Genomic DNA, 111,519 nt, shown 5'->3' on the forward strand with positions numbered 1-111,519 from the left:
TGATATCATGATAGCATCACAAGAAGAATATGATACATTCTCAACGGAGAGGATAAATTTTACATTTTTACTGCAAGCAGACAGACTCACATAGATTAAAGCATGTAAGCAAAAGAGCAACCCATAACAACATGTTTATTCTAGTCTGGTTTTCTGTAGTGTCTGAGGTGGTTTGCTATTTCTAGCTTTACCAGTGCAGCTTTTTTTTTCTTTTTTAACAATGTACTTAATTATTTTTAACATAATCTGTCTAATTTGATCATGTGATGAGCCATATTAATGACATTGATGCATCTTTGGTACTCGTGTTAAAAAATTAAAACACTCCAGATTTAAAAGTCCTATTCAACATTGATTTTGTTAACTGTTTTGTGTATGAACTACTCATGCAGTAACTCTTGACCAGAAAACAATGGGCTTTTAATATCCAATTACTGGTCAAATTAAACTTTGTAAATTTTTCACAATAAACCTAAATGCAACCAAACCAGCTGAATCACTTTTACCTTTTACTTTGTATTTGTGACGTGCGTAAGAGATTACTTCCATGGAAGAGTTGTATTATGTCCTAGGAACTGCGGAGGAGGATGTGTGTTATGCAATCCTTCCCTTTCACTGGCAGGCAGGGCTTTAAAAGGACCATAAGCTCAGCTGCGAATGCAGATGCACTTGACAAGAGTGGTCTCCTGAATTTATTTATTTTTATTTTAATTTAAATGAATATTAAAATGATGAACCCCTTAACTCTAGCCATCACTTTTTTAGCCTGTGCTCTCTTGTCAATGACAGAAGGTTTGTAGATTTTGTTAAAAAATGTTTTGGTTTTTTTTGTATAGATTTGGCTGTATGCATATGAATATACTTTTTTAAAACCATACCAATGAAAGAATATATCTAATCATGCTTTTAAGTATTATTCATTAAAGTAATAACTTATTTATGTATAGGAAGGGACTAACCACTGTCTGCTTGCATGCTATCACTGAGTGCAATATCATTTATTTCTTCTCCAGGAATTTTAGCCATTTCATAAAACAAGGCAATACACATGTTTAACAAAGAATTTGTGCTTTTCCATTGATCGCATCTTTTTTCCTCTTTAACACAGCAGGACTTCCGTCACAGCCCCGATGCCGCTGTACAGAAACAGTATCAAAGGAAATCCCTCATCATAGAATTGTGAAGATGGAGATACTTCAGCCTGGTCCTCACTGTAAAAATACAGAAATAATGTAAGCATTAATGAAAAATAAAGTTTTCATTTATTTTGGGTCATATATAAAGCATTAATTCCTAGCTGATAAGCACATTTATACCAAGCAACAGCATAGTTGCTTTCTGACTGTCCTGAGAATTTAACTCACAAATTTCCAGTCATTATTACGCAAACTTATTTGCTTATTAATTGCATATCGTTGTAACAGGACAATCTGATTTAGGCTTAGACTCAACCATTTTCACAGATGTTTAAATTAGCAACATGTCTTCTCCTTGCAGTGCTACAGTGAAATTCCGGAAAGAATTTGAAATTTGCCTCAACCCCAAAGCCAAGTGGGTTCAGAACGCCCTCAAAAGGTAAGTTTCACATGTATAAGTTTTCCTGTCTTATTACTCTCACCTATGCACGTCAATGTTTCACTAGTGTTCATGAGTAATGCTAAGACCAAACGACATTGCATTTGATCAAGACTGATAGAACTGAATTCAGTCTGGTTCTCTTGTCAAGAATGTGGCTTGCAATAAACTGTTTTAAATTGTCAGTTATTACAGTAACTAACATTAACATATTTCTGTTCATCCCTGCAGACGGAACCTGGCACAACAGAATCAAACTGCATTGAAGGTTTAAGGAAAAGAAAAGAAGGGAGAGCTAATGAAGTCAGATTATTTTATCATCTCAGTATCGCTTCACTCATCATATGAGTAATTAATGAAGTAGTTTTGTACAAAGTCTTCATGTCATAAAACCATCAAATGTCTGTTTTTCTTTAATTATAACAATTTATGAACATTTCACCTTATTATTAATAAAGTGTTTTGAAAATTCTATACTGTCTGTGTTATTCACAGCTTCATAGTCATGGCTCTATCACTGTACCAATTTCACTGGTACAGTGATAATAAAGGGTTCATTCATTCATTCATTCATTCACTCTACATAACTGGGACATACACCAGTATAAATAATGAAAGAACATCTTTGAATCCCACACAATGTCAAATTAATGACTTGAGTATACAAATATATCTTAATCCTAAATCTACACTTTTTGTCACATTTTGCTCCCTTGGATAATCCAGTTGTCTTAGGCTCTATCAATTTACACCAAGAAAATGTATAAACTGTAAGCCCAAAAGGATGTGTACACCTGACCATCATAACCAGATGTGTTTGCTGAACATCCCTTTCCAAAACTAAAAGTAATAATATGGAGCTGATCCCCCCCATGCTGCTATAATGGCCACTACTCTTCTAGGAAGGCTTTCCACTAGATTTTCGAGTGTGGCTGTAGTGATTTGTATTCAGTCAGCGACAAGAGCACTGGTGTGTTCATTAAGGTGACCAGATTTCTGAGAAGAAAACCGAGGACATTTTGGGTTCATTGGTGAAAATATTAAAACATCTAATGGTACATCTTTGTAATAAAAAGGGGGAACATTTCTGATTTTCATGTATGTTGATCATGCATTGTATAAAAAGTGGGATTTTCCTCACCAAGTGCACTGTAGGCTGATTCTAGAATAGAATAGAATATAATAGAATAGAATGCCTTTATTGTCACTATACACATGTACAATGAGATTAAAGCATCTCCAATAACAGTGCAAACAGCGTGGAGAGAGAGAAAGAGAAAGAGAGAGAGAGGAAGGGGGAAAAGAAAAAGAAAATAAATAAATAAAATAAAAGGGGGTGTAAGGGGTGTAAGATGCACAGTCTGAGGTGTATGTGTTGTGTTACATATTATGGAGTGAGGTATTGCACATATAAAGTATTGCACAGAGACAGTCACATTATAAATTATTGCACGAAAGAGTCACATAAGATAAAATATTACACATTATGAAGTATTGCAAGGTAAGGTAAGGTGCACAGACTTGAGGTGTATGTGTTGTGTGTAAGGTGCACAGTCCCGAGGTGTATGTGTTGTGTGTAAGGTGTACAGTCCCGAGGTGTATGTATTGTGTGTAAGGTGCACAGTCCCGAGGTGTATGTGTTGTGTGTAAGGTGCACAGTCCCGAGATGTATGTGTTGTGTGTAAGGTGCACAGTCCTGAGGTGTATGTATTGTGTGTAAGGTGCACAGTCCCGATGTGTATGTGTTGTGTGTAAGGTGCACAGTCCCGAGGTGTATGTATTGTGTGTAAGGTGCACAGTCCCGAGGTGTATGTATTGTGTGTAAGGTGCACAGTCCCGAGGTGTATGTATTGTGTGTAAGGTGCACAGTCCCGAGGTGTATGTATTGTGTGTAAGGTGCACAGTCCCGAGGTGTATGTGTTGTGTGTAAGGTGCACAGTCCTGAGGTGTATGTATTGTGTGTAAGGTGCACAGTCCCGAGGTGTATGTATTGTGTGTAAGGTGCACAGTCCCGAGGTGTATGTGTTGTGTGTAAGGTGCACAGTCCTGAGGTGTATGTGTTGTGTGTAAGGTGCACAGTCCTGAGGTGTATGTGTTGTGTGTAAGGTGCACAGTCCCGAGGTGTATGTGTTGTGTGTAAGGTGCACAGTCCTGAGGTGTGTGTATTGTGTGTAAGGTGCACAGTCCCGAGGTGTATGTATTGTGTGTAAGGTGCACAGTCCTGAGGTGTATGTGTTGTGTGTAAGGTGCACAGTCCTGAGGTGTATGTGTTGTGTGTAAGGTGCACAGTCCCGAGGTGTATGTGTTGTGTGTAAGGTGCACAGTCCTGAGGTGTGTGTATTGTGTGTAAGGTGCACAGTCCCGAGGTGTATGTATTGTGTGTAAGGTGCACAGTCCTGAGGTGTATGTGTTGTGTGTAAGGTGCACAGTCCTGAGGTGTGTGTATTGTGTGTAAGGTGCACAGTCCCGAGGTGTATGTATTGTGTGTAAGGTGCACAGTCCTGAGGTGTATGTGTTGTGTGTAAGGTGCACAGTCGTGAGGTGTATGTATTGTGTGTAAGGTGCACAGTCCTGAGGTGTATGTGTTGTGTGTAAGGTGCACAGTCCCGAGGTGTATGTATTGTGTGTAAGGTGCACAGTCCTGAGGTGTATGTATTGTGTGTAAGGTGCACAGTCCCGAGGTGTATGTATCGTGTGTAAGGTGCACAGTCCCGAGGTGTATGTATTGTGTGTAAGGTGCACAGTCCTGAGGTGTATGTGTTGTGTGTAAGGTGCACAGTCTCGTGATGTATGTATTGTGTGTAAGCTGCACAGTCCCGAGGTGTATGTATTGTGTGTAAGGTGCACAGTCCCGAGGTGTATGTATTGTGTGTAAGGTGCACAGTCCTGAGGTGTATGTATTGTGTGTAAGGTGCACAGTCCTGAGGTGTATGTATTGTGTGTAAGGTGCACAGTCCCAAGGTGTATGTATTGTGTGTAAGGTGCACAGTCCTGAGGTGTATGTATTGTGTGTAAGGTGCACAGTCCTGAGGTGTATGTGCTGTGTGTAAGGTGCACAGTCCCGAGGTGTATGTGTTGTGTGTAAGGTGCACAGTCCTGAGGTGTATGTATTGTGTGTAAGGTGCACAGTCCCGAGGTGTATGTGTTGTGTGTAAGGTGCACAGTCCCGAGGTGTATGTATTGTGTGTAAGAAGCTGTTTTTTTCTGCCACTGCTTTAGGTTAACATTAATTAAAGACAATCTGAAAATCTCTGGTATAGGTACATAGTTTAGATTTATTGACTTTAAATTGTAGGCTAGCTGAAATAGATGCTTTAGAATTAATTACCATCTATGCCACTAATGACTGGGTCCCAAGCACGCGCAGAATGCTTTCCAAAGGATCCCTGAATGTAAATGCACCTGTCTCAGTGAAGGTGAGGCTGTGTTGAGGTTTGTGTTCACTTCACTGGATAAGAAAGAGCTGCAGTTGTGAAATAATTTTTTAAAAATCCTTACCTTTGTGGAAATGAAGTGAGTATACCACAGGGTATTTGACCTCTCTGTTCAACACCGAATCCCACAAAATTTTCCCCCCTTCTACATTTAGAAACTCCTCTATTTTTCCCCCGATGATGAACTATTCATCCATCCATTGTCTGTAGCTGCTTATCCTGTACAGGGTTGAAGGCAAGCTGGATCCTATCCCAGCTGACCATGGGCGAGAGGCGGGGTACACCCTGGACAAGTCGCCAGGTCATCACAGGGCTGACACATAGAGACAAACAACCATTCACACTCACACCTATGGTCAATTTAGAACACATCCACGCAGACACGGGGAGAACATGCAGAATCCACACAGAAAGGCCCTCATTGGCCGCTGGGCTCAAACCCAGGACCTTCTTGCTGTGAGGCGACAGTGCGAACCACTACACCACCATGCCACCAATGATGAACTACTTTTGGTAAATTAAAAAATCTGATGTCTTTGTTTCATTCAAAACGATTTGTACATCCAAAAATGCAGCAAATCCTTCCCATACCGATCAATAACAACTAACTTGTCTGAATGAAGCACTACAAGCATGTCCCCTCTCATCCCTGGTGCAAATCCTGGCCAGGATCCTACCAGGATCCTAGCAGGATCTTACCAGGATCCTAACCAGGATCTTGTACAGGATCTGAAATATAATCCTAAAGGATCTTGTCCAAGATCCTACAGGATCTTGTACAGGATCCTGTAGGATCTTGGACAAGATCCTTTAGGATTATATTTCAGATCCTGTACAAGATCCTGGTTAGGATCCTGGTAAGATCCTGCTAGGATCCTGGTAGGATCCTGGCCAGGATTTGCACCAGGGCTTTTAGATGAATCACATTATTATGAAGGTTATTTTTCAACCAAACATGCTGTTGATTGTACTAGGTTTCATAGTTGAATAAATATGGAACACTGCTCTTTATAACTTTATTCAAGCAAACTAATGAAAACTGTAACTCTGAAATATTATCATGGAATAGTTAAAATTGTCTTCCATATTCACATTATTATGGTTTGTTGAAATAAAGGTCATCATATTTAGCTATATTTAAACCCTAAATCACATATAGTATGTGTGAGTCCTCTTCTGCTCTTGTACAGAAGGATATTTATTTAAGTTTAAAAAAACCTTGCAAAAAAACTTTAAATGCACTATCTATTCAAGAATTTAGGGCTAGCAAGCCTTGTTTCCATGCTACCCTGAATTTGCTGAATCAGAGTATTGGGAATTCGTTCGGCAAGAACCTACTCAGGATCCTGTTGGTATCCAGTTAGGATCTTATTCGGGATCCTACTTAGGATCTTGTTAAGATCCTACAAGAACATACCCAGGATCCTATTGGTATCCAGTTAGGATCCTGTTCAAGATCTTGTTTAAGATCCTACAAGATCCTACACAGGATCCTGCTGCAATTGAGTTAGGATCTTATTTAGGATTCTGTTCAAGGTCTTGTTTAAGATCCTACAAGATCCTACTCAGGATCCTGTTGGTATCCAGTTAGGATCTTATTCAGGATCCTACTTAGGATCTTGTTAAGATCTTACAAGAACATACACAGGATCCTGTTGGTATCCAGTTAGGATCCTGTTCAAGATCTTGTTTAAGATCCTACAAGATCCTACACAGGATCCTGCTGCAATTGAGTTAGGATCTTATTCAGGATCCTGTTCAAGATCTTGTTTAAGATCCTACAAGATCCTACTCAGGATCCTGAAGCATTCGAGTTAGGATCTCATTCGAGATCCTACTCAAGATCTTGTTTAAGATCCTACAAGATCCTACTTAGGATCCTGAAGCATTCGAGTTAGGATCTCATTCGGGATCCTACTCAAGATCTTGTTTAAGATCCTACAAGATCATACTCAGGATCCTAAGCATTTGAGTTAGGATCTTATTCAGGATCCCACTCAAAATCTTGTTTAAGATCCTACAAGATCCTACTTAGGATCCTGAAGCATATGAGCTAGGATCTTATTCAGGATCCTACTTAGGATCTTTTACAGGATCCTGATACTTTTTCAAGATCTTATACAGGATCATGTTCAAGATCCTATCACTTCCAAGATTTTGGCTCCTTCTAGGATCCTATTTAGGATTCTGCACAGGATCTTATATAGGATCCTATTTCTACTTAGGATCTTAAATAGGAATGTAATCCTGTGCAGGATCCTATTTCTACATAGGATCCTATTCAGGATCTTAAATAGGATCCTGTTCCTATGTAGGATCCTATTCAGGATCCCATTCCTAAATAAGATCCTACAGGATCCTACAGGATCTTACAGGATCCTACAGGATCCTGTGTAGGATTTGCACCAGGGATGGTGCCCCTAGTTAAGCCAGTATCTCACTTGGCTGCGACAGCTTGCAACAAATTGCGAACGTCATTCGTGAGAGAGTTTCAAAAGTGTCTTGAAACATTCGTGGGTTTCTCAATTTCGTCGCAAAGTGTTGCTCCTTCATTGCTGAAATTTTGAACATGTTCAAAAATTTCTCTCAAAGTAGCTGCAAATGCATCGCTGGTGTCGCAAAGCCATCACGAACCCTTCTCAAGTCAAATCCAAATGTCTTCAGTGTATACCAAAAACAAAAGTATTGGCCTTGCTGTTTCAATACTTTTGGAAGTAATGGTGAATGTGTATATAATTGTGTAGGTAATTAAATTCTAAATAAAACATCTAACAATTGTAATTCATTTTTGTTAATATGTGTATTTTATGTAATACATTCCAATGGCATAATGGAAATCATAATTAGAATTATTAATTCATATGCTATATAGGATACTTATTTTTTTTAATCAAATTTTACAGTTTCCAGTTATGTATATTATTAATTTAAGAAAACTGATCTCTATCTCTTGCTCAGCTCAAGCGCTTATCAGTTCCAGCTCATGTTGTTCCTCCTTCTCCCGTGGAAAAATTCCCCCCAAATTAATTGTTAAAGTGGAAAAGACAGACCCACATTGTGCAAAGCAAGGCTTCATGTGACTACTGTATCTGCCTTCAGAAGATGTATACAGAAAATAATTAGCACGTTAAATTATCAGGAAGGCTAACTCTGTGTGGTTTTCAGGGTCAAGACACCAAGTCAACAGTTGTGTGTTCGCAAAGTCTCCGTTACGGGAAAATAAATCTTAACTTTAACATGGCAGCATTCATGTAAAAATAAAAGTAATGGCCAGCTTCAGTCCAGGTGACGGTGGCTTCCTGCAGTTTGTTGATTTTTTTCTGAAGGCTATGAGTCAGATCTTCAACCATCTGGTTGAACATATCTGGATTCATTCTGATAAAGTTTCTGAAGGACTTGGCATCCCCCTCTCTGAGTTGCTTTATGAGATTTTCATACATGCCATAATTTTGTATCTTCAAGAGCCATTCTCTCACCCAGACACTTTTTCTTTTACTTTCTTTTCTAAGCCTCCTATCCCTAGCTTTAGCTTTGGCTTTCTTGATCGCAGCAACAATAAGAAGATATGTTGCAGCCCTCAGCATGTCAACCTGGTCCTCATCCAAATTTGGATCATCATGCAGTAGTGTCTGCACTTCTTCCCTGAGATCCATCGTTATGTCTGGTGAAAATTTGATCGTTGCACTGGAGAGGGCTCCGTATTTATATGGTTCAAATTTTTCAAACATCATGCATAGCTGTCGCACAACTATTGCACGACATTTATGCAACTGTTGCACGACTGTTATGCGACTGTCGCACGACACTCGCAAATTTTTAAAAAATTGCAATTGTGTTTTGTGATTGTCGCTCGAATGTCACACGAATGTCGCACGACATTCGTGCTACAGGTATACGAACTTCTGACAAATTTTTGGCCAAAGTTCGCCGGGAGTTCTTGTGACAGTCGTGCAACACTCGTGCAACGTACGCAAATGTGTCGTAAGTATCAATTCAGTGTGATTCCAAGTGAAAATTGTCGCTAATTCGCATATTTTATCGCAATTGTTGTGTCTCCAACTAGTCGCAGGCTGTCGCAGCCCAGTGAGATACTGGCTTTACCATTGCTATGGAGTCACGTGATGGTGCAAAGCTTCTATACACGAGGCGTCTGCTGACATTTGGTAGATGTTTTGGTTTGAGGATTTTTTTGCTCTGTTTTTTTTTTCTGAGTCTTTTGATCATGGTTAAAAACAGGGACATTTCTGGGGACAGCTCTAGCCAGGAACAGGTCACCAAAAACAGGGACTGTCCCCAGAAAATGGGGACGTCTGGTCACCCTACATCAGTGTTCATTCACTGATGTTGGACAAGAAGGCCTGGCTCTCAATCGTCATTCCAGTTCATCCCAAAGGTGCTCATTGGGGTTGAGGTCATGGCTCTGCACAGTTGAGTTCTTCCACACTACAATCAGCAAACGTTATCTTTATGGAAATTGTGTACATGTTCTAAGTTGTTTAACACATCTAGATGTAACTATATGGAAATAAGAGCTGAAACTCTGATCGACCATCTTATATTCATCTTTTGATCTTTAACCCAAATGTCAGTGTATAGCAAAAACAAGAGAATTGGCCTTGCAGTTCTAGTACTTTCAGACTGTATAAACTGTGAAAAGTTGAAAAGAAATTCTTTATGACAGCACACATAAAACAATTTCTAACAAATCAATGATACTTATCAAGGTAAAATAACTACATTCTTGTATATTTCAGATTTACTGCCTTTCTGAAAAGGCAGTTAATCTTTGTTTTACTGTTTTAACCTCTCTGTTTTAACCTGTTTTACTGTTCTACCCAGAACCTTGAAGTATATTTTAAAATGTGTCTAAGTTGAACAATGACATTTTCTGTATTCAATGTCTGTATTCAAGACCTTTCACAGTCATATGGGGGATTTGGCACTGAGCCTTACTTGTACATATCTCAGGCATTGCTTCAGCAGACATGAACAAGCTCTAAGGAAATCTTTTTGGCACAGGTTTTAACAGCTCTGAACCTGTCAAATGCCAATGTTCACAGTATCAATGACACAACTGCTGACATCACTTCTTGTAAAAGTTCTTGTTGCTTTTCAGTTCTTCTTCTGAAACGCAATAGTCTTAATGAATGACTCCACTGTTTATCTGACTGAAAATGTGAGTTATGCCAAGATTAATATCTCCTCAGAAGAGAAAGGTCAAATTCTGATATCTATTTGGCACCTCACTGCAGTGACGTGGCTTGGCGTGGCTGCTCTCACAGCTCCAGCTATCAAAGTTTCTTGGGAAGAATTACAGTAGGGTTCCCCCATTGCCTTATTACAAAGGTTTTCTCTTCTCAACTGTGGGCAATTTAGAGTAGCTAGTTCACCTAACCACTTGTCTTTGGATGGTGAGGGAAAATGGAGTGCAGACACAGGGAGAGCATGCAAACTCCCCACAGAAAGGCCCTCATCAGCTATGAGATTTGAACCTGGAACCTTCTTGCTGTGATGCAACAATGCTAACCACTGCACCACCGTGCCACCCACAAACTCTGATTACACTGGACTAATAATAATTCTTTAAAAGTCTAACAATGCCACCATGTTCAATATACTATTTGGCCATAAGTATGTGGATACATAACTAACACACCCATGTGGGTGGCATTACACCTGGAGGACGCTCTGGACTCTTACAGTAATGCTTTTATGGTTGAGGACTACAGTTGACTTGCTAACTTTAGGACTGCAGTTGTCATGAACAGTTTTGCACTCAAGTTTCCATCAATGAAGAGTTTATAACATCAATGAAACTGTCTTCATGTTAAAACTGTTAATGTTATAGTCATGCTGTCTGTTGTTGCCCAAATGAGGATGGGGTTCCCTTTTGAGTCTGGTTCCTCTCGAGGTTTCTTCCTCATGTCGTCTGAGGGAGTTTTTCCTTGCCACCGTCGCCACAGGCTTGCTCATTGGGGATAGATTAGGGACAAAATCAGCTCATGTTTTAAGTCGTTCAAATTCTGTAAAGCTGCTTTGCGACAATGTTTATTGTTAAAAGCGCTATAGAAATAAACTTGACTTGACTTGACATATGTGCTTGTTGAACATCCCGTTTCAAAACCACGACCATTAATATCAAACTGTCTGCTGTTTGTGTAACAGGCTTCACTTTTTGAAGTCATGGACTGATGTCATGCAAGAAGACCTGGTGTGCATTCCAGGTATCACAAAGGTGTTCAGTGGAGTTGAGGTCAGGGCTCTGTTCAAGCCACTCAATGTTAACACTAGAAGTCCCAGACAGGGGCCATTTGGCCTTTTTACCTAGAAAACCCACAAGAGGGCCAATTGGCCCCAAGTCCTCCCTGTAGACATTCATTTTGTTATGGAAATGTGGCTGTTAGTTACCTTACAGCTTAGAAATGAAATCTTACAATGCCTGTTGAATGTTGAATCTCTGCATCTTCGTTCCTTGGAGAGGAGCTTCTTTCACCACAAAATTCTTGAGGGAACTGAAGCGATAGTCCATGTGCACTGAGGTATTTATCCATCAAACAATTGTCTGGTTGCAGTCACATGAGTCGTTATGGTCACATGGGACGTTCACATTTTAGAATAGAATGTGTTTTTATTCCTCATTCTCACATTCACACAGAAGCTGTTGAATGTTGAATCTCTGCATCTTCGTTCCTTGGAGAGGAGCTTCTTTCACCACAAAATTCTTGAGGGAACTGAAGCGATAGTCCATGTGCACTGAGGTATTTATCCATCAAACAATTGTCTGGTTGCAGTCACATGAGTCGTTATGGTCACATGGGACATTCACATGTTCACATTTTAGAATAGAATGTGTTTTTATTCCTCATTCTCACATTCACACAGAAGTAGCCAACATGACTTCACCACTGAAGTGTGAAGTGTGTGAAATGTGACCTCCTCACCCCACAAACTGCCACTAACAGCCTCATTACCATAACAAAATGAGTGATTAGTGTATTGGGGAAAAGCGGTCGGGCCAAATGGCCCCTATGTGGGTCTTCTAGGTAGACAGAAAAATGCTGGGACTTCTGGTTTAAATGGCACAAGTGTTAAATTCAGAAAAGGCCCCACACCTTAAGAAGTGATCAGATGAAATCTGATAAACTACTGCTGTTGAGTCTTCAGACCTGCACTGGGAATGGATATCAGAGTTTTGTGTAAATTTTAAGCATGTCACACTGCCAGTAAGTCACTAACTTTGTGACTTACTGGCATTGAGGTCAACTAAAAGCAGTGTGTAATATAACAGGTCACAATCAACATCTGTGTGAAGTTCATTCAGAAGTAATGTCAAATTAAATCCTCCATTATTTGTCTTCATTGTTATTGGCTTCTCTCTCCCCACAAATAGATGTGTATGGTCTCTTACTGTGTATTAGTCTCTTAGTCTATTGGACATTTTACTTAATACAAGCATCAGTGTCCACACGGTGAGTTCACACAGTGAGACTGGCATTGCTATAAACTTTTTTTTTTTTTCTTGAGTCAATCAGCCTTGGTCTATATACTGAAGATTTTAATCTTCTGATAAAATATCTTCTTTGTCTAAAATACTTCCACTATAGTTATATTCCACAGATATTTACATATCTGTGATATTTCAAACAGATTCAATGACAAAATCTACACTTGAGCTCAATAAAAGTCTCATGTTTAATATGAATACTACTACCATAACATTAAGGGAAGCTGGTGTTTCATCTAGTTTGTTGATCGGCAAAAGACAGCAGTATGTTTTGGAATTACATACCTTTTTATACCTTTTGCCAGTATCTGAGAGTGGAATTTAAAAAAAAAAAGTCACAAACCATAGCAAGGTAGTATCAATAAAGATTAGATTCCAGTTTTAGGAAACATCACATCAGATAGGATCAGTTGTGAGCATAATGATGATTATCATGGGCATCATACTGTAGATTTAATTTCTTGGAATAAGCTAAAAAAAAAAAACTTCAGACTCCCAGGTGAGAGTGGAATATTCCCAGATGACCAAATAATGAATCAAAACTTTGTTAAATGGAGAGCTTAGTTATAACTCATGCTTATTTTTGACTTGCCAGTTATCATCAGGACACAGTCTAGACTGTGGAGATGTGGTTAATGGTACTACCCCACAAGCATCTTACACCATTTAACCACTCTACCTCCTTTCATGGGTTCTTTAAAGGTTTCTTTCACCTTTTAGAAGTAGATAATGAAAGCAAAATTACTGTACTTTATGGTTACTTACTTACTCAATTTACTTTTTAAATCATACCTAATTCTTTTTTGTCATTTCACAACATTTCACTGAGGCTTTCCTCAAATATAATTAAACATTGCATTGTTTTGTGCTAAAATTTTACGTTTGTAAATTAAATTTTACAATTAAAAAAGTAATCCATAGTATTGTAGTTTTGTAGAGATCAGGGATGTCTGATAACATGCATTATATCCAATATGATACTTCTTATTATAGGATATTTACAGTAAATAATATTGGCTAGCTTGAGTGGTATATAAGATATATTCCATTTAGCTAGCATAATATTGAACAAGTCGAAGACGAGTTCAATTTCATGCTAGCTGAATGGAATATATCTGATATACTATGAAAAAAACCTAGCCAATATTATTATACATACACATTGTCTTTTCTAGTTTTTCGATGTCCGTTGGTATGTTTTTCTCTTGTAAACAGAGGGGAACCATCAGGGCCTTCTAGTCCTTCAGAGAAGGCCCAAACATAACATTTCAAATATCCATCCATTATCTGTAGCCACTTATCCTGGACAGGGTCGGGGGCAAACTAGAGCTTATCCCAGCTGACTATGGGTGAGAGGCAGGGTATACCCTGGATGAGTCGCCAGATCATCACAGGTCTGACACATATGCCGCTTTTCCACTACCAACGCGGCTGAGTTGGGCTGAGCCGTGCCGTGCTGAGTGGGGCTGTTGGAGTTGCATTTCGACTACAACCGCGCTGAACCGTGCTGGCTGGAAGTGGGTGGACACATTGGGTGGAGTTAGCGAAAGTGGGTGGACGTCACGTGATGTCGTTAGGCGGCGCAAACAGTGACATCAGTGACCTTTTAAGCGGTAGTCTCACGACCCGGATAGTAAACAATAAACATGGAGGACATGGAGTCGTTAGTGTTGCTGGTCTTGGTGCTGTGGCTTGTTGTCACCGACAACGCCAACAGATACTGGCAAAAGCGTATAGATGAGGTGAGGCGCATAAGGCTTCATAATTCTCATAATTCGTAATTCTTCTTCTTCCGGGTTTACGGTGTTTACAGATCCCAGCGTGCTCACGGGGCGTGTGTGGGCATGTGAGGACACTCCTCCTCACCAATCAGTGCACAGGGGAGTGTCTCCTCACGCCCCTAGCCCCACTCGGCTCGGTTTGGCTCGCTTCAGCCCTACTCCAAAACCGTGCGAGTTTTGGGTGCTGAGTAAGGCTGAAGCGAGCTGAGTCATGCTGCTCTGAGGTAGTCGAAATGCGAGCCGTGTCGGGCTGAAGTGAGCTGAAAAAGGGTAGTGGAAAAGGGCCAATAGAGACAAACAACCATTCACACTCAGTCTATTTAGAGCCATCAATTAGTCTAATGTGCATGTCTTTGGACTGTGGGGGAAACTGGAGCACACAAAAAAAAACCATGCAGACACAGGGAGAACATGCAAACTCCACACAGAAAGGCCCCCGTCAGCTGCTGGGTTCGAACCCAGAACCTTCATTGCTATACTGCAACATTGCTAACCACTACATCACCATGCTACCTAATATAGGATGGATTAGTAGTACTGTATTATAGGATAGAATATGTGATCAAATGGTTTTGCAGTAACTAATGGCCAATCTTATTTAATCACTTGATTTATTTGAAGTTGTGTTTCTAGCGGTGCACCAACCTCCAGCTTACATGCAAAAGTATCTAAATTCCTATTTATTATAAACATAAACATGGAGCCCAAAAGTGAAATTAGAAGAAAGAATAGGACAGGGTATTGCTCCTATGATTAGGGAAATTATCAAGTATGTGACCTAACTTGATTTGATGATATTGGATCATGGCCATAATTCTCTGAATTAAGACAGCAGTGCCAAAATAGTGCAATTGACCAAATGCCATTATTTGTGTCACCATACTTGTTTTCTGCATTGCTATGATGGTGTTTGGTGTTAAGCAGATACAGACAGTACTACTGGCTATATTCAGGCTACCAGGTTATTGGTTATGGGTGTGGGAGTCTGAACATGCAAATGTTTCATTTGCAAAGGTAGTGAGTAGGGCTCAAATATAGTTTTTGTATAGGGGCACACCATGACAAATTTCCACCACTGATCAGGAGTGTACGGTATGTGCAACTGAAGTACAGGGTCACTGAGGGACTTTTGAACTCAGACACACAGCACGAGATATACAGACATGAGGCCTGCAGCTGATGAACATGTGAATGTCCAAAGTGAAACCACAGACCTGTTTACACATGAGCTACACGCACATGCATGCAGAGTGCAAAGGGAAGTACAACAAAATCACCACTGTAATGATCATATGATTATTGTTAATATATAAGACTTACCTCAGAGCATTGAAGAACAGACAACATTTTGTGTTTAAAGCGTCTTTGAACTGAAGCTAACCGTAAACTTCACCATGAGATTTTTTCTCCTTTTGGCTTTAATGATCGTCAGACTTTTCCTCACTAGTGGTAAGTAGCTGAGATTTTAGTTTATATTTTTAAATGCACAAACAATATTTATATAGGCTAAACACTAAACTAAAAATGAAAACGATACTAATATCTTTGCTGACAGAATTGACACCAAACCATTTTTTTTTTGTAAATATGAATGAACTATATAACTATGAAAATCATTTTAACTTATTTCTACATCTGGTTAAAACTCAAACATTGCTGATATTGATTCCTGCAATCAGAAGAAATTGCAGCTCGTGATTGATTGTACTTGTCCTGGAAACTAAGTGAATAGGAAGTCCTCATGAACAACTTCTAAATACAGACTCAGCACAATTATTGCATAATATTATGCTCACATCTGCTTTTTTTGTCCAGCTTTCAACATTTAATTGCATTCCTCGATGATTGTGACATTTTGTAACCATTCTGTGTTATATACACACCCTGCTTTGGTTTACATCTGGGCTGTTTCATAATCATGGTTGTCTTTTTGAATAACACCAACTAACTCCTGCAACTAGGTCCAGTATGTATACATTGGAGTTTCTTATACCTTCTTTTACAGAGACACGCCAGCCCTATACCTACAGCACTAATGTCTCTTATAAGTAAGTTCATATAAACGTCAAATGTGGGCTCAGTTTTGACCTTGTGGTCATTTTATTTAATTCTACTTTAATTATTACACTTAGATTTTACTGGTTAAATTCAACATTTTTAGCACTAACTAGATTTTACTTTGGGATATATACTTTTCATTCACAGTAGAAAGATATTTAAGATATTTATCTACCTTTTTTTGTAAACTAAGTGCCTCTCACAGAATCCTTTGTCTGTCAAAAATGTCCTTTCCAGAAAACACTCACCATATGATGAGGTTGTAAATTATTTTTGGAGAAAATATTTACCTCAGGGGCGGCACGGCTGTGTAGTGGTTAGCGCTGTCGCCTCACAATAAGAAGGTCCGGGTTCGAGCCCTGTGGCCGGCGAGGGCCTTTCTGTGCAGAGTTTGCATGTTCTCCCCGTGTCCGCGTGGGTTTCCTCCGGGTGCTCCGGTTTCTCCCACAGTCCAAAGACATGCAGGTTAGGTTAACTGGTGACTCTAAATTGACCGTAGGTGTGAGTGTGAATGGTTGTCTGTGTCTATGTGTCAGCCCTGTGATGACCTGGCGACTTGTCCAGGGTGTACCCCGCCTTTCGCCCGTAGTCAGCTGGGATAGGCTCCAGCTTACCTGTGACCCTGTAGAACAGGATAAAGCAGCTAGAGATAATGAGATGAGAGATTTACCTCATTTGAAGCAGAATGCTCTGTTGTTGCACAGTAAAAATAGGACTTCGCATATGGTTGAAATGTGAGTCTGTCAAAAAGTGTCCTCTCGGGAAAACCACAAGGATCATCAGCACTCAATTGTTATTTCAGTTACCACCATGTACAAACAAACATCATTCTACAGTACTTGAATATTTCGCCTTAAAATCACATACATTTCAACAGTTTTTCACTTTCTATATCTTGCTCTGGCGGCACGGTGGTGTAGTGGTTAGCGCTGTCGCCTCACAGCAAGAAGGTCCTGGGTTCGAGCCCCGGGGCCGGCGAGGGCCTTTCTGTGTGGAGTTTGCATGTTCTCCCCGTGTCCGCGTGGGTTTCCTCCGGGTGCTCCGGTTTCCCCCACAGTCCAAAGACATGCAGGTTAGGTTAACTGGTGACTCTAAATTGACCATAGGTGTGAGTGTGAATGGTTGTCTGTGTCTATGTGTCAGCCCTGTGATGACCTGGCGACTTGTCCAGGGTGTACCCCGCCTTCGCCCGTAGTCAGCTGGGATAGGCTCCAGCTTGCCTGCGACCCTGTAGAAGGATAAAGCGGCTAGAGATAATGAGATGAGATATCTTGCTCTTGTGGACTGTAAGTGGGTCAATTTTAGAAATACACTACCGTATATGCTATCTTCTCACCACAAGTAACATGCTCAGTATATGACCTGTAGCTCTGAAATTCTGCGCAGTTCATTTCTGTCTCAAAAGGTCATTTTTGGCAGCAGAGAAACACAGACATCTGAGGTTTTTGGACTGTTGTGGATCTGAGTCAACCCTGATTGTGAAACAGCCCACAGACAGCCCACAGACATACATGACTAAGAAAGGTTTATTGCTGGCAGCATTAATTGTCACATTTCATAGTAACTCGCTCTTTCAGGAAACTTCACCCTCTGATTCATGTGTCAGCTAATATGTTTCCATCAGCTCTTCTGCTTCCATGGTATTCTATTGCACATATAATGCCTTCAGTACTTGTAAACCAGTAAACTGTTTAAAATATTTGTATTACTTCAGGAATACAACCTCTTGGAAAAGGCTACAACAGTCACTGCATGTGCTCGAAGTTGGAGTCCAGGGTGATCCCACAAAACAGCCTGCGCAGTGTAGAAATCTTTCCTCGAGGCTCCCACTGCAAGGACACAGAGGTTATGTAAGTATAGATAATAAAATAATTAGAATAAGAATTTAGGAGGAGGAGAAGATGAACATGCAACTGGGACCAAAAATAACACACACACACAGAGCTATAATTGCAATTTTTGGCACATTCACCTCTGAACTACAGCTCATTTTTGACATATGAAATAAGAAACAATTAACCTCCTAAGGCCCAAGCTGTTTTTTTACATGCATTTTTTATTTCTCTTTGCTATTTGGGCTTATTAGAACCTGATTAGAATAAAAACTAAGCATCATCTTTTGATAAGATGTACTTTTAGAGAAAAAGTATGTCCACATATGTGGATTCTTGTTCCGAATTTCTAAAAAGTGCTGTCCACGCATGTGACCACTAAGCCCTAGGAGGTTAAACAACAGTACCAAATCTCTCATCTCTAGCCGCTTTATCCTGTTCTACAGGGTCGCAGGCAAGCTGGAGCCTGTCCCAGCTGACTACAGGCAAAGGGCAGGGTACACCCTGGACAAGTCGCCAGGTCATCACAGGGCTGACACATAGACACAGACAACCATTCACACTCACATTCACACCTACGGTCAATTTAGAGTCACCAGTTAACCTAACCTGCATGTCTTTGGACTGTGGGGGAAACCGGAGCACCCAGAGGAAACCCCCACGGACACGGGGAGAACACGCAAACTCCGCACAGAAAGGCCCTCGCTGGCCACGGGGCTCGAACCAGGACCTTCTTGCTGTGAGGCGACAGCGCTAACCACTACACCACCATGCCGCCTAGTACCAAATCATTTAATGTAAATAATTGGGGGGGGTTTGCAAGCACTTACAACTTGTGCATTAGAACTTGCGGGGAAGCCATGGCCTAAAGGTTAGAGAAGCAGATTTGGGACTGAAAGGTTGTGGATTTGATTCCTTGGCCTAGCAGGAATGGCTGAAGTACATGGCCTTGAGCAAGGCACCTAATCCCCAACTGCTCTCTGGGCTGTCCACTGCTGTGGGTATGTCAGGGTTCTGTTGTAAGCCTCTCTGGATAAGAGCATCTGCTAAACGCCTATAATGTAACCACATTACAGATCAGGCTTTATGATACAGATATAGTGAGAAACTTGTCAAAATATAAGTTGTGAGGTTTCCATCAGGGTGGCATGGTGGTGTAGCGGTTAGCGCTGTCGCCTCACAATAAGAAGGTTCTGGGTTCGAGCCCCGGGGCCGGCGAGGGCCTTTCTGTGTGGAGTTTGCATGTTCTCCCCGTGTCCGCGTGGGTTTCCTCCGGGTGCTCCGGTTTCCCCCACAGTCCAAAGACATGCAGGTTAGGTTAACTGGTGACTCTAAATTGACCGTAGGTGTGAGTGTGAATGGTTGTCTGTGTCTATGTGTCAGCCCTGTGATGACCTGGCGACTTGTCCAGGGTGTACCCCGCCTTTCGCCCGTAGTCAGCTGGGATAGGCTCCAGCTTGCCTGCGACCCTGTAGAAGGATAAAGCGGCTAGAGATAATGTGATGTGATGTGATATTAGCACATAGTAATTAATATTTTTATTACTATTCCCATTTTTATCCATTTAATTCCCCTACTCCTTGTTTGTGATTAATTTGGTTTTGTTAAATTTTTATTAAGCTCAGCATTGGATGGAAAAGAAAAAACATATTTTAGTCTAAATTAAGGATCATTTAGCGGTTACTCTGGGAGAACCCATGAAGGTTCTTTGTAGAACCTTACAACAGAGTGTTTCTCTGTTAGAAAGGGTTCCAAATATAATACTTTTTCCCCCCAGAAACTAAGACCCCTTAATTATCCAGTGAACCTTCAAAGATCTGTGAAGAATTAATGTTCAATCATTAATATTTGCTGGACATTCACATTTAACAAAGGAATACTACATCAGGTTATTTTACTTTCAAGCTAGATGGCCTTTCAATTTCATAAAATCAGTGAAACTTAGTTCTTTCTGAAATTTGGTCATTGTGATACTGTATACCACCGAGGTGCTCGCTGATCACCGATATTTATTAGTTTGGTCCTGTGTTTCCTTTCTTTCGCAACATTATGTCTTTTCTTCTGTTACTGTAGTCGATCTTTCACATTTCATTTGCACACTTGCATCCTCCATTTTTCTCTCCTATTTCAAATTTGTATCCCACAATGCCTTGCCTGAATGGGGAAAGGCCACCACGTGACGCATGACGTAGTATTTTGAATTGCATCATGGTGAAGCAGGAAAAAATAGTGGAGAATTTAGGGCCATGTGGCCCTAAATTCATGAACTGTTCTATTTTTTAAAAAAACTCATAAAATTGGGAGTCTGTGATTCGAATTCAGTTGCTTTCATTCCACTAAACAAAAATTATTGGGTGTCAGAGAAAAATCTTTTTATGACCTACACTTGAAAAAAATCTGAAAAGCAGTCTACCTTTAAGTCAAGTGAAGGATTTCAGAACTTCAGGCTTAATATAAGTAACTGATCCAGAACTGTTGTTGCTGTTGCTGTTGTTGTTGAACTACTGAAGTCCTACGTAAAATGTGTGAAGGTTGAAGGGCCTGAAACTGTTATATAAATGTTTATTTTACTGGTGTTTTCCATTTCACCTGCACCCTATTGGTCAATCTTAATCTCCATTTTTTTTCTTCTTAGTGCTGGCTTGGTGAGTGGAAAAAAGGTTTGCCTGAATCCTCAGACCATGTGGGTTAAGAAACTTATCCGGTTCATTGAGAAGAAAGAGAAAGTTATCAAGAAAACATAAAGGACAGCAGAAGATGAAGATCAGTCACAGGCTATAATGTATAATCAAAACACTCACATACTCAAAGTGTGTACTAACGCGCTGGTCTGTTACTACTAGGAAAAATGATGATAATATTATGATTCCATCAGCAACTTAACCAATGTGGTGTTTTAAATTTAGCCTTTTCATGCTCTTTGAAATGCTGTCTTAAGAAAATCTCCATTGTCTGTTCTCTTGCAAAGCACTTATGAGGAAACATGTGCGCAGTTCAGATGATTAATAAGATAATGGAGTGATGATATAACATTTACAACAATACTAATATATTTTGTACATTCATGTCATGCTGGATTTATTCACAGGAATGTAGTATTTGTTTCTAAGAATGATACCACCATTTTTTGACATAATTATCATAATCCTATAATCCCCTACCCCTACACACCTTCAATTTCAGTATGGCAGTTATAAATACCTGTTTCATCATCAACAGGGGACTCAACAAATCAGTTAGTCTAATTTTAAACAGATCTTGTGAAATACGGCTTATGAATCTACTAATAGTGTACAGACCATATTCACTGGGTTAAACATGAAAAACAACAAGAAAAAAAAATCAGTGACTCACCTTGAGGAATAGTGAGCCATCACCATCCATTTCTTAGTCTGTAACCTTCACTACTGAGTGACCTGCTGGAAGAAAAAAAATGAGTTTTTACTTAAAATGTGAATTGTCAAGTGATTGTAATGTTGTAATCACATTCTCTTTTTAAATTCTCATTTTATATTCATTTCACATTACCTGTAATTGTGCATAAAAATAAATAAAATCAATTAAGAAATATGGCTGCTTATTGGTTATATGGGAAACAAAATACATAAGTAAGAGCCATAATTAAAGCTACAAGATCGCATAACGTTTGAGAGTTGACTAACATTACAATTTGCAGAGAAAAAGAGGATTATTATCATCATCATCATCATCATCTTCTTCTTCTGAACAGGGCAGCACGGTGGTGTAGTGGTTAGCACTGTCGCCTCACAGCAAGAAGGTCCTGGGTTCAAGCCTAGCGGCCGACAAGGGCCTTTCTGTGTGGAGTTTGCATGTTTTCCCCGTGTCTGCGTGGGTTTCCTCCGGGTGCTCTGGTTTCCCCCACAGTCCAAAGACATGCAGGTTAGGCTAATTGGGGGCTCTAAATTGACTGTAGGTGTGAATGGTTGTTTGTCTCTATGTGTCAGCCCTGTGATGACCTGGCGACTTGTCCAGGGTGTACCCCCCTCTTGCCCATAGTAAGCTGGGATAGGCTCCAGCTTGCCCGTGACCCTGTACAGGATAAGCAGCTAATGGATGGATGGATATTATCTGAACAACTTACAATTGGAAGAGTACATGGTTGAGCAGTTAGGGGTCTTGCTTAGTGGCCCTACAGTGACTCTTAGACAGTCCTAGGACTTGAACCAGTCTTAACTACAGAGGCACAACTCCTCTCACTGCAAGCGCATATAGCAGATATGGAGATAGTATCAGCAGACATGTGGACTCGAGTCATGTGAGTCAGACTCGAGTCACCATTTTGATGACTTGAGACTTGAAATCCCTAGATGAGGAATGACTTGCAACTCGACTCGGACTTGCACGCTGTTGACTCGAGACTTGACTTGGACTTGACAGTTTTAGCTTGCAATGACTTGGCGTATCAGGTATAAATATTCTTTTTTTCCCCCCCTCGATTTTGAATCCAAGTACACTCGTTATTATTTGAATGCGGTGTAGCTCCTTGTCCTAGGCTACGGCAGCTCAATCCACTAGCACTAGGTGTCACTCAAGCACTTCAACTGGTTCAAATGAAAAACCAAACGGTGATGGGCAACGAGGACGCTGAATGATGAACGGACGGATAAAAACATGATCTCTAGCCGCTTTATCCTTCTACAGGGTCGCAGGCAAGCTGGAGCCTATCCCAGCTGACCACGGGCGAAAGGCAGGGTACACCCTGGACAAGTCACCAGGTCATCACAGGGCTGACACATAGACACAGACAACCATTCACACTCACATTCACACCTACGGTCAATTTAGAGTCACCAGTTAACCTAACCTGCATGTCTTTGGACTGTGGGGGAAACCGGAGCACCCGGAGGAAACCCACGCGGACACGGGGAGAACATGCAAACTCCACACAGAAAGGCCCTCGCCAGCCCCGGGGCTCGAACCCAGGACCTTCTTGCTGTGAGGCGACAGCGCTAACCACTACACCACCGTGCCGCCATGATTCCCCGCGTAATTTCCTTTGGATTTAAAGAATACTCCAATACAGATGGCAAACGCATTGCTACGTGCAGAACATGTGGAGCCACAATTTCAGACAGCCAGTCAACCACATCAAACTTCGCTCATCACCTGAGGCTGCATAAGGAAAAGTAAGTAACAAAGCTAGGCTACAGCTAGCAAGAATCTGTACAGGCTAGTTGGTGGCTAGAAGTGGAATGTGTTAATATATTAATGCTGTCAAGGATTTGTTTTGCTTTGCTGAATGTAAAATAGTGAAGTAGATTTTTTTTATTGGATTGCTTTTGTGTTCAGTCTAGTGTTAGATTATGTGGACTAGGCTACCAGTTAACACAGATTAGGAAGGCATAGCCAGAAGGTGGTGATTTGGTCAGAGCAGAGAACGTTTACAAGATTGTTATAAAGGCTCTGGTCAGAACGACACAGACTTATGATAAGAACCGGACAGCAAAGGATAAAACGTGAATCAAATAAACAGTTACCCAGGCTGCAAACTAAGTATGTTAAACAGAAGTTCGCTCTTTGCAATGGGAAAGTCAGTGCTTGTCATGAAAGGCATTTAAACCACTGAGACGAGATGACTAGCAATGCAAGTTAAACCAGGCGTTTAACTGTTTGCTACGTACTGCACCAAGTCGTGGACGCTGTGCGATGCGTGTTATTAGTGCTGGGATTACGTGTCATCAGAGACATTCAATTCTATTCTCTTCCCCTCTCTGGTGTCATGTAGGCAATGTGAATAATGGGCCATTTGGGCTATGTAAAATGTAAGCTCAGCTGACGTTTTATAGCGCAGTACATCCCGACAGATTGGAGTGTAGCCTACTCCGACGCGAAGCATTATCCCACAGTCTTACCCAAACGACAGGGCACACAATGCCTCTACATAGCGTGGCTTTACCAGTGCATTTATTGGTCTCTGGCGAGAAACCAAATTCGCCAAAAGCACGCAACTTGGATCTGGAGGATTCCGCTGAACATTCTGAAATTCACAACAACTGTTTATTCTACTTTATTATACAGCTCTCTAGAATGTTGCCAGGGCTTCATTCTCACATTCTGGCCAGAGCCCTAGAGGACTCTGATTCTGGCTACATCGTCACAACGTTCTGTGTTTACTGAGGCTACCGGTATTTTAGCAAGTGTTTAGTGAATGCATTGTGGTCTAGCTAAACTGCTTAAGGGAACATCCTGGCTGGCTTGTATTAAACATTATACTGTGTATAAACAAATATGTTCAGATTAAATGAACTCAGACTTTGATATTGAAAATGATAAAAACATGTTAATGTCTACATGATTAAAAACAGAAAACAAGTAGGCCTACTAATTTTACTTTTTTTTTTCTTGTTTAGATTTGTAGAATATCTGAAGAACAAGATCATCCCAAGTGAGACAGAGCAGCCATCCATTTCTGGATTCCTTACTGCAAAAGATACACAGTACAATGCTACCCACCCACAACAAAAAGCCATCACAAATTCAATACTAACAGATTTGGTCATTGGATGCAACATCCCTCTCTCAGTAGTGAACAGATATTTCCGGAATTTTTTGTCAGTTAGTTGGTCTCTCTCACACACACAAACGTACTCAAGTCACGTTGTATTGTGTTAAAGGCATGTCATGTTGTATGTTGGGACAGTGCCTAACTTCAGAAGGAAAACCATTCTTTGATTCTAAAAGTACACAGATCATCTGTTAGCTTGGACTTTGAGTTTCATGTCTTAAAATGCACATGAAAAGCATTTTTATGTGAAAAATGACATGAATGAAATGAAAAGAAAATGATTTTTGTTACACAGTACCAGTACTAGTTTTGTTTAGAATTTTGTTTTAATTTCTCACTAATTTTCCAATAAAAAATTTAAGGAAATGGTCATACTTTCACTCATTCTCACACCCTTAGCCTCAGATGTACACTGACTCACTCAAACTAAACTCACTGAAAATTTAGGATGCTTTACTAACGTTAACTAACTAATCATTGTCTCCTCTGAGATTCTTTGATTGTCTTGGGGCACAAGCTCTAAAACATTTTAAAACGGAAAAGAATGGGTGTACTGTAGTTACTTGTGCTGACTCTATGAATCATTGACATTACATTACATTTAGCAGACATTTTTATCCAAGGTGACTGGCAAAGGAGGACATACACTGCAGTGTGGAGAGGTAATACATTTGTGATCAAAAATGTGTTGATTGCCTGTAGAATAAATGGTGACTTGTTAGGGACTTGGAAAAAAATGAGACTTGGACTTGGACTCGACTTGGCTTGGGTAGGACTTGGACTTGGACTTGACTTGGTCAAAAGTGCCTTGACTCGGACTTGAGTGGTAGGACTTGAGACTTACTTGTGACTTGCACATTAGTGACTTTGTCCCACCTCTGAGTATCAGATTTTAAATCCACTTCTTTTCCAAACAATTTCCACAAAAGTGGGGGTATGGGAGCAGCCATGACCTGAAGGTTAAAGAAGTAGTCTTGGGCCCAAAGGGTCATCAGTTTGATTCCTAGGACCAGCAGGAAAAACAGCACGTTTGAACTCAGAATAAGCAGCACTTTCCCGTCCCTCTGAATCATGGCTGAATTGCAAAATATATTTTGCTTCCTTGCAACTTTTCAGACACTTTCAGATCAAAGGTCATATAATAATGAATGCTTTTTCTATTATCCTTGGCACTTCCTTATAACAGATACTGGAAAGGAAGCTGGTTGTTGACTTAAAAAGTACACAGGCATACAACCCCGATTCCAAAAAAGTTGGGACAAAGTACATATTGTAAATAAAAATGGAATGCAATAATTTACAAATCTAAAAAACTGATATTGTATTCACAATAGAACATAGACAACATATCAAATGTCAAAAGTGAGACATTTTGAAATTTCATGCCAAATATTGGCTCATTTGAAATTTCATGACAGCAACACATCTCAAAAAAGTTGGGACAGGGGCAATAAGAGGCTGGAAAAGTTAAAGGTACAAAAAAGGAACAGCTGGAGGACCAAATTGCAACTCATTAGGTCAATTGGCAATAGGTCATTAACATGACTGGGTATAAAAAGAGCATCTTGGAGTGGCAGCGGCTCTCAGAAGTAAAGATGGGAAGAGATGATATGAGATCAATGATTGCAAGCTGTTCTGGCCCAGATGCAGCAAAGCAGGACCAAACCATAATACTACCACCACCATGTTTCACAGATGGGATAAGGTTCTTATGCTGGAATGCAGCGTTTTTCCTTTCTCCAAACACAACACTTTTCATTTAAACCAAAAAGTTCTATTCCCCCTAATTCTGCGCCGACAAATAGTGGAGCAATATCAGAAAGGACTTCGACAATGTACAATTGCAAAGAGTTTGAACATATCGTCATCTACAGTGCATAATATCATCAAAAGATTCAGAGAATCTGGAAGAATCTCTGTGTAAGGGTCAAGGCCGGAAAACCATACTGGGTGCCCGTGATCTTCGGGCCCTTAGACGGCACTGCATCACATACAGGCATGCTTCTGTATTGGAAATCACAAAATGGGCTCAGGAATATTTCCAGAGAACATTATCTGTGAACACAATTCACCGTGCCATCCGCCGTTGCCAGCTAAAACTCTATAGTTCAAAGAAGAAGCCATATCTAAACATGATCCAGAAGTGCAGACGTCTTCTCTGGGCCAAGGCTCATTTAAAATGGACTGTGGCAAAGTGGAAAACTGTTCTGTGGTCAGACGAATCAAAATTTGAAGTTCTTTATGGAAATCAGGGACGCCGTGTCATTCGGACTAAAGAGGAGAAGGACAACCCAAGTTGTTATCAGCGCTCGGTTCAGAAGTCTGCATCTCTGATGGTATGGGGTTGCATTAGTGCATGTGGCATGGGCAGCTTACACATCTGGAAAGACACCATCAATGCTGAAAGGTATATCCAGGTTCTAGAGCAACATATGCTCCCATCCAGACGATGTCTCTTTCAGAGAAGACCTTTCATTTTCCAACATGACAATGCCAAACCACATACTGCATCAATTACAGCATCATGGCTGCATAGAAGAAGGGTCCGGGTACTGAACTGGCCAGCCTGCAGTCCAGATCTTTCACCCATAGAAAACATTTGGCGCATCATAAAACGGAAGATACAACAAAAAAGACCTAAGACAGTTGAGCAACTAGAATCCTACATTAGACAAGAATGGGTTAACATTCCTATCCCTAAACTTGAGCAACTTGTCTCCTCACTCCCCAGATGTTTATAGACTGTTGTAAAGAGAAAAGGGAATGTCTCACAGTGGTAAACATGGCCTTGTCCCAACTTTTTTGAGATGTGTTGTTGTCATGAAATTTAAAATCACCTAATTTTTCTCTTTAAATGATGCATTTTCTCAGTTTAACCATTTGATATGTCATCTATGTTCTATTCTGAATAAAATATGGAATTTTGAAAATTCCACATCATTGCATTCCATTTTTATTTACAATTTGTACTTTGTCCCAACTTTTTTGGAAGTTGTCAGTTGGCTATGGTCTTTTATATTGTTGCTTTTACATAAGTGAAATTTAAAAAATAAATAAAAAGGAAGTAAGAAAGGAAAATAAACATTTGGGTTCATGAACATCTTATCTTTTTTACCTTTGATCTTTGAGCATGTTTGGATAACAGAAATCAAAAACAGCAAGATGTCTGCAGTCATATTACATAATCAAGTGCACTTCTGTATATTACTCTGGATAATAGCTTCATGCTAAATAGGAAGCCATGACCCAATTGTTAGAGAAGCAGCTTTCAGACCTAAAGATCACCAGTTTGATTCCTTGGACCAGCAGGATTGGCTGAGGTGCCCTTGAATAAGGTACCTAACCCCCAACTGCTCCCCAGGCTGCTCTTGGTATGTTGTACATCACTCTGGATAAGAGTGTCTACTAATTTCAGTTACAGTCTTACACATACAGTATATTACAGAAAATCCACCATCTGTAAAATGTAAATGCACTTGGAAATGAAAAAGTCTACTTCTTTTTCTCTTATAAATCTAGTTGTCTACCCATGAGGGAAGTAAACCATTCGTTTGCACACTGGGTGAAAAGGAGCATCCCCTCACTGTTCTGTCCTTACATATGTTGTTATTTTGGTCCATGGTGTATTTAAAGGGCATATCATGGGTAAATTCAGGAGCAAGATCAATGTAATTCTCCTATTTTATATTAAACTTTGGTCAAATATCTGGAATATTCTGCATTCTCTGCAATTTTTTTTACCTTGCGCAATACCAGAAAAATTCAGTTGAAATCAAGCCATTTGAGGCAAATTGGTCCACTTCTGAAAATACTTGGCATTTGGATTTCCCAGGAAACATTGATTTTCATGACGTCATGTGAGGGACGCCTCCCTCTGAATCCTACATCAGCGCTGGTTTGTTTATGAGAAAACGACCTGGTGGTTTTCTGCAAATTTCTTCAACATTATTGCATAATTATTAAAATGGTTAACAGATGTATCGTAGGAGGGTGTAGCAACACCAATCTTGATGGGATTAGTACTCATCGTTTTCAAAAAAAACGGACAATGAGAGAGAAATGGGAGCGCTTGGTCTACACAGGCTGTGCACTGAAACTGTGCAAATTCTTGCAGCCTGCTGGCGCTTCCACAGATAATGTCACGAATCTGGCTCCAGACTCCATCAGGATTTTTCCAGACGTGTTTTGTTTTTTTGTTTTTTTTCTGCTGTAGACAGATGGCCTTGTGCAAAATTACCCTTCTGGATGAGTGTGTAAAGGGACATACTTTCATATAAAAAAAAACATGAAATTGGTCCAGAATATGCCCTTTAAAGGCCTCCCACACTACACCTAGGGGAGTCACTCAGGTGTGAGCTCTTCTCAGTAATGATACTTGTTTCCACACAGTCCCACTCATATTAACTGCTTTTAGTTCCATGTTTAAAGCTATTTCTCAACTTATTCATTTCTTGGGTGTGATGATGGATAGTATTGATGACACAACTTCTTGCTCATGATATCAATTTTCCTCTTAATTTCAGTAACAGTCTTACACATACAGTATATTACGGAACATCCACCATCTGTAACTGCTTATGCTGTGCATGGTCACAGGCAAGATGGAGCCTATCCCAGCTGACTATGGGTGAGAGGCAGTGGCGGCTGGTAGTCTTTCAAACAGGGGAGGCTGATCGGTTACGATGTTTCCAGATTTTAAAAGAAAAAAGAAAAAACACATCAATTTTGCCCATACTCTTGTCTCTGATCTGGCTGATTGTTGGCAGGGTCACAAACTGTGAAATAACAGGTTCTTTTGGCCCATTAGCCTACTGTCCAATATACATGATGGTGGTGTTGGGGGGGGGTATATTTTAACATTTTATATTTTTAAATTGTGGCATGTTGTTTAAAAATTGATCATTATTGAAAGCAGCTCTTAGGAACCTCAGCAGTAACAGCAGAGTGTTCTGGAATAGGCACAAGCACTGACCTTGGGGAGCCAAACATAGAGCTGGGTGCCACACATTTCATTCAATGACACTTTCCCTATATTTTACTTATTTTGACTGAGAAATGTTTTATTGACAATTTTGATAACCCTTCACTTTTAATCCAGGTCTGTAGTGTGAAATGTTCTCGGCTATGTTTTTGTTTAAAAATGTTTTCCAAATTGTAGCTGTGTTTAATTCATATCCAGATAAATATATATTCCAATATAATATACTCAGCATAAACATTTTAAATAGATTCTATATTTTTGGTCCATCCATGACATATTACTAAAGTAGCCTATTTACTGTTGTTGATGTGGGTCACTTGCTGTTAGCCAATTCACTTTCTCGTACCAGGAGAGCTGAAAGGAATGAGTATTATTCCCTACCTTTTTCACCAAGTCAATTTGAGGCGTTGGTCTACCCTGCTCTTTAATTTTAATTTTTTCCTCGAAAGGAAGACTGGCAAATGGCTTCGCCAAAATTAAATCAGCAATGCTTGGCATCCATGCGCAGCTTTCTTGCTAACTGACTAGCCCCCTCAAGTTCAAGTTCAGTCACTCAAATAAACGAAATTTCTGGAACTAAGATAGCAAACTTGACAACACTATATTTACACTTTATTTACAATGAAAATATATACAAACTAAAAAAGCTGGTAGAAACCGTATGTAATGAATAAAATCGAAATGTAAGCTGATCTCTTACAATACACCACCACTTCCGATTCCGCACGGGACTGAACTGAAATTCACCGCTGCCTGTCTATAGTTGAAACAAGCTGTCAATCAAAGAAAATATCTGGCCGCTTTCATCAATCACCAGTCTCCTCGCGGAAACTGCCATGTCCCTCCCACTGTGAGGCTGGGAGTCTGTGGGCGGGCATTTTCGCAGTATTTGTCCAATAACTGTCTTGCATTTTGAGACTGAAAAGTGCATAGCTCCCAAATGCCATTGAAGTGCACTGAGGCTGGGCTGCATTGCGCTGTCACGAGGGGGAAAAACTCACACACACATTAGGCGAACTGGGGAAAGTTATAACGGAATGATTTCATACTGTAGTTGGGTTGAGCACATATATTTCTATGATTCTGGATCTGAAATAGCAATGTTATAAGGTCGGCTATAACATAAGCCTAGCGCAATTCATCCTACACGATGTTCGTCATTTTTAGAGGAGGCTGAGCCTCCCTCATTGTCTTAGAGCAATCGCCCGTGGTGAGAGGCAGGGTACACCCTGGAGAAGTCGCCAGGTGATCGCAGGGCTGACACATAGAGACAAACAATTCACACTCACAGTCAACTTAGAGCCACCAATTAACATAACCTGTATGCTTTTGGACGAAACCGGAGCACCCGGAGGAAACCCACGCAGACACGGGGAGAACATGCAAACTCCACACAGAAAGGCCCCTGTCGGCCACTGGACTTGACCCCAGAACCTTCTTGCTGTGAGGTGACAGTGCTAACCACTACACCACAATGCCACCGCGTATAATTATTATTACTTAAAATATATCAGTAATCTTTTAACCACTAAACGACAATCAATCCAATCATCCAAAATATGATACGTCTTTTCTATATTTGACTTGCAAGATGATCTCTTTCTTTCTAACTTTCTCTTTTTGTATTTTTTTAAATATGTCTATTTCAAGTTACATCACAATTATTCATTGAAAATTTATGGTGTCACAAAAAGCACATATAGTTGAAATTGTAACTTTTTTCTAGCTAAACAAATATCAGCTCTGGGCAGTGACATTAGACAAAGTGTGATGAAGCTCATTTTAGGTAACAGACACCATTATATTCAGTATAATATTTAGTGGGCCAAACTGGGGGGAAAAATCTATTTATAGACTAATAACAATAACAATATTAAATGTGTTAATTCATTGATATTTATCTGAAAGATACAGTTTGAATGCACAAACAGAAACATATCAACTAGGAAATAAATTAACAGACTTCAATTCATTACCACATTCTGTAACCTGGAACTGAAATGGACTTAATTGGGATCATATGTAATTAATATATACAAAACAGCCCATAATATTAAAGTGGGGGAAACTACTAACTGCTTAGTTAGTTCTTTTGGAAAGAGACATGGTTACAACATCACATCTCTAGATAATAATAATAATAATAATAATAATAATAATAATAATAATAATAGGGCGACATGGTGGTGTAGTGGTTAGCACTGTCGCCTCACACCAAGAAGGTCCTGGGTTCGAGCCCAGCAGCCAATTAGGGCCTTTCTGTGCGGAGTTTGCATATTCTCCCCGTGTCTGTGTGGGTTTCCTCCGGTTTCCCCCAAAGGCATACAGGTAAGGCTAATTGGTGGCTCTAAATTGACCATAGGTGTGAATGGTTGTTTGTGTCTATGTGTCAGCCCTGCGATGACCTGGCGACTTGTCAAGTTTGTTTGTGTCGCGCTTTTAACAATAGACATTGTCCCAAAGCAGCTTTACAAAATCTGAATGGCCCAAGACATGAGCCAATTTTATCCCTAATCTATCCCCAATGAGCAAGCCTGTGGTGACGATGGCAAGGAAAAACTCCCTCAGACTACATGAGGAAGAAACCTTGAGAGGAACCAGACTCAAAAGGGAACCCATCCTCATTTGTCCAGAGTGTACCCCGCCTCTCGCCCATAATCAGCTGGGATAGGCTCCAGCTTGCCTGCGACCCTGTAGGACAGGATAAGCGGCTACAGATGATGGATGGATGGATGGATGGATGAAATAAACGGGTGGTTCAGAAACATACGGGCAAGGTTTGTCTTCTTTAGCTACCCGCTTAGCAACTTGGTCTGCTAAGTGGTTCCCACTGGCCTCAGTAGACTCAGGCAACTGCAACCCTGTAGGACAGGATAAGCAGCTACAGATAATGGATGGATGGATGGATGGATGCAGACGCGCAGCTTCTGAACAGGCAAGGCAGGCAACTGCTTGGGGCACCCGAGAGTCAGGGCCCGAGGGCTCATTTATTTTGTTTTTTATTGTTTTTATTGTATTTTCACATTTGGAATTTAAAAAACTTTGGTTTCATACATTTTTCGTTGGTGTCAGATTATTTATAACATATTGGTGATGAACACTGGTCAGAAGGGCCCCCTGGAAATTTTTGCTTGGGGCCACAACAGACTCTAGAACAGTGCTGGGAATAACGGCGTTAGAAATAAACGGCGTTACTAACGGCGTTACTTTTTTTTTTAGTAACGAGTAATCTAACTAATTACTTTTTACATCGTTATAATGCCGTTCCCGTTACTTACAATAAAATACTATGCGTTACTTTATTAAAGCTGTTCTCATCTGGCACGCTGCTCGTTCAGCCTTTCTTTACTCTGCTTTAGCGTGGGGCGGGGAGACACGAGACAACGGCACAGTAAGCCAATCAGAGTAGATTTGGACAACATATGTAGGTAGGCCACGCCTACTGCACTACTGCGCACTCTTTCAATCGGAAGACACCGCGATGGCGAGCGGTCAGCCCAGCACTGCGCTTTCACACTGGAAATACAGCCATTATTTTTCATTACTTGAAATAAAAGGCAAGAGTGTTTACGTGCAATGCACATTATGTCGAGGAACAAAGCGTTTGTCCTCGTCAGTGGCCAGTAATTAGTAACATAATTTTAATAACTACAAAAATATATTACATTTGATAGATGTCTTATCTCACATTGTCCCACAAAAATATTAATATAGTGTATATAACATTACTAATTGGTTCTGTTAAGTGTCCATTTCAGTCATTAAACACATTTAACATTCACTTTTATTATGATTACACTAATTGAATTTGATTTTTTTTTTTGAGGGGGAACAAAATGTAACGGAATAATTACTTTCCCTGGTAATTAGTTACTTTTATGACAAAGTAACTCCGTTACTAACTCAGTTACTTTTTGGGAAAAGTAACTAGTAACTATAACTAATTACTACTATAACTAACTATAACTAATTACTTTTTGAAAGTAACGTGCCCAACACTGCTCTAGAATCGCCTCTGGATGGATGGATGGATGGATGGATGGATGGAATAATAATAACAGCACATTTGTCAGATTTTTTGTAGGGTTTATGGTCCTGAGTATATTGCTCTATATTTCCTTCTAGTGGAACAACAGAGAATAGCTTTTTCCATTTTGATTTCAAACACGGGTCTTAATTATATTTGTTGGATCGGAATAGAGCTTTATCAGGTCATATAACAATCTGTGTGACATTTCTGCTCGAGACATACAAAGTAAGAGTGCATAAGGTTTGTGAAAACAGGAAAAAATGTGATCTCAGTTTTTAATGGCAGGTTTACGCACATCGTTACGTCATCGACGTGCGACAGCAGAGTGGTGTCACGTGCGCGAGGAGAAGGAAACAGCTTGTTATTTGGGCAGAGTCGTGCTGATTGATAGTTTTTGGTGCTTTCTAAAACGCTCTGGGGACGTTTTAAGTTCTTTCCTAGTATTTATACTTCTTTGGATACTGGATTGCTGATGTAGTTATTAGTTTAGTGATCGATATGGGGAGAGAGATGAGATGACAGTTGTCAATAACTTGCTATGATTCTGTATTTCTAAAAAGACACATCTTGGAAATGAATGAAACTGTGGAAATAATTGAGAAGCAGAAGTCGAGCTTTGAAGACCGGCATCTATATGATGAATCTGTGTCTGGCATGATAGAGTTTCTCAGCATTGATGTGGATCTGAGCTCCAGCACATCAGACAGAGAGGAAGCATTATGCTCTGTAAGCTGATGACGTCACTCTTGAAAGTATATGTGTGTGTGTATTGTGTGTTAGTTGCAGGTTTACAGCATTATATGCCCCCTTTTTGTGTTACTATGCATGTTTCAAGTTTTAAAGTGTTTATTGTCATATGCACAGTAAGGAACATGTCCCTCTTGCACAATGAAATTCTTAGTTTGCTGTCCACCATGAATGCCAAATTACAACAATCAATAGGTAGAAGAAATAATACAAAGTAAAGGCAATATAGTGCAAAATAAAAGCAAAAAAAACACACCAGTATAGTACAAAGTAAAGGTAATGTAGTGCAAAATAGTCAAGTTTATTTGTATAGCGCTTTTAGCAATAAACATTGTCGCAAAGCAGCTTTACAGAATTTGAACGACTTGAAACATGAGCTAATTTTATCCTTAATCTATCCCCAATGAGCAAGCCTGTGGTGACGGTAGCAAGGAAAAACTCCTTTAGATGACATGAGGAAGAAACCTTGAGAGGAACCAGACTCAAAAGGGAACCCCATCCTCATTTGGGCAACAACAGACAGTATGACTATAACATTAACAGTTTTAACATGGAGTCAGTTTCGTTGATGTTATAACTCTTCATTGATGGAAACTTGAGTGCAAAACTGTTCATGACAACTGCAGTCCTAAAGTTAGCAAGTCAACTGTAGTCCTCAACCATAAAAGCATTACTGTAAGAGTCCAGAGCGTCCTCCAGGTATAATGCCACCCACATGGGTGTGTTAGTTATGTATCCACATACTTATGGCCAAATAGTATATTGAACATGGTGGCATTGTTAGACTTTTAAAGAATTATTATTAGTCCAGTGTAATCAGAGTTTGTGGGTGGTGCAGTGGTTAGCATTGTTGCGTCACAGCAAGAAGGTTCCAGGTTCAAATCTCATGGCTGATGAGGGCCTTTCTGTGGGGAGTTTGCATGCTCTCCCTGTGTCTGCACTCCATTTTCCCTCACCATCCAAATACATGTGGTTAGGTTAACTAGCTACTCTAAATTGCCCACAGTTGAGAAGAGAAAACCTTTGTAATAAGGCAATGGGGGAACCCCTACTGTAATTCTTCCCAAGAAACTTTGATAGCTGGAGCTGTGAGAGCAGCCACGCCAAGCCACGTCACTGCAGTGAGGTGCCAAATAGATATCAGAATTTGACCTTTTTCTTCTGAGGAGATATTAATCTTGGCATAACTCACATTTTCAGTCAGATAAACAGTGGAGTCATTCATTAAGACTATTGCGTTTCAGAAGAAGAACTGAAAAGCAACTTTTACAAGAAGTGATGTCAGCAGTTGTGTCATTGATACTGTGAACATTGGCATTTGACAGGTTCAGAGCTGTTAAAACCTGTGCCAAAAAGATTTCCTTAGAGCTTGTTCATGTCTGCTGAAGCAATGCCTGAGATATGTACAAGTAAGGCTCAGTGCCAAATCCCCCATATGACTGTGAAAGGTCTTGAATACAGACATTGAATACAGAAAATGTCATTGTTCAACTTAGACACATTTTAAAATATACTTCAAGGTTCTGGGTAGAACCTAACTGGTGACTTGTCAAGTAACCCTAACCCTAGCAAGTCAACTGTAGTCCTCAGCCATAAAAGCATTACTGTAAGAGTCCAGAGCGTCCTCCAGGTGTGACTTTCAACTGTCCACATGGGGCCGTCCTCTACAGGAGCGATGCAATGAGACTCCAACCAGACATAGGGCATCAGGATGGATCAAGCAGGTTCGAGGAGCAGAAGAGGTCAGCATCTCGATCCCAGGATCAACATGTAACTCAGAGGGACAGATTCAGTGGGAGGGGGAGAGAGAAAGGCAAAATAGGCAGTATAATACAAAAATAAGGCAATGATAGAACGTCGCAGCGAAAAAGGGCAGTAGTGTGCAAACAGATGTAAACAGTCAAGGACAGTTTACAGGGAAGTAGTCCATAGATTAATATGGGACGGCCTTGGGCTGAGTTGCCCTTGAGCGAGGCACCTAACTCCCAACTGCTCCCCGGGTGCTGTTAGCATGGCTGCCCACTGCACTGGGTATGTGTGTGTGCTCATTGCTCACGTGTGTGTGCATGTGTGTGTTCACTGCTTCAGATGGGTTAAATGCAGAGAGGAATTTCACAAGTGTGTGATGAATAAAGTTGTGCTTTCTTTCTTTCTTTCCATGGTTATAGACTCCTGTCAGCTGTTCAGGAGTCTGATGGTGGTGGGAAAGAAAGCGTTCTTTAGTCTGACAATCTTACGTTTCACACTTCCGTACCTCCAGCCTGAGGGTAGAAGTGTGAACAGTCCGTGCTGGGGGTGGGTGGGGTCTTTGAGGATGGAGGCACCTCTCCTGTGGACTCTGCGGTGGTAGATGCTCTGCAGAGAGGGCAGTGGAGTTCTGGTGATCCTCTCAGCAGTCTTCACCACTCTCTGCAGGCGTTTGCGGTCCATAGCTCTAGTGCTGCCATACCACACAGTGATGCAGTTGGTCATGATGCTCTCAATCATGCAGCTGTAGAAGTTGCTGAGGATCTTGGGTGACATACCAAACTTCCTCAGCCTCCTCAGAAAGTACAGCCGCTGTTGAGCCTTCTTAACCAGCTGTGTGGTGTTAGGTGTCCACATGAGGTCCTCACTGATGTGAACACTCAGGTATTTGAAGTTGTTCGCCCTCTCCACTGCAAGCTCCCAGATGAACAGTGGCCGATGAGGTCTCCTCTCCTTCCTCATGTCCACTATCATGTGGATGGGTAGATGGTTGAGGTTGTCCCAGTGACAGTATATAATGACAGAAGGTTCAGTGACACTGATGGTTATTGTATATTTTTTATCACATTTATTTGCTTGTCACTTTACATGAGGCCTATGATTCAACAAACCGCCCAAAGAAACAGTCACCGGGAACAGCTTAGATTGATTTTCTGTCCATATAATATCACAAGGGATCACATCTGTCATCATGCATTCTAGGTATAATATGTGCAGCCCTTAGATGTTATTTCTGGTTTTGCTTTCTGTCCTAAACAATGACCACATTCACAGACGGACCTGTTGCTGCAGTAAAAGTGAAACTACAGTTAGACAACAGTGTACCAATTTCTTCAGTCATTCACACACTGTTTAAACACTGTGATTGTCCTGTTAAAACAAAGCTTTTTGTGCAAGTATTGTGCAAGTAGGCACTGAGTATCGTGAATGAATAATCAAGATGATTAATTCTTTAAAATGCTAGCATGTTTTCATTTTTTGTACCTGATTAGAGCTGTGTATGAGTTCTTCACACCTTTCGTATGTTGCTTGCACAGAAAAATGTGATGCGAAAGCAGCGGAACTGGGAGAGGAGACTGGAGGCAAAAAAGAGCAAGAGAAAAGAAGAAAAACAGAGAAGGAAACGGAACCAGCAAGATAAAGGTGACTCTCTTACTCTCTTATTGAGAGGTTTTGTGAGTTTGGATAAAGAATGCTCAGGAGTTAAACATCATCTTTTCAGTGTATTAGATGCACATTTAACAGTTGATTCTGATTGTAATACAATTCATCCACAAAGTGTTGCGATGCACTAAATCTCATCCCATTATCTGTAGCCGCTTTATCCTGTTCTACAGGGTCGCAGGCGAGCTGGAGCCTATCCCAGCTGACTACGGGCGAAAGGCGGGGTACACCCTGGACAAGTCACCAGGTCATCACAGGGCTGACACATAGACACAGACAACCATTCACACTCACATTCACACCTACGCTCAATTTAGAGTCACCAGTTAACCTAACCTGCATGTCTTTGGACTGTGGGGGAAACCGGAGCACCCGGAGGAAACCCACGCGGACACAGGGAGAACATGCAAACTCCACACAGAAAGGCCCTCGCCGGCCACGGGGCTCGAACCCAGGACCTTCTTGCTGTGAGGCGACAATGCTAATCATTACACCACTGCGCCGCCCCTCTGTAACGTTCAGTTAATGGAAAAAGTTTGCTCATGCATATATGCTTTTAGCAAATCACTGTACAGCTGGAAAATGAGAACATTTCATATTGTGCTATATAAAGGTAAAACACTGGATTCAATTTGTTGTGATGACAGGATTTTTTTCAGCATCCAGTGAATTCAGCAATGTTCAGCAAAAAATTGTCTCTATTGCTTCATGTTCATTTCCTTTTTATTCCTATACTTTTAATTCCCATTTTCATTCCTTCTCTATTACTGCGATGTAACTTGTTTTCTTCTCACAAGTGCTGAATGTATTTTTTAATATGACATTTGTGCTCTCCGGTAGATGGTGTGTCTCAGTTCAGTAAACGTGTGATCAAGGCCATCACAAGAGAGCGTCTGGAGGAGGCGAGAACAGCTGGACCAAGACTGTGTGTGGATCTGAGCATGAGCGACTGCATGTCACACAAAGTGAGAGACTCTGTTTTAAGTCTGAATAAGTGCTACATAACAGGAATTATATTTGCAAATGCTAATTTCAGTTATTAACAGTGATTTCTTAAGTAGTATTTGGATGAAATAAGACATCCAGACGGACTTTTGTCTGACTGTTAAGTAATGTTACCAGTGGTTGCCTGTCATAATTATGATTAATTTGCATAGGAAAAGCAAGCTTGGTCATCGTTGCAGAAGTTACACTTCATATCTTGAATATCAATGAAATGTGTTCAGATTTATTATAAATGCTTGTTGTAGAGCTTGATACAGTTTCTCAGTAGTACAACCCCGATTCCAAAAAAGTTGGGACAAAGTACAAATTGTAAATAAAAATGGAATGCAATGATGTGGAAGTTTCAAAATTCCATATTTTATTCAGAATAGAACATAGATGACATATCAAATGTTTAAACTGAGAAAATGTATCATTTAAAGAGAAAAATTAGGTGATTTTAAATTTCATGACAACAACACATCTCAAAAAAGTTGGGACAAAGCCATGTTTACCACTGTGAGACATCCCCTTTTCTCTTTACAACAGTCTGTAAACGTCTGGGGACTGAGGAGACAAGTTGCTCAAGTTTAGGGATAGGAATGTTAACCCATTCTTGTCTAATGTAGGATTCTAGTTGCTCAGCTGTCTTGGGTCTTTTTTTGTCGTATCTTCCGTTTTATGATGCGCCAAATGTTTTCTATGGGTGAAAGATCTGGACTGCAGGCTGGCCAGTTCAGTACCCGGACCCTTCTTCTACGCAGCCATGATGCTGTAATTGATACAGTATGTGGTTTGGCATCGTCATGTTGGAAAATGCAAGGTCTTCCCTGAAAGAGACGTCGTCTGGATGGGAGCATATGTTGCTCTAGAACCTGGATATATCTTTCAGCATTGATGGTGTCTTTCCAGATGTGTAAGCTGCCCATGCCACACGCACTAATGCAACCCCATACCATCAGAGATGCAGGCTTCTGAACCGAGCGCTGATAACAACTTGGGTCGTCCTTCTCCTCTTTAGTCCAAATGACATAGCGTCCCTGATTTCCATAAAGAACTTCAAATTTTGATTCGTCTGACCACAGAACAGTTTTCCACTTTGCCACAGTCCATTTTAAATGAGCCTTGGCCCAGAGAAGACGTCTGCACTTCTGGATCATGTTTAGATACGGCTTCTTCTTTGAACTGTAGAGTTTTAGCTGGCAACGGCGGATGGCACGGTGAATTGTGTTCACAGATAATGTTCTCTGGAAATATTCCTGAGCCCATTTTGTGATTTCCAATACAGAAGCATGCCTGTATGTGATGCAGTGCCGTCTAAGGGCCCGAAGATCACGGGCACCCAGTATGGTTTTCCGGCCTTGACCCTTACGCACAGAGATTCTTCCAGATTCTCTGAATCTATTGATGATATTATGCACTGTAGATGATGATATGTTCAAACTCTTTGCAATTTTACACTGTCGAACTCCTTTCTGATATTGCTCCACTATTTGTCGGCGCAGAATTAGGGGGATTGGTGATCCTCTTCCCATCTTTACTTCTGAGAGCCGCTGCCACTCCAAGATGCTCTTTTTATACCCAGTCATGTTAATGACCTATTGCCAATTGACCTAATGAGTTGCAATTTGGTCCTCCAGCTGTTCCTTTTTTGTACCTTTAACTTTTCCAGCCTCTTATTGCCCCTGTCCCAACTTTTTTGAGATGTGTTGCTGTCATGAAATTTCAAATGAGCCAATATTTGGCATGAAATTTCAAAATGTCTCACTTTCGACATTTGATATGTTGTCTATGTTCTATTGTGAATACAATATCAGTTTTTGAGATTTGTAAATTATTGCATTCCGTTTTTATTTACAATTTGTACTTTGTCCCAACTTTTTTGGAATCGGGGTTGTAGATAACATGTCCATAACCTGTGCTACAAACTCTCCGAAGCATTGCTTCTCTGACGAGACTTATTAAATGCTGTGCATAATTTATTGTTCTCCATTTTAAACTCGGACAGTACCCAGAACAAAAAGTAATCCTATTTCCCATCAGGTATAACTGAATATTTACCAATACATCAGATGGGAGATGTGCTACTTGGGGTTATTTATATAGGTACATTCATAGAAGGAAAAAAATTTGACGTAAACTTTCCAGACACAGGAAACCGTGGTGTGAGAGAATTTTTTTTTTCTCCAAGAAAAAATTGTGATAATCAGAAAGAATGACAACTTATTTGAGTTTAATGTGTCTGATTTACTATTTTATTTTTACTCTTCCTTTCTTACCCCAAGGAAATCAGTCGTCTCGCCAGTCAAATCAGACGTCTCTATGGGTCCAATAAAAAAGCCATGCAGCCATTTCACCTCTTCCTCACAGACATGAAAGAAGACAGTCTGCTTTATAAAGAGTGCATCAGAATGAATGAAGGCTTCCTGAACTACTTGGTCAGTACTGAATTAATGGTGGTTGAAGAAGAGCTGCACAATATACAGTAGATATACCGGTAGACTATTAATCATACTGTTGGCCTTTGCATTACTAATAGTCTAAAAAAAAAAAAGCTCTAAGCTCTAATCTAATAATCTATAGATTATTTCAGTGTGCAATGTAACTAGTCTTGGAGATTTTGGATAACTTTGTCTGTGGCTGCTTTATTCTTTTGTGGCAATGGTTTGCTTTTATGATTTACGTTTTAAAAATATTTCAAACTAATGCAGGCTGGTTATTTCATAGATTGAAAGACATTTTTTATAATCTTGTAACTGAAATGTGATTTTATTACACAGGTTGTGTATCCCATCAGTAGCGTGGCTATAATATAATGTTTACCTAATTGACACTTTGCATTGAGCAGATAGATGTCACTGAGGAGAGTTGGATCGATCTTTTTCCTTGTGAGGACGTAATTTATTTAACTCCAGATGCGAGTGAAGGTTTGTGATGTGCTTTATTATTTTCATTAAATTACTGATTTCCTGCCAGTATGTTTGCCTGACACAACAAGCATCAAAATAATCTGACATTTATTTCACATTTCAGCTTTAGAGGAAGTAAACGGAGACAAGGTCTACATTCTTGGAGGTCTGGTAGATGAGAGCATTCAAAAGGTTGGTGCTATATTGCTATTCAGTTCGCTCAGCAGGCTCACACTTTTTATTTAGTGATGACAACTGATTCATTCAAACCGTTAAGGCAAATTTAACCGATTGCTCTGAACTAAATCTTAGTGCAAACTGGGATCTCAGTGGAAAGTGCACGGTGTTACATTTCACTATTTGTGAATGTTGATGCAGTATTTTGGGTCTACTTCATGAGTTAGATATGTGATGATTTATAAAGGCATAAAAATAACAAATAAATAAACTTTACCTAGTCTAGTTGTTCCTGTCATTCATGAGCCGCTTCTGATTGACTCAGTATGTTACTTATGGGCTTTACTGATCATTCGAGGAGTTTTTGAGCAAAAGTTTAAAGAGAAAAGCTTTAATCATCCATAATAGAAAGTGCTTAGCAATGTATACTAGTGTTTCTTTGGGTTTGATGTACTTGGGTAGCTTGTCTATAAAAATGTAATTAATTGTGTATGTTAAACAAAGGAAATTTGCACAGCAGTAATGCCATGGTGCAGGAACACTCCTACACAGAACATATCGCCTGCAGTTAGAACAAGTGTTAACTATTTTTGCCTTGCAAAAGACAAGTTAAACGTCCATTCTGAAGACCTGACTCACACAAGATTCTATTAAAACTACAGGAACTACAGGTAATTGGGGCAGGTTTTAGTGGGAAAACCTGTGGAACAGGGCGTAGTTTGTATTAATACTCATTGCAGTTTACTATTTAGATTTTTTGGGGGAAGCCATGGCCTAAGGGTTAGAGAAGCAGCTTTGGGACCAAAAGGTCACTAGTTTGATTCCCTGGACCAGCAGGAATGGATGAAGTGCCCTTGATCAAGGCACCTAACCCCAACTGCTCCCCAGGCTGCTCTGGGTATGTTGTACGTTGGTCTGGATAAGAGCGTCTGCTAAATGTCATTAATGTAATGTAATGTAATTTTAAAAGACTTTTTTGAGATGTGTATTCTCATTAGACATCAGGTCTGACCCTGAGAGTAAAGATCTTTACACGTACAGTGTGACGCAAATAAATAAACACAAAAGTCCAAAAAAAGTCACTGACAAATGTAATGAATCATTAAAGGTCTCATTGCATTGTTTTTTCATTAATTGTGCGCTGGTCTCTAGTATGAATGAATGCCCTGTGAGCCGGTTTTGGTGAAAAAAATGCTGTGGTTCTCCTGTTTCAGGCTGTTCTAGTTTGGTGGAGGAGTGGGTGGCGGGAGAACAACAGGATTTCAGCTCTTACTCATTAATATTCATGACATGTAAACGTGTTACCTCTGATTGGCTAACAGCACTGTGATGTTGCCTCCAGTGGGTCAGAACCATTTCTGGCTCTGCAGTAGGTAATTGTTGAGGGTCTACGGTTTTACTGGCCTCGGTTGATAACATAACATAAGATATGGTTGCTATCATTAGAATTCGTGGTTTAACGCTTATCTTAGGATAAAAGACCGTAGATTGAACAAGTTACATCTCTGGGTAGAAGCTAGTGAGCTAGTGTGGTCATAGATAGCCTATGAGTGTAATAGCCTAGCTTGTGACCATGTCATGCATGCTAACGTGGAGAATATGAACATGCTATTTTGTAACAAAAATCTTCAAACAAAAAGTTCATGTTTTACTTACAGCTTGTGAGCTGGTGGTCGAGCGTCTTGACGGTACAGATCCAGGGATTAAAAACAACCTCGAAGCAAAACCATTACTGAAGGCACCGAAGTTTGAAAAGTCACTGTGGTTGAAATGATCAGAACACAGTACTAACGCTGCATTATACTTCGCTGGTGGTGTTCCAAAGATAAATTCCAACCATTTCTTCTTCAGCTCTTCTATCTTGGGCAAGACATGCAACGTTGATGTGTTACTGCCACAAATAACACAGGCACGAACTTGTTCAGACATGTTTTCAACTTGCTGTTAGGTCCTCTTCATTAGCTACTGACGAGATGGGCTCTGCTATCTCTCCTCGCGCTTAAATCCAAACTTTCTTCCCGTGGGCGGTCGCAAGCCAAGGTGGGCGAGGCCATGAATACTAATTTTCAAACTTGCGTAGGTTCATAGGGCTTTTTCTGATTCGCTCGTTTTTCCGCCTATTTTCTTTCATAGGCTAATACAGGGAATGGGGGTAGAAGAACATTTTCACATGCAGCTTGCATATGCAACTCGGAGTGAACTATGGTATTTCAAAAAGAGCCAGTATTAAACGTTTTTTGGTGGAATGGCACCTTTAATATTCACACAAGTTTGCGTTTTCTGAAGCAGGCAAACTGAAGGAGAGACTCTACCAAGCCTGCAGCAGTGTGATGATGTTTCCACAACCTGCATCCTGATTGGTTGAATGTGTTCCTTTCAAACCAATCAAACCTGCTACAAAAATAAATAAATAAATAAAAATTTCATACATGAACATTTTGATGACAAAGTGTTCATTTACGGGAGAGTTATTAAAAAAAATATATTGTCAGATAAAAAAAATCATAATGACATCATTATGTATGTGTAAAGACTTTAACCTTTTATCAAACTCTGACAAATTGTCTTGGTGGTAGATTTGCTTTTCAGGGTGTTTCAGTATCATTCACCTGGTTTATGTAAGTAAGAATTTACTATGTAATTGTAATATGTTGGTTTTGGTTACTGAATGTTGGGTTTCTAACAGAAACGGACCTACACCAGGGCAAAAGAGCTCGGCGTGCGGATGGCGAGGCTGCCCATTGATGAGTACATGATGAAAAGACTCAACCCCAAGAATTTTCACTCAAAAATCCTAGCCATCAACCAAGGTGAGCGCCTCTCTTCTCACCTTCCTGATGCTTCCAAACTCAATAGGGTGTGTGTGTGTGTTGTCTTTAATTCATGGTGTCCAGAGTTTCCTCGCTGGAAGTCTGATGGATAATGACCGATGGATGTAAGAAGATACATCAGACCATGACTAATTTTTAAAAAAAAATAGACCTGTGTAACTGGTGACTTTGCAATGAGTTTTAAGTCACATTAACCTAATAATAAGAAGTTAAGTAGTTTCCGCTGTATATCTGAACGGTTGTATGTGAGTAAAGAATTTAGATTGAACACGCATTTTTATATTCAGTGGAAAATGTTTATTTTTGTGATACCTGGTGAATTTTTTTTTTAATATTGCACTAATAATCTAACTTATAAAACTGATTGTAGTCCATTTTAAAAATGCTTGTACACCTCTGGTTATGCACTACTTTACATGGAGGCTCATAATGTCCTTACTTAACAGCTTAGTATCACTATACACCGCCTTTATCTTCTACTCTACACAGAAGATAAAAAAGGAAAAATGAATCTTTCTTTGGCATTTGATGTCTGTATGGTAAGACAAGAATAGACACTGTCAATGAACTAGCTGACACTTTTTTTTGTTTTAGCAGCATGCATGCATATTTTGCAAATTAAATTATTGACCTTATAATAAAAACACTGGTGGGGGGGGCTCGACATTAACTTTTTAATCCACTTGTCCAGTCGTACAGGCAGCAAGATTTTTCACTTGTCCTGACCATAACATTTTTATTATTGCTATGTATTTACTAGTTCAGTGAAAGGAAAGTGGTTAACAAAGTTTATTAAAAAGCAGGTATAGTTATGATCATCATTATGCTTTAATGATTTATAATTTTTCAATAACATTCACACTTTAACTGCAACAATAAACAGAAACTATCCAATGCCCCATTATGGTGCATGTGCTGTTATTACCTGAGCTGCAATTTTAAGAGTTAGACTCGCCCAAATTCAAAGCTTCTGTAGGAAATAAAGTTAAATCTTGATTAATCCAGTAAAACATGAAGTATAAATTAATTTAAAGACAAATTAGAAAACATTGTGGTCACCAGGTGAAAGGAGACTCCTTTTCTGAGCCACTTTTTAAGGAACTTGCATTTCCTTTTTATGCCTCCGCCACCGTAAGGTGCAGGAGGCATTATGTTTTCGGGTTGTCCGTCCGTGAACCTTGTGAACGCGATATCTCAAAGGCTAATGAAAGGAATTTCACCAAACTTTCACCATTTGTGCGCTTTGGGACAAACATGAACTGATTAGATTTTGAGATCAAAAGTTCTAAGGTCAAGGTCACTGTGAGGTCAAATGTCTGTCCGAAAACCTTGTGAACACAATATCTCCAAGGCAGATGAAAGGAATTTCACCAAACTTTCGCCATTTGTGCATTTGGGGACAAAGATAAACGGATTACATTTTGAGATCCTAAGGTCAAGGTCACTGTGAGGTCAAGTGTCTGTCCGAAAACCTTGTGAACACTATCTCCAAGGCTGATACAAGTAATTTCACCAGGTCAAGATTACTGTGAGGTCAAATGTCCATCCCCAAATCACAACTTAATAAGGCGTGTAGTCTACCGGGCGGAGGCATCCCCATTGACGCCATTGGCGTTGAGTTTTATCTAGTCTTTTCATACAACTGTCTGGTTTCTGTTTGTCCTTTTATCTTTTGGGGTTATCGTCTTTTTCACTTTCTTGTGTCGAAATGAAAAGGAAACAAGTTGGACATAAGAGTGACAGAATCAAGTTGTGAATGAAAACAAACCATGAGTGAATTCGATACTGTCGTAAAATTCCCACAAAATGTTGTACAACATTTGTGATGGTTAATGTGTAACATAAAAAGGAAAAATACGATGAATGAATAAAATGAAGATTCACCACAGATATGTATTTTATTGAGGTATTTGATCGCTATTTCTCCAATTTTAATGAATTCAAAGTCTAATAATCTCATCTCATCTCATTATCTCTAGCCGCTTTATCCTTCTATAGGGTCGCAGGCAAGCTGGAGCCTATCCCAGCTGACTACGGGCGAAAGGCGGGGTACACCCTGGACAAGTCCCCAGGTCATCACAGGGCTGACACATAGACACAGACAACCATTCACACTCACACCTACGGTCAATTTAGAGTCACCAGTTAACCTAACCTGCATGTCTTTGGACTGTGGGGGAAACCGGAGCACCCGGAGGAAACCCACGCAGACACGGGGAGAACATGCAAACTCCACACAGAAAGGCCCTCGCCGGCCCCAGGGCTCGAACCCAGGACCTTCTTGCTGTGAGGCGACAGCGCTAACCACTACACCACCATGCCGCCCAGTCTAATAATCTATAATTAGATATTACAACATGGTTGTTTTTACACATGCACCTGCTATTACTCAGCTTCCCTGGAATTTCATAAACAATAACACGGCTGGATCACTAAGGTGATTGAACTAGTTTTGTTGGAACTTTATTGATGTAACTCTTAATAAAAATGGTGATTTTCAACAAATATTCAACTTGTCCCATCAGACAAGCAGATGCAGATTTGACTTGTCTGGACCAAATATTTGGTTGTCCTGGACAGTCGGACTACCGTTAATGTCAAGCCCTGGGAGAGTTTCCTGGTTCAAACAGTGTGTGTTGCTGTTATAAAACTTAATCTAAAAACAGCTCAGTAGTGAGAACTGAAGGGAGAGGTACGATGTAGTTAGAGTTATAGCTGTGTAACAATTGTAGTTATTTAATTTCAAAGTTTTGTTGTGTTTTCTAGTATTTGAAATCCTGCTGTTTTATCGTGACACTGGAAGCTGGAGCAAAGCCCTTAGTGCTGGATTTCCCACAGGAAAAGGATATATCGTGTCTTCTGAAACAGAGTCGGATTTATGATGAAGAACATCATCCCGTGTACCAGCACAACAACCTCAGGATGCTAATTTAGACAGAAATCTCACAGGCCTTGGAGAGAGAATTGAGAAAACATTCTGCACTGATCTGGCGGTTTTCATGTGAATTTAAAATATTAAATAATTCTCAGCACTGATCAAATGTTAAAGCACTGATCAGATTAAGATACTAACACAGTTGTGACTGCTGTTCTGTGAACACTACTGTCGACATTAAAGTGCATATCACGGGTAAATTCAGGAGCAAGATCAATGTAATTCTCCTATTTTATATTAAACTTTGGTCAAATATCTGGAATATTCTGCATTCTCTGCAATTTTTTTTACCTTGTGCAGTACCAGAAAAATTCAGTTGAAATCAATCCATTTGAGGCGAATTGGTCCGCCTCTGAAAACACTTGGCATTTGGATTTCCCAGGAAACATTGATTTTCGTGACATCGTGTGCAGGACGCCTTCCTCTGAATCCTACGTCAGCGCTGGTTTGTTTATGAGAAAACGACCTGGTGGTTTTCTACAAATTTCTTCGACGTTATCACGTAATTATTAAAATGGTTAACAGATGTATCGTAGGAGGGTGTAGCAACACCAATCATGATGGGATTAGTACTCATCGTTTCCCAAAAGACCGGACAATGAGAGAGAAATGGGAGCGCTTGGTCTACACAGGCTGCGCACTGAAACCGTGCAAAGTTCTCACAGCCTGCTGGCGCTCCCGCAGGTAATGTCACGAATCTGGCTCCAGACTCCCTTGGGATTTTTCCAGACGTGTTTTGTTATTTTATTTTTTTCTGCTGTAGACAGATGGCCTTGTGCAAAAGTACCCTTCTGGATGAGTGTGTAAAGGGACATACTTTCATATAAAAAAAAATCACAAAATTGGTCCAGAATATGCACTTTAAGCATGACATCCTTTTTTTTTTTTTTTTTTTACATTTCTGTCTTTAACACTCATTTTAATTAATTTAGGCGATGGAATAAAACTTTTATTCAGTTACTCAAATTAGTTTGAACTGCAGCTCCTCACCAAGATGTAATCTATTTTTAATGATTGATTAATATATAGTGTTTATCTAGAGCACACTAATCTTTCCATTTTATTCTACTGTTCATAATAATTAAATGGTACATGTATTTTCCAGATCACTATGTTGTTTTTGTTTTCTTGCACTGGATTTTTATAGCTATATTTATTTCTATGTAGCCAGGTAGCCAATTACTGTCATCTCCAGAAAGCTGGACAGAAATTGTTCCTATTCGTGGCCACTAGATGGCGAGCTATACAACTGTGACTCAGCAATTTCTTTCCATCTCCTGAACAAGCAGACATGAACAGAATAAAATAAATTTTTATTAAGATTACACTTATTTTTAGATTTTACCAAGATTACAAAGCATTTAAAATAAAATTGAGTAAATTTTTCCACAGCAAAACATGATCTCTTTTGAAATAAAGTTGGATGAACTCATTTTTGGATGACAGGGACACAATTTAGTTGAACTGCAGGAACTAAGCAAATTTCATACCTTAACATTATACAGTAAAGATGTACAATAGATATGCAGTTACATGTAGACCTAGTTCTTCTGAAGTTCTAGAGAGTTAGCCAAGTTACAGAGAAGAGACAAGTGTAGAAAAAAGTGAGACAAAGCAGATCCTTTGTGGTTATGTATAGTTGACTAAACAGAAAAATTATTGGATAATTAAAGGATAATATACAGCGAGCTGGTCATTATTGAAATAAACCCTGACAGAGTGAGTCTTAAATCACCCTAAAGGGTTTATTTTGCAATAATCACCAGCTCACTGTACATTATCCTGCTTATTACACAGCTATTTCATCTCATCATCTCTAGCCGCTTTATCCTGTTCTACAGGGTCGCAGGCAAGCTGGAGCCTATCCCAGCTGACTACGGGTGAAAGGCGGGGTACACCCTGGACAAGTCGCCAGGTCATCACAGGGCTGACACATAGACACGGACAACCATTCACACTCACATTCACACCTACGGTCAATTTAGAGTCACCAGTTAACCTAACCTGCATGTCTTTGGACTGTGGGGGAAACCGGAGCACCCGGAGGAAACCCACGCGGACACAGGGAGAACATGCAAACTCCACACAGAAAGGCCCTCGCCGGCCATGGGGCTCGAACCCGGACCTTCTTGCTGTGAGGCGACAGCGCTAACCACTACACCACTGTGCCGCCACACAGCTATTTACTAAAGAAATAAATAATTTGACACACCAAAAAAATATTTTATTGCTTCTGCTAAAGAAAATAACTCTAGCCTTCTTAAGATTAGCCTACTTGGCATTATAATCCATAGTAATATTAGAAAAATCTGCCATGGTGTTTTCTGATGGAGTAAGGTTTTTTTTTTTTTTTTTTTTTCTGCATCAGGGTGTTGCAAATAAGTTGATGTTGTTAATTTGATTATTAAAGCAACAAAATTTACCGGACCTCTTTCTGTGGATTGATATTATTTGATGTTAAGCAAAAATAATGCACACCTCCTGACTTCATTCATTCATTCATTCATTTTCTGTGCCACTTATCCATTGTGGGTCATGGGTGAGCTGGAGCCAGTCCCAGCTGACACTAGCAAGAAGCTGGGTACTGATCAGGTCATCAGTCTATCAGAGGGCTACCAGACATACCCCTTTTCAACCAACAGGGAACGGGTTCTTGAACCTTGGTGCCACCGAGCAAACCAGCCCATATTTTCACCAGTTTTGAGCAGAACCATTGTATTCAAGGATGTGTCATGAATGGAAGGCATTGCATAATACACAATGGGAGTAACGTATAGTAGTAGCAAGATGGCAGAGTGCACTGATTGCCTGTGAGCTTTTGTTCTGTTATTGCAAATATTTGTTTTCAGTCCATTTTTTCTGAAGATGTATCCTTTTCCATTGGGTTCTCTGCTTGTTCTCCAAACTAACGACATGCCCAATGATGTCATCATGGTTCACACTGGAAAAACCAGCTGTATTTTGGTTCCAGCTGGGAACCAACTTTTCAGGTTCTGAACCAATTTATTTTTGGTCAAAATGCTCCAAATGGTTCAAAATTTGGTGTGCAATCCAAACTGAAACCCATTCCCTGTTGGGTGAAAAGGGGCAACAAAGGCAGACAGCCATTCACTCTCAGATTCACACCTATGGATAGTTTAAAATAGCCAGTTTACCTTCTGCATGTCTTTGGGAGGAAACCAGAGCACCTGGGGGAAACCCACACAGGCCTGGGGAGAACATACAAACTCCACACGACCAGCAGGTTCAAACCTTCTTACCAGTCCCCCCAGGATTCTGCGGGCCTTTTTTGTGATTGTTGCGGGCTAAAATGTCTGATGTTGTGGGGGGTTTCCAAAAAAATTGCAATGAAAGTTGCAGTGTTTTTTAGGTTTTTGTTGCGATTACATTGCGGGAGGAAGTGAAAGTTGCGATTTTCTCTTTTTGTGATTAAAATTGAGTGATATGTTAAATATTAAGTTATTACTGAAAAACTATTGATTAAAAAAACAAAGACACTGAGAAATGGTCCTATAAACATCTTTACCAATATAAAAAGATTACCAGGACTACAAAAATGCAGAAAAATAGGCTTTACGTATCCAAATGCACCTGTTGGTTCAAAAGTTAAAGTGCATAGAACCTCACAGCACAACATGAAGTTACCTTAAAATATAATATAAATGCCTCAGCTTTCATGTAAGAAAAAAAAAACTATTAATACTAGTACTGTGTGCGGGCAGTCTCTCCTGAAGACTAAATTAAACAATAATTATAAACTAATAAAATAAATGGCTCAGGCTTCATAGAAGAAAAAAAAACAATTTGAACAGAATCTCACAGTATGATGCTGAAGCTGCCTAAACAATGGAAAATAAAATACCATTTTGGCAAAAATGTTGGCATCCATTCATTTCTTGTATTAAGTAAAAAAAAAAGTAAAGTGCACACAGTCCTTCACTGTAAACATAACACACTTTCAGTAACAGAATTTATGCCTATATAAACACTGACTCGCACATGCTGCAATGTTGCCAGATACTTCCAGCCCAAAATATGTTAAAAACCCGCCAAAATGCACTTAAAACCGCCCAATCTGGCAACACTGGAAGTAAGGCGGAAGGTAGTTTGTCGACGTCACCTCAAGACGACGCCAACGATTGGTCAAATTTGCGGGAAAGTTGCGGTGATTGGATATAATTGCAACACCGCCCTGAATTCGCGGGGATTGGTTGAATTTGCCATAGATTTACACAGAAGACTAGGGGTATGAAGACTTACGCAAGCACAGCCCAGCACTCACATTATGATTTACAGGAAATCAAAGTACTGACTTTGATGACAAGATGATGTGTGTGTGTGTGTTTTAATTGTAGATGTTTATATCAGTATGTTTAGTTTTATTTTAACTGCACATTGGAGCCTAGTCAAATGAAATTTCAATCTTCTATGCTAACATATATTGACTTTGACATGATAATCAGCTTTGAATGTTCTTTTTGTAAATGTAAAGATATCTTTTTATCCTTGGAAGTATAACCACGTGATTAATTAAGTGATTTTTTTTTGTCACAAACTACCGTGAGTCGCTGTCACTGTTTTATACTATTACTTACTCGGGCAGTGCATTTGTTATCATGCTGTGATGTGAGTTTGCATTTGTTATCATGCTGTGATGTGAGTTTACATTTGTTATCATGCTGTGATGTGAGTTTGCATTTGTTATCATGCTGTGATGTGAGTTTGCATTTGTTATCATGCTGTGATGTGAGTTTACATTTGTTATCATGCTGTGATGTGAGTTTGCATTTGTTATTATGCTATGATGTGAGTTTGCATTTGTTATTATGCTATGATGTGAGTTTGCATTTGTTATTATGCTGTGATGTGAGTTTACATTTGTTATTATGCTATGATGTGAGTTTACATTTGTTGTTATGTGATGATGTGAGTGCATTAGGTTTTTGAGGTGGAAGAAGTATTTCTGAAGTTTCAGAAGTGAGTAAGCTGTTTATTTAACTTTAGCTTCCCCTACGGCCCTATCACATGTAAAAATATTTTCACTAAAAATTGGAAATAAATGGTATGGTTATTTGTCCTAAGGCCGCAGTTATCCATAAGTATGCAGTGTTAGGCTTCTCACAGCATAGGGATTTCAGCATGCATCCTGTCTTACAGTCTGTAGTATACTGAAATATTTTCGCCAAGCTATGCGTATTTTTTTAAAACATAAAATGATTATTCATCATTAATATCATAAATACATACTTCCGTTTGGTTTTTTATATCTCATCTCATCATCTCTAGCCGCTTTATCCTTCTACAGGGTCGCAGGCAAGCTGGAGCCTATCCCAGCTGACTACGGGCGAAAGGCGGGGTACACCCTGGACAAGTCGCCAGGTCATCACAGGGCTGACACATAGACACAGACAACCATTCACACCTACGGTCAATTTAGAGTCACCAGTTAACCTAACCTGCATGTCTTTGGACTGTGGGGGAAACCGGAGCACCCGGAGGAAACCCACGGGGACACGGGGAGAACATGCAAACTCCGCACAGAAAGGCCCTCGCCGGCCCCGGGGCTCGAACCCAGGACCTCCTTGCTGTGAGGCGACAGCGCTAACCACTACACCACCGTGCCGCCCCTGGTTTTTTATATAATAAACCAAACCGTTTGAATATCGATTGAAATTTGAGGAAGTTACGGTCATCTGAAAAGTACATATCGCCACCAACACAATGTAATGGGTAAGCCAGCTGTCTGAGGTAAGACGGCCGCCATGTGCGGACGTTCGACTTCGTTGACGGGCAACGGGGACGAGGCATCTAGTCTTCTATGTAAATCTATGGAATTTGCGTTGAAGTTGCAAATCGCAACATCGTGAAATCCTGGAGGGTCTGTCTTACTGTGAGACGACAGTACTAACCACTGCACCACCATGCCACCGCTCTCTAATCAGATTTGAGAATTTAGCCGCTCTGTGGTATGAGATAGATACATTATCATATATTATTCATTATTTAATTATTGTTACCGCCTATAACACCAATATGAATATTTGTGAGAGTCTCAATTTGGAGCAGGAGGATGACCAAGATGGTGAAGAACAAAACTGGTTTGAATCAGAACTGTTAGTATCTCTACTTTAGGGCTATGTGTTTGATTTTAATGAGCAATATGTTATTGAGAAAGGAGCCATGTGCTATATGAAGACCTTGAATTACTCCCTAACTTTCACCAGTAGGAATTCTGCCCCCTTTCACAGGCTAATCCCCCGATCCACCTACCCCAAACACAGCATTCCAGGGAAGTGGGTTCTTCTAGGGCTCCTGTATCAGCAAGAAATAGATCGTAGATCAGATGTGGAACCAGGAACAGATTGTGATTGTGGACTTGAACAGGAGGATCTAAGGCCTCATGTGGACTGGTAATGGTTTATCATTCTACCAGTCTCATGCTGAATGATGCTGAAAGGTCACATAGGCATAAGTTCAAAGCAAACACAAGTTAATTCATACAAAAATAAAGGTTTATCACAAGCTGACTCCAAATTCAGATCCATCAGTTACTACTCTTTACTAATTGCATAAACTACTATTGTATTTTGAACTAATTTTTTGAACTCATATAGTGAAGGCTACATCAGGAAGCAGAGCCTTTTCTGACAAAGCCCCACAGTTATAGAATAGCTTTCCAAGTAGTGTTTGGGACTCAGACACAGTCTCAATGTTTAAGTCTAGACTGAAAACATATTTTTTTAGTCAAGCCTTTTGTTAATAGCTTTTTATTAGGTAAAGGAGTAGATCTGGAAGGTCCTCATGCATGAGTGTTTTGGTAAACTGGGATGTATGGATGCTGCCCCCCCACACACACACATTCACTCGGGTTTGTTGACGGTGAAGTGGCTGCTGCTTTATGTCCCAGGGCTCCCCCATGTCTGTGTTACCTTCCGGCTCTCCCTATTAGTTATGCTGTCATAGTTAGTCTTGCCAGAGTCCCTGCTTACACTCTGCGCAAAATGTATACTGTTCTCACTCATTAGGTGACATTGGGCATACCCAATAACCTGTGTTCTCTCCCACTCGCTCCCCCCCCTTCCCTCTGTCTGTCAAGTTACGTGTTGATCCTGAGGTACCAGTTGTGCTGACCTCTTCTGCTTCTTGGATCTGCCTGATCCGTCCTGATGCCCTACGTCTGGCTGGAGTCTCATCACATCGCTCCTGTGGAGGACGGCCCCATATGGACAGTTGAAAGTTGCTCTTGGAAGACGCTCTGGACACTTACAGTAATATATTTATGTCTGAGGACTACAGTTGTCATGAACAGTTTTGCACTCAAGTTTCCATCAGTGAATAGTTTATAACTTAAACAAAACAGACTTCATGTTAAAACTATAATGATTTTCCTGGTTTCACAGTTGTACTTTGTGACTCTATAGGACACAGTTATAGAAGCGAGTTATTTATAATCACGCTATCTGTTATCACCCAAATGAGAATGGGTTCCCTTTTGAGTCTGGTTCCTCTCGAGGTTTCTTCCTCATGTCATCTGGGGGAGTTTTTCCTTGCCACTGTCGCCACAGGCTCGCTCACTGGGGATAGATTAGGGATAAAATTAGCTCATGTTTTAAGTCTTTAATTTTCTGTAAAGCTGCTTTGCTACAGTGTCTGTTGTTAAAAGCACTATACAAATAAACTTGACTTAATTTTTGACAGTAAGTTCTTGAGGCATGAATCAATCGTTTGGGCTAATGATCCAATTTAGTAGACTGAATTGTTCAAAAAGAATTCGGTCATCAGACCCGAGCATCAAGATAAAGAGAAACAGAATTTCCAAAGAAAAGGAGGACCTGTGTGAGTTAAAAACATGCTCTGTGTGTGTGTGTGTGTGTTTTAAAGTGTGTAGATAGATGTGTGTCTACAGTGTTTGTGTTATCTGATTAATTATCTAGTCTAATTAAGGTAAGCGTGTATGCTAGCAAATCTAAAGTCTGTATCAGCCAGACCTGACTTATGTTCATTGCATTGATTATCACATGTATAAGTAGCAGATAAGTGACTTTTCAGAAACTTTTCAGACCTTTTAATATGTAATTAAAACTTTATTTATTACTAGATGCCTTTCACTGAACTGAACGAGGTTAGCTGTGTACATTAAACTCAATCTAGCCTTTTGTTCTTGCAGTACATCCTGTATTTGTAATTTCTTATCTTGTGCACACTTCTATGTTAATGAACAAGTACAACAATAATCACTGAATAATGAAAATTAGCGAAAATCAATAAAACATGCAACACTGTGTTTTCAAAAGTATTGGTACAGTGAGGGAGTTTCTTGTATTGAGTAAAACTTATTTTGCGAAACATCTTAGATTAGATTAGATTAGATTAGATTAGATTAGATTAGATAAAACTTTATTGATCCCTTTGGGAGGGTCCCCTCAGGGAAATTAAGATTCCAGCAGCATCACTGCAGATAAACAGAAAAAAGAAATAGAGAAAAACTTCTCGATAAATTAAAATAAAGTATTTACATATACAAATATAAAAAGAATAAGTTATAGGGAAGAGAGGAAGAGGGGGAGAGAGAGGAGGAGGGGGGAAAAAGGGAGATATTGCACTTTATATTGCACATTATATTGCACATTGTCCGGTATTGCTTATTGTCAGGCTAGGCTACTGCTCCTTCCCGTCCTCTGTCCTCCTGTTACCCCTCCTCCCCCCCCAGAGAGGAGTTGTACAGTCTGATGGCGTGAAGGACAAAGGAGTTTTTGAGTCTGTTAGTCCTGCACTTGGGAAGGAGCATTCTGTCACTGAACAGGCTCCTCTGGTTGCTGATGATGGTGTGCAGAGGGTGACTGGCATCGTCCATGATGTTCAATAGTTTGTCCATAGTCTTCTTCTCCGCCACCGTCACCAGAGAGTCCAGCTTCATATATCATGCAATGTTATTAAAATAAATTCACAGTATTGCCCAGTCTCTGCACAGCAGACTGTAGGGGCAGCACGGTGGTGTAGTGGTTAGTACTGTCACCTCACAACAAGAAGGTTCTGGGTTCAAGCCCAGCAGCCAGCGAGGGCCTTTCTGTGTGGGGTTTGCATGTTCTCCCCGTGTCTGCATGGGTTTCCTCCGGGTGCTCCGGTTTCCCCCACAGTTCAAAGACATGCAGTTAGGTTAACGTGGGGCGGCCTTGGGCTGAAGTGCCCTTGAGCAAGGTACCGAACCCCTGACTGCTCCCTGGGTGCTGTAGTGTGGCTGCCCACTGCTCTGGGTGTGTGTGTGTGTTCACTGCTTCAGATGGGTTAAATGCAAAGGATGAATCTCACTGTGCTTGAAGTGTGCATGTGACAAATAAAGGTTTCTTCTTTCTTCTTCTTTAGACATAAACGGTGCAATATAACTTATTAAAGTTTATTAGAAGTAGTAGTAGTAGTAGTGGTAGTGTTGCTGTTGTTGTTAATGGCCTGTGGGTTAGACCCAGCCATTGAGGACATTTTACTGGCCCTTTAATTGGTTTCTCTTTGCAAATAAATAAAAAACTCAGTATCACTGTATGCTTCACATTTATTCCCATTTGATCTGCACTAACAGTTGCTCATCCCTCCATCTTGATCTTGATCTATCTCGGCTGTGTCCTCTACCGAACTCATCTGTTGCATGTTTTCATTTCATTTTAAAATCTTACCGCTGTTTTGTTTGTTTGTTTGTTTGTTTGTTTGGGTTTTTTGTTTGTTTTTATTAAAAGACTGAGTCTTCAGCAGACCGGAACATGAAATAGATCAATAGTTTCCGGCGGTCTTATTTAACAGACGTACCTCCGTTTTAATACCGTTATTTAACAGATGTACCGCTGTTTTAATCTACACAGCGTTGAAGTTAGCTTTTGTGCAAGGAAATAATTCTGTATATTTATTAACATATAAACATTGTGAGAAAGAGTGGGTTTTGCTGCCATGAGCCAGTTAAACGTCGAGTCAAAGGGATGTATCACGTGACTCTGCGTACACCAATGAAAACTGAAGAAGTTCACACGCCATGCCGCAAAGCATGTTGGGGATTTGTATTAATATCAATAAAAAGCGATTTTCTACTTTTATTAGAACTTAATTAAAGTTATTTTTAATTTGAGGATAATTTACATATGAATCTGTTTATTTTCATATGTTATGTGTTGAAGATAAAATCTACCATCTTCAGGAGGTGTGTGTGAGTTGAAGTGTTCGACTGTCTGAGCAGTTGGAGAGTTAAGACTATACTTTCAGGGATCATTTCTATAGTCACTCACTAGGAAATGTGATTTGAAAGTGTTACGTCTCGCTAATCACGATGATAAGCTACGATGTACTCTTCTGAGCGTGAATCGGATTAAAGCTAGTGATTTGTTTCATGGGCTTTAATCATTGATGAACGTTCTTTCATTTTCTCGGAGATGAGAGAGGAATAGTACATGATCAGAGTGATTCCTTTTTTGAAGCTGTTAAAAAAAGAATTGTGTGAATGATGAACTGACGTAAGGAAGTTTTGTTTGTAATTTTCAAACTTAAAGTGCTATTTCACCGTTAGATGTATTTTTTGGCATAAAGATACAATATATTTTATGACAACGTGACTAAACAGAAAAATCTTTTAGCTTCGAAATGATACATCAAGCATAATTTTTTGACAACGACAAGTATATTAATTTTGCGACCAAAGTCACCTGCGCGGTAGTGAAACGTGATGTCACCGGCAGGTTCTTCTTCTTGTGTACCACGTGTCGGTCAAACCCCCAAAGTGAGAGAGTCATTTCTCCTCGTATATGGGGGCCAAAAAAATTGCGAAAAATTTTGAGTTAATCTTTTAGTTAGCTAGATTTATTGGTATTAGCTAGATTTATTGGTATTATTTTTTATCGCGTTCTATCCTAATCTATGGGGATAGATTAGGGATAAAATTAGCTCATGTTTTAAGTCGTTCAAATTCTGTAAAGCTGCTTTGCGACAATGTTTATTGTTAAAAGCGCTATACAAATAAACTTGATTTGATTTGATATCCGCCATTGCTGATAATATGTCACACGTCACGTGGTACACAAGAAGGGGAACCTGCCGATGACATCACGCGCGGAAATTAAAAGGGTAGGTGACTTTGGTCGCAAAATTAATATACTTGTCGTTGTCAAAAAATTATGTTTGATATATCATTTTGAAGCTAAAAGATTTCTCTATCTAGTGATACCATTTATATATGTTGTCAAAATATATTGTATTTTATGCCAAAGAATACATCCAATGGTGGAATGGCACTTTAAGCTTTATGTTTAGCATAAGTTCTTTTTTGTGAAATAATTATTGCAGCTTTGTATCCTTATTTCCATTTTTTTTATGATGAGAGTAGTTTCACTTTTATTAAGCTGTTAAAAAAGAGCCATTGTAGTTAAGGGGCTTACTATAGAATTTTACTGGCTTTATTATTATGTCTTTAATTTTTATTTGCTATTATTTTACTGTAACTTTTCGTTGTGTTACTGTATTTAACAGCAGAGAAAACCCCTGTAATGTTATTTTTTTCAACTTGAAATCTATGATTTTTCCTGAAATTACGCTAATATTCGAAAGAGAGAAATATTTTGTTTATTCATGTTTCCATAGTGGCTGTACACAACTTAGGTACAAAGATTGCCTTAACCCCTCTTGTGTTCGGGTCGCCACTGACCCGTTTTAGTTTTTAAGGGTGTAAAACAACCACTTAACTTATTACATCCAGGTTTTTGACTTTGCCAGGAATCTCTAGTTGAACAAAATAGAAAAAGAAATTTTTGTTTTCCTAAATCTGAAAATGGTCTAGCAAAAAATATAATACTTGTGGTGTTCGGGTCGTTTTTGACCCGGATATTAAAAAAGCAGGTTATAAAGCAGTAATTACTGCCAAAACATGAATCATAACTGTTCTGCAGGGCAAAGTAGAGTGAGTCAGCTCATCTGCTAATAATGTGAGCTGTTGGGAAATCATATTTTGGCTTGTTTTCCTGTATTTTTGTATGTACGCAAAAATAAAACAAATTATTCATATTAATTAATATTAATTAATAGTAATTATATTTGCAGCATAGCATATATCTCCAATTAGCACCACTCAAACATGAGAAGATTTTACAGTAAGAGAAGTTCTGTGTCATGTTTTTGATGGAAAATTAGGGTGAGTACATAAAACCCCATAGAGAAAGCATTGTAATGTGGATAAGCAGGCTAATCGGGGGGTGTGCTGATATAAAAGGATCCAAGACCTACACCAAATACATTACAGCAAATATTTTCATCTAAAAGGAAGCCTAACAATGCAACCAAGAGATTAGACACAAATTTGGAGCTACAGAACTGTTTTTTAGTGTCTGTTAGAGCTGATTTAAGACACGGGTCAAAAACGACCCGAACACCATGGATGGTAACAGGAATTGAACACAATACGAGGGCACCTAAAACAGTCATAGAGTTAGTTACAGACAACAAAAAACACACACACACTCACTGCTGATTGATCTCAGACAGAACTAAAACTTTCTCACCACCACTTTTCCGTGACCCCATACGCAACTTTCAAAGTTCAGACGATTTTAGACACAACCATCAAGGCATTGTTGACCAATACTTCTACATTCAGAGTCTCTAAATGTGCTGCAGATAACAGTACCCTCAGTTCTCTCTGTGATGAAGCCATGAGTGCACGTTACAGCGCTCAACAGGCCTGTGTGCTGCTAATGTGAGAAATATATCTGCAAAGTCCATGCACACACAGTTGCTTACTGCCCTACATGTGCTCACTGTTTGACTTGTCCCTGCAAGATATTGAGATTGTGTGTGTGTTTCATAGGGGACGTGTTTAGGGAGTGGTCTGTTATTCGCTTGTTCTCCTGTGTTGGTCATGATTGCCCTCTCAGATTGCCTTATTGCACAAGATTGTTCACATTTGACTATCGTTGGAAGTGCCTTCAGTAAATTGCATTCAAAACTACTTTCTGCATATTTGTGATACTTTCTTCGGCTATATAAGTATTCTAAGTACTATATTTTGATAAAAAATATTGTTTACCACCTTTGCAGTACCTTAAGAAATAAAAATAATAATTTGCTTTAGTAAAGAAAACATATATTACAGCTGTGTTTTAATAAAAACGAGTGCTGTCCACTGAATGAATGCAGTGTTTCTGCACTGTAAAAAGGGAAAACTTTGATATTCACACAGTTTCTTATGAATGACAAGTTGTTTCTTTCTGCAAAATAGATTTGGCACTTGGGCGGCACGGTGGTGTAGTGGTTAGCGCTGTCGCCTCACAGCAAGAAGGTCCTGGGTTCGAGCCCTGTGGCCGGCGAGGGCCTTTCTGTGTGGAGTTTGCATGTTCTCCCCGTGTCCCCGTGGGTTTCCTCCGGGTGCTCCAGTTTCCCCCACAGTCCAAAGACATGCAGGTTAGGTTAACTGGTGACTCTAAATTGACCGTAGGTGTGAGTGTGAATGGTTGTCTGTGTCTATGTGTCAGCCCTGTGATGACCTGGCGACTTGTCCAGGGTGTACCCCGTCTTTCGCCCGTAGTCAGCTGGGATAGGCTCCAGCTTGCCTGCGACCCTGTAGAACAGGATAAAGCGGCTAGAGATAATGAGATGAGATTTGGCACTTAAAATGAAATTAAATTGGTTTATTTCAGATCTTTAGTGAGGACGGGTCATTTTTGACCCGGAGGACAAGGGGTGTATACAGAAAACAAAGCCATTAGGAGGGTTAAAAATGATGCTTTCTATTATATAAGATTTTTGTATAATATTAAATTAATCTTCTTGGGGGTGGATTAACAGGAAGAATATGACCACAGTAATAAACAGATTCTTAACAGACCAGAAAAGCTATTTTTATCAGTTATTTAGAATTTTTTAAACTTATATTGATTTCAAATTTCATTGTAGATATATTTATGGAAGATTCATGAAATTATTTATTATTTAACTTTTTTTAAGAGTAATTAGTAGATCAGTTGTTAATAGATCTATTAAGTAAAGCTTTATAAGTAGTTTATTTTTTTATTTTTAATAATGTATAATTTTAATTAGCATTTGTTGATGAAATTATGTTTGTATGCTTTTTGTAAAGTGTGAGAGGAAAACAACTATCAGAATGATCAGTGGGTTGTTAATATAAAGAAAATAAATATAATGGGCTTTAAATTAAAAAGCGATATGCTTGTACAACATGAAAATGTTCTTACTGTATTACAGATATTTTATTAAGTATACTACTTAACAGAACATGATCAGTGGGTTGTTAATATAAAAAATAGATAAAAGGGTTTTGAGAGTTATTAGAGTTTTAAATTATGTGTACTTGTACAATATGAAAATTACACAGTAACTCTGGATGGCCTTTCTGTTTCTTCACGTGCAGCAGTAAAAGACCTCGGAGTGATTATTGACCCCAGTCTTTCATTCGAAACTCACATTGATAACATCACCCGGATAGCTTTCTTTCATCTCAGAAATATTGCAAAGATAAGAAATTTAATGTCATTGCATGATGCAGAAAAACTAGTCCATGCTTTCGTTACCTCCAGGTTGGATTATTGTAATGCCTTACTGTCTGGATGTTCCAATAAGTGCATAAACAAGCTCCAGTTAGTTCAAAATGCCGCAGCAAGAGTCCTTACTAGAACTAGAAAATATGACCCCATCACCCCTGTCTTATCCACACTGCATTGGCTCCCAATCAAATTTCGTATTGATTATAAAATACTACTATTGACCTTTAAAGCACTAAATGGTCTCGCACCACAGTACCTGAGTGAACTTCTGCTCCTCTATGACCCGCCACGCCTACTTAGATCAAAAGGTGCAGGCTATCTGCTGGTACCTCGTATAGTGAAGGCTACATCAGGGGGCAGAGCCTTTTCTTACAAAGCCCCGCAGTTATGGAACAGCCTTCCAAGTAATGTTCGGGAATCAGACACAGTCTCAGCATTTAAGTCTAGGCTGAAAACATATCTGTTTAGTCAAGCCTTTTGTTAATGCTGTTTATGAGGTAAAGGAGTAGGTCTGGAGGGTCCTCAGACATAGAGTGTTTTGGTAAACTGGGATGTATGGATGCTGTCAGTCCCCACTCGCTTGCTCACTCGAGTTTGTTGACGGTGCAGTGGCTGGCTGCTTTATGTCCCGGGGCTCCCTCATGCCTGTGTTACCTTCTGGCTCTCTCCTTTTAGTTATGCTGTCATAGTTAGTTGCCGGAGTCCCTGCTTGTACTCGGTGCAATATGTATACTGTTCCTACTTATTCAGGTGACATTGGGCATACCTAACCACCTGTGTTTTCTTTCTCCCCCCCCCCCCCCACTCCAAATCTGTCCCTCTGAGTTACATGGAGTCAACAGGAAATCTTTTGGTGGAGACGGTGGGGACCTCGACTGGCTATCGTAGCCTGCAGGGAATCGGCCGTCAGACATTCTGTCGCATGTCCCAGACCCGGTGAAATGTAACTGAATTGTCTTGGCCAGGCCTAAGGGTCCCATCTGCATCTCATCATTGCTGAGGAGTGTGCTCCCATCACCCAATCAAGCATCCAGCCAGAGCAGGTCATGATATATTTTTTTACCATATTAACATGCCATTGTGTGTCATGCCTGATGTAAAGACTCTTGTCTCTGCGAGCCTACCACACAGATTTAATACTTGTCATTTTTAGGGCATACCTAACAACATGTTTTCTTTCTCTCTCTCTCTTCCCCCCCCCCCCAATCTGTCCCTCGGAGTTACATGTTGATCCTGGGATTGAGATGCTGGCCTCTTCTGCCCCTCGGACCTGCTTGATCCATCCTGGTGCCCTGTGTCTGGTCGGAGTTTTATCACCCCACTCCGGTGAAGGACGGCCCCATGAGGACAGTTGAGGGTTATACCTGTTAAAACTGTTAATATTATAGTCAGGCTGTCTGTTGTTGCCCAAATGAGGATGGGTTCCCTTTTGAGTCTGGTTCCTCTCGAGGTTTCTTCCTCATGTCGTCTGAGGGAGTTTTTCCTTGCCACCGTCGCCACAGGCTTGCTCATTGGGGATAGATTAGGGATAAAATTAGCTCATGTTTTAAGTCGTTCAAATTCTGTAAAGCTGCTTTGCGACAATGTTTATTGTTAAAAGCGCTGTACAAATAAACTTGATTGATTGATTGAAAATGTTCTTACTGTATTAGAGATATTTGATTAAGATAAGTATCTGTACTATTTATGGGTGATTTAGAGCATTGTTGATTAGTATGAAATATAGTTTTAAATTGTGGAGTGTATCATAATTATTTTTCTCTCAGCAATTGGTCCATGACACTCATCATTTCAGTCCTCTTTCAACATTTCTGAGAAACTCACAGTGAGTCATTTCTTTTCTATAAGGTATGTTGGCAGGCTCTACAGCATGATGGCACTGTGTTTATGGTTATTAAACAAGACAATTCTCTGCTTTTGTTCAAGATTAATTCAGGCTATTTTGGTATTTTAGATAGTCTGTGGATAGCTGTTTATTTTCATGTGTGTTATGTGGAGAACCTAAAATCTCCCATCTTCAGGATGTGTGTGTTGGTTGGAGTCATTGTCTATCTGACATGATGAAGGGTTAAGACTATACTTTCAGGGATCATTTCTATAGTCACTCACTAGGAAATGTGATTTGAAAGTGTTATGTCTCGCTAATCATGATGATGAGTTATAATGTACTCTTCTGAGCATGAATCAGATTTCAGCTAGTGATTTATTTCATGGGCTTTAATCATTGATGAATGTTCTTTTGCTTTTCTGAAGGTATGAGAGGAGGAGTACATGATCTGAGTGATTTTATTTTTTATTAAGTTGTCAAAGAAAGAGTTATTGAAGTTATGTGATTTATTAAGGAAAGTTTATTGTCTTCAGGATCTTTTTTTAATACTTAAATTTGTTGTTATGATATAACTAATGTAGTTTTTCCTTTGTGTCCTTACCTTAAAAATGTAAACCTTTTAGCATATAAAGTTTCTATGCTGAGGTTATATTAAATTAATGTTTGTTGTGGTGAGTATGAAAGGAAGAATGCATGATTAAAGTGATTAGTAGATAGATCCTTAATAGTAGACCAGAAAAAGCTATTTTTATCAGTTATTTAGAATTTTTTATATGGAAAATTTCATAAAATTATCTATTATTTAAAATTATGATGTTATATTGAATGTATTCTATAAGTTGTGTTTACGCTGTTGTGATAATGGAAACAGAACCCCTTGTTCTTAGTTTGTTAGTAACAGATGACTAGAAAAGCAAAATTAATGTTTGTTCAGTTAAGGTTTTTTTTTTTTAAGGGAAGCACAGCACTTTATCAGTTGTAAATGGTTTCTCACATTTAATTCTAAGAAGTTGTTGTGAACAGAACACAAAGCAACAGCAAAAGTCTCAGAGTTGGTTGACAAGGAGGCTGAGTCCAGTCCTTATTTTTCACATACACATGATCAAATACACACACAAACACAAGTACATATATACATACTGTACAAAAGTACAAATATAAACCTAAGCAAAAAAGTTAGAAAGTTGAACCTTAAATACATTGCCAAATGGAAAATGTACACACAATAGCTTCATGTGTACTAAAGTACACTGGCATAACCTTTGCTTTCACTTAGTACATGCATGTTCTTTTCACATATACTGTACATGGTCTATTAATGTACCTGCTTCAGTGGCAGGTTCTGAAACAGTCTGTGTGAAGTCTTTGGCTGCCATAAAGTCAGTAAGGCACTGAGTTTTTAAAGCAACTTTAGGAGTGGATATCCACACATACAGCAGGGAGCGGTGAGTATGTGAATATGCAGCATGTTCACCAAGCATTAAGATATCTAAAACAGAACAACAAATATTCACATAGTTTAAAAGTTTAGGAATGGATATCCACACATACAGCAGGGAGCAGTAGCTGTCATATAGATGTGTTCAGAGTACACATTCAACTCTTGGCATATATTTAGGGCCCAAGCACCATACGGTGCAAAGACCCTATTGTTTTTTGAAGGATTATTACTTTTCTGCTGCGTTTGGCCTTATTTGAGGCATTTCCCATGCATGAAAACTCATGAAATTTGATACACATTTCAGTTATCACTACTACTCAGCCACAGACATTTGGCCCCGAACATGGCCCAGAGACTTCATAGCGCCCCTTTTTCTATTGAAATGATAGAGTAGAACTTTAGAGTAATGATGTCATAAGGCTATTTGGAGTGATGATGACACATGGTCATTTCTAACGTACTCCTCCTAGACGGTTCATCAGATTCATGTCAAACTTGGCAAACATGATGCCAAGATATTGCTGAAGTTGAATTGCAAAGGGATTTTTGATATGTTGTAATATATTGAAATATTATAACATATAATATGCCAAGATATTGCTGAATGTTGAATCTGATATCTTGAATATGATTCTGATTCATTTCATCTCTTTACAAACATAACACGCCTGGGCATGTCCTAAACAAAATGTGGTGTCACAACATGAGTTTCAGGCTTGTGACCTGTAACCCACTGTGGTGAAAACAAAACACTACACCTCATTAAACTGCATTACAATCACATATCACATATTGTAACTTTACAAAATATTGGATATCGTGATTCTGATGATATATACAATTCTGTGCACACTCATGCACACACTCACAGTCATCCCTTCTCTCTCTCCCTCTCTCTCTCTCCCTCTGACAGACACACACACACACACACACACACACACAATATAATAGTGACCTGCCATCATTGTGCATTTTGTTGCAGGCATATGAAAACTCTGCATGGACACACACACCACACTGCAGACACAGGAAAGCTAAGATGATTTAAGATTACAGTGTGAGATAGAGATAAGGAGGAGACACGTATAGTTTTGTACATATATAAATGTACATTTTCACACCGCAGAAACACACACACACAGTCTTGTCTGTCTGTCTCTCATCCGTCAAGCAGTCATGGCATTTGCAACATGCACATCACCTTTGAACATTTGATGAATATATGACGTGACTGTTTTGTTGGGTAGCGGAATGTCCTGGGTTGCAGAACCACACGTGCGAGGGCCCGTCAAGGCCGCTAGCAGCTTTAATTGTTATTGGATCCGGCGTAGTGCATTATTTTTAATGTACAACATTTATGGATGTTTTATCAGGTTGATTAGTATTATTGCTTTCTACACTTTTGAGAAAGTTGACTAGTCTTTTCTTTTCTACAAGGGAATGTGTTTCAGGTTATTGAACAAACCAATTTACTGTTTTTGTTCAAGATTAATTTGGTAGGAGAGTCTCTGGGGACATCTGTTTATTTTCATGTGTGTTTGTGTGTTGAAGGTAAAATCTGCCATCTTCAGGATGTGTGTGTGAGTTGAAGTGTGTGACTGGTTGAGGGTTTGAGGGGTTAAGACTATACTTTCAGGGATCATTTCTATAGTCACTCACTAGGAAATGTGATTTGAAAGTGTTGCGTCTTGCTAATCACGATGATGAGTTATAATGTACTCTTCTGAGCATGAATTGGATTTCAGCTAATGATTTGTTTCATGGGCTTTAATCATTGATGAATGCTCTTTTGTCTTTTTTAAGGCATGAGAGGAAGAGTACATGATCAGAGTGATTTTATTTTCATTAAGCTGTCAAATAAAAAATAGAGCTCATTAGTTTTTTTGTTTTTTTAAGTGATTAGCTTAAGTTTATTATCATTAGAATTGGTTTTTTGTTGTGTTCTTATTTTAAAAAAAATAGGAACTTTTTTAGCATGTAAAGTTTTCATGTAGATATTAAATTAATGTTTGTAGTGCTGGGTATGAGAGGATTTAAATAATCTGTACTTGTATAATATGAAAATGTTCTTACTGTATTAGAGATATTTGATCAAGTATTTATGGGTGATTTAGAGCATTGTTGATTAGTATGAAGTATAGTTTTAAATTGTGGAGTGTGTCATAATTTTTTTTATAAATGGTAAATGTATTTTGTGAGTGTTTTCTCTCAGTAATTGGTCCGTGACACTCATTTCAGTCCTCTTTCAACATTTCTGAGAAACTCACAGTGAGTCATTTCTTTTCTATAAGGTATGTTGGCAGGCTCTACAGCATGATGGCACTGTGTTTATGGTTATTAAACAAGACAATTCTCTGCTTTTGTTCAAGATTAATTCAGGCTATTTTGGTATTTTAGATAGTCTGTGGATAGCTGTTTATTTTCATGTGTGTTATGTGGAGAACCTAAAATCTCCCATCTTCAGGATGTGTGTGTTGGTTGGAGTCATTGTCTGTCTGACATGATGAGGAGTTAAGACTATACTTTCAGGGATCATTTCTATAGTCACTCACTAGGAAATGTGATTTGAAAGTGTTGCGTCTCGCTAATCACGATGATGAGTTATAATGTATGCTTCTGAGCATGAATCGGGTTTCAGCTAATGATTTATTTCATGGGCTTTAATCATTGATGAATGTTCTTTTGTCTTTTTGAAGGCATGAGAGGAAGAGTACATGATCTGAGTGGTTTTATTTTTGTTAAGTTGTCAAAGAAAGAATTATTGAAGTTATATGGCTTATTGTCTCTAGATGTTTTTTGTGCTCAACTTAAATTTATGATATAACTAGTGTAGTTTTTCCTTTGTGCCCTTGCTTAAAAAATGTAAAGCTTTTCAGCATATAAAGTTTCCATGCTGAGGTTATATTAAATTAATGTTCTTTGTGGTGAGTATGAAAGGAAGAATGCATGATTAAAGTGATTAGTAGGTAGATCTTTAATAGTAGACCAGAAAAAGCTATTTTTATCAGTTTAGAATTTTTTAACTTTGTCTTGACTTCAAATTTCATTGTAGATAAATTTATGGAAACTCATAAAATATATAGTTTAAAATTATGATGTATGTTATATTGAATGTATTCTATAAGTTGTTAGGATGTGTTTACTTAGTTTAATGTGATTGTATTCCTCTGTGACTGAAGCATGTGTTAGGTTTTAATTTATGACACATGGTTTCACGGTGAATTTATTTTATTTCCTGTGAATGATGCTTTTGAGGAAGTTAATGAGTAATTTCTTCATCACAAGTTTTTTTTCTTCTCCATATCTTATTCTTTTTATATTTGTATATGTAAATAATTTAATTTACCTAGAAGAAGTTTTTTCTCTATTTTCTGTTTATCTGTAATGATGCTGCTGGAATCTTAATTTCCCTGAGGGAACCCTCCCAAGCGGATCAATAAAGTTCTATCTAATCTAATCTAACCTAATCTAATCCCAGCCTGTGTAATCTGATGGAAATGTGTTTATGGTTATTAGATAAGCTAGTTCTATGATTTTATGGAAGATTACTTCAGGTTGTTTTTGTTTTGTAGAATAATCTCTGGAGATAGCTGTTTATTTGCACGTGTGTTGTGCTGAAGGGGAAATTTATTCCCTTTAGAATTTAACTAGGAAGTGTGATTTCAAAGTGTGACGTTTGTAATTACAGTGAGTTACAATGTGCTTTTCTGAGCGTGAATCGAATTTCTGCTAATGATTTTTCCCCCATGGGCTTTAATCATTGATGAACGTTCTCTGCTTTCTATGAAGTATGAGAGGAAGAGTATAGGACCAGAGTGATGAGGAGATTGTTAGCAACAGATTGCTGGACAGCTTGCTGGAAGCAGATGTTAGGTTTCATTAATAAGACCTGGACATGGTGTGTTGGTATGAAACATGGAAATATAATTGTTATTGGATCCGGCATAGTGCATTATTTTTAATATACAACGTTTATGGATGTTTTATAAGGTTGATTACAAGTATTATTGCTTTTTACACTTTTGAGAAAGTTGACTAGTCTTTTCTTTTCTACAAGGGAATGTGTTTCAAGTTATTGAACAAACCAATTTACTGTTTTTGTTTAAGATTAATTTAGATCGATTTTATTTGGTAGGAGAGTCTCTGTGGACGTGTTAATTTTCATGCGTGTTTGTGTGTTGAAGGTAAAATCTGCCATCTTCAGGATGTGTGTGTGAGTTGAAGTGTGTGACTGGCTGAGGGTTTGAGGGGTTAAGACTATACTTTCAGGGATCATTTCTATAGTCACTCACTAGGAAATGTGATTTGAAAGTGTTGTGTCTCGCTAATCACAATGATGAGTTATAATGTACTCTTCTGAGCATGAATCAGGTTCTAGTTTATGATTCTTTCATAGGCTTTAACCCTTGATGAGTGTTCTCTGTTTCTTATGAAGCACGAGTAGAGGAGTATATACTCTGAGTGATTAATAACTAGCTTTTTGACCAACTTTAAAGATAAACTTGTAGTGGGTAATGCTTTTCGGTTTTTTTTTTGGGGGGGGGAGTAAAAAAAAACTTAGGATGTTGATAAACTGTTTTGCTAATAAACCTGGTAAATTAATTAAAAATATTAATTTAATACTTAAAGGTACTAACGAATATTGTTTTTTTTTAAATAGCCTTTTTTGGTATATTTCTCTTTATTTCAAAATAGGAAATGTGCTTTTAGAGTGTTGTCATAAGAGATAGTAGAAGTGTGTGTGTGTAAAAAAGACTGATAAAAGTAGAGTGGAATTACTGATTAAATTTCTTTACTCAAGTAAAAGTACAAAACTACAGCCTCTTTAATGTACTCAAAGTATACAAATAAAAAGTAGCCCTTTGAAGGACATTTCTACCAGCTGTTTCTGTGCAGTGGTAGCCAAACCTCACATAATATAATACATAGAAGCTATTACTTGGTGGTGCGAAGATATGAACTTTATCTTCAAATGGTGAATGCATACATCACGAGTGAGTGACGCGAACATATTTTCAACAGGAGAAGATAATCTTCATATCTTTGCGCCACCATGTCATGTTCTTTATATTATATGGACACATCTACAAAAAATATACGTAAGTGAATCAAAAGAATTTTATTTTTTGAATGCATTCATCATTTTGACAAGCATCTGGATAGCAGGAAAACACTAGGAGTGATGTAATCGGAGTGAAATATTGAGAAGTATTCTATCCACATTCACTAGATGTGAGCAATTGTGCATTCTAATTGGCTACTCTACTACTAGGATATCAAGCTCATATACCATGAGTAGAGAAAAACAAAATGGCAGAGCATGTTGCTGAACCAACCGAGGATGAAATAAAAATTCTACTTGAAAACAAAACTCCCAAAAATAAAAAAGCAGCAAAATATGGAATGAAAGTATTTGATGGTAAGAATGTATTTTTTTAAAAGTATTATAGCATTTTTCACAAATTGCTACTGTCATTTTGCCAGTTTGTTTACATTCTATAACACCAAGTTGTGTTTTTTTACTTATGTCTGTTTTACACATAAGTATCTGTATTTCTACTCAAATAAAAACATGTACATCTACTATCTCTTGTCATGACTACAGCAGGCTAAAATACATATACTTCCTGTTTAGAAACAAAGAGAAACACAGTAGGAAATGTCTACTTTTTAAAAATCACACTTTATAACAATGCTCACCAAACACTTTGCAAAGTAAGAATTAGTATTTTTACTTTCTTCATTAAGTTAACGGACAAAATAGCTTATTAGTAGCTCAATAAACATTTTTGTTATTTCAAAAAAATAAATACAAGAAGTACTTTCTGTTTTTTAATTACCTACTTCTTAGGCTACGTTTACACTAGACCGTATCTGTCTCGTTTTCTTCGCGGATGCACTGTCCGTTTACATTAACCCCCCTGAAAAAGCGGGGAAACGGGAATCCGCCAGCGTCCACGTATTCAATCTAGATCGTATCAGCTCCGGTGCTGTGTAAACATTGAGAATACGCGAATACGCTGTGCTGAGCTCTAGCTGGCGTCTCATTGGACAACGTCACTGTGACATCCACCTTCCTGATTCGCTGGCGTTGGTCATGTGACGCGACTGCTGAAAAACGGCGCAGACTTCCGCCTTGTATCACCTTTCATTAAAGAGTATAAAAGTATGAAAATACTGCAAATACTGATGCAAATACTGCCCATTGTGTAGTTATGATTGTCTTTAGGCTTGCCATCCTTCCACTTGCAAGTAATAAGTGATATGCGCTGGGATCTCACACACAGCGGCTCAGTCCCGAATCGTGGCTTGTTCACTTCACTCGCGCGCTCTGTGAGCTGTGCAGGGCCGGAGTGCGCACCCTCCAGAGGGCACTCGCTGTTCAGGGCGGAGTGATTTGGAGCGCAGGATGCCTGCGGAGCCGAGCGTATCCGCGTATTGGTGTTGCTGTGTGCACGGCTAACGGTTTTAGTGTAAACACGAATCGTTTTAAGAACGTTAATCTGATGATCCGCTGATTCGACGTAATGTAAACGTAGCCTTAGTCACTCAGATCATGTACTCTTTCTCTCATATGAAGCAGAGAACATTCATCAACAATTAAAGCTCATGAAAGAATCATTAGCTCAAACCTGATTCATGCTCAGAAGAATACACTATAACTCATCATCGTGATTAGAGAGACGCAATACAGTGGTGCTTGAAAGTTTGTGAACCTTTAGAATTTTCTATATTTCTGCATAAATATGACCTAAAACATCATCAGATTTTCACACAAGTCCTAAAAGTAGATAAAGAGAACCCAGTTAAACACATGAGACAAAAATATTATACTTGCTCATTTATTTATTGAGGAAAATGATCCAATATTACATATCTGTGAGTGGCAAAAGTATGTGAACCTCTAGGATTAGCAGTTCATTTGAAGGTGAAATTAGAGTCAGGTGTTTTCAATCAATGAGAGGACAATCACACCTTCTGCACGCTTCGGCAGCGCATTGATATCTGAGCTCCGTATCAATGCGCTGCCGAAGCGCGCAGAAGGTGTTAGTACGCCTGCCATTATAGTGTGGACTTTCCATAGCATAGAAAATCGCTACGTTTCAATTTGTGTAACTGAACTTGTTTCATATCACTGGTCATATAAACCTATGTAAACAGGAAAAACGCGGAAGAGTTTGGTCGCATCTAACTACAGCCCCAAAAAATACCATTGGCCATACTGAGCCTAGCTACATTGCTAACAGGAGTGACAGCGCGTCTGACTGCGTCTGACTGACTGGGAGGTCGCGCAAAGCTCGGAGAGGTACGGAGCAGCTCGTCTCAATTCAGATAAGAGCATATTTCATTATGGAAGTACGGTGGACTGTTCCTTTAATAATTTCTGTTAGCCCTGAGTTTTCTACAAACATCCTATCAATCCAGTGAACAATGGAGCAAGTAATCATCCAACACTCTCTCTCTCTCATCCATGTGATGACCTAATGACCTACAGCGCTTGTTTACAACACTCAGTATTAAACTTGTAATCAGATATCAGCTTGGAAACCGAAGACTGTTTTAATTAAATCAAATATTTGCTTAAAAAAGAAAAGAAAGAAAGAAAAAAAAGGGGAAAAAAACACTAATTGCCCGGGGGGGGGGGGGGGGGGGGGGGGGGGGGGTGTTAATAGAGATCTTGCAGTCACGTGACCGGAAAGTTAACAGCCGCCATCTTGTCGGTCAACAACACAGCTGAATACTGCTGCACTCGTGTACAGAATGGATCAATTTCAACCGACGGACTACACGGCTCATTTTTCTAATGAACAGATAACTAGATATATGTCTAAAATAAACGGTCTACAGATTAGTGACCCTTATCGATTACCGGACGTAGTTTTCACGACCGTGTCAGTGGATATTGAACTGTCAGCGGAATACCCAGACGTGTATAATTACCTCATTAACTTTCCCTCGCTGTTCAGTGGTGAAGCACTGCGTGCTTATAAATCTCTGGACAGTTATCTTTACAGAAATTCAGGATTTGTCAACCCCCGTAAGATGTGCCATCTTGTAAACAAGAAAATAACAATCCTCATTGGACGGGTAAGTCACTTAAGTATTGAGTACTAGAACCGATGCTAGATATATCAGTAGTATCTAGCATAGCACTGACCAGCCGATTATGGTTGAATATTTTATATTATCAGTTAGATCAAGTATCAGTAGTCTATCACTATTACTGTATATATGGTATACCTGCTTTATGAAATAAAAACGTATTTGTCCAGTTTAATTTCTTTTGCTTTTACCTTAATTAGCAATACTGATAAATCATAATTCTTAGAATTAAAGATGTGCTCGTCTATGTCATAGATATTGGTAATGATACACTTGACACTTCACAGCCAAAACGTGGAAAGGGAAAATGAGAGGGTGACTGACAAATGTCTAAAGGTCACTGTTTTTTATCACTGATTTCTTATAACAGTTATTATTTCTTTTTCTTCAGGTAAACCATTCACAGCGACTCAATGATCCTCCTCTGAAACCATGGGTTGTTTTGGCAGACGATGGGGTGGTGCGCGGTGCTCACTGCTGCTGCATGGCTGGACTGGGTGAGGCGTGCTCTCATGTAGGATCACTACTTTTCTACATGCAGGAGGAGTACAGTCAAAAAAAGCAAAAACTAGAATCCCAGCCGTCAGTGACATCTTTAAAATGTGAGTGGGCACAGCCAAGCAAGGAGTCTTTGAGAAGGGTGGAATATGCTGAAGCACATAACATTGACTTTAATTCACATCAAGCAAGAAAAAAAAGGAAGCCTAATTCCGGACCTACCTTCAGTATTCCACCATTGACACAGGATGAAAAAAAATGATCTATACAGACAGCTGTCAAAATGTTCTTACAATGGCAGACCTTTAAAATCAGCTATTCTGTCTGTGGTTCCTGGCCACACTGAAAGGTATGTTCCCAAAGTTATCACTCTGGACTTACCTCCAACACTAGACCAGCTCTATAAACCTGACCACAGGAAGTTAAGCCCAGATGATCTCCAGATTCTGTATGAAGACACTTTCGACTCTATAGTGGTTTCCCCCCACCAGAGTGACGTAGTCGAAGAGGAGACCCGAAAACAGGCGCAAAGTAAGTTGTGGTACTCTCATAGGGCAGGACGCATTACTGCATCGAAATTTAGGGCAGCGGTCCACTCGAGTCCTGAAAACCACAGCAAGAGTCTGGTCCAAGCCATCTGTTACCCTGAGAGCACCAAGTTTTCTACAGCAGCCTCCAGGTGGGGATGTACACACGAAGAGACAGCGCATCGACAGTATGAACATATCCAACAGCAGCGGCACCAAAACCTAAAGGTTGATGATGCTGGACTCAGGATAAGTTGTCTCTATCCATTTATCGGTGCGTCACCAGATGGCTATGTGTCTTGTTCATGTTGTGGAGCTGGAATCATTGAAGTGAAATGTCCCCATTGTGCTGCCCATATTGGCATTGAAGAAGCCTGCCAAGATAGAAAGTTTTGTTTGGAAAAACAACAGAATGGTGAATTGAGATTAAAAGGAGATCACACCTTTTACTATCAGGTGCAAATGCAACTGTTTGTAACGGACAAGCCATACTGTGACTTTGTTGTTTGGACAGATACGGAGTCACTCTATGTGCAACGCATTTTTCCAGACATTGACTTTTTCAATCAGGAACTGGAAAAGGCTACTGTATTCTTTAAGAAGGCAGTTCTACCTGAACTTGTTTCAAAAAGTATTTTGGCTCCTATCCCAACTGCGTGTACAAGCACAGGCGAGCTTTGGTGCTACTGCAAGGAGCAGGAGTGTGGCACGATATTTGGAATGCGAGTCAGGTTTCTGTTCAATGAAGAAGTTCCACCAGACATGCTTAAAGTTGAAAAGGATTCCAAAAAAGTACATATGCCCATCATGTTGTACAACTATGAACAAAAACAAAAGGGATGCAAAAAAACAGGCCAAGTGAGAAAGCCATTTAGGCCGAAATACTCAGCCTGACAGTTACTGTCAGTTTAAACTGTTTTACTTACTCTTGTTGCATTTGTTTTGTAATGCTGTTAAACTGTTATCATAATATTGATACTTGTTTTTTTTACATTACTATTAGTGGCATGCCTTGATTTGCGAGATCTTGTATAATCATTTTGCTACATGTCAACTACTAGTATTATACAAATTTGCATTTGTGTTGTGATAGTTGTGTGTAATATTTGAAGTACCTTAAATATTTGCAAGTGTCTCGTGCATATTTTTTCTGTGAAATTAAAGTTGAGAGTTACGAACTGTCATTAATTTATTAATTCCAATAAATGGGTTACAAGTAGATATAATGTGCAATTGACAATAGAATAGAATAGAAAGCCTTTATTGTCATTATACAAGTACAATGAGATTTAAAGCTTCACCATACAGTGCACACATAAATAGTAAAATAGACATAGGAAAATATGTACAATAAAACTAATATAAAACTACTACTACTAAAAAAAAAAACAACTACTGACAACTATACCTAAACTATACATAAACTTGTGCAAGTCCCTGAAGGATAACAGTAACAGAGTTGAGAATAAAATGACTAGCTGCATCAAGTGATAGAGGTAGCATTGGCATGTACAACCCCGATTCCAAAAAAGTTGGGACAAAGTACAAATTGTAAATAAAAACGGAATGCAATGATGTGGAAGTTTCAAAATTCCATATTTTATTCAGAGTAGAACATAGATGACATATCAAATGTTTAAACTGAGAAAATGTATCATTTAAAGAGAAAAATTAGGTGATTTTAAATTTCATGACAACAACACATCTCAAAAAAGTTGGGACAAGGCCATGTTTACCACTGTGAGACATCCCCTTTTCTCTTTACAACAGTCTGTAAACGTCTAGGGACTGAGGAGACAAGCTGCTCAAGTTTAGGGATAGGAATGTTAACCCATTCTTGTCTAATGTAGGATTCTAGTTGCTCAACTGTCTTAGGTCTTTTTTGTTGTATCTTCTGTTTTACGATGCGCCAAATGTTTTCTATGAGTGAAAGATCTGGACTGCAGGTTGGCCAGTTCAGTACCCGGACCCTTCTTCTACGCAGCCATGATGCTGTAATTGATGCAGTATGTGGTTTGGCATTGTCATGTTGGAAAATGCAAGGTCTTCCCTGAAAGAGACGTCGTCTGGATGGGAGCATATGTTGCTCTAGAACCTGGATATACCTTTCAGCATTGATGGTGTCTTTCCAGATGTGTAAGCTGCCCATGCCACACACACTAATGCAACCCCATACCATCAGAGATGCAGGCTTCTGAACTGAGCGCTGATAACAACTTGGGTCGTCCTTTTCCTCTTTAGTCCGAATGACACGGTGTCCCTGATTTCCATAAAGAACTTCAAATTTTGATTCGTCTGACCACAGAACAGTTTTCCACTTTGCCACAGTCCATTTTAAATGAGCCTTGGCCCAGAGAAGACGTCTACACTTCTGGATCATGTTTAGATACGGCTTCTTCTTTGAACTATAGAGTTTTAGCTGGCAACGGCGGATGGCACGGTGAATTGTGTTCACAGATAATGTTCTCTGGAAATATTCCTGAGCCCATTTTGTGATTTCCAATACAGAAGCATGCCTGTATGTGATGCAGTGCCGTCTAAGGGCCCGAAGATCACGGGCACCCAGTATGGTTTTCCGGCCTTGACCCTTACGCACAGAGATTCTTCCAGATTCTCTGAATCTTTTGATGATATTATGCACTGTAGATGATGATATGTTCAAACTCTTTGCAATTTTACACTGTCAAACTCCTTTCTGATATTGCTCCACTATTTGTCAGCACAGAATTAGGGGGATTGGTGATCCTCTTCCCATCTTTACTTCTGAGAGCCGCTGCCACTCCAAGATGCTCTTTTTATACCCAGTCATGTTAATGATCTATTGCCAATTGACCTAATGAGTTGCAATTTGGTCCTCCAGCTGTTCCTTTTTTGTACCTTTAACTTTTCCAGCCTCTTATTGCCCCTGTCCCAACTTTTTTGAGATGTGTTGCTGTCATGAAATTTCAAATGAGCCAATATTTGGCATGAAATTTCAAAATGTCTCACTTTCGACATTTGATATGTTGTCTATGATCTATTGTGAATACAATATCAGTTTTTGAGATTTGTAAATTATTGCATTCCGTTTTTATTTACAATTTGTACTTTGTCCCAACTTTTTTGGAATCGGGGTTGTACAGTACAGACGCCTATAGAGATCTTGCAGTCACGTGACCGGAAAGTTAACAGCCGCCATCTTGTCGGTAAAAAACACAGCTGAATACTGCTGCACTCATGTACAGAATGGATCAATTTCAACCGACGGACTACACGGCTCATCTTTCTAATGAACAGATAACTAGATACATGTCTAAAATAAACGATCTACAGATTAGTGACCCTTATGGCTTACCGGACGTAGTTTTCACGACCGTGTCAGTGGATATGGAACTGCCAGCGGAATACCCAGACATGTATAATTACCTCATCAACTTTCCCTCGCTGTTCAGTGGTGAAGCACTGCGTGCTTATAAATCTCTGGACAGTTATCTTTACAGAAATTCAGGATTTGTCAGCGACTCAGATGTGGCATCTTGTAAACAAGAAAATAACAATCCTCATTGGACGGGTAAGTCACTAAGTATTACTAGTACTGATACGAGATGCACTGACCAGCCGATTATAGAATAGAATAAGGTAATTCCAGCTGTAATTCCAAATCGTCCGTCTTGTTTACCATGGATCTGGCGTTGGAGAGGTAGAGGCTTAGCAGTGGAGATTTGAGTGGCTGTTTTCTGAGCTTAGTCAACAGGCCGGCTCTGCAGCCTCGCTTTTGCTTCCGCTCCCGACGCTGCCTCCTTCGCCTGCCAGACCCAATAACAATCCACGGAGACCCCGCTGGTCTCGCTATCTCGTCCAGAATGTTGTGCATGTGATGGAAATCGCTACAAACCGTCATTTTCTGCTGGAAACCAATGTCCAGTAAGTCCATACGGTTGTAGTGGATATTGAAGTCCGGTACAGATGAACAACATGCAAAAATACACATAAAAAACATAAAAAACGTGCACAGGTAGGGAGAGCTTGTAGCTGCAGCCGTTGTAGTAGAATTGTATATAGTAGGGTTTTCCAGAAGAAAAGGTAGAAGTAGAACCAGAAGTAGAACCAGAAGTAGAAGGCGGAAAATGGCGTTTGACCGACAAAATGGCGTCTGTCACAATCTGGATCAGCTGTGACATCATATGCAAGATCTCTATTTTCAGTATGTAGGCAACTAAAAAAAAAACAAATGATCTGACTTGATATGATAGTGCAATAAGACAGTTTACAGAAAGCTATGATATTAATAGTGCAAATATGACAGTTTACAGTACTTAAAATGACAAAGAAAATGGATGTCTAAGAACAGATGAACTGACTTGATATGATAGAGCAATATGAGAGTCTTGTGGCATTTACAGTGCAAATATGACAGTTTACAGTCTGACAAGGAGAGACTAGGTTGAGATCAAGTGGTCAGCAGCATTGCGGTGATGGTTACCTTGTCAGTGGTGTTCAAGCATGACAGTTCCTTAGTGCAAACTTGAGTTGAGTATTGTGACAGCTCTTGGAAAGAAACTGTCCCTGAGTCTGTTTGTTTTGGCTGGTATGGCCCTGTAGCACCTGCCAGAGGGCAACAGGTCGAAAAAAAAAACAGTAACAATCAACAAAGAACAAAGGTTGTAAGATTAAGTCATCACATTTGACTACATAATAACCGGTTGTCAACAATAACAATTCACAAACACATTACATGATTTGAATTTGTAACCTGACATGTACTATAACCACAAAGCACTGATCACATGTTTATCATCATTTATGATCACAACATACAAAACTGTCAAACACATACACAGAAACCATCATGAGACATGTCACTCAAATGGAACCACAGACTCTGAGACATTTGTAAGTGCACAACAAACTTGTACAATTTTATCAAGATTTGTTACATCATAACCTGGTTCAACATCTTGAAGTTGTGTAGGAAGGGTACTTTGAAGGATTGTAAATTTCTGTCTAACAGTTCCTATCACCCTTTCAACATTTATTCTGACAGCAGCTAGTCCTCTGGTGTTTTCAATGTCAAGAGGGTCTAGCTGTTTTTTGCCTCGCGTAAATGCAGGGATTTTCAATTTAGCTTGATACAATCCAATCGTGTCCCCAACATCAAAGCCCCTGTCAGCTAAGATCAGATCACCTGGCTCAAGTTTGTTTAAGAATCCTGAATTTTCTGTAATATGTTTGTCACTAGTTCTCCCACCCCATCCATTTGATATAAAGGAAATTACACCTTGTGGTGTTATGCCTATTAAATATTTTATAGTTTGATGAGATTTATAAGATGAATATGACTGTGCACTGGCTAGGAGGCTACGAGGTTTTTCTGTGAAAATTTCAAAACAATCTATTATACATGTACACTTGTTAAAGTTACTTCTACGAAAAACGTACGGCAATGTTAATCTAAGTTCCTCCCTATCTGGCCAGAAAACTAAAGATGGTACTAATCTTGTGTACATTACATTGATACCATGGTGAAATATCTGAAACACAGTCGTAACATGTACACCAAAGTAGTAAGCTAAGAATGTAAATGATAAGTTTAACCGTAACCGTAAAAGAGTCAATATAAATTGCTTAAATGGTGACAGGGCGGAATTTGCCTTTAAATGATCCTGAATAATGTAGAACAAGGTCATCAATGCTGTAAAGGACTGAACCCCGGTTAACATCTTCACCTTGTCATCATCATCCTCGAAGTCGGCTTCAAGTAGAGAGAGAGATTTAATTTTATCTTTGAGGATTGAATTTTCATTTCTAAGTGCCTGACAGTCAGTTTCAAGCATTTCTGAGTGAACTTTGAGTTTATCAAATGATGAAGATAATTGTTCAAACGACTGTTTGAGCTCAATGCACTCCGTGTTTTGACACTCATGTGCTGTCATTGTTGCAGGATTATCCTGGTCATCCCCCATCACATTCACAGAATCTGGTGCCTGTGTTGTAGAAATAACTTGCTCAGACAACTGAAGAAGAGCACTGGCAGCCAGCGCCTTTGCGCACTGATCACGACGTTGCTTCTTTGATCGCTCACGTCTTGTGTACGTTTCCATTTCTCTCTTTCGTTTTCTCTTCAGTGGAGAGGAAGTGTGAGCAAAAATGGACGGTGCATAATCTGGAGAGGTCGGGTTATTGCTCTTCTTCCCTGAAAGACAGAAATATACTGACTAGTGGCAATTGAGCACGAGGAATTTATGATTTGATACTTATGAAGTTATCTATCTCTACATGTGACCCCTAAAAGTATAAAATTATTATACATCTAGAGACTACATAGAATGTCACACCGATAAAGACCCAATCCACCCCCCCGCCCCAACCCTTTTCTCAGGTTCCCACTTCCCAGAATTTTTTATTAGAGCAAGTCATAAACTTATGCTGCAAATAACCACATGGATATACTGAAATAAATACATGACGAACCTGAGATGAAATGGTCACTGCACAGGCGCCAGTGATCGTTCCTTCCAGTCGGTACCCATGCCTTGTTCTTGTTGTTTGGATCAGCCCGGCCGATAGCAGCAATCCATTTTGCGCGCCTGTCAGGGTCCCGTGGCAGCCTATGAAACTTTCTTCCCGATTTCTGACCTCTCCTGTTGTGGCATTTATATGCCATACAACTCTCCGGCATTGTGGCACGATAATATTTGAAGATTTCGGCGAAAAATAATGCAAGTCAGTGTCGGAAAAATGGCGTCTTACCGACAAAATGGCGCCTGTCTACAATCTGGAGCGGATGTGACGTCACATGCAAGTGCTCCTGGAGCTGTGTATGTTCTGTTCTTCCACCTAGCGTTTGATTGAGGAATTGCAGGATTATTTAACTGTGGAACTCACTCAGCCTTGTGGGCGCAAAGCATGATGGGAATCTTCATTCATTCTTTCATTCGTTCAAAAAACAGTTTTCTGTTTGTATCCAAAATTAATCCAAGTATTTATTTATGTATAGATGGATGGACAGACAGCCTGTATGTATAAATGTTCATTTTCATGTGTTGAAGGTAAAATCTGCCATCTTCAGGATGTGTGTGTGAGTTGAAGTGTGTGACTGGCTGAGGGTTTGAGGGGTTAAGACTATACTTTCAGGGATCATTTCTATAGGCACTCACTAGGAAATGTGATTTGAGAGTGTTATGTCTCGCTAATCATGATGATGAACTTTGATGTACTCTTCTGAGCGTGAATCAGATTGAAGTTGATGATTTATTTCATCAGTTTTAATCATTGATGAACGTTCTTCTATCTTTTCGGAGATAAGAGAGGGAGAGTACATGAGCAGAGTGATTTATTATTGAATTGTAAAAATAAGAAAACACTGATTCGAATTTATACAGTGGGGAACGATCAGCTTTTGCTGCTACATAATATGTATGATGAACACTCACTGATTGTCATAGTTTTTCTCAGCACATAAGTACTGGCTGTAACATTACCTTAATACTAGTATGTGAGGTATAAGCCCATGGTAGGTTATTCAAAGCATAACACTGTATTGAAACTGTGAAAATAACGTGAATGCAATAACACAGCTAGATTTATATTGTACTTAAGAAGGTGGCGAACACTTAAAAGAATAAGGTTGTGTATTGTTGTTATACAATAGTTAGCTACCTTAGCTCAAAGGCTAAGCTAATATTTGTTAACTTTTTCCCATGAAGCTGTGCCGAGAGACTGCTGTATATGAACGTAACCAACCAGTAGAGATGGGATTTATGGCTCTTTGATGGGATCCGCATCTTTGTGATCCGTTCTTTGAAAAGAGCCGTTCAAAACACTGGCTCATTTGGCTCTTTTTAAATATTTATTCAGTTTTAAGAAGACAGCGTCCACGCAGAATGGCTTTTCTGTAAAAAAAAAAAAAAAAAAAGAACCCGCTCAAGAACATAGTTATCAAGAACGCAAGAATATTTTATAGAAAAACACTTGTTTTACAAAAATATTTAAGTCTGAGATACAAAATAGATACAACTACAATAAATATAACACAAGAACTAGTTATCACACAAGAACATTTTAATAGAAAAAAAACTTTCTATATTAAAAATATTGAAATTGTAACAAAAATAGATACAACTAAACAGTCAGATAAATGATAAAGTTATAACAAGAACACAAGATTATTTTAATAGGAAAAAACAAACTATTAATGCAAAAAATATTATTATTAGAAAAATAGATACAACTAGACAAACAGATAAATAAATAAAATACACAAAAATAGAACAAACAAAATGACGATAGAATAAATTAAATGAACGTCCGTGCAAAGTAGTTTTCCCACAATATTATCATTAATATCACACAACAACATTATAAACCATATACAAAACAATTTGAACTATTAGGCAAACAGATAAAACTTGAATAAATAAAAGGCAAATGCTCTTTAGCCTGGCTCATTTCCAAATCCACGTCCATTCTCCTCAGTCCGACTGCAACTGAACTGACGGTCTCTCCCACTGGCTCTCACACGTTTTTTTTTTTTTTTTTTTTTGGGGGGGGGGGGGGGTACGCGTGAAGACAGCGTGCACAACTGGTGCCATCCCTCCCCCAACTCCCCAACCCTCCAATTCTCCAATTCACTCCTCTGAAACAGCCACGCAGGGGTTTTTTTCTTTCTGGAGAGCGCACGTGCAAACAGCATGACCACAATGGGCTGCGCTCTGACGGCCGCCTCCCCCCGCTCCTCCCTCCCGCTCCCCGATGTCACATCAGTGCCTATTGAGGTATTTCACCTGACGTCACAGGGTCACGTGACGCCCCGGTGTCCGCCATTTTGGACAGCAAGCTAGCTAATGTCAACAACAGTAGCTGGTATGTTACTGTAGCAATGTTTACGTTCAGTCATTTGGATGACTGTTAAAACCTTTCAGTCTCAAGTTTTTCCTTTACTGGATTTACTAGTTTACTGAGCCAGCCAGCCCCGGAGCTGGCTAGCTAGCCAGCTAGCCAGCCCCGGAGCGGCAGCTAGCCAGCCAGCTAGCCCCGGAGCGCCAGCCAGCCAGCGCGCGAGCCCCGGAGCTCTAGCTAGCCAGCCCCAGAGCGCTAGCTAGCCAGCCCCGGAGCGCTAGCTAGCCAGCCAGCCAGCCCCGGAGCGCTAGCTAGCCAGCCAGCCAGCCCCGGAGCGCTAGCTAGCCAGCCAGCCAGCGCGCGAGCCCCCGGAGCGCCAGCCAGCCAGTGAGCGAGCCCCGGGAGCGCCAGCCAGCCAGCGAGCGAGCCCCGGGAGCGCCAGCCAGCCAGCGAGCGAGCCCCGGAGCGCCAGCCAGCCAGCACGCGAGCCCCGGAGCTCTAGCTAGCCAGCCCCGGAGCGCTAGCTAGCCAGCCAGCCAGCCCCGGAGCGCTAGCTAGCCAGCCAGCCAGCCCCGGAGCGCTAGCTAGCCAGCCAGCCAGCCCCGGAGCGCCAGCCAGCCAGCGCGCGAGCCCCCGGAGCGCCAGCCATCCAGCGAGCGAGCCCCGGAGCGCCAGCCAGCCAGCGCGCGAGCCCCGGAGCGCCAGCCAGCCAGCGCGCGAGCCCCGGAGCGCCAACCAGCCAGCGCGCGAGCCCCGGAGCGCCAACCAGCCAGCGCGCGAGCCCCGGAGCGCCAGCCAGCCAGCGCGCGAGCCCCGGAGCGCTAGCCAGCCCGCCCCGGAGCACGCTCAGTAAACTAGTAAATACAGTAAAGGAAAAACTTATAACGGGCCATGTCTCAACAGACTAAGAAGTTATTTCAATGACATTTAATAACATTTTGTTTATCCTGAGGACCGAAAGTAAATGAAAATGTGAACAAATCTTAGCTGTCAGTGAACAATCCTGGTGGAAGCAGGTAAACGTCGTTCTCTAAGCCTGCTAACCTCAATTTTTGCAAATACCTCTCCCTCTGCTCGCCCTGTAAATGCCCTACGTCGCTGGATAGTGAAGGTGTTTTCTGCATCTCGCTCCTTTTTCTTTTATGTTTTTCGTTTGTCGCATTCAAACTGATTCGAGCCGTGACGTCCAAAATGGCAGCATCACATGACTTGGTCACGTGAGTGAAAAACCTCAATAGAGATCTTGCAGTCACGTGACCGGAAAGTACACAACCCCCATCTTGTCGGTCAAAAACACCACTGAATACTGCTGCACTCGTGTACAGAATGGATCAATTTCAACCGACGGACTACACGGCTCATTTTTCTAATGAACAGATAACTATATATATGTCTAAAATAAACGCTCTACAGATTTGTGACCCTTATGGCTTACCGGACGGAGTTTTCACGACCGGATTTTGAACTGTCAGTGGAATACCCGGACGTGTATGATTACCTCATTAACTTTCCCTCGCTGTTCAGTGGTGAAGCACTGCGTGCTTATAAATCTCTGGACAGTTTTCTTTACAGAAATTCAGGATTTGTCAGCGACTCAGATGTGGCATCTTGTAAACAAGAAAATAACAATCCTCATTGGATGGGTAAGTCACTTAAGTATTGAGTATAGCACTGACCAGCCGATTATAGAATAGAATAAGGTAATTCCAAATTGTCCGTCTTGTTTACATGGATCTGGCGTTGGAGAGGTAGAGGCTTAGCAGTGGAGGTTTGAGTGGCTGTTTTCTGAGCTTAGTCAACAGGCCGGCTCTGCCTGTAGCCTCGCTTTTGCTTCTGCTCCCGGCGCTGCCTCCTTCGCTTTGCTTCCAATAACAATCCACGGAGACCCCGCTGGTCTCGCTGTCTCATCCGGAATGTTTTTTTTTTTTCTCGTCCAGAATGTTGTGCATGCGATGGAAATCGCTACAAACCGTCATTTTCTGCTGGAAACCAATGTCCAGTAAGTCCATACGGTTGTAGTGGATATTGAAGTCCGGTACAGACGAACAACACGCAAAAATAAACACAAAAAATATAAAAAACGTGCACAGGTAGGGAGAGCTTGTAGCCGCAGCCGTTGTAGTAGAATTGTATATAGTAGGGTTTTCCAGAAGAAAAGGTAGAAGTAGAACCAGAAGTAGAACCAGAAGTAGAAGTAGAAGGCGGAAAGTGGCATTTGACCGACAAAATGGCGTCTGTCACAATCTGGATCGGCTGTGACGTCACATGCAAGATCTCTATTTTCAGTATGTAGGCAACTAAAAAAAAAACAAATGATCTGACTTGATATGATAGTGCAATAAGACAGTTTACAGAAAGCTATGATATTAATAGTGCAAATATGACCGTTTACAGTACTTAAAATGACAAAGAAAGTGGATGTCTAAGAACAGATGAACTGACTTGATATGATAGAGCAATATGACAGTCTTGTGGCATTTACAGTGCAAATATGACAGTTTACAGTCTGACAAGGAGAGACTAGGTTGAGATCAAGTGGTTAGCAGCATTGTGGTGATGGTTACCTTGTCAGTGGTGTTCAAGCATGACAGTTCCTTAGTGCAAACTTGAGTTGAGTATTGTGACAGCTCTTGGAAAGAAACTGTCCCTGAGTCTGTTTGTTTTGGCTGGTATGGCCCTGTAGCACCTGCCAGAGGGCAACAGGTCGAAAAAAAAAAAACAGTAACAATCAACAAAGAACAAAGGTTGTAAGATTAAGTCATCACATTTGACTACATAATAACCGGTTGTCAACAATAACAATTCACAAACACATTACGTGATTTGAATTTGTAACCTGACATGTACTATAACCACAAAGCACTGATCACATGTTTATCATCATTTATAATCACAACATACAAAACTGTCAAACACATACACAGAAACCATCATGATACATGTCACTCAAATGGAACCACAGACTCTGAGACATTTGTAAGTGCACAACAAACTTGTACAATTTTATCAAGATTTGTTACATCATAACCTGGTTCAACATCTTGAAGTTGTGTAGGAAGGGTACTTTGAAGGATTGTAAATTTCTGTCTAACAGTTCCTATCACCCTTTCAACATTTATTCTGACAGCAGCTAGTCCTCTGGTGTTTTCAATGTCAAGAGGGTCTAGCTGTTTTTTGCCTCGCGTAAATGCAGGGATTTTCAATTTAGCTTGATACAATCCAATCGTGTCCCCAACATCAAAGCCCCTGTCAGCTAAGATCAGATCACCTGGCTCAAGTTTGTTTAAGAATGCTGAATTTTCTGTAATATGTTTGTCACTAGTTCTCCCACCCCATCCATTTGATATAAAGGAAATTACACCTTGTGGTGTTATGCCTATTAAATATTTTATAGTTTGATGAGATTTATAAGATGAATATGACTGTGCACTGGCTAGGAGGCTACGAGGTTTTTCTGTGAAAATTTCAAAACAATCTATTATACATGTACACTTGTTAAAGTTACTTCTACGAAAAACGTACGGCAATGTTAATCTAAGTTCCTCCCTATCTGGCCAGAAAACTAAAGATGGTACTAATCTTGTGTACATTACATTGATACAGTGGTGAAATATCTGAAACACCGTCATAACATGTACACCAAAGTAGTAAGCTAAGAATGTAAATGATAAGTTTAACCGCAACCGTAAAAGAGTCAATATAAATTGCTTAAATGGTGACAGGGCGGAATTTGCCTTTAAATGATCCTGAATAATGTAGAACAAGGTCATCAATGCTGTAAAGGACTGAACCCCGGTTAACATCTTCACCTTGTCATCATCATCCTCGAAGTCGGCTTCAAGTAGAGAGAGAGATTTAATTTTATCTTTGAGGATTGAATTTTCATTTCTAAGTGCCTGACAGTCAGTTTCAAGCATTTCTGAGTGAACTTTGAGTTTATCAAATGATGAAGATAATTGGTCAAACGACTGTTTGAGCTCAATGCACTCCGTGTTTTGACACTCATGTGCTGTCATTGTTGCAGGATTATCCTGGTCATCCCCCATCACATTCACAGAATCTGGTGCCTGTGTTGTAGAAATAACTTGCTCAGACAACTGAAGAAGAGCACTGGCAGCCAGCGCCTTTGCGCACTGATCACGACGTTGCTTCTTTGATCGCTCACGTCTTGTGTACGTTTCCATTTCTCTCTTTCGTTTTCTCTTCAGTGGAGAGGAAGTGTGAGCAAAAATGGACGGTGCATAATCTGGAGAGGTCGGGTTATTGCTCTTCTTCCCTGAAGGACAGAAATATACTGACTAGTGGCAATTGAGCACGAGGAATTTATGATTTGATACTTATGAAGTTATCTATCTCTACATGTGACCCCTAAAAGTATAAAATTATTATATATCTAGAGACTACATAGAATGTCACACCGCTAAAGACCCAATCCACCCCCCGCCCCAACCCTTTTCTCAGGTTCCCACTTCCCGGAATTTTTTATTAGAGCAAGTCATAAACTTATGCTGCAAATAACCACATGGATATACTGAAATAAATACATGACGAACCTGAGATGAAATGGTCACTGCACAGGCGCCAGTGATCGTTCCTTCCAGTCGGTACCCATGCCTTGTTCTTGTTGTTTGGATCGGCCCGGCCGATAGCAGCAATCCATTTTGCGCGCCTGTCAGGGTCCCGTGGCAGCCTATGAAACTTTCTTCCCGATTTCTGACCTCTCCTGTTGTGGCATTTATATGCCATACAACTCTCCGGCATTGTGGCACGATAATATTTGAAGATTTCGGCGAAAAATAATGCAAGTCAGTGTCGGAAAAATGGCGTCTTACCGACAAAATGGCGCCTGTCTACAATCTGGAGCGGATGAGACGTCACATGCAAGTGCTCCTGGAGCTGTGTATGTTCTGTTCTTCCACCTAGCGTTTGATTGAGGAATTGCAGGATTATTTAACTGTGGAACTCACTCAGCCTTGTGGGCGCAAAGCATGATGGGAATGTTCATTCATTCTTTCATTCGTTCAAAAAACAGTTTTCTGTTTGTATCCAAAATTAATCCAAGTATTTATTTATGTATAGATGGATGGACAGACAGCCTGTATGTATAAATGTTCATTTTCATGTGTTGAAGGTAAAATCTGCCATCTTCAGGATGTGTGTGTGAGTTGAAGTGTGTGACTGGCTGAGGGTTTGAAGGCTTAAGACTATACTTTCAGGGATCATTTCTATAGTCACTCACTAGGAAATGTGATTTGAAAGTGTTATGTCTCGCTAATCACGATGATGAGTTTTGATGTACTCTTCTGAGCGTGAATCGGATTAAAGTTGATGATTTATTTCATCGGTTTTAATTATTGATGAACGTTCTTGTATCTTTTCGGAGGTAAGAGAGGGAGAGTACATGAGCAGAGTGATTATTATTATTGAACTGTAAAAATAAGAGAAATTTGGTAATGGTTCGAAGTTGTACAGTGAGAAGCGATGAGATTTGCTGTTGCATAATGTGTATCATAGACACTCACTGGTTGCCATGGTTTCTCTCAGCACATAAAATACTGGCTAGTATGTTAGGTATAAGCCCATGGTAGGTTATTCAAGACATAACACTGTATTGAAACTGAAAATAACGTGAATGCAACAACACAGCTAGAATTATACTGTACTTAAGAAGGTGGCGGACACATTGCACTTAAAAGAATGAGTCAAATTGGGTGTGTATTGTTGTTATACAATAGTTAGCTACCTTAGCTCAAAGGCTAAGCTAATATTTGTTAACTTTTTCCCATGAAGCTGTGCTGAGAGACTGCTGTATATGAACGTAACCAACCAGTAGAGATGGGATTTATGGCTCTTTGATAGGATTCGCATCTTTGTGATCCGTTCTTTGAAAAGAGCCGTTCAAAAGAGTGGCTCATTTGGCTCTTTTTAAATATTTATTCAGTTTTAAGAAGACAGCGTCCACGCAGAATGTCTTTTCTGTAAAAAAAAAAAAGAACCCGCTCAAGAACATAGTTATCAAGAACGTAAGAATATTTTATAGAAAAACACTTGTTTTACAAAAATATTTAAGTCTGAGATACAAAATAGATACAACTACAATAAATATAACACAAGAACTAGTTATCACACAAGAACATTTTAATAGAAAAAAAACAAACTTTCTATATTAAAAATATTGAAATTGTAACAAAAATAGATACAACTAAACAGTCAGATAAATAGATAAAGTTATAACAAGAACACAAGATTATTTTAATAGGAAAAAACAAACTATTAATGCAAAAAATATCATTAGAAAAATAGATACAACTAGACAAACGGATAAATAAATAAAATACACAAAAATAGAACAAACAAAATGACGATAGAATAAATTAAATGAACGTCCGTGCAAAGTAGTTTTCCCACAATATTATCATTAATATCACACAACAACATTATAAACCATATACAAAACAATTTGAACTATTAGGCAAACAGATAAAACTTGAATAAATAAAAGGCAAATGCTGTTTAGCCTGGCTCATTTCCAAATCCACGTCTGTTCTCCTCCTCACTCCGACTGCAACTGAACTGACGGTCTCTCCCACTGGCTCTCCCACGGTTGTTGTTTTTTTTTGGGGGGGGGTACACGTGAAGACAGCGTGCACAACTAGTGCCATCCCTCCCCCAACTCCCCAACCCTCCAATTCTCCAATTCACTCCTCTGAAACAGCCACGCAGGGTTTTTTTTTTCTTTCTGGAGAGCGCACGTGCAAACAGCATGACCACAACGGGCTGCGCTCTGACGGCCGCCTCCCCCCCCGCTCCTCCCTCCCGCTCCCCGATGTCACATCGGTGCCTATTCGTCTGATAGCTACATTTGCATATCAGGCAAATAGGCACCACTGTGCCTCACCGTAACCTTTCCCTAACTCAGTGAAGAGAGGAGGAGTAAAGGAGGAGCTTTTTCATCTGAAACACAGTACAGAACATACCTGTCAACTTTGAGGTTTGTAAGAAACGGATATTTCCCAGATTTTTAACTCAAAATAAGGGAAAATTTCGGAAAGTCATACCCTTCACCAAAAGTGGGTGTGTAGTTGAATGGGGGGCAATTTTCTATCTAGTATTTGTGATTTCCTGTACTCTGGTGCATGTTGGTGATAGCCAAGACCCAAACTCAATATGTTTATAGAGTGCATTTGTGAATTAACTATACATTTATTTTTATTTGCTTTCAGTGGTACCAGTTATTTCCCAAATTAAGGGCTAAAATACGTATCTTATGTTAAAATAAGAAAGGTCATTATATAAGCAGTCAAATTCAATTCCATTGCAATGTATTATGGTTTTACCATAGTCATGGCCTCGGAACACTAGATAGATAGATAGATAGATAGATTAATAAAGAGATAAAGAGTAATATAAGATATTAAACCAAGAATGATTTAAAATGGGTAAGTTTCAGATAGAAAATAAAATAGCCAATGAGTGGATAAAACAGTTAATACACCAATTAGTTTACACTAGGCCATTTATGAGGTCTTAGCCAGGACATACTTAATGTAAACATGTGTAGCTTACCTTTGATTATTTGGGAGGCTTTCGTTTTCCACATGGAAAATTTCTTTGCGATGGAAGAGTCTGGGAACATTCCAGCCACGCACTTGTTGAAATCATCAAAGAAAGAGAGGCTGATGTTTTTCTTAGCTATTAGCATCGCCATCTTCACCTCAGACCTAATCACTTGTTCAGCCTCGCCTCCGGACGGAGTTCTGTAATTACTGATGCCTGAGAGGGCGGGGACGTGAATTCATGGCCCGACTTCCTGCTGTAAACTCCTGTCAGAGGCGCGTCATGAATTCTGGACCTACCGACTTTTATATATTGTGAAAATACGGGACTTTTATATAATGTCAAAATACGGGATATTTTCGGGAAAATAAAAAAACGGGAAGACAGCGGGAAATAAGTCAAAATAAGGTATTTCCCGGGAAAAACGGGAGGGTTGACAGGTACGGTATGGTACAGAAAAAGAACGACAGAAAGAACGGTTCCCCCAGCTCGAGACTCGGTTCTCATCGTTCATGCCTAGGAGCCGTTCAGAAGAATCGGTTACCAACCAGTGGGTTTCCTTGCTGTCCTACAGGCAATAAAAGTGCATTTAAACACTGAGAAAGTGTCGGCCTTTGTCACAGAAATGAAACACAACACAACGCAGACAGCGGTTACACTTAGATATTGAAGTTTATGATGGATGTGTTTCTCTATTGAAAGAATACGTAAATTTTCTATTTTTAAATGACAGAAAAATATTAATAAGGACGGATTAAACTTATTTGAGTGGTGTTCTAGTTTATGATGTTTTGAGTGTTTCTGCTCAGGTTATAATGCTTGAAATCGTGTAATAAGTGGCTTTACTATACAACATACCTAGAGCAGCTTGAGAGGCTGAGAGAGAGAAGTTCCTTGCTCAAAATCACCAGTTATTCCTGCTGATTCAGGGAAATTATTAATTAGTGAATTTATGGTCCTGAATCTGTTTCTCTAATTCTTAGGCCATGGCTTTTCTCTGCCTAAAACTGCCTCGACCTTTTTTTTCTCAACCTGTAGCCTGCTATGTTAGAATTATTCTATCTACATTCACTGTATATGAGCAATCGCGCACTCTGATTGGCTACTCTACTCTACTACTAGGATATCAGCTCATATACCGTGAGTAGAGAAAAACAAATGGCCAAGCGTGTTGCTGAACCAACTGAGGACAGAATAAAAACTCTACTCCAAAACAAAACCACAAAAAAGGAACAAAATATGGAATAAAAGTATTTGATGGTAAGAACAGTGAGGCATTCAACACAATCATTCCCCAGCAGCTAATACAAAAACTCGGACATTTGGGACTCAACACCTCTCTTTGTAACTGGGTGCTGGACTTTCTTACAGGGAGGCCACAGAACATGCAGGTCGGCTATGCTGAGCACAGGGGCCCCACAAGGGTGTGTGCTCAGCCCGCTGCTCTTCACCCTGCTGACCAATGACTGTGTACCAATCTACAGCACCAACCACATCATCAAGTTTGCGGATGACACGACTGTGGTGGGCCTCATCACTAACAACGATGAAGGTGAGCCAACTGGTCCAGTGGAGTAAAGACAACAATCTCTTCCTGAATGTGGAGAAGACCAAAAAGATTGTAGTCGACTTCAAGACTCACAGCATCCCCCTCTGACCATTGATGTTGCTGCAGTGGAGAGGGTGAACAGCACCAAATTCCTTGGGGTACACATCGCTGAGGACCTCTCCTGGTCCAACAACACTGCATCACTGGCCAAGAAGGCTCAAACTCGCCTCTACTTCCTCTGCAAACCGAGGAGTGCACGAGTCCCACCCCTCATCATATGCTCATTCTACAGGGGCACCATTGAGTGTGTCCTCACTGGCTGCATCACTGCATGGTACGGAGGCTGCAGTGCCTCCTGCCAGAAGACTCTGCAACACATAGTGAACATGGCCAGCAAGATCATCGGTACCCCTCAGCCCTCCGTTACAAACATCTATCACTCCTGTCTCACCCGCAGAGCCATCAGCATCGCTGGTAATATCTCCCACCCTTCACACTTACTCTTCAGCTTCCTGCCCTCAGGGAAAAGGTACCGGAGCCTCTGGGCCCGCTCCACAAGACTACTAAACAGCTTCATCCACCAGGCTGTCAGGATGCTGAACTCTGTCCACCACCTACCTCCTACCCCTGGTCTGACTGTAACACATTCATTCACACAAGAAAACTACCTCATCCGTTTGCACATCACACCACAAACATTAGCATTACTGCTGTATCTGCTACTATTGCTCATTTGTACATTGTGTGATTTTAGAGCGTATTTTTATCTATGTTATCTATATTTATATATATTGTTTTTCTTATATATATAGTGTGTGTGTGTGTAATCTTTATCTGTTTTTTACAAGTAAGGTGAGAGATAAACGGCATTTCGATTCTCCTACGTGTCCTGGATATCCGAGTTCGGTCTTGGTCTCGAAACCACTTTTTGAAGGTCTCGGGATTGACTGCATTTTTACTCGGTCTTGTCTCGGTCTCGGACAAAGCGGACTCAGGATTTTATTTCAAGACCGGTCAAGACCACAACTGTGGGGATATCAATAAATTGCCTGTGCATTTTTGGATTTACTTGTTAATATCATTGCTTTGATTTTGCGTAAATCATATTGCTTTGAGTACAATCAATAACTTCACTCATTTATCATTTGAAATTGTTGTCACTGTTAACGGCTGTCACCCCTCCCGCCCCCCACAAACGTGCATGTGAGTGACAGGAGAAGAGGCCATGTGAAGATGTCAGCCAACTCGTCTGTAATAAAACTTGGTTACCTGAACCACAAAGAGTTTTTGTGCACAACTACAACCAAAAGAAAACACAGCACAACATGTAAATTTTGTAAAGCAATGCTAACGGAGATGGCTGGGACCACGCCCAACTTTTACCGGCACTTGGAGAGAAAGCATAAAGAAAGGTAACCTTTTCCACTACCCTTTTTCAGCTCACTTCAGCTCACTTCAGCCCGACACGGCTCGCGGTTCAACTACCTCAGAGCAGCACGACTCAGCTCGCTTCAGCCTTACTCAGCACCCAAAACTCGCACAGTTTTGGAGTAGGGCTGAAGCGAGCCAAACTGAGCTGAGTGGGGCTAGGGGCATGAGGAGACACTCCCCTGTGCACTGATTGGTGAGGAGGAGTGTCCTCACATGCCCACACACGCCCCGCGAGCACGCTGGGATCTGTAAACACCGTAAACCCAGAGGAAGAAGAATTATGAATTACGAGAATTTCTGAAGCCTTATGTGCCTCGCCTCATCTATACCCTCTTGCCGGTATCTGTTGGCGTTGTTGGTGACAACAAGCCAGAGCACCAAGACCAGCAACACTAACGACTCCATGTCCTCCATGTTTATTGTTTACTATCCGGGTCGTGAGACTACTGCTTAAAAAGTCACTGATGTCACTGTTTGCGCCGCCTAACGACATCACGTGACGTCCACCCACTTTTGCTAACTCCACCCAATGTGTCCACCCACTTCCAGCCAGCACGGTTCAGCGCGGTTGTAGTCGAAATGCAACTCCAACAGCCCCGCTCAGCTCGACTCAGCCCAACTCAGCACCGCACGGCTCAGCCCGACTCAGCCGCGTTGGTAGTGGAAAAGCGTAAGTGCGATTTAGTGAATACTAGCTAAACACGTTTGCTAACCATGTGTATACAGTATGTTTCAGGACACCGGCTTCATTGGCTTGTCGGTTATTTACCCCCGAGCTAGGCGCGCAAGCATATTAGCACATTACCTCACTGCATCAGATAACAATGTTACAATGGATGTAACATTAAGTTAGCTAATGTAGTGTTAACTTTGTGTGAGAGTGAGGGGTCAGGACATGTGTCTTATTCCTACGTTACGTTTTTTCATGTGATAAAAATGACGAGACAGGTGACGTAAAGCTATGTAGCTAATGTGTATATAGTTATGTTACATCAACGTCAACTCTGACGTAAACGATACACGCTGCACTCCCTCTCCTGGGTGAGAGAGCTAGAGTCAGCAGTCTCCAGAGTGAAGACAGAGTAACATTAATGCTCCACTTCTATGAAGTTACACATTAAATATGCTTTGTCTGGCTATAAGCATACACTACCGTTCAAAAGTTTGGGGTCACTTTGAAATGTCCTTATTTTGAAAGAAAAGCACTGTTCTTTTCAATAAAGATCACTTTAAACTAATCAGAAATCCACTCAGCGGCACGGTGGTGTTGTGGTTAGCGCTGTCGCCTCACAGCAAGAAGGTCTGGGTTCGAGCCCCGTGGCCGGCGAGGGCCTTTCTGTGCGGAGTTTGCATGTTCTCCCCGTGTCCGCGTGGGTTTCCTCCGGGTGCTCCGGTTTCCCCCACAGTCTAAAGACATGCAGGTTAGGTTAACTGGTGACTCTAAATTGACCGTAGGTGTGAGTGTGAATGGTTGTCTGTGTCTATTGCCGCTTTTCCACTACAAACGCGGCTGAGTCGGGTTGAGCCGTGCCGTGCTGAGTTGGGCTGAGTCGAGCTGAGCGGGGCTGTTGGAGTTGCATTTCGACTACAACCGCGCTGAACCGTGCTGGCTGGAAGTGGGTGGACACATTGGGTGGAGTTGGTGAAAGTGGGTGGACGTCACGTGATGTCGTTAAGCAGCGCAAACAGTGACATCAGTGAGCTTTTAAGCGGTAGTCTCACAACCCGAATAGTAAACAATAAACATGGAGGACATGGAGTCGTTAGTGTTGCTGGTCTTGGTGCTGTGGCTTGTTGTCACCGACAACGCGGACAGATACTGGCAAGAGCGTATAGATGAGGCGAGGCGCATAAGGCTTCAGAAATTCTCGTAATTCGTAATTATTCTCCTTCCGGGTTTGCGGTGTTTACAGATCCCAGCGCGCTCGCGGGGCGTGTGTGGGCATGTGAGGACACTCCTCCTCACCAATCAGTGCACAGGGGAGTGTCTGCTCATGCCCCCAGCCTCACTCGGCACGGTTTGGCTCGCTTCAGCCCCACTCCAAAACCGTGCGAGTTTTAGGGGCTAAGCAGGGCTGAAACGAGCTGAGTCGTGCTGGTTTTTGGTAGTCAAAACGCGAGCCGTGTCGGGCTGAAGTGAGCTGAAGCGAGCTGAAGTGAGCTGAAAAAGGGTAGTGGAAAAGGGCCATAAGTGTCAGCCCTGTGATGACCTGGCGACTTGTCCAGGGTGTACCCCGCCTTTCGCCCGTAGTCAGCTGGGATAGGCTCCAGCTTGCCTGCGACCCTGTAGAACAGGATAAAGCGGCTAGAGATAATGAGATGAGATGAGAAATCCACTCTATACATTGCTAATGTGGTAAATGACTATTCTAGCTGCAAATGTCTGGTTTTTGGTGCAATATCTCCATAGGTGTATAGAGGCCCATTTCCAGCAACTCTCACTCCAGTGTTCTAATGGTACAATGTGTTTGCTCATTGCCTCAGAAGGCTAATGGATGATTAGAAAACCCTTGTACAATCATGTTAGCACAGCTGAAAACAGTTGAGCTCTTTAGAGAAGCTATAAAACTGACCTTCCTTTGAGCAGATTGAGTTTTTGGAGCATCACATTTGTGGGGTCGATTAAATGCTCAAAATGGCCAGAAAAATGTCTTGACTATATTTTATATTCATTTTACATTCATTTTACATTCATTTTACAACTTATGGTGGTAAATAAAAGTGTGACTTTTCATGGAAAACACAAAATTGTCTGGGTGACCCCAAACTTTTGAACGGTAGTGTACATCACATACTTAAAGAGTGCTAATTTGGGGGTTAAATACACAAACAAATATATACCTTTATGTAGTCAAACACTAGAGCTTGTGTGTGTAAGTGAGTAAGTCTGGCTCGCTCAATCACTCAGATTTTCTCACACTGTGTGTTAGATGGGTGTTTAGAAAAATACACATCTGTCCCTTTTATCCCTTTTCCATGGAAGTTTATTCACATTAAAAGTGATTGTTATTTTAGTGTTATGGTAAGAAAATTGACTGGTTTGGCTATATTGTACCATGTCAATCATATCGTTGTGTAACTACCGTATTTGAAAGCTAACTATTTGAACAGATGAACCTTTTAACCACAATGTGTACTTCTTGGCTACCATGCTGGATCCACAGTTTGGCCTAAGCTGGGTGGATCTGGACGTCACAAATGGAGGAAATGCAACATCAGTGAAGAAGACCAGAGATGAGCTGAAGAGGACACTGACAGGTTAGTATTATCCAGGGAAAGAAATAGTAAAAAAAAAGTCCTTACATAGTCAAAGTTGAATTATGGTTTTAATCCTGTTATTGTGTATTTGTTTGTGTTTTTCAGACACTTTGTTGTCAGAGGTGTAGAACATGATCGACAGTGAAGGAGATGCAACTGACTCTGGGGCTATGAATGTGGATTCATCCAGTGATTCGCCACCAGTCAAATGTCCATGCCTTCTGTCCCGCTATAAGGCTCACAAGAAGCGCAACTCAGCCCAGGATTCAAGTGTTATAACACATATAAGCAAATACTTTGATGCCATCAATGACTCTGACAATGCACTCATCTTCTGGGCCAAAAACCATGTCCGATTCCCACAACTCCACAAGTTGGCACTGAAGGTGCTGTCAGTCCCTGCCTCCTCAGCACCAGTGGAGAGGGTTTTTAGTAGAGGGGGCATCATAATGAGACCCCATCATGCACGTTTAGGTCACAGAATGTTGCAGTCTCTGCTATTTCTAAAATGCATCCAAACTCTACTTTAAAGTCCACGTTTTTGTGGTCTTTTACAATGTCCATGTCATGTGTTTATCATTCGTGGTGCGCATGGACTTAAATGTTTCAGCACTGCAGTTTGTTCTGGTTTGGCATATGATGTGATCATTTTTGAAACTGTTTGCACAAAAAAATTGTACTGTATTAGATGGATGGTAAATCATTCAGTACAGTGTTAAATAAAGATGATTAAGTTGATTTCAGCGCCTTAGTGTTTGTATTTGTTTGCTTACAGAAAACAAAGGAAAATTCCCACACATGAAATTCATCTCTGCAGTGCCTTTTGATTATTTTATCAAGACATTTCATTATACAGACATAATATGGGTCAACAAAAGAGGTGAGGAATCTTCATTTGTTTTCTGTGGGTGTTTTTATGGGACTGTGGATTACTTACAGGTCTATTTGAGGGGTGCCTATGGTTTGCATGTTCTACATTTTATCATAAGTGTGTCATGCAGTGTGGAACACTGGTCTGGTCTTGGTCTTGACTTGGTCTCGCCCTGCCTCGGTCTTGGTCTTGTCTCGGTCTCGACCCCTCAAAGTCTTGGTCTTGTCTTGGTCTTGATACACTGTGGTCTTGGTCTTGTCTTGGTCTCGGTTTAGGTGGTCTTTACTACAACACTGCTGGATATATAGTGAATTGACAATAAAGAATCTTTTAATCTTGAATCTTGAAAACGTATCATTTTTTATTTTTCAAGAATTATTATTATTATAGCATTTTCCACAAACTGCTACTGTCATTTCACCGGTTTGTTTACATTCTAAGCAGAAATTATTTTGTGGGACGATTTGTATAAAGCTTTTATTTATCGAATTTGCAAAAAATAAAAATGCTCTGTTTCTCAAAATCCAGTGAATATGGATAGAATAAAACAGTTATTTCACTTAATCTCGTCATACATGGCTTATAGCCGTCGGCTATCAGCTCATGTACGACTCAATTTCGTGGAATAACTGTTAACTATCTTGAGAGAATATCCCGCCAGTGTAAATATGTGCTTCCTTTAGTGTTTAAGCTGCTAGTAGCCTCTATTATTATAGATACTGAAACCTAAATCGACACAAGTTCACATTTACAATGTACAGGCTACACATCTCACATATAGGCAAATAAAGCATCATTTAAAAATTGCACGAATATTACAAAATACAAGAAAACTAACCTTATTTATTCATCTAAAAGCAGTAAACCAACATTCAATTAATTCGATGGCAGCGTATATTTATGTGAGTGTATGAAATAGTGAATGATCCGTTGTGCGCTTGCGCAGTATAGATGGGAAGAAATTTAAAACACCTGCAACATCTGCGTCAAACTAAACCTCTTTTTTCACCACTGAAGGCTCATAGTGTTATTATACAGTGTCTTGCAAAAGTATTCATCGCCTTGGTGTTTGTCCTGTTTTGTCGCATTATAAGCTGGAATTAAAGCAATTTTGGGGGGGGGGGGGGGGGTTTAGCACTGTTTGAGTTACACAACATGCCTACAACTTTAAAGGTGCAAATTGTTTTTTTTTTACTGTGCCACAAACAAGAATTTAGATGGAAAAAAAACCAGAAATCTGGAGTGTGCATTCGAACAGAACAGGAGAAACACCAAGGGGGTAAATACTTTTGCAAGACACTGTAAGTGCTTGATAACATGGAAATAATCCTCTTTTGGTAGATATTCTGTTGTTTGCAAGGACCATTTTGGGAATGAATACTTTGAAAGTATCTATTTAGCTCAATAACAGTAAAGAAGCTGTATAAAATTAGTTTCTACACTCATTGTTTTACAGAAAGAGAAGTCACACAGATTCCAAAGTCATGCCAAAGTAATGCCTGAATATCGAGCTGATTACAGTACAACCATATGGATGAGGCATTTGAGCCAGAACATACAGATAAAGAGCTCTGAGAAACTGAAGAGAGAGAGAGAGAGACTCTACATTCACTACTGACATAATTATTACACAAGTCTCACTCAAGTCTTGCTCTGAAATCTCGCGGGAGTTGGCTTGTTGCCGGAAATGTTCTAGTTGCCCATATAAGGTTAGCAAATTCTCTTTAAAGGGAACCCACAGCAAAAAGTAAACATAGGCTAGAAATATTACACATTTTGCACAAATGCGTTTTGACTACTCTGTATCATCACACTGTGTTGCATAAAGCAGTGCTTTAAAATTCTTTTGTTTTCCTGCTCACTCAAGGGTGCAGCCATATTGCCATTTTGTGGGTGTTGTCAAAGGTCAGCATGATGTAATATCATTGGTAGGTTTCCTGTATCTTGATCAGCTCGCTGCTCCTGTCTCTGCCATGTTGGATGTACAAAGCATCCATCCGTCCTTCCATTATCCGTAGCCGCTTATCCTGTTCTACAGGTATGTGTGTGGGGGGGGGTGTTATTTTAAGAATTTTGATTTTTCCATGGGGTGGTGTAGTGGTTAGCACTGTTGCCTCACAGCAAGAAGGTCCGGGTTCGAGCCCCGTGGCCGGCAAGGGCCTTTTTGTGTGGAGTTTGCATGTTCTCCCCGTGTCTGCATGGGTTTCCTCCAGCTGCTCCGGTTTCCCCCACAGTCTAAAGACATGCGGTTAACTGGTGACTCTAAATTGACCGTAGGTGTGAATGTGAGTGTGAATGGTTGTCTGTGTCTATGGTGGGGTTTACATTAGACCGTATCAGCGGATCATCAGATTAACATTTTTAAAACGATTAGTGTGCACACAGCAACACCAATACACGATTTGCGTGCACACAGCAACGCCAATACACGGATACGTTCGGCTCCGCAGGCATCCTGCGCTCCAAATCACTCCGCCCTGAACAGCGAGTGCCCTCTGGAGGGTGCACACTCCGGCCCTGCGCAGCTCACAGAGCGCGTGAGTGTAGTGCACAAGCAGTGATTCGGGACTGAGCCGCTGTGTGTGTGATCCCAGCGCATATCACTTACCACTTGCAAGTGGAAGGATGGCAAGCCTAAAGACAATCATAACTACACAATGGGCAGTATTTGCATCAGTATTTGCAGTATTTTCATACTTTTATACTCTTTAATGAAAGGTGATACAAGGCGGAAGTCCGCGCCGTTTTTCAGCAGTCGCGTCACATGACCAAAGCCAGCGAATCAGGAAGGTGGATGTCACAGTGACGTTGTCCAATGACGACGCCAGCTAGAGCTCAGCACAGCGTATCTGCGTATCCGCGTATTCTCAATGTTTACACAGCACCGGACCACACACGATCTGGATTGAATACGTGGACGCTGGCGGATTCCCGTTTCCAGGCGTTTTAATGTAAACGGACAGTGCATCCGTAAAGAAAACGAGACAGATACGGTCTAATGTAAACTTGGCCTATGTGTCAGCCCTGTGATGACCTGGCGACTTGTCCAGGATGTACCCCGCCTTTCGCCTGTAGTCAGCTGGGATAGGCTCCAGCTTGCCTGCGATCCTGTAGAACAGGATAAAGCGGCTAGAGATGATGAGATGAGATGAGACTTTTCCATGTTTTACCCCCCTAGAAATATGGAGATGGTCCATCTATGTGGGAAAATGTCAAATTTTATTAAATTTAACCCCCTGTACATACCCTCTGAAAGTTTCCATTCTTACAATATGACAAAATACATTACAGTGCTATTTGATATTAGAATGCTGCTTTTTTTTATGTGTTTTAAAGTTATCGATGAATGCAAACCTCTTCAGGTATGCCACTAAGTACGACTACAACATTTTCAGTGCAGACGATCATTATTTTAAGGTAATAAGCTTAGTGGTAAGTAACCTTACATTCAAGTAAATTAAACATATGGTAATTCTGCTCTTTTTCAGCAAGTTTTAAAGTTATTGATGAATGTCACACTCTTCAGTAATACCTCAAATATGAACTATTTTTAAGCACAGAGGATCATTACTTAAGGTTACTAATTTAGTTTTAAGAACCAGTATGCACAAATGATTCATATCTGAATTATATCTCCCAATGTATTAGTCATTATTTGTATTCTTGCAGGTAAATAATAGCTTCTGTTGCAATGCCATCAATGAAATGCAGCTCCCTGACACCAGCAGCACTCATGCAGCTCCACATAAGGACACTGCCACCACCATGTTTCACTGTAGGCACCATGCATTTTTCTTTGTATTCCTCACCTTTGTGACGCCATACAGTTTTGAAGCCATCAGTTCCAAAAACATTTATCTTGGTCTCATCACTCCAGAGTATAGAGTCCCAGTAGCCTTCATCTTTGTCAGCATGGGCCCTGGCAAACTCTAGGTGGGCTTTTTTGTGCCTGGGCTTTAGGAGAGGCTTCTTTTGTAGATGGCATCCATGCACGCCATTCCTCTGCAGTGTACACCGTATTGTGTCATGGGAAATAGTCACCCCAGTTTGGCTTTCTACTTCTTTAGAGAACTGCAGTGAATGTGCATACCGATTTTCTTCAACCCTTCTCATCAGAAGACGCTCCTGTCGAGGTGTTAACTTCCATGGACAACCTGGACGTCTCTGTGAGATGGTTGCAGTTCCATCTTTCTTAAATTTTTGTACCACTTTTGCTACAGTATTCTGACTGATAAGTAAAGCTTTGCTGATCTTCTTGTAGTCTTCACCTTTGTGATGTAAATAAATTATTTTCTTTGGGGAATTCTGAAGAGACAAGTTGAGCATCACTCTCCATCCAGCATCCAGTCACTAAAAGAGGTCATTGTTGAAGAATGGAAAAAGATTGATGTTCGCAAAATGTCACCAACTTGTTCATCCCATGCCTAGAAGACTTGGTGCTGTCATTAAAAATCATGGAGGCCATACAAAGTGCTAGATGTAGTTTTTGTTGTGGGGTGTACTCATTTTTGTACCACCCTAATTTGAGTAAAACTGAAAAATGTGTAATCTAAGTTATATTATTAACCTTAATTTCCTGTTATAAGTTAAACAGATGTTATATTAAACTTTGTCTTGTCAACATTTTGGAAATTGTTTGTGTTCATTGAGATATTGTTTAAAATGTTACTTTTCAAAGGGGGTGTACTCATTTACGCTCAGCACTATACTGTCAATATTTGTCATAAATTCATAATTTCAGCATGTCCCATGGATGTTTATCCTTTTGTGTCCTTGTTTTTTCAGTTTTCACTCATTCACTCAGGATCTAGAAAAAAAAATTGTTGTTCCTTCTTCCGTTGTCGGTCCTAAAGCTGTGTATGTTCTTCCACCTAGCGTTTGATTAAGGAATTGCAGGACACTTTAACTCCGGAACTCACTCAGCCGGAGTTGTGGGCGCAAAGCATGATGGGAATGTTCATTCATTCGTTTAAAAAACATTTTCTGTTTTTATTCCAAATTAAGTGAAGTCATTTTTGTTTTATCTGTAATCTGTGTCGACAGATGTTCATTTTCATGTGTTGAAGGTAAAATCTACCATCTTCAGGATGTGTGTGTGAGTTGAAGTGTTCGACTGTCTGAGCAGTTAGAGAGTTAAGACTATACTTTCAGGGATCATTTCTATAGTCACTCACTAGGAAATGTGATTTGAAAGTGTTACGTCTCGCTAATCACGATGATGAGTTACGATGTACTCTTCTGAGCGTGAATCGGATTAAAGCTAGTGATTTCTTTCATGGGCTTTAATCATTGATGAACGTTCTTTCATCTTTTCGGAGATGAGAGAGGAAGAGTACATGATCAGAGTGATTCCTTTTTTATTGAGTTATCAAAGAAAGACAAAATGATACATTCAAGCAACAGGCTTAAGGAAGCTCAATGTTTTTCAGCTGTGAAGTTTGTAATACATGAGACAACTTTATGGGCAACTAGGTGAGACATAAGGCAACTTTTCAGAGCAACTAACAATAGGCAACAACAAAAAATCGATCTTTTGATTTTTGCTGTGACCATTTAATCAAGCTGTCTGTTGTCTTTTAGAGCTTTGGTGAGGTAAATTCCTCCATATAGAATATTAAAGTAACTTACCGGCGTAAAAACAGATGAGGAGTCTCTCCATCTCTTCACTCCACTGACACTGAGCGGCCGCCATATTTGTTTGAAATTTCTGATCCGAACCTCACCGGAGGTCACATGACTCGATACTCGCGTTCTGATTGGCTTATCTCAAAAAGTTGCCAGAGATTATCAAAACCATTCAGAAAGAAACAATGTTGCCCAATCTCAATAGAAAAGAGTCAAAACGCAATTGCCCAGCAACATTGCCCAAAAAGTTGCCCCGTGTATCATCACCATTACAGTTTTTCATTTTACGTTTATTTAAAAAATTTAAAGTTCTTCAATATATCAAACTTTCATACTGAAGTTTTATTAAATTAATTTTCTTTGAGATGAGTATGAGGAGAATGCGTGAGTAGAGTGATTACTGGACGCATCTTTAATAGTAGACCGGCAAAGCTATTGTATCAGTTATTTAGAATTTTTAATTTATCTTGACTTCAGATTTCGTTTTAGATATATTTATGGAAAAAATCATATAATTATTATTTAAAATTATGATGTATATTAAATTGGATGTATCTTATAAAGGAGTATTCTAAGTTGTTAGGATGTGTTTACTTAGTTTAATGTGCTTGTATTCCTCTGTGACAGAAGCACGTGTTAGGTTTTAATTTATGACACATGGTTTCACTATGTAAACGGGGAATTTATTTTATTTCCTGTGAATGACGCTTTTGCGGAAGTTAGTGAGTAATTTCTGAAGTTAGTGAGTAATTTCTTCATCACGAGTTTTTTTCTTCCCCATATCTTATTCTTTTTATATTTGTATATGTAAATAATTTAATTTACCTAGAAGTTTTTTCTCTATTTTCTGTTTATCTGTAATGATGCTGCTGGAATCTTAATTTCCCTGAGGGAACCCTCCCAAGGGGATCAATAAAGTTCTATCTAATCTAATCTATTGCCAGCCTGTGTAATCTGACGGAAATGTGTTTATGGTTATTAGATAAGCCAGTTGTATGATTTTATTGAAGATTACTTCAGGTTGTTTGTGTTTTGTAGAATAATCTCTGGAGATAGCTGTTTATTTGCACGTGTGTTGTGCTGAAGGGGAAATTTATTCCCTTTAGAATTTAACTAGGAAGTGTGATTTCAAAGTGTGACGTTTGTAATTACAGTGAGTTACAATGTGCTTTTCTGAGCGTGAATCGAATTTCTGCTAATGATTTTTCCCCCATGGGCTTTAATCATTGATGAACGTCCTCTGCTTTCTATGAAGTATGAGAGGAAGAGTATAGGACCAGAGTGATGAGGAGATTGTTAGCAACAGATTGCTGGACAGCTTGCTGGAAGCAGATGTTAGGTTTCATTAATAAGACCTGGACATGGTGTGTTGGTATGAAACATGGAAATATAATTGTTATTGGATCCGGCATAGTGCATTATTTTTAATATACAACGTTTATGGATGTTTTATAAGGTTGATTACAAGAATTATTGCTTTCTACACTTTTGAGAAAGTTGACTAGTCTTTTCTTTTCTACAAGGGAATGTGTTTCAAGTTATTGAACAAACCAATTTACTGTTTTTGTTTAAGATTAATTTAGATCGATTTTATTTGGTAGGAGAGTCTCTGTGGACGTGTGTTAATTTTCATGCGTGTTTGTGTGTTGAAGGTAAAATCTACCATCTTCAGGATGTGTGTGTGAGTTGAAGTGTGTGACTGGTTGAGGGTTTGAGGGATTAAGACTATACTTTCAGGGATCATTTCTATAGTCACTCACTAGGAAATGTGATTTGAAAGTGTTGCGTTTCGCTAATCACGATGATGAGTTATAATGTACTCTTCTGAGCATGAATCGGATTAAAGCTAATGATTTGTTTCGTAGGCTTTAATCATTGATGAATGTTCTTTTGTCTTTTTAAAGGCATAAGAGGAAGAGTACATGATCAGAGTGATTTTATTTTTATTCAACTGTGAATGAAAGAATGGAGTTATGTAGTTTAGTAAGGCTATTTTTTGTGTGTTTTTATCTATTTTTGTTAAAATAACTGTAGGATTCTTATTTTAATCCTCCTATTATGTTCATTTCTGAGGAACACCCATGATGTTCCCGGGTCAATTTGACCCATAGCATGTTTAATTATCTAAAAGTGTCATAAAATAAAAAATATTCTCACTATTCCTTTGTATGCATCATTAGCAGGTCCATTTCTTCCATTTCAAGTCAATTTTGGTGCAAAGGTGTTTTTTGACCTCAGATAGATCATGGTTCATTTAGGATAATTCACCCGATTTCTGAAATAAAAACATCTTTTAAGTGTATTCTGGAAGGTCAAACATTTTTTAAAAAGTTGTTTTACCTGACATTGGTTAGAAATAAACAGTTTGCAATATGTAATACATGTGAAATATACAATGACATTAGCATAATATTATCATGTTATAATATGTCTGTAGCCGAGCTGCTGATTCAAATTCAAGACAAATGAGTCATTAGGTATTCAATGCAAAGCAACCTTTATTTCAAGAAATGAACAAATTCAGAGGAGAGAGAAGATGTGAAAAGTCTCCAGAGACATTGTGGCACGAAATAAAGCCCTGCCTGTCTCTGCATCCCACAGACTGGCTGTTGATTCATCCTTTGATTTATAGACCCCAGCCAGAATGAGGACCCCCAAATAGGCATGCAAATGAATATAATCCAGGTCCTTCCACCTTTCCCCCAAGACACGTCTCCCTTCTAAATTAGTCATTTCCAGAATGATTTTTTGGACTGAGTTGGGCATGACCAGCTCAAAAGCTGACTTGATATCAGTGACACGACTCACTGCCATCCTAGTGGGCCCTGGGGTTGTCTTTATTATGTTTTCTACCGACTGCTTTTGCTGGTGTGGATTTGGAGATGAGAACCACTGAATTTCACCATTTTTGGATGTGAATGTCTTGCATTGAAAAATGTTCATAGTAGTTTCCTTGCATGGTTCAGAATCAGAATCATCAGATTCAGAATTGACATCAACGTGGTCTTCATCTTCAGATATATTCTCCTCTACTTCACTATCGTGATCAAGAAGGAGTTTCAGAGCCTCCAGGTCTGTCATTAGTTTAGGTCGCCTGCTCATTTTGACACCAGTGACAAGAGTATGTTGTCTATAGCTGCAGAGTGTAATATTGGTGGGAATTTTGTGCTTTATGTATTCCTTGCCCCTGACCCATGGAGTGTTCATACTATGTGGGTGGAGTTTAGAATGCTACACTGAAAGGGTTCCCGTGAAACTCCTTCTTTCTCGCACTTTCCATTGAGGTCAGGAATAGGTTGTGTGTGTGTGTGTGTGTGTGAGAGAGAGAGAGAGAGAGAGAGAGTGGAGGGAAGGTATGGAAGTGGACTATATCTCACAAATGCAAGAAACCTATAATATTTGACACTTCTGTCTCTGTTTAGCCTCTACTTTGACAACCGGGTCAAATTGACCCGGAACAGTATCTATGTAATAGGTTCATGCAGGGGGGGTTACAAATATTTGAATTCATTGTTTTTTTCATTTTATGTGTTTTTTACACTAAATGAGACACATAAAATAAGGTACATAGCAGAAAACAAAAATGGACTGTGTTTTTAACACTTTTAAAAATTGAAACAGGTCACTTTGACCCGTAACATAATAGGAGGGTTAAAGAAAAGATACTTGATCGTGGGTACTTAAAGAATTAAATGTGAGGGTTATATAAGATACGTTAAAATCGTTACATTGTTGCAACAATTACTGAGAACGTAAGAAGTAAGTTTAAAAACAAATCAACGATCATATACAACTGTTGTAAGGAACAGAGAAACCATCACGAAATATGCTTTTGGGAACGTTTTTATTCTGCACCGACAGCATTTCCCCAAAATTCGACTTTAAACTATTGTCACTTTCAGCATTTAATAAATAAGATATTGGGAACAACAAAGTTATAGGCTGGGAGATCGCGAAAAAATGGCTCTTAACTTTGTTCTTATAAACTGCTGTCTTTGAAATTTTCAGGATGGAAGCAACCTATTGACATTCTTTTTCCATCCATCCCTCTTCTGCTGCTTGGGGGTAGCAGCCTAAGCAGAGCTGCCCAGACTTCCCTCTCCCTGGCCACCTCCAACATCCAATCTTCTGGGGAATTACCGAGGCGTTCCCAGGCCAGCCGAGAAATATAGCCTCTCCAGCGTGTCCTGGGTCTGCCCTGGGGTCTCCTCCTGGTGGGGCATGCCCAGAGAGCCTCCCCTGGGAAGCATCCAGGGGTCATCCTAACAAGGTGCCCGAACCACCTCAACTGACTCCTTTCGCTGTGTTCTACTCCAAGTCTCTCCTGAATGACCGAGCTTCTCACCCTGTCTCTAAAGGAGAGCCCAGCCAGCCTACAGAGGAAACTCATTTCCCCTGCTTGTACTGTATCCAAGATCTCGTTATTTTTCCTCACTAGTTTAACTCTTTTGGCCTGATATTGTTGTCTCATCTCATCTCATTATCTCTAGCCGCTTCATCCTGTTCTACAGGGTCGCAGGCAAGTTGGAGCCTATCCCAGCTGACTACGGGCGAAAGGCGGGGTACACCCTGGACAAGTCGCCAGGTCATCACAGGGCTGACACATAGACACAGACAACCATTCACACTCACATTCACACCTACGCTCAATTTAGAGTCACCAGTTAACCTAACCTGCATGTCTTTGGACTGTGGGGGAAACCGGAGCACCCGGAGGAAACCCACGCGGACACGGGGAGAACATGCAAACTCCACACAGAAAGGCCCTCGCCGGCCACGGGGCTCGAACCCGGACCTTCTTGCTGTGAGGCGACAGCGCTAACCACTACACCACCGTGCCGCCCCGTTTTAAATACGCCCCTTGTTAAATAAGATTTGGTTCAGGTGATCACCTAATCAGTACCTCATTAAGTAAAATGAGGTGTGTTTGTGTCGGAATTTCAGCACAAACACTGGAATGAAATGGCTGCCATATGTGGAGATGCGGGCGGCACGGTGGTGTAGTAGTTAGCGCTGTCACCTCACAGCAAGAAGGTCCTGGGTTCGAGCCCCGTGGCCGGCGAGGGCCTTTCTGTGCGGAGTTTGCATGTTCTCCCCGTGTCCGCGTGGGTTTCCTCCGGGTGCTCCGGTTTCCCCCACAGTCCAAAGACATGCAGGTTAGGTTAACTGGTGACTCTAAATTGACCGTAGGTGTGAATGTGAGTGTGAATGGTTGTCTGTGTCTATGTGTCAGCCCTGTGATGACCTGGTGACTTGTCCAAGGTGTACCCCGCCTTTCACCCGTAGTCAGCTGGGATAGGCTCCAGCTTGCCTGCGACCCTGTAGAACAGGATAAAGCGGCTAGAGATAATGAGATGAGATGAGAAGTTGTAAAATGAATAGAAAATATAGTCAAGACATTTTTCTGGCCATTTTGAGCATTTAATCGACCCCACAAATGTGATGCTCCAGAAACTCAATCTGCTCAAAGGAAGGTCAGTTTTATAGCTTCTCTAAAGAGCTCAACTGTTTTCAGCTGTGCTAACATGATTGTACAAGGGTTTTCTAATCATCCATTAGCCTTCTGAGGCAATGAGCAAACACATTGTACCATTAGAACACTGGAGTGAGAGTTGCTGGAAATGGGCCTCTATACACCTATGGAGATATTGCACCAAAAACCAGACATTTGCAGCTAGAATAGTCATTTACCACATTAGCAATGTATAGAGTGGATTTCTGATTAGTTGAAAGTGATCTTCATTGAAAAGAACAGTGCTTTTCTTTCAAAAATAAGGACATTTCAAAGTTACCCCAAACTTTTGAATGGTAGTGTATGTTTGTTCATTTGCTGCCATTTGCTGCTTCTTGCCAAAACTTTGTGTGAAATTCACTTTAGGATACTTAGTTCCTAAATCCACATAAGTCACCACCTGGTGCATCCTTGAAAAAGGCATAAAAACCATGTGTAAACTTCATACGTGATTATGTGAAAGTTATGTGATATTTCTGTAAGGAAAGAACACACAATCAATCAACCAAATGGAGTGGAGAGAGTAGTGATAGAAACAGAAGAGGTCAGAGATGAACTGAACAGAAACACTGAGGCAAACATGCTGCCCAGCACTAACATCTGTGCTGATGCTGGCACTGTGATTAAAATTACTCACACTGAAAATGGCATTAGCACCAGGACTGATGCTGCTGCAGGCGCTTATGCTAATGCTTGCAGTGACCCCTGACCTAGCATCTGTACTGAGGATGTCCCTGATACTGTAAAAGAGCAGCAGCCTGTGGACAGCCTGAGGACCTGCACTCCACAGCGCAGATAAACCCACAGCCTGAGGACCTGCACTCCACAGCGCAGATAAACCCACAGTCTGAGGACCTGCACTCCACAGCGCAGATAAACCCACAGGAGATGTTGCTTTTAACTATACATTCGCAAGTACATAATGGCTTCCTTGCGTATCCTGCGTCCGTTTGGTGCGTCACATCCTCAGAAATTAACGCTACGCTTCCACAAGATGTAACATGTACATGAATAGCAGAGGCAGTATGGGGATGTGATGTGTCACCATGTTTATTGTTTACAACATGCAAATCCGTGTTCTACTAGCGCATCTCAAAATATTGGAATATTGTGAAAAAGTTCAGCTTTTTTTGTAATTTGATTCAAAAAGGCAAACTTTCATATATTTATTACATGTAAAGTGAAATCTTTCAAGGTGTTTTTGTTTTAATTTTGATGATTATGAAAATCAGTAGTCTAGTATCTCAAAATATTACATTTTGAGTAAAACAGTATAAACACTGTGTATCTCTCAATCTAGTTCAGTATATGCAGTCACAATCACAGGGAAAACTGTTGACTTGACAGTTGTCCAGAAGATGATCAACACTCTCCACAAGGAGGATAAGCCACAGAAGGTCACTGCTGAAACGGCTGGATGGAAATAGCACACAAGCAACAGGGATGACTGCAGTCTTGAGAGGATCGTCAAGAAAAGTTGATTCAAGAACTTGGGAGAGTTTCACAAGGAGGGGACTGAGGCTGGTATCAGTGCATCAAGAGCCACCATGCACAGACGTCTTCAGGAAAGGGGCTACAACGTTGCATTCCTAATATCAAGCCACTCCTGAACAAGAGACAACATCAGAAGTGTTTTACCTGGGCTAAGGAGAGAAAGAACTAGACTGTTGTCCAGTGGCCTTGATAAAACACTGGACCAACACCAGCCGATGGAAGCATGAAGTGCTCTAAAGTCTCCTGGTAGATGGCTGCATCTCATTATCTGTAGCTGCTTTATCCTGTTCTACAGGGTCGCAGGCAAGCTGGAGCCTATCCCAGCTGACTACGGGTGAAAGGCGGGGTACACCCTGGACAAGTCGCCAGGTCATCACAGGGCTGACACATAGACACAGACAACCATTCACACTCACATTCACACCTATGGTCAATTTAGAGTCACCAGTTAACCTAACCTGCATGTCTTTGGACTGTGGGGGAAACCGGAGCACCCAGAGGAAACCCACACGGACACAGGGAGAACATGCAAACTCCGCACAGAAAGGCCCTCGCCGGCCACGGGGCTCGAACCCGGACCTTCTTGCTGTGAGGCGACAGCGCTAACCACTACACCACTGTGCCGCCCCTTGATTTCTAAATGAAATGCAAAATTTACTTTCATCTGAAAAAGAGGAGTTTGGACCACTGAGCAACAGTCCAGTTCTTTCTCTCTTTAGTCCAGATAAGACACTTCTGACATTGTCTCTGGTTCAGGAGTGGCTTGGT

At 40.1% G+C, this 111,519-nt stretch overlaps 5 protein-coding genes, 1 long non-coding RNA gene, 9 other non-coding genes and 3 pseudogenes across 16 annotated transcripts; 14 read left to right on the top strand and 4 right to left on the bottom strand.

Annotated features, from left to right (window-relative positions):
- The first annotated feature begins 667 nt into the window (after positions 1-667).
- On the top strand, positions 668-2,047 carry LOC132889123 (permeability factor 2-like). 2 transcript variants are annotated; one of them, XM_060925317.1, is made up of 4 exons: positions 668-792; positions 1,109-1,232; positions 1,498-1,575; positions 1,807-2,047. In XM_060925317.1, exons 1-4 carry the CDS (start codon positions 717-719, stop codon positions 1,847-1,849), a joined length of 321 nt encoding a protein of 106 aa, XP_060781300.1. In that variant the 5' UTR covers positions 668-716; the 3' UTR covers positions 1,850-2,047. The 2 variants fall into 2 exon arrangements, with proteins under 2 accessions (XP_060781300.1, XP_060781309.1); XM_060925326.1 differs by having other exon boundaries at positions 1,112-1,232.
- A 13,585-nt stretch (positions 2,048-15,632) lies between these two features.
- cxcl19 (chemokine (C-X-C motif) ligand 19) lies at positions 15,633-21,752 on the top strand. The gene is made up of 3 exons (XM_060925340.1): positions 15,633-15,743; positions 18,067-18,202; positions 20,820-21,752. The coding sequence occupies exons 1-3, from the start codon at positions 15,689-15,691 to the stop codon at positions 20,926-20,928; spliced, it is 300 nt and encodes a 99-aa protein (XP_060781323.1). The 5' UTR covers positions 15,633-15,688; the 3' UTR covers positions 20,929-21,752.
- Positions 21,753-34,064: 12,312 nt separating this feature from the next.
- On the top strand, positions 34,065-48,730 carry trmt10b (tRNA methyltransferase 10B). The gene is made up of 8 exons (XM_060939192.1): positions 34,065-34,447; positions 37,753-37,858; positions 38,720-38,844; positions 41,149-41,301; positions 41,712-41,790; positions 41,897-41,964; positions 44,636-44,759; positions 47,547-48,730. Exons 1-8 carry the CDS (start codon positions 34,295-34,297, stop codon positions 47,660-47,662), a joined length of 924 nt encoding a protein of 307 aa, XP_060795175.1. The 5' UTR covers positions 34,065-34,294; the 3' UTR covers positions 47,663-48,730.
- A 9,214-nt stretch (positions 48,731-57,944) lies between these two features.
- Positions 57,945-58,159, top strand: LOC132899068 (small nucleolar RNA U3). Its single transcript, XR_009656621.1, has one exon. It is a non-coding gene; the product is annotated as a small nucleolar RNA U3 (small nucleolar RNA).
- Positions 58,160-64,310: 6,151 nt separating this feature from the next.
- On the top strand, positions 64,311-64,525 carry LOC132899075 (small nucleolar RNA U3). The gene has a single exon (XR_009656622.1). It is a non-coding gene; the product is annotated as a small nucleolar RNA U3 (small nucleolar RNA).
- Positions 64,526-67,129: 2,604 nt separating this feature from the next.
- On the top strand, positions 67,130-67,344 carry LOC132899038 (small nucleolar RNA U3). Its single transcript, XR_009656616.1, has one exon. It is a non-coding gene; the product is annotated as a small nucleolar RNA U3 (small nucleolar RNA).
- A 678-nt stretch (positions 67,345-68,022) lies between these two features.
- On the top strand, positions 68,023-68,237 carry LOC132899055 (small nucleolar RNA U3). Its single transcript, XR_009656619.1, has one exon. It is a non-coding gene; the product is annotated as a small nucleolar RNA U3 (small nucleolar RNA).
- An 889-nt stretch (positions 68,238-69,126) lies between these two features.
- Positions 69,127-69,329, top strand: LOC132899129 (small nucleolar RNA U3; annotated as a pseudogene).
- A 433-nt stretch (positions 69,330-69,762) lies between these two features.
- On the top strand, positions 69,763-69,975 carry LOC132899081 (small nucleolar RNA U3). Its single transcript, XR_009656623.1, has one exon. It is a non-coding gene; the product is annotated as a small nucleolar RNA U3 (small nucleolar RNA).
- Positions 69,976-72,053: 2,078 nt separating this feature from the next.
- LOC132899124 (small nucleolar RNA U3) lies at positions 72,054-72,247 on the bottom strand (annotated as a pseudogene).
- Positions 72,248-79,966: 7,719 nt separating this feature from the next.
- LOC132885286 (THAP domain-containing protein 1 A-like) lies at positions 79,967-81,305 on the bottom strand. The gene is made up of 3 exons (XM_060919792.1): positions 81,088-81,305; positions 80,343-80,809; positions 79,967-79,987 (listed from the first exon to the last, which is right to left on the bottom strand). Exons 1-3 carry the CDS (start codon positions 81,293-81,295, stop codon positions 79,967-79,969), a joined length of 696 nt encoding a protein of 231 aa, XP_060775775.1. The 5' UTR covers positions 81,296-81,305.
- A 429-nt stretch (positions 81,306-81,734) lies between these two features.
- On the top strand, positions 81,735-81,949 carry LOC132899111 (small nucleolar RNA U3). The gene has a single exon (XR_009656642.1). It is a non-coding gene; the product is annotated as a small nucleolar RNA U3 (small nucleolar RNA).
- A 3,096-nt stretch (positions 81,950-85,045) lies between these two features.
- LOC132889135 (uncharacterized) lies at positions 85,046-104,002 on the bottom strand. The gene is made up of 3 exons (XR_009655009.1): positions 103,749-104,002; positions 86,019-86,140; positions 85,046-85,751 (listed from the first exon to the last, which is right to left on the bottom strand). It is a non-coding gene; the product is annotated as an uncharacterized LOC132889135 (long non-coding RNA).
- On the bottom strand, positions 86,888-88,200 carry LOC132889980 (THAP domain-containing protein 1-like). Its single transcript, XM_060926784.1, has 3 exons — positions 88,008-88,200; positions 87,264-87,730; positions 86,888-86,908 (listed from the first exon to the last, which is right to left on the bottom strand). Exons 1-3 carry the CDS (start codon positions 88,198-88,200, stop codon positions 86,888-86,890), a joined length of 681 nt encoding a protein of 226 aa, XP_060782767.1.
- Positions 88,655-88,869, top strand: LOC132899061 (small nucleolar RNA U3). The gene has a single exon (XR_009656620.1). It is a non-coding gene; the product is annotated as a small nucleolar RNA U3 (small nucleolar RNA).
- On the top strand, positions 103,256-103,470 carry LOC132899034 (small nucleolar RNA U3). Its single transcript, XR_009656615.1, has one exon. It is a non-coding gene; the product is annotated as a small nucleolar RNA U3 (small nucleolar RNA).
- An 826-nt stretch (positions 104,003-104,828) lies between the features above and the next one.
- Positions 104,829-105,031, top strand: LOC132899136 (small nucleolar RNA U3; annotated as a pseudogene).
- A 435-nt stretch (positions 105,032-105,466) lies between these two features.
- LOC132899049 (small nucleolar RNA U3) lies at positions 105,467-105,681 on the top strand. The gene has a single exon (XR_009656618.1). It is a non-coding gene; the product is annotated as a small nucleolar RNA U3 (small nucleolar RNA).
- The last annotated feature ends 5,838 nt before the right edge of the window (positions 105,682-111,519 follow it).

This window comes from Neoarius graeffei, chromosome 1 (assembly GCF_027579695.1).
Source record: "Neoarius graeffei isolate fNeoGra1 chromosome 1, fNeoGra1.pri, whole genome shotgun sequence".
Taxonomy (NCBI): domain Eukaryota; kingdom Metazoa; phylum Chordata; class Actinopteri; order Siluriformes; family Ariidae; genus Neoarius; species Neoarius graeffei.

Coding starts and splice junctions, on each gene's coding strand:
- LOC132889123 (XM_060925317.1), top strand. CDS start 717: ATGAATATTAAAATGATGAACCCCTTAACTCTAGCCATCACTTTTTTA. Junction 793..1,108: donor TCTCTTGTCAATGACAGAAG/GTTTGTAGATTT, acceptor TCTTTAACACAG/CAGGACTTCCGTCACAGCCC. Junction 1,576..1,806: donor GTTCAGAACGCCCTCAAAAG/GTAAGTTTCACA, acceptor TCATCCCTGCAG/ACGGAACCTGGCACAACAGA.
- cxcl19 (XM_060925340.1), top strand. CDS start 15,689: ATGAGATTTTTTCTCCTTTTGGCTTTAATGATCGTCAGACTTTTCCTC. Junction 15,744..18,066: donor CAGACTTTTCCTCACTAGTG/GTAAGTAGCTGA, acceptor GTATTACTTCAG/GAATACAACCTCTTGGAAAA. Junction 18,203..20,819: donor TGCAAGGACACAGAGGTTAT/GTAAGTATAGAT, acceptor TTTTCTTCTTAG/TGCTGGCTTGGTGAGTGGAA.
- trmt10b (XM_060939192.1), top strand. CDS start 34,295: ATGAATGAAACTGTGGAAATAATTGAGAAGCAGAAGTCGAGCTTTGAA. Junction 41,302..41,711: donor AAGGCTTCCTGAACTACTTG/GTCAGTACTGAA, acceptor TGCATTGAGCAG/ATAGATGTCACTGAGGAGAG. Junction 41,791..41,896: donor AACTCCAGATGCGAGTGAAG/GTTTGTGATGTG, acceptor TTCACATTTCAG/CTTTAGAGGAAGTAAACGGA.
- LOC132885286 (XM_060919792.1), bottom strand. CDS start 81,295: ATGCCGGAGAGTTGTATGGCATATAAATGCCACAACAGGAGAGGTCAG. Junction 80,810..81,087: donor CAGTGACCATTTCATCTCAG/GTTCGTCATGTA, acceptor TCTGTCTTTCAG/GGAAGAAGAGCAATAACCCG. Junction 79,988..80,342: donor TCGAGGATGATGATGACAAG/GTGAAGATGTTA, acceptor AAATTTTCACAG/AAAAACCTCGTAGCCTCCTA.
- LOC132889980 (XM_060926784.1), bottom strand. CDS start 88,200: ATGGCATATAAATGCCACAACAGGAGAGGTCAGAAATCGGGAAGAAAG. Junction 87,731..88,007: donor CAGTGACCATTTCATCTCAG/GTTCGTCATGTA, acceptor TCTGTCCTTCAG/GGAAGAAGAGCAATAACCCG. Junction 86,909..87,263: donor TCGAGGATGATGATGACAAG/GTGAAGATGTTA, acceptor AAATTTTCACAG/AAAAACCTCGTAGCCTCCTA.